We start from the raw sequence: 144,179 nt of genomic DNA, 5'->3' as shown, positions 1-144,179 counted from the left end.
AAAATGTATGAAAAGTGCATGACAATGACAAACACCTAATTCAGGGTGTTGGTTACTTCTATGCAATAATTATTAATTGCACAAAAAACCCTAAGCCTATAAAGTTTCAGAATCACTCTTTGAAATGAATGTGTCTGCCAAATAGCCATGAAAAAAAGATTACTTTCCTCATTTTTGTACTCCAAGATATTCCCTGCACACACACATACACACACACACACACACACTAATCAAAACATCCAATTTGCTTCAGATAATCAGTCTAACACTAGGATGAAGTAATTAAACTTTATACAAAATTGACATGTTAGCAAGGAAAGCTTTCCTCTAGGTAAAGATCAGAATTCCAACAAGCATTTCAAACACGGGAAAAAATTGTAGTCTCATAATTCACTTCTGTGAAACCCGAATGAGTATAGGTATTCCCAACTGAGAACTTCAGCGTAGCAATACGTAATGCAAGATACATCTAAGTTAGAGCTTACATTTTAAAAATCTATCTTATGCTTCTAAATATAATGTTTTTCAAACATAGATACCAATGCTAATATCTGCATTATATATATCAAATCTATCCCTCAAATTTGAAAAAAAAAAGACAGGAATACGAAGACTGCTAGCATTTAAAATATTTTAATGTGCTTCTTTCCAGAGTTAAATTTGTATTGCAAAAATTTTTACCTGATGTGCATGCTTGTACATCTTTCATTCCGACTGCCTGGTTCGAAACACACTCTTTCATTTCAACCTTAGGCTGAAAGGGTTTTGAGACAAAATAATTAATAAGTAATATATATTTCATATACTATGTGGTTAATAATTAAAGATAAATATAGAAAAGTTATTACCTTCAAGTGATGATATTGCTGAAGAGAATCTGGAAGGCAAAAAGGGACATATAATCAATTATATATAAATATGATAAATCTAACCATACACTCAGAGTTAGTATCAAGCTGAATCTTAGTGCTTCGCTTTAAAAATAATGAGTTTAGATTTAGGGGTGCATTTCTTTTGTCAGGACAGCAACATGACAGAAATATCCTGAAGAAAACTAAGAAGATAGGTTGAATAAAACATGCAGTTAACATTTCAAAACCAAGATTCTGATTCGAATATCTGTAACTGAGAGAAAAGTATGTACGCAACCATGTGTACATGCTGAGGAGGAGAAAAATGATCTTTAACCAGAGGAGCAAATCATGACCCTGGGCAGATAAATGTCCAAGCTGATGGTAGAATGCTATAGTGTGTCTTTAATGTGACACATCAGAATCATTTATACCATTCTACTACAAGTACCTACTATGTCCTTCAATTGGTCCCGGAATGTAGGAAGCACACAGTTGTCATGACAGTTCATTTGAATGTTTAATTCATTTCTCATCAGAGAAAGTGTTCGGATCCACACTTTCACAAGTGTGGATTGCTTTGGATCCACACTTACACAAAATAGTTCATAAAAATCTTCATTTTTTTCATACCTACTTGGGCTTACTGATAGGCCTACATTTCTTATATCCCGTAGTTTAGCCATCTTAAATTTTTTGATCCACTCATGCAAGAAGGTATATAAAACTTGTCTAAAAATAATGTATAAGAAGCTTTCAACATTGAAATATTAATAAAAAATGCATTGCTACACAATTATTAGTTACTAATGAGCTTTTATATACCAAAATGGGTGTAATATTTATGTAAAGTAATGCCTTTTGTATTTGAGGAATAAACTTTGTAATTTTTTTTGTTTCCAAACTTAGTTTGTGTTGGCATATCATGTCATCCATGATAAACTTTTACAAAACAGGCATCCTATTTAAAAAACCGGCTACCTTAAAGAAAAAGCAGCCAAAGCTCCTGCATTTAACTTTACCTCAGTTGATTAACTCATATTGAGAGGTGACAGCATGCTGGCAGTCCTCATAGCTCTCGCTTGCTCTCGGCGCCTCCTCTGCCTGGGTTCCCACTTTGGCGGCACTTGAGGGGCCCTTCGGCCCGCCGCTGCACTGTGGGAGCCCCTTTCTGGGCTGGCCAAGGCCAGAGCCGGCTCCCTCAGCTTACAGGGAGGTGTGGAGGGAGAGGCGCGAGCAGGAACCGCGGCTGCGCGCGGCGCTTGCGGGCCAGCTGGAGTTCTGGGTGGGCGTGGGCTTGGCGGGCCCGCACTCGGAGCGGCCGGCGGGCCCTACCGGTCCTGGGCAGTGAGGGGCTTAGCACCTGGGCCAGCGGCTGCGGAGGGTGTACTGGGTCCCCTAGCAGTGCCAGCCCACAGGCTCTGCGCTCCATTTCTCGCCAGGCCTTAGCTGCCTTCCCATGGGGCAGGCCTCGGGACTGCAGCCCGCCATGCCTGAGCCTTCCCCCGCCTCCGTGGGTTCCTGTGCAGCCCGAGCCTCCCAGACGAATGCCGCCCCCTGCTCCAGGGCGCCCAGTCCCATCCACCGCCCAAGGGCTGAGGAGTGCCAGCGCATGGCGCAGGACTGGCACGCAGCTCCACCTGCAGCCCCGGTGCGGTATCCACTGGTTGAAGCCAGCTGGGCTCCTGAGTCTGGTGGGGATGTGGAGAGTCTTCATGTCTAGCTCAGGGATTGTAAACACACCAATCAGCACCCTGTGTCTAGCTCAGGGTTTGTGAGTGCGCCAATCGACACTCTGTATCTAGCTGCTCTGGTGGGGCCTTGGAGAATCTTTAAGTCTAGCTCAGGGATTGTAAATACACCAGTCGGCACTCTGTATCTAGCTCAAGGTTTGTAAACACACCAATCAGCACCCTGTGTTTAGCTCAAGGTTTGTGAATATACCAACTGACACTCTGTATCTAGCTGCTCTGGTGGGGCCTTGGAGAACCTGTGTGTTGAAACTCTGCATCTTACTAATCTGATGGGGAGGTGGAGAACCTTTGTATCTAGCTCAGGGATTGTAAAAGGACCAATCAGTGCCCTGTCAAAACAGGCCACTCGGCTCTACCAATCAGCAGGGTGTGGGTGGGGCCAGATAAGAGAATAAAAGCAGGCTGCCCCAGCCAGCAGTGGCAACCTGCTCAGGTCCCTTTCCACACTGTGGAAGCTTTGTTCTTTCACTCTTTGCAATAAATCTTGCTACTGCTCCCTCTTTGGGTCCATGCTGTTTTTATGAGCTATAACACTCACCACGAAGATCTGTAGCTTCACTCCTGAAGCCAGCGAGACCACGAGCCCACCGGGAGGAACGAACAACTCCAGACGTGCTGCCTTAAGAGCTGTAACACTCACCGCGAAGGTCTGCAGTTTCACTCCTGAGCCAGCGAAACCACGAACCCACCAGAAGGAAGAAACTCCGAACACATCCGAACATCAGAAGGAACAAACTCCAGACGCGCCACCTTAAGAGCTGTAGCACTCACCGTGAGGGTCCGCAGCTTCATTCTTGAAGTCAGTGAGACCAAGAACCCACCAATTCCAGACACAATATCAACAAAACATGCATCTTTGATGTCTGATAGTTACAGAGAGAAGAAATTAGTTCCTGTGGTTTACCCCCATTCTAGCACTCCCTCCTTCCAGTAATTCCTGGAACAGCAATCACCTAATCTTCTGTTTCAGTGCCAATATACTGCAGTCACCAGAAGCGACAGCTCTCAAGTTTCCCTATTATCAACTCCAAAATTAACTAGCCAACTTCTTTCTTTCCTCCCTCCTCCTCCACTCACAATCCCTCTTCCTTTGCAAAAGTAATCTCCAGATCTGTTGTCCTGATTCTGACCCTTCTGCCTTCTTTTGATGGACTATTCCCATGACTTTTCTTCTCTTCATTTAGCAGTAGTATTTTCCAATGATGATTTCTGTTTCTTCATCTCTTTCTCCTTCCCCTCTGGCCAGAGACACGCTCAGAAATAAAAGGAAAATCATGCTTTCTCTCGATCCTGTTATGTCTTGAGTGGTGATCCAAGAGCTCTTCTTCCAGATTCCTCTAAAGGCACAGGTATACCCTTGCTAGTCAGAGTGTGGTCCTAGGACAAGAAGGGTCGGCATCACCTGAGATCTTATTAGAAATGCAGAATCACAGACTTGTGGAATCAGAATCTGCACTTTTAACAAGCTCCTCAGCTGATTTGTTAAAATTTGGGAAGCTCTGGTCTATACTGAGTGTGCTCCCACATTCGTTAACCTCAACCTGCCCTTTTGGAATCCAGCCTCAAGCTCCACCCTATCACGTCCTCCAAATCTAAGCTGCATTACAAGTCGTAAAGTTACTAATGAACTTTTTATCAGGCTATAGCTTCCTTGATCTCTCCATAACTAATCCTACCCTCTTCTTTCCAATGCTTTTCTTTTGGCCCCTAAGATACTGTCCCATGAAGTAACAAGATTTTATAGCACATTAAATTATAGACATGTAATTTATGCATGGCTGACCATACATTACATTCCTCTATCGCAGATGAAACATAGCTCTGCGTGGTCAGGTACCACCATCCTTAATGCATTCCCAAAAGTAAGGAAAATGGCAACAGTGGCAACATTTTGCTTGAATTCTCTGACAAGTTTCAGTACTGGAAGCTCACTTTATATTCTCCCCAAATAATTATCTTACTCTATCACCCATCATTGCATATATCTGCTTCTTTTTCCTTCATTTACTCCCTGTATTCTCTGCCTTTTTCACTCTTCTTCCTTCATTTACTCTTTTCTTCTTCCTTATTTTCTGACTTTCCTCAGGTCTTAGACTATCTTGAATTGGAGCTAATGATTCAGCTCCTTTAGTGGCACTCTCAATTAAATTGGTTGCTAATGCCTTACAAAATATACAACATATCACTATTTCACTTCTCTTTTTTTGACTATGCACTTAATACCTTATTTTCCTTGGCTACTAGAACATAACAGAGCTCATGTTTTTAAACATTCTGTCACATTTTTAAATAAAATACAGTTCTTACCTTCTTGTTCTTTATTGTAATTTTTCCTCTTTGACCATCAGCTCCAGTTAAGCGACTATCATATTTCTGTGGAACATTCTCAAAGGTAGTCTGTTGAAATTATAATGAATAATGAGTTTCAGTGAAAAAACAATGAATTTCTCAATATTTCCTAAACATGTTCTGAATTTCCTGATTTAAAAGCAATGAGACCTAGAAGTAAGGAAAGCATGTATTGAAAACCAAAATATTTCAACAGAGAAACTTATATATGCTCTCCAGATCAAGCAAATATTTTATCTCCATATGGCTATTGACTCTGTAAACTGAACATAGAAAGCCAAAGGAAACATAGTCACAGATACAATATTAGCTTTTGTGTATATTTCAGCAAGGAACTAACTTCAAACACCTAACTCAACTTTGCGTTCACTACCAACAATAAGAGGGCATTTAAAAAAAACACACAATTGGTATAATACTTACAACATTCATATTTAAAATATTTCTAATTACATAAATGATCTTAGTGTTAAAATAAGATACTCGGCATGATAGGTAACTTCAGGGTATGTTACGTTGAGTGTAAGCAGAACATTGTCAAAGCTGCTTTATTTAGGTAAGGAAGGGCTTGGAAAAATCAAAATATTTTTGGTAAAATTTTTACTGACAGGAAAAATAGCAAAATAGATGCCTTTTCTTTATGCCTTGTTTAAATAAAAGCAAGCAAATATTAGATATAGTATGCCATTCTTTCCCAATTAAGAAATAACTTCAAGAAAGTATAGCAAGAGTTAGTAAAAAGGGAAGGAGAAGAACATTTATTATGAAGCATCTAAACAGTCCCAGGCCCTTATTTACACGTTCTCTTTTCTACACATTCTAATAATACACATGAGGACGAGGATGTTTACCATACTTCCTGCTTTTTGGATGTTGAGAACAAAATGAAAAACAGATGTGACCCATTGTTCTCTCTGTCCAGAATATCCTCCTTCTAGACTTTCACATGGCTCGCTGCTTCTTGTCCTCTAGCTGGCAGCTTAAATGTCACACTCAGAAAGATCTTCTCTGAGAACACAGTTCTACTCCCATTCCGGCCCCCATCCTAACTACGCACTTCTTCAATGTGCCCTAACCTAACATTCTCTGTTTTCTTTATAGGAAGCATTTATAGTGACTTAGAAGTGTTTGTTCTTTACTTGATTTTCTGCTCTTACTACTCTATCATAAGCCTCATCTTGTACATTCAGTGTCTCACTGCCTAGCACACAGTCAGGAGTCAAGAACAGAAATTCCTCCAAGGTCAAAAACACTTACAATCTCATCGGAAAGGTCTCAAGTGCCAAATCACTAGATTCCCTTAGGATATTCCCAGTCATAGTCTGCTGAAACATAAACCAAAGTAGAAATCGACATGCCTGTTCTAAATTGCTATTTTTTTTCGACACTACTGCCATTTCATCGTTCAGGTTTACAAAAAGAATCTTCAATATTTACTAAATCGCTGAATCCCACCGTGATCATTTTGTCCTACACTTGTATACACACTTCACAGTTTACAAAAGGATTTCACATTTCTTCCCAAATTTTTTCATTAGACGTACTTAGGAGATAATATTTATGAGTGTCATTCTTATGATGTTAACTACAGTAAGCTACATGGAGAAGTGCAGATCTATATGGAGACTTTTGGTCATAGGATAGCCCTAAAAATACTGACTAGAATTTACAATTTTTTTGTAAGTATTTCTGTAATAAAGACTTCAATTTTCTTTCTACAAAATAAGACATTCATTCAGGTAAACATGGTCATCTACCACTATGTGAAAGCTGGAACATTATTACTACAGAGAGATAAAAGAGAAAAGAAATGTTTCATCAATATCCCACCAGGAGAAAGCATAGGAAATCAAAATTATAAAGAGTAACATACAACCTGAAAAGATATATTTAATAGAGCGTAGGTTGGGGCTAAAAGAAAGCTTAAGAAATTTTCATCTAAAATCCAAATCTGAGCTTACAGTTAGATGATATTAGAAAATATACTGTAATCTGCTTTCCTACTGATGACATATTTCTAATTTATTTCCTTCTTATTTATAACATATTTGCATAATTCATGTGAACTTATATCCTAAACATTAATTTAAGCCACATTTTGGAAATGCAATATATCTTATTATTAGATATCTTGTGCATGTTATACTACCTATAACATTCTATTATATGGAAATTTACTTGTCTGCTCATTTCTTCATGTTCAAAAATGATTAAAACGCTTCTTACATGCAAGACCTTAGGTACATTAGGATACACAAGAATATGTTTCGTAACATTCAGTAGCTCACAGTAGTGCAGGATCTTTAAAATGATTATGTAAACAATGAAATACAAAAACTTCTGAAATTTGAAACTTTAAACTATGATACAAAGATGCTCTGTGAATATTTTTTACAACTACAGGGCAAAAAGTGTTTGAAATTAAAGTCTTACCACATGGTTATTAACAGTCTCTGCTTCTGGAGCTGGTTGTTACTTGTGGAAAAACATGTATGCTCAATTAGATGAAGAGTTTTAAATATATTCTTCATAGAATGGCTTAGGAAACACACGGGAATCTCTTTGTAATACAGATTTTGAGACAGAAATTTTAAATTTCTGAATTTCCATGTTAAAAGAAAAACTAGGGGGGTGGAGCCTGTGAGTGACAAGCCACCCAGGTGCTGAGGCAAAAGACCAAGGACACGAGCTGTTCCAGTATAATAAAATATAAAACAAGAATAGTTATACCAGATATAGATCTTAGATATGATTATATATGAATATCATTAATCATTAGTTGGTAGCAATTACTCTTTATTCCAATATTATAATAATCCTTGCTCTATAATCATAACCTAGGAAAAGCCAGGCCATACAGAGATACGAGCTGAGGAGACATAGTGAGAAGTGACCAGAAGACAAGAGTGCGAGCCTTCTGTTATGCCCAGACAGGGCCACCAGAGGGCTCCTTGGTCTAGCGGTGATGCCAGCGTCTGGGAAGACGCCCGTTGCCAAGCGGACCGTGGTCTAGTGGTAGCATTAGTGTCAAGGAAAAACACCCGCTACTTAGCAGACCGGGAAAGGGAGTCTCCCTTTCCCCGGGGGAGTTTACAGAAGACTCTACTCCTCCACCTCTTGTGGAGGGCCTAACATTAGTCAGGCCCACCCACAGTTATCTGGAGGCCTAACCATCTCCCTGTGATGCTGTGCTTCAGTGGTCACACTCCTAGTCTGCCTTCATGTTCCATCTTGTACACCTGGCTCTGCCATTTAGTTAGCAGTAGCAAATTAGTGAAAGTACTAAAAGTCTCTGATAAGCAGAAATAATAATGTAAGCTGTTTCTCTCATTCTTTCTCTCTCTGCCTTGGCTGCCAGGCAGGGAAGGGCCCCCGTCCAGTGGACACATGACCCATGTGGCCTTACCTATCATTGGAGATGGCTCACATTCCTTACACTGCCCCTTTGTCTTGTATCCAATAAATATCAGTGTAGCCTGGCATTCGGGGCCACTACCGGTCTCTGCGTCTTGGTGTTAGTGGTCCCCCGGGCCCAGCTGTCTTTTCTTTTATCTCTTTGTCTTGTGTCTTTATTTCTACACTCTCTCATCTCCACACAGGGGGAGAAACCCACTGACCCTGTGGGGCTGGACCCTACAGAGCCAAGATGGCCAAATAGGAACAGCTCCAGTCTACAGCTCCCAGCATGAGTGATGCAGAAGATGGGTGATTTCTGCATTTCCAACTGAGGTACCGGGTTCATCTTACTGGGGAGTGTTGGAAAGTGGGTGCAGGACAGTGGGTGCAGTGCACCAAGTGTGAGCCAAAGCAGGGCAAGGCGTTACCTCACCCGGGAAGCACAAGAGGTCAGGGAATTCCCTTTCCTAGTCAAAGAAAGGAGTAACAGACGGCACCTGGAAAATCGTGTCACTCCCACCCTAATACTGCACTTTTCCAACGGTCTTAGCAAACAGCACACCAGGAGATTATATCCTGCACATGGCTCGGAGGGTCCTATGCCCATGGAGCCTCGCTCACTGCTAGCACAGCAGTCTGAGATCAAACTGCAAGGCAGCAGCGAGGCTGGGGGAGAGGCGCCCGCCATTGCCGAGGCTTGAGTAGGTAAACAAAGCAGCCAGGAAGCTCGAACTGGGTGGAACCCACTGCAGCTCAGGGAGGCCTGCCTGCCTGTCTGCGTCTGTAGACTCCACCTCTGGGGGCAGGGCATAGCCAAACAAAAGGCAGCAGAATCCTCTGCGGACTTAAATGTCCCTTTCTGACAGCTTTGAAGAGAGTAGTGGTTCTCCCAGCATGCAGCTGGAGATCTGAGAACGGACAGACTGCCTCCTCAAGAGGGTCCCTGACCCCCGAGTAGCCTAACTGGGAGGCACCCCCCAGTAGGGGCAGACTGACACCTCACACAGCCGGGTACTCCTCTGAGACAAAACTTCCAGAGGAATGATCAGGCAGTAACATTTGCTGCTCACCAATATCCGCTGTTCTGCAGCCTCTGCTGCTGATACTCAGGCAAACAGGGTCTGGAGTGGACCTCCAGCAAACTTCAACAGACCTGCAGCTGAGGGTCCTGACTCTTAGAAGGAAAACTAACAAACAGAAAGGACATCCACACCAAAACCCCATCTGTACGTCACCATCATCAAAGACCAAAGGTAGATAAAACCACAAAGATGAGGAAAAAACAGAGCAGAAAAACTGGAAACTCTAAAAATCAGAGTGCCTCTCCTCCTCCAAAGGAACACAGCTCCTCACCAGCAATGGAACAAAGCTGGACAGAGAATGACGTTGACGAGTTGAGAGAAGAAGGCTTCAGACGATCAAACTACTCCAAGCTAAAGGAGGAAGTTCGAATCCATGGCAAATAAGGTAAAAACCTTGAAAAAAAAATTAGACGAATGGCTAACTAGAATAACCAATGCAGAGAAGTACTTAAAGGACCTGATGGAGCTGAAAACCAAGACATGAGAACTACGTGACGAATGCACAAGCCTCAGCAGCTGATTCGATCAACTGGAAGAAAGGGTATCAGTGATGGAAGATGAAATGAATGAAATGAAGCAAGAAGAGAAGTTTAGAGAAAAAAGAATAAAAAGAAACGAACAAAGCCTCCATGAAATATGGAACTATGTGAAAAGACCAAATCTACATCTGATTGGTGTACCTGAAAGTGACGGGGAGAATGAAACCAAGTTGGAAAACACTCTGCAGGATATTATCCAGGAGAACTTCCCCAATCTTGCAAGGCAGGCCAAAATTCAAATTCAGGAAATACAGAGAACGCCACAAAGATGCTCCTCGAGAAGAGCAACTCCAAGACACATAATTGTCAGATTCAACAAAGTTGAAATGAAGGAAAAAATGTTAAGGGCAGCCAGAGAGAAAGGTCGGGTTACCCACAAAGGGAAGCCCATCAGACTAACAGTTGATCTCTAGGCAGAAACTCTACAAGCCAGAAGAGAGTGGGGGCCAATATTCAACATTCCGAAAGAAAAGAATATTCAACCCAGAATTTCATATCCAGCCAAACTAAGCTTCAGAAGTGAAGGAGAAATAAAATACTTTACAGACAAGCAAATGCTGAGAGATTTTGTCACCACCAGGCCTGCCCTAAAAGAGCTCCTGAAGGAAGCACTAAACATGGAAAGGAACAACCGGTATCAGCCACTGCAAAAACATGCCAAATTGTAAAGACCATTGAGGCTAGGAAGAAACTGCATCAACTAATGAGCAAAATAACCAGCTAACATCATAACAACAGGATCAAATTTACACATAACAATATTAACCTTTAATGTAAATGGGCTAAATGCTCCAATTAAAAGACACAGACTGGCAAATTGGATAAAGAGTCAAGACCCATCAGTGTGCTGTATTCAGGAAACCCATCTCACATGCAGAGACACACATAGGCTCAAAATAAAGGGATGGAGGAAGATCTACCAAGCAAATGGAAAACAAAAAAAGGCAGGGGTTGCCATCCTAGTCTCTGATAAAACAGACTTTAAACCAACAAAGATCCAAAGAGACAAAGAAGGCCATTACATGATGGTAAAGGGATCAATTCAACAAGAAGAGCTAACTATCCTAAATATATATGCAGCCAATACAGGAGCACCCAGATTCATAAAGCAAGTCCTTAAAGACCTACAAAGAGACTTAGATTCCCACACAATAATAATGGGAGACTTTAACACCCCACTGTCAACATTAGACAGATCAACGAGACAGAAAGTTAACAAGGATATCCAGGAATTGAACTCAGCTCTGCACCAAGCAGACCTAATAGACATCTGACATCTACAGAACTCTCCACCCCAAATCAACAGAATATACATTCTTCTCAGCACCACACTGCACTTATTCCAAAATTGACCACATAGTTGGAAGTAATGCACTCCTCAGAAATTATAACCAACTGTCTCTCAGACCACAGTGCAATCAAACTAGAACTCAGGATTAAGAAACTCACTCAAAACTGCTCAATTACGTGGAAACTGAACAAGCTGCTCCTGAATGACTACTGGGCACGTAACGAAATGAAGGCAGAGATAAAGATGTTCTTTAAAACCAACGAGAACAAAGACACAACATACCAGAATCTCTGGGACACATTCAAAGCAGTGTGTAGAGGGAAATTTATAGCACTAAATGCCCATAAGAGAAAGCAGGAAAGATCTAAAATTGACACCCTAACATCACAATTAAAAGAACTAGAGAAGCAAGAGCAAACACATTCAAAAGCTAGCAGAAGGCAAGAAATAACTAAGATCAGAGCAGAACTGAAGGAAATAGAGACACAAAAAAATCCTTCAAAAAATCAATAAATCCAGGAGCTGGTTTTTTGAAACGATCAACAAAATTGATAGACCACTAGCAAGACTAATAAGGAAGAAAAGAGAGAAGAATCAAATAGACTCAATAAAAAATGATGAAGGGGATATCACCACCAATCCCACAGAAATACAAACTACCATCAGAGAATGCTATAAACACCTCTGCTCAAACAAACTAGAAAATCTAGAAGAAATGGATAAATTCGACACATACACCCTCCCAAGGCTAAACCAGGAAGAAGTTGAATCTCTGAATAGATCAATAGCAGGCTCTGAAATTGAGGCAATAATTAATAGCTTACCAACCAAAAAAAGTCCAGGACCAGATGGATTCACAGCCGAATTCTACCAGAGGTACAAGGAGGAGCTGGTACCGTTCCTTCTGAAACTATTCCAATCAATAGAAAAAGAGGGAATCCTCCCTAACTCATTTTATGAGGCCAGCATCATCCTGATACCAAAGCCTGGCAGAGACACAACCAAAAAAGAGAATTTTAGACCAATATCCCCGATGAACATCAATGCAAAAATCCTCAGTAAAATCCTGGCAAACCGAATCCAGCAGCACATCAAAAAGCTTATCCACCATGATCAAGTGGGCTTCATCTCTGGGATGCAAGGCTGGTTCAACCTACCCAAATCAATAAACGTAATCCAGCATATAAACAGAACCAACGACAAAAACCATATGGTTATCTCAATTGATGCAGAAAAGGCCTTTGACAAAATTCAACAACATTTCATGCTAAAAACTCTCAATAAATTAGGTATTGATGGGACACATCTCAAAATAATAAGAGCTATCTATGACAAACCCACAGCCAATATCATACTGAATGGGCAAAAACTGGAAGCATTCCCTTTGAAAACTGGCACAAGACAGGGATGCCCTCTCTCACCACTCCTATTCAACATAGTGTTGGAAATTCTGGCCAGGGCAATCAGGCAGGAGAAGGAAATAAAGGGTATTCGATTAGGAAAAGAGGAAGTCAAATTGTCACTGTTTGCAGACGACATGATTGTGTATCTAGAAAACCCCATTGTCTCAGCCCAAAATCTCCTTAAGCTGATAGGCAACCTCAGCAAAGTCTCAGGATACAAAACCAGTGTGCAAAATCACAAGCATTCTTATAGACCAATAACAGACAAACAGAGAGCCAAATCATGAGTGAACTCCCATTCACAATTGCTTCAAAGAGAATAAAATACCTAGGAATCCAACTCACAAAGGAGGTGAAGGACCTCTTCAAGGAGAACTAGAAACCACTGCTCAATGAAATAAAAGAGGATACAAACAAATGGAAGAATGTTCCATGCTCATGGGTAGGAAGAATCAATATCGTGAAAATGGCCATACTGCCTAAGGTAATTTATAGATTCAATGCCATCCCCATCAAGCTACCAATGACTTTCTTCACAGAATTGGAAAAAACTACTTTAAAGTTCATATGGAACCAAAAAAGAGCCCACATTGCCAAGACAATCCTAAGCCAAAAGAACAAAGCTGGAGGCATCACACTACCTGACTTCAAACTATACTACAAGGCTGTAGTAACCAAAACAGCATGGTACTGGTACCAAAACAGAGATATAGACCAATGGAACAGAACAGAGCCCTCAGAAATAATGCCACATATCTACAACCATCTGATCTTTGACAAACCTGAGAAAAACAAGAAATGGGGAAAGGATTCCCTATTTAATAAATGGTGCTGGGAAAACTGGCTAGCCATATGTAGAAAGCTGAAACTGGATCCCTTCCTTACACCTTATACAAAAATTAATTCAAGATAGATTAAAGACTTAAATGTTAGACCTAAAACCATAAAAACCCTAGAAGAAGACCTAGGCAATACCATTCAGGACATAGGCATGGGCAAGGACTTCATGTCTAAAACACCAAAAGCAATGGCAACAAAAGACAAAATTGACAAATGGAATCTAATTAAACTAAAGAGCTTCTGCACAGCAAAAAAAAATACCATCAGAGTGAACAGGCAACCTACAGAATGGGAGAAAATTTTTGCATCTACTCATCTGACAAAGGGCTAATATCCAGAATCTACAATGAACTCAAACAAATTTACAAGAAAAAAACAACCCCATCAAAAAGTGGGCAAAGGATATGAACAGACACTTCTCAAAAGAAGACATTTATGCAGCCAAAAGACACATGAAAAAATGCTCATCATCACTGGCCATCAGAGAAAGGCACATCAAAACCACAATGAGATACCATCTCACACCAGTTAGAATGGCGATCATTAGAAAGTCAGGGAACAACAGGTGCTGGAGAGGATGTGGAGAAACAGGAACACTTTTACACTGTTGGTGGGAGTGTAAACTAGTTCAACCATTGTGGAAGTCAGTGTGGCGATTCCTTAGGGATCTAGAACTAGAAATACCATTTGACCCAGCAATCCCATTACTGAGTATATACCCAAAGGATTATAAATTATGCTGCTATAAAGACACATGCACACGTATGTTTATTGAGGCACTATTCACAATAGCAAAGACTTGGAACCAATCCAAATGTCCAACAATGATAGACTGGATTGAGAAAATGTGGCACATATACACCATGGAATACTATGCAGCCATAAAACGTGATGAGTTCATGTCCTTTGTAGGGACATGGATGAAGCTGGAAACCATCATTCTCAGCAAACTATCACAAGGACAAAAAACCAAACACCACATGTTCTCACTCATAGGTTGGAATTGAACAATGAGAACACTTGGACACAGGAAGGGGAACATCACACACTGGGGTCTGTTGTGGGGTGGGGGGAGGGGGGAGGGAGAGCATTTGGAGATATACCTAATGTTAAATGACGAGTTACTGGGTGCAGCACACCAACATGGCACATGTATACATATGTAACTCACCTGCATGTTGTGCACATGTACCCTAAAACTTAAAGTATAATTAAAAAAAAAAAAGAAAAAAACTGGAGGTGAGGTCTTCTTATGTTGCCCAGGCTGGTCTGGAACTCCTGGACTCAAGTGATCCTACTGCCTCAGCCTTCCAAGGAGCTGGGACTACAGGCATGTGCCAGCATGCCCAGCTACATTTCCACAATGTTATTGGAGTCTAATTACAGAACCAAGGACCAAAGAGAGAAAAAGTTTCCTACTAAAAACTGTGTCATCCCACAGTAAGTATCCAAGAAAGTAAAAGGAAACCATATGATATGTGCTTTACAGTTTTGGAACTGAAAGACACCGGGGACATTCTATGGTTACTATAATGAGTAATTGAACCCATTAAAAGGTATTCAGGCACAAGGATTATAAAGATCACAATAGTATGACTGAAAAGTTCCTGCGAGAATACTCACCAAATAAACCCTGACCACATTTCAAGTTTCCTCTACTGTGGGAAAGCTTTTCCACATACAGTTTTCCTGTCACTATGTATTTCCCAGTTCATGCCATTTTTCAGCCCCCAAATCCTCAAAGTATTTAGCACCCTTTCCCATTTTCCAAAGAAAAAAGTAAAGGAAATTCAAATAGTCATATTTCTATAATATGTTTTTTTTCTGACCAACTATTCCCCAAGACCGTAAAACAATTATAGGCAGACCGCTGCCACAGTTGAAGAGTAAATACTGTGCAAAACTAGATTCAGAGCAAGAAAATTTATTTCACAAAAGAGCACTTTACCTTGGTACCAGAATCAAAGAGTTCATCATCTATTGAAAGCCATGAGTCACCAGAACTCTGTTCGTCGGACAGCCTAAAGAGAAAAACATACAAGAAAAATGAGTGAGTTCACTTCTCTTAAAAAAAAATTATTTGTTTTGTGTCTGGGTATCACCCCCCACCAAAAAAAAAACAAAAACAAAAACAAAATCTGGGGAAAGGTCAGCTATCTATGCAATAGATAATATTTCTTAATATAATTAAAATCGGCCTCTTTTTCAAAAAGATTTTAGTTACCTATTTCTGCCTCCACCTTTCACAACCTATGAAATGTTCAATGAAGACTCACCCTTAGTTCCTTAACAAATAGTGACCGGCAATATATTGGCAGAGCCTGAGAATAATTTGTCTTCAGAAGTGTCTGTCCTGAAGGCTGAATTCAATATCCAATTAATGAGTGACATAACCTTTGTTACCTGAATTGGAACCAATTGATCACTTAAAACAAGGCAGAAAGAGACACTGTGTCTTCTCCATTACCTGTCTCTGGTTCAAAGGCTAATCTGTGCCACTCAAAAATGGCAGTCTTGGTTCTTCAGCATGGAAACCACTTAAGTAGGCCCTATTGCTGCCCTTTACCCTAAAACAGTGTAGGCAGTTCGCTGAAATGTCTGAAATGCTTGACAGCTCAATGTATGAAAGTTAAAGGAACAAGTGTCTATGTCATTATTGGAAATATGCTTTGCAGAAAGATTAAAACCTTAACAAAGATAAACTTCAATTATGTTCCCTGCGTAGGTCCTGCCTAGTTCAGGTCCACATCAACTAGCAAGCCCTTGAGAATCTTCACAGATGCTCTGATACCCAAGGAGAGAGACTGCTGGAAAAATAGAGTCCTGAAAGCTGTATCTCTGTTTTTCCCAATTGCTATCTCAAGATCTTCTTTCCTACGGGCTCCTACTTACAGATCCCTCTGTGACTCAATGACAGTCTCCAACATTGAAGTCTTCCATGTATAAAAGCACCCATTCCAAAAAATCGGTTCAAATGATCAAGAGTAGGAGCTATTTCCCTTCTTCCGGTAAACAAACTACGTGTAGTCTCAGTCATCTGTCCCCAGTACAGACATGTTCCCAACCACCCAAGTGAATTAGTACGACCACCTTGGAGAATAGTTTTGAAGTTCCTGAAAAGACTAAGAATAGAATTACCATATGATCTAGCAATCCCACTGCTAGGTATAAACCCCAAGGGAAGGCAATCAGTATATTGAAGAACTATGAGCATATTCATATTTATTGAAGCATTATTCCCAATAGCCAAGATTTGGGAAATAACTGTTCATCCATAGAAGAAAGGGTAAAGAAAAAGTGTTACATAGACACAATGGAGTACTATTCAGGCATAAAAAAATGAGATCTTGACATTTACAACAACATGGATGGAAATGAAGGACATTATGTTAAGTAAAATAAGCCAGCCACAGAAGAACAAAGTTTGCATGTTCTCACTCATTTGTGGAAGCTACAAATTGAAACAATTGCACTAAGGGAGATAGACAGTAGAACAATACTTAGGAGGGGCTGGGAAAGGTAGTGAGATTGGGGGAGGGTGGAAGTGGGGATGGTTAACTGGTACAAAAATATTTAGATAGGATTAATATGATTTAGCGCTGGATGGCACAACAGGGAAACTATAGTCGACAATAATTTATTGGCCGGGCGTGGTGGCTCAGGCCTGTAATCCCAGCACTTTGGGAGGCCAAGGTGGGCGGATCACGAGGTCAGGAGATAGAGACCATCCTGGCTAATAGGGTGAAACCCCGTCTCTACTAAAAAATACAAAAAATTAGCGGGGCACTGTGGCAGGCGCCTGTAGTCCCAGTTAATCGGGAGGCTGAGGCAGGAGAATGGCGTGAACCTGGGAGGCGGAGCTTGCAGTGAGCCGACATGGCGCCACTGCCCTCCAGCCTGGGCGACAGAGCGAGACTCCATCTCAAAAAAAAAAAATAAATAAAAATAAAAATAATAATAATAATTTATTGTACATGTTAAAATAGCCAAAAAGTATATTTGGAATGTTGTAACACAAAGAACAGTAACTGCTTGAGGGGACAGATATACCCATTTACCCTGATATGATAATTATGCATTGTATACCTGTATCAAAATACCTCATGTACCCATAAATATATTATGTACACTTGCTATGTACCCATAGAAATAAAAAATTGGAAGACAACCCAAAAAAGAACAGCAAAAAAAAACGGCTGAGATAATAATGACACATTTTTACCAAAAAACTATTCTTACTTGGATTTCAGAAAACTTTAGGCCAAAGAAACATCAAAATTCAAATGAATAAGCATGGCTCATTTTATTCAATATTTTGATTTATATGATATATGTAAATCAGATATTATCAATGATTAATATTAGTCTTTAAGACTGTTATAAGGGAGTGGGTTAAATTACTACTATCAGGTACTATGCTCACGGCGAGAGTGATGCGATCTGTCCTCCAAACTTCACCATCACTCAATGTTCCCATGTATGATATCTGCTTATGTGCCCTCTGTATCTCAAATAAAAGTTGAAATTAAGAAAAGAGAAACACTGTTATAAATTTTTAAAAGGATAGTTTCAAGGTTATCTTTTACAACTTTCTACCTTCAGAAATGCTTTTGTTTGAAAGGAGGGAGGAAAAGCTTCAACTTAGATTAAGTCCTAATAGTCCAATTTTAATTCTCTCAACTTGCTCAAACTGGGTAGGTAAACACAAATTTTTTAAGCTTGGAAAGGTCCTGAGAGAGAGTAGAATACATAGTGGGTATTCAGGTCACATTTGGTGAATAAATGGATTAAAAGACTACGTAAATATATTTGAGGAGTTCAATATTTTTACAGAAAACACGTAAAGATAAGTAACATTTGTGCAATAGAAATGATTTATATTTGCTATTTTTTATTTTCATAAGGACACCACTAAAATAAAATTATTAAATTATAATTGTTTGCATGTATGTAATAAATCTATCCATAATAAAAGACATGTATATGATAAAGAGTATACACAATACAATCTACCAGCACAGATTAAAAGATTCCCTCTATTTCTGAAGAGGCTAAACCTTGGCAGAAGATACCAATCCACAAAAAAAAATTAATAGAAAGCAAGAACTTATTTTTATCTGTTCAAGTTTCATATTCCTGTTCTTACCTAGGATTATTTCAGTAATAATAAACTTTCACTAAACCTGTTATACATGCTTATTGTGGATATCACAATAAGAAAAAGGAAAATAAATCACCTATAATACAAATGTCCCAAAATAACAAAATTTTATCACATTTTGTGTATACTTTCGGCTACCACAAGACCATTCTGTTTGTGTGTTTGTATAAACAAATCGATTTTTTCTCACCTCATATACCAAAGTACATCTTCCCATGTTAACATACATCCATGTCTATTGCTACATTCAGTAGTTACATATAATTTCTTCCTATGGATGCACTGAAATTTATTTATAAAATCCTTTATTTGCCCTCTCCTTAATACATTGCTATTGGAAGCAGTGCTGAGAAAAATGAATTGTATGCATCTCTAACTATTTCCTGAAAATATTTTAGTGTAATGGAATTCATGAGTAAAGAATACATACCTTTTTCAGAGTGATGTTCGCCACCAAATTGTTTATTTAAAAAGTTAACAGTAACTTAAACTTTAAGCACTGGTATAAGTACTACTGATTTTCCAGATCACTAGTAGATCTGGAAAAAGTACTTTGACCAATTTTAAATTATAGTTCCTATTTCTTTAAAAAAATTCTCTGTAAAAGGAAAATACATTTTTCATTGCAAATAATATATGTCTATATTTATGTATATAATGTGAATATTTTGCAAGTATGTTGTCTTTCGTTAATTTTTTTCTGATGTAAGGGGAGTTTTAAATTTTGTTTTCTAAATCAACCTGCAGAATGCATTCATAGGAAGGTCTTTGTCAACATAAAAATGTATCTGTATAAATAGGCATTCGTGTTTTATTCTGGCATTTTCTAATTTTGTATAAGTTTTTATGCATATTCTATCAATAACTTATTTTTGTAATGTACAAATCTAGCTAGTTTTCTCCGGTTAACAGACATTTCATTTACAAATAACTCATCTTTTCATACACATATGAAATGTCATCAGGATCAGGTTCTAAAATTTTACATATAGTTCAGTGTTTGTGCATTTTTTATTCTGTTCCACACATTTATCTGTCTTCTCATCTTTTAGCAAATGGAACTTAATATCACACTTTGATATATCAAAGGGCAAGTCTTTGCTCTTTTACAAAAATTTTCTTAATGTCATAACAGTAAAAGGTAGCATATGTAACCCAAAAATCTTAAAACCTTGATGTTTTTATTTGGTTTATCTAAAATGAAGAGTTCACATCTTGAGAAAAATGAGTCTTCCCACATGCACACATATGTATATTGCGGCACTATTCACAATAGCAAAGACTTGGAACCAACCCAAATGTCCATCAGTGATAGATTGGATTAAGAAAATGTGGCAGCATCTATACACCACATGGAATACCATGCAGCCATAAAAAAGGATGAGTTCATGTCCTTTGCAGGGACGTGGATGAAGCTGGAAACCATCATTCTCAGCAAACTATCACGAGATCAGAAAAGCAAACACCGCATGTTCTCACTCATAAGTGGGAGTTGAATAATGAGAACACATGGACACAGGGAGGGGAACATCACACACCAGGGCCTGTCGGGGGCGGTGGGGGGCTAGGGGAGGAGAAATACCTAATGTAGGTGACGGGTTGAGGGGTGCAGCAAACCACCATGGCACGTGTATAGCTATGTAACAAAACTGCACGTCCTGCACATGTAACCCAGAACTTCAGGTATAATAAAAAAAAAAAAGAAAGAAAGAAGGAAGGAAGGAAAGAAAGAAAGAAAGAAAAGAAAAGAAAGAAAGAAAGAAAGAAAGAAAGAAAAGAAAGGAAAGAAAAAGAAAGAAAGAAAAAGAAAGAAAGAAAGAAAGAAAGAAAGAAGGAAGGAAGGAAAGATTAGTCTTCCTATTCAAGAACAGGGAACCATGCTCTCACTTCAAAGGATCCTTCTGAGGTCATTCATGAAATAACTTATTACACAGGTGTAGGTGGATACAAAAGGGATATTAGATTTTTATCCAAAGAATTTTTAGCGCAGAAGTTAATATAATATAGAAATTATTTTTCTCATGATGCTTGTTTCCACAGCATATATAACATTGTTTAAAATGTGCACAGTAAAAAAAAAAAGCTAGGTATGTTTAATTTTTTTTAGTTAAAGCACTAAAACTTTCAGTAAAGTAACGGGAATTATGAGAGGATCGGACCAGTAAAGTTTTGTTTTCATCGCGCTGCTCACAATGATGACCTTGAGGTTGCCACACCGGGTGCTGCGGGCTGCAGAGGGAACAAAGCCCAGCGCCCTCGGCGACAGGGGTGAGCCGGGAGCGGGAAAGGGGGCCTCTCCCCGACCCGCCCTCCTCCCTCCCCTGCCGGGCTCCAGTTCCTATTACCTGTTCTTCTTGTCTCTGTCATCCACGCCACTCTTCGGCAGAGAAAGGATCCGCCGCATCGTCTCTCTCCGATGTCCGCCGGCAGCTCTGCGGAGCCTGTCGAGCCCCTTGTCCGGGTCGTGGCGCCTGGGCTGGGAGGAGGCGTGGTCCGCACTCTCACTCCCGGCGCCCGCGCCCACCTTCCCGGGCCAGGGCAGCCCGCCCTTTCCCCTCCTGAAGCCCGAGGTCTTCTTCACGGCTCTGTCTACCGGCTTCGGAGACCCGCTGGACTTTTCGCAGCCTCCGGAACCCTATATGAGGAAGCAAATCGCGTCCGCCACAGCCTCCAACCAGGAAGCTCCGCGACTCTCAGCCCCTCAGAAGAGAAACGGAGACGCGCCAAGCAAGGCCGTTACACGGACTGTGCACTCATCTCTGGTGTCCCTGCGCATGACACAAATTTGGCCCCGAGGGAGCTCCATGTGCCTGAGTCCCAGGAGCCCTAGATGCCAGCGACAGCTTGTCACCAGGCCTGCGACGCCAACGGGCGGGAGTCGGCGGATCTCAGGACACTGACGACGGGCCTGGGGGAAAGCGGTCCCCACACAGCCCGGGGCCAGAGGAGCGGGCTGCCAGGGTCAGACGGAGGAAGACCGCGGGAAGCAGACTGGACGTGCAGGGAAAGGTCCAGTCCCACCCGCGGGTGCAGGGAACAGCCTGTGGGGAGGGGACCCAGGGCCGCGTGGGAAGAGTCAGGGAGCTTAGGTGGACCGCCCGGCAGGAAGAGAGGGGAAGGCTGAGCAGTGAAGGGGTCCCCAAGTCAGCCAAGGCAGAGTTCCCAGGTACGAATTCAGAGCCTGACGGTACTGGGCGGGGAAGTAGCCCCCACTTTCCTGAAGCCCCTTCCTTACCTCTGCGAGCGTGAGGCTGGGGACGCCTGGGTAGGTCTGAGGGTGAGCCCTGGGTGTGGGGTAGCTCCACCCTGCAAGTGCCTAGAGGCCCCACACCTCCAGCCTCCCTCTGAATTCAGGGTTCTCTGTCCTGAGGCTGCCCAGGGGAGCCTGGCTGGGGCGAGGTGGGCTGGACATGGGCCTGGGCGAGTCTCGCCACAGAGGGGCGCCGCTGAGCAGCCAGGCCTCCCGAGGAGTGGACACTCTCCCGGGAGGCCCTGGGATCCGCCACCCACAAGCACACTTGGAGGCAGCATCTTTGCAGGACTCGCGCCGGAGCCTGGGCCCTCCAGCCAGCCCAGCGCGCCACCGCCCTTCTGTCCCCAGCTACCCACGAGAGAATCTGGGTCGCCAGGGCCTTGTCCTTCACCAAGGCAAAGCCGGCTCAGCCTCAGAGCCACAGGCGAGAGCGCCTGTCTGCATGAGTGAGCACATGAGTGTCTTTGAGTCTGTGAGTGTCACAGAGAGGAGATCAGGAGCTGCCTGCTCACAGGCACTTTGGGACCCTGAAAGAAAAGGCTGTGCCGAGAGAGTTCTTTCAGTCAGGAGGTTTGGGAATGGGGGAGAAGGGAGTGCCTGGAATCCCGACCTCAGAACTGAGCCTCCCAAGTGGGCAACGGTGGCTCCCCCACGCGCTCAAGGGCCAGGCAGGTGCATCCACCCCGCCTTGCATGGCCCAGGTGTGAGCCGGTGGGCAGAGGTGTGGCCCTGGGTCCAGCTGAGAAGGCTCCCGCATTGACTGGTTGGGGTTAGGGAGTTCTGCCTTCCTGCTTGGCCCAGTGCTGGGACGGGTAAGGGGTGGGGGTAGGGGTCCTATAGCTGGGTCCTAACCCCGCAGGCCACCCAGACCCTGCCCATGTGGGCACTCAGGGGTCAGGTGTTCTTAGAGGGAACTAAGCTGGGCAGGGTCAGCGTCCCATTCTGCAGAGGAGGAAGCTGAGGCCCACGAGGTAAACAGTGGGCTGGGAGTGGGCCTGGTAGACCCTAGTAGACCCCAACCCCAGGCCATGGAAACCACCTACAGAGGGAGCACCACAAATGCCCCTTAACGACTGGATCCCCCAGTTTTCATGCAGTGGGGTCTACACTGAACCTGGGGTCTCACTGGGGGAGAGCAGGAGGTGGCTTGAGGCTGGGCATGGGTGGCCACGGGGGTATGGACTGGCTGACCCCTGTGCATTGACCGCACTCTCCGTCCCCAAGGTGTCATAAGGACTGGACATGGGTCTATCAGGACCATCAGCATGATGTCAGCCAAGGATCTCGTGGCCTGCCTCTGCCAAGGGGGGACCAGCACCTTGTCCTGAGCACTCCCAGCCTCCCATTGCCTTCAACCTGGCTGCATTCAGCTGCCATGCCCCTACCTCCTGATGTGGCCAGCACCCTCCAGGACTTCATCTCGGTGCACCCAAAGGCCGAGGATGTTGCTGGCCAGCAGGAAATTCCTGGTGCATCCAGGAAGACTTCCAAGAGGTGGTGGAGCAGGGGGCGCCACACCCAGACAGCTGTGTGTAATTGTGCAGCTTCGGGCTGCTGCAGGTGCTGGCCGGACTGTGTTCTGGGCACACTGGACTGTGTCACTGCATGCAGGCTGTTGCCAGAGGAGGAACTGCAGGCCCCAAGGCCTATGTGCCTGGAAACCAGCGGGGGCTGCTGCAGGAGGAGGGCTGCAGGATGCTCCAGCTCAGACCCGACTCAGGGTTTTAGAGGGCACAGGGCATAAGGCTGTGGACATAGACAGCCGTACTGCGCAGGAAGAGCATAAACCAGCCAGAGGGCATGCGTGGGGGCTGCTGTTGCATTCTGGTCTCCTTTGAGGTAGGGAAGGATGTGTTTCTTTCTATTTTATGGGTGAGCAAACTGAGGCAGAGTGGTGGAGTGATTTCCCCCAGCATCCATGGCAGATTTAGCTCCAGGGCTTAGATTTTAGGATCCTCCCTCTCAAATACCATGATGTATCATGGGCTTTTTCTCCACAGAAAATTAGAAACTCAGAAATGGAAAGGAACAATGAAACTTACCCATTCTCCCACTGCTCACATTTCCTTCTGGTCTTTTTGTGTGTGCGTATAAAATATATCTCAGAAAATTGAGTTTGTGCTGTGGATGCCATTTATATCCTACCTTTTATACTCAACAGATCATGAAAATCCCTTTTGTTGCTAATTATATTTCCTGGCAGCTCCATGGCCCGTCCTGTGCACGTGCTGTTATTCCTTTGGAGAGTCCTAGATTTTTGCTCTTGGTTGTAACACATCATGAGTGACATCCTGTCTCCACGATGTTTTCTCCGTAAGATGGAGACAGATATAGAGCTCCTGGATCAGCGAGCACTGCCACCTGTAGGATCCTTGACTTTAGGAGCTGTCCCCCTAACCATCTGGTCACCTCTCATCCTCCACCCAGCCCTGATGCTCACTTTGCAAATTCTTTGCCAACCTAATGGGTGCAAATTCTTTTGCCAACCTCAGCTGTTTCGATGAGTAAGTCCTCTGAGTGCTGGAAGATGACAGGAAGGAGTTTTAGCAACGTTAAAACCACTGAGACTGGGGATGTCTTGGGGTCATCATTGATGTCAGCCCCCACCCCACCAAGCGCGCGCGCGCACACACACACACACACACACACACACACACACACACACACACACTCTTACTCTGCCTCCCAGGTGCTTAATTTGTATGGCTTTGGTTTGCTAGTGAGGAAGAAATTTCTTCTTTCTTTTATGTGATTTGAGGCCATTATATTTGTATCTGGAAATTGTCAAAATTGAGGCTCTGGCTCCTTTTCCCAGTGAGAATTCATGAGCATTCCCAACATTCCCACGTGGACACAGACACATGCCACGTGTAGCCCCTGTGTTACCTTGTTCTGCCTACAAACACACCCGTGGGCCCAGAGCCCAGCAAGGCCATATTGCTAATCCAAATTTTTGTGGAAAAGGAAACTGATGCAGGATCTGCTCAGGGTCAGCCCTGCTGCTGACCATCTATGTAACCGCAAATCTGTCATCTGTAAAATGCCTCCCCCACAGGGCGACGGAGAGATTGAGGGGAAGGTAGGGTCGATGGCTGCACACCGGGAAGTGCAGCTGTGGGTTCTGGGGATGGCATGGCGTGGGGGTCCCTCCAAAGGGACACAAGTCTCTGCAGTCCTGTGGGAAGGAAGCTACCCAGGCCAGGTGCATAGGGACAGGATTTACCTGTGGCCCAATCAGCTGGCTAGGTGAGGCAGTGTGGGGAAGGGGCCAGCCCATCCTGAGGCACTCTCCCCACAGGGAAGCCCCACGGCATGCACCAGCTGGCCACACTGCCAATGAGTTGGATGTGGAGGACGTATCGCACCTTCTGGTGGCCAACACCCTGGTGGCCACCTGTATGAGGCCCACAAGTCCCTGCTGGTAGCCCTCTCCTGAGGACTCAGGTGGCCCCGTGCTGGCCCTGCTGGCCTTGCTGCAGCTAGGGAGAGGATGCTTCTACGATGCCAACCCAGGTGGGTTGCAGAGGGCAGGTAGCAGCGGGACTCTTCTCTGAGGAGGGCACAGGCCTTCTGTGGCCCTTGCTGTCCACCCCCACAACCTGGGCTTTGGAGCAAGCAAACCTTGTTCAGCCCTAGTTCTGCCACCTGCCACAGGCCCTCACCTCTTTGACCTTCAGTCTCCTCATCTGTGTCCTGGTCTTTTAGGTTGTCATGGAAATCAGCCAGAGCAGGTACCCCAGGGCCCAGCAGGTTTCCTGCATATGGTAGGTGCTTTGTATTTGTTTTTGCTGTGGTTCCAATGATATCGGTGAAAGTTTTTGCTTGTGGGTTTTTGTCCCTGTGCCCTTCCATACTATACTGCTTTTCAGGTGAAAGAGGCTATATATATTTTACATGTTGTACATTACAAGAAAACTCAGAAGAATTCTTTTTACAAAAGGCACAATTCAATTGTATGAAAAGAGTCTAACACTCTCTCAGTAATTGTTTGAGCAAAGACATTTTGAAAAAAAGATCAACAAAGATATGTAAAATATAAGTAGCAAAAAATAAAAATTTGATGCCCTTTTAGTTTATGTAATGTTTCAACCTTCCTATTTTAAAGTCTAATATTTTGTATATGTCCAGTAGACCATGCATTAAATCTAGAATAAATGATGAAATCCTAAGCTGCATGTGTCATAGGATTGTCATCACACAGACCACATTATTTAACCTTAATCTAATTGTCACAAAAATAGCCTTCATTTGGACATAAAATCACACAGAAAAAATAAACTTGTAAAAACCGATGATGAAAGAAGACATTAAAATGAATATTCTAAAATATTTAAAGGTTATAATTGGTAAAACTATAAATTTGTGGATACAACAAATGCAGTGCATTAGTTTCCTATCAGTGCTGTAATAAAGGACCATAACCAGTGACTTAAACAACACAAATATAGTATCTTAGAGTTGTGGAGATCAGAGTTCCGAAATTGGCTTTAATAAAATAAAATCAAGGTATCTACAGAGTGGCATTCTTTGTAGATGTTCTAAAAGATCATTCTTTTCCTTGACTGCTCCAGTTTCTAGAGGCCACCTGCATTCCTTGGCTTGTGTCCTCTCCTTCATCTTCAAAGCCAGCAGTATTGCATCTTCAAATCTCTCTGAATCTCTGCTTCTGTCTTCCACTTTTAGCCCATTGTGATTACATTGCATCAATATCTATTACTATATGGACATATTTTGGATGCTGTTATTCTGCCTACCACAAGCAGTATTTAAGGAAATATTAGACTTATAAATGATATATTAGAAGGTAAGAAAGACTGTAAATTAGTGAATTGAGTTTCTAATCTGAGAAATATTAGAAAAAGTCTTCAGAATAAATCCAAACACATTAGTAGATATGAATTGCTAGTAAAAAATCATGGATAAAAAAATTGTAACAGAAATCCAGCAAACAAAGTTCAATAAAGATCAACATTTCTTTAAGTACACTAATAAAAATGGATAATCATCTGTCAAGATTTATCAGGAAAATAGACAATATTAGAAATAAAAGGATGAACATATTAAATTGCTGGAGCTTATGCCAGTAAGCAACTTTGTAACACTTTATTTGAAATTTTAAACTATCTGCATATATCCTCAAAAATACAGCTTACTAAACTTGATTAAATATTAATTATAAAATGTTAATGCTCCTGTAGCTGGTAAATAAACACAATCCATAGCATCTGCTTTGAGTATGATTGGTGAGGAGACAGCAAGGAGCAGGTGCCACAGGAAGGTGTGACTGTCCAGGTGGGTAGGTGTCCCTGAGGTGTCCCATCTGAGCTGGGTCCTGGGTGTGCAAAGTGAGCAGGGAGGAACATTCCAGACAGAAGAGGCTGAAGGTCTGGAGCAGACAGCGTGAGCGCACTGCATATTTGATGCCCTCATCTGTAGAAAAGTGAGTTCTGGGCCTGCCTGGGCATCTGGACCTCACTTCCAGTAGGAGAATCTGTGTGTGTCACTCAAGTTCTCCGAGCTCTGGTGGCTCATGGCTGCTTCCTCTTGTTTTGGGAGTGACTGCCAGGTCCAGGAGGTGCACCTCAATAAGTTCTTGGACAAACTGAGGTAGCAAATCCATGAGGAAATGTGGATTCTCTTGGAGTTCTGGAGGTCAGAATTCTGAAATTGACTTTAATAAAATAACATCAAAGTATATACAGAGTTGCATTCTTTCTAGAGGTTCTAAAATATAAGCAAAGTTTTACCTGCAAATAGTGATATAGTGAAGTTTTCCCTGGAAAAGGTCAAAGATTTTCTGAAGAACATAAAATCCAGGTAAGCTGACCAGACCCCAAAAGGCAGAAGGAGCTGGCCTGAAATTCATATCCAGGGTCACAGGCAGCCTGCTTAGGAGCCGAGGGGCCTGCCCCTCAAGCTTAAAAGGAATATTTTGTCTCTAACTTTGGAAAGTGTTATGGCTCTTTGTAGCTCTGTTCTCAGTCAACCCAGAAAATTCCAAGAAGAATTTTGGGAATTTATGGAGGAAGGTTTTAAGGCAATTTAGTTTAAAGGTCAAGAGCATGGACCTCCCCTTAAACAATTTAAATATATGTGCTTTTTTTTTTTAAAAGGCAAAGTCATCATATAGAAATGTTCCCTTTATTCCTGCAGAAATTTGGTTATGAGCACACACGCAATGCGTGCGCCACACACACACACACACACACAATCCTTTAACTTACATTTTTTGGTCCAGGGTTTTATTAACAGGGTAAAATATTACAAGGTGAAATATATACACATACACCCATATACATATATATATACACACACACATACATATATGATGTTGTTTATATACATATTGGATCATACTATGCAACTTATTCTGTAACTGCAGACATATTTCAATTTTAAATAATCATGAATAATTCATTCATATGGAGGCTTTATAATGATCTATCCCCAACTGATTACCTTTTTTTATTGGTTCCAATTTCTAAGTATTACAAACAGTTTTCTGTGAACTTTCTTGTATCTTTGGGCTTTTGTAAAACTAGTTCTATAAGAACCAATCACAGAATGGAATTTCACTACTAAATGACTGTAGTACTTAGAGTCTTAGATCAGAGGTCCCTGTTCAGAATGCTAATAAATGCTCCTTACGCCAGCTTCCTAAATTGAGTGATCAGTCCATGCAGGATAGTTTTCGAAATTAAGAAACTGTGAGTATAAAACATGTTTCTTTCCATTCTTAGGCTCAGGAGTTTATTAACAAGGTGAAACATTATAAGAAAGAATTTTGGAAGACACTATACAGTCAAATATTATAGAGTCCAGTCCCAGTTGTAATTATCATAAGAACAGAAAGTGTGCACTTGATCAGCTTCTGATAGGCATTCTGGGTCAAGGGTAGATCTGTAACTTTACACATAGACTAACGGAAGAGAATGGAGAGTCCAGAAATTAATTTAAGCATCTATGGGTAATTGACTTTTCACAGCATTGCCAGGAAAATTCAATGGAGAAAAAACACTCTTTTTAACAAATGGTGCTGGGATAATGATAGCCACATGAAAAAGAGTGAGGTGACGTTCTTACATGACAGCATATACAACAATTAACTCAAAATGAATTAAAAACCTTAACATAAACGTTAAAACTCTTAAAAGAAAACCTAGAAATAAATCTCCATGACCTTTGATTTGACAATGGAGTCCTAGATAAAGCACTGAAAGCATGAGAAACAAGAGGAAAAATACATAAATTGGACTTCATCAAAATTAAAAACTAGAATCCATAAAAGAACATTATCAAGATAGTGAAAAGACAAGTTTGTAGTTTAGATTTATTTTAATCTATTTATCTATCTATCTATCTATCTATCTATCTATCTATCTATCTATCTATCTATCATGCTTTGAATTGCTGCCCTGGCCCAGTTGTATTTGCTCTTTATTTTTCAACTTTTATTTTAGATTCAGAGGGTACATGTGCAAGTTTTTACTTGGGTAAATGGCATGATGCTAAGGTTTGTGGTATGAATACCCCCACCACCCAAATACCAACCATACTACCCAACAGTTAGAATTTCAACCCTCACCACCACCCTCCCTTTCCCCACTAGTAGCCCACAGTGTCTTTTGTTTCCATCTTTGTGACCATGAATACCTGATGTTTAGCTCCCACTTACAAGTGAGAATATGTGGTATTTGGTTTTCTGTTCCTGTGTTAATTTGCTTAGGATAATGGCCTCCAGCTGCATCCATGTTGCTGCAAAGAACATAATTTTGTTCTTTTTATGGCTGTGTAGTATTCCATGAAGTATATGTACCACATTTTCTTTATCCAATTCGCTGTTGATGGGCACGTAGGTTGATTCCATGTCATTGCTATTGTGAGTAGTATTGTGATGAACATGTGAGTGCATGTATGACTTTTTGGTAGAATAATTGGTTTTCTTTTGGATATATACTTAGTAATGGGGTTGCCAGATTGACTGGTAGTTCTCAGTTCTTTGAGAAATCTGCAAACTGATATCCACAGTAGTTGAGTAGTTAAACTAATTTACATTCCCACCAACAGCGTATAAGTGTTCCTTTTTCTCCACAACCTCACCAACATCTGTATTTTTTTACTTTTTTTGTAATAGGGATTCTGACTGGTGTGAGATTGTATCTCATTGTGCTTCTAATTTACGTTTCTCCGATGATCAGTGACGATGAGCATTTTTTCATATGTTTGTTTGCCACTTATACGTATTATTTTGAGAAGTATCTGTTCATGTATTCTGACAATTTTTGAATGGGGTTATTTGTTTTTTGCTTGTTCAGTTACTTAAGTTCTTTACAGATTCTGGATATGTGACCTTTGTTGGATGCACAGTTTGTGAATATTTTTCCCATTCTGTACATTGTCTGTTTACTCTGCTGAAAGTTTCTATTGCTATGCAGAAGCTCTTTAGTTTAATTAGGTCTACTTATCAATTTTTATTTTTATTGCAATTCCTTTTGAGGACTTAACCCTAGCTTTCCCAAGGCTGATGTCCAGAATAGTGTTTCCTAGGTTTTCTTCTAGGATTCTGTTAGTTTGAGGTCTCACATTTAAACCCTTAATTCATCTCGAGTTAATTATTATACAAATGGTAAAAGGTAGAGTCCAGTTTCTTTCTTCTGCATATGGCTAGCCAGCTATCCCAGCACCATTTATTGAATAGGATGTCCTTCCCCCATTGCTTGTTTTTGTCCACTTTGTTGAAGATTAGATGATCGAAGGTGTGGGGCTTTATTCCTGAGCTCTCTGTTCTGTTCCATTGGTCTATGTGTCTGTTTTTGTACCAGTAGCATGTTGTTTTGGTTACTGTAGCCTTACAGTATAGTTTGAAGTTGGGTAATGTGATGCCTCTAGTTTGGGTCTTTTTACTTACGTTTGTTTTGGATCTTTGGGCTCTTTTTTGGTTCCATATGAATTTTAGAAGAGTCTTTTCTAATTCTGTGAAAAATAGCATTGGTAGTTTGATAGAATAGAATTTGTAAGTTGCTTTGGCAGTATGTCCATTTTAACAATTTTAATTCTTCCAATCCATGGGCATGGAATTTTTTATTTGTTTGTCATCTATGATTTCTTTCAGCAGTGTTTTGTAGTTCTCCTTATAGAGATCTTTCACCTCCTTGGTTAGATATATTCCTAGAGATTACTTCTTTTGTGGCTATTGTAAAGGAGATTGCGTTCCTGATTGGGCTCTCAGGTCATACATTACTGATGTATAGAAATGCTACTGATTTTCATTTTTGATTTTCATTTATTTTCTATTGTGAAATTTAGTGAAGTTGTGTATCACTTCTAGAAGCCTTTTGGTGAGGTCTTTAGGGTTTTAGGTATAGAATTATATCATCAATAAAGAGAAATAGTTTGACTTCTTCTTTTTCTACTTGGATGCCTTATATTTCTTTCTCTTGCCTGATTGCCCTGGCTAGGACTTCTAGTATGACACTGAATAGGAACGGTGAGAATAGGAATCCCATTTTGTTGTAGTTCTCAAGGGGACTGCTTCCAGCTTTTGCCCATTCCATATAATGTTGGCTGTGGGTTTGTCAAAGATGGCCCGTATTATTTTGAGGTATGTTTCTTTGATGCCTACTTTGTTGAGGGTTTTTAACATGAAGGGATGTTGAATTTTATCAAAAGCTTTTTCTACATCCATTGAGATGATCCTATAGGTTTTGTTTTTAATGTTTATGTGGTAAATCGCATTTATTGATTTGCATATGTTGAAACAAACTTGATTCCAGGAATCAAACCTACATTTTTATGGTGAATTAACTTTTGGATGTGCTGCTAGGTTAAGTTCACTAGTATTAATATTTTGTTGAGAATCTTTGTGTATAAGTTCATCAGGGATATTGGCCTGTAGTTTTCTTTTTTTGTTGTGTCTTTGCTAGGTTTTGATATCAGGATGATGCTGACTTCATAGATGAGTTAAGGAGGAGTTTCTCTATTTTTTGGAATAGTATCAGTAGAATTGGTATCAGCTGTTCTTTGTACATCTGGTAGAATTCAGCTGTAAATCCATCTAATCCTGGACTTTTTTTGCTTAGTAGGTTTTTATTCCTGCTTCAATTTTGCAACTCAAGATTGGTCACTTCAGGGTTTCAGTTTCTTCCTGATTCATTCTTGGGAGGTTGTGTGTTTCCAGGAATTTATCAGTTTCCTCTAGAATTCCTAGTTTGTGTGCATAGAGGTGTTAATAATAGTCTGGAGATCTTTATATTTCTATGGAATCAGTAGTAATGTCATCTTTGTCATTTCTGATTGTGCTTCTTTTGTCTTCCCTTTTGTTACTTTGTTAATATAGCTAGCAGACTATCAATTGTGTTTGTATTTTCTGTGAACAAACTTTGGGTTTTGTTGATCTTTTGTACAAATTTTTGCATCTCAATTTCATTCAGTTGTGCTCTGATTTTATTTATTTTCTTCTACTAGCTTTGGGGTTAATTTGTTCTTGTCTATCTAGTTCCTTTGGTGCAATGTTAGACTATTAATTTGTGATTTTTTCTATCCCCTTGGTGTAGGCATTTAGCACTATAAACTTTCCTCTTAATACTGCTTTTGCTGTATCCCAGATATTTTGGCATGTTCTGTCCTGTTTTCATTAATTTGAAAGAATTTTTTATTTCTGCTGTAATTTTATTGTTTACCCAAAAGTCATTCAGGAGCAAGTTGTTTAATTTTCATATAATTGTGTGGTTTTGAGAGATATTCTTGGTGTTGAATTTATTGCCCTGTGGTCTGACAGTATAGTCTAATTTCTATTTTTTAAATTTATTAAGAGTTGCTTTATGGACAAGCATGTGGTCAATCTTATAATATGTTCTATATGCAGATGAGAATAATGTATATTTTGTGTTTGTTAGATAGAGTACTACTAACATAAAAACACACTTAAGTACATCATCCAATGACTCTATCAAGCAACTGCACAATTGAGTCTACAAAACAATGAAAGGATAAACATCCCACATATCAATATTAACCTTCAATGTAATTGGTCTAAATGCCCTACTCAAAAGGGACACAGTGGTAATTTGGATAAAACAATAAGACTATTAGGTCAAATTCGTCAAGTGTCAAGTTTAAGTCCAGAATTTCTTTGTTAGTTTTCACCACAATCATCCATTTAAAGCTGTCAGTAGGATGTTGAAGTTCCCCACTATTAGTGTGTGGCTAAGTTTTTTTGCAGGTTTAGAAGTATTTGTTTTATGGATCAGAGTACCCCAATGTTTATCTCCATGTCTTCAGAACCAATGAATGTCCCAGCATACTACAGATGCCCAATAAATGTTCAAAAAGTGAATACAAAAAGGAATGAATGTGTAAGAATGTCTTTGTATGCCCTGGAGGCTAGCTCATACAGATTTCTGCCTTTCTTCACTCTACTGTTGAGGCAGATGCCCTTCTTTTTTGTAGCGTGTGTGGCTGACCTGTTCACCCAGTGAGGTTCACCCAGTGGGGGTTACCAACATCATCAATAGCAGACCCCTTTTTTCCCTGCTCCTGGGTAGCCACTGTGAAGGAAAAGGCAGGAGCCGAACCCAGGGTAGCTGTATCCAAACCAACAGGAGGGCTGCTGGGGAGGAGCAAAAGAAAGTGAAGTCCCTCCCCATGAGGGACTGGACCTGGGTCCCAACATGCCAGGACTGTGAACAGAGCATGTTAATCCTTAAGTGGCTGTTTTTGAGCCCTTGGTGATTAATTTCCATGGAAGATTAAGATCCAACAGGGGGGAAAATGTCAATGGCTAATCTACTATGCTCCTGGGGTAACATACTTAATCTGCTTCTAATGATTACTTCCTACCTGAGCATTCTAGAAGCTAAGTGGACCTGAATCACAGAGAGCATTCCCAGTTGGGCTTATAAGTGAGGACCAAGCTGTGAGCGTGGACACAGGAGCCTCCTATTCAGCAGGCAACCGACATGCGTGAAGTCCCCAAGGCCTGAGCTTGTGCTTCTCAGAGGTTTTTCTTGGCAATAATCTGCACACTTCAGTCTGCATAACACAGAGATTCTCTAATCCATCCTTTCCAGAGCCAAAATCCCCTACACAAGTCCCCCATTGATGACCGGATTAACCTGGACATATGTAGCCATCCAATGGGTTCATTTTGCCCAGTGCCCAGGTACAGCTGATTTGTTAAGACAGGGGAATGCAATAGAGAAAGTTTAATTCATGCAGAGCTGGCTGAATGAGAGAACAGTTTTATTATTAGTCAAATTAGTCTCCCTGGAAACTCAGTGACTAGGGTTCTTAAAGGATAGTTTGGTCAGTAGGGGGCCAGGAAGAGGGAAGTGCTGATCAATTGGGTCACACATGAAGACATAGGGAGCTGAAGCTGTCCTCCTGCACTGAATGGGTTCCTGGGTGGGGGTCCCAGGACCAGTTGGTGGGTCTGGGTGAAGTCGTCAATCTTCAGGAGTGCAAAAACCTGAAAAGCTATATTAAAAGACCAGTCTTAGGTTCTACAGTAGTGATGTTATCTGCAGGAGTAATTAGAAGCTGCAAATCTTGTGATCTTTGGAATAATGGCTGGTAACTGTTTATGTCTACACCTTAGCAGAATTCAGACTTCTCTCATACTCACAACCTGACAGCCTCTCATTAGATTTACAAAGGCAGTTAATTTGGGGGAAAAGTTTAGTTTATTTAAACTATAAACTAAATGTCTCCCAAAGTTAGCTCGACACAAGCCCAGGATTGAGTAAAGGCAGTTGGAGGTTAAAGGCAACATGATAATTGGGTAGATTAAATCTCATTAACTGTCATAATTTTCTCACTGTTAAAATTTTTGCAATGGCTGTTTCACCTACTTCTCCAACTAAAAAACGTTTTGTATAAGTTCAGAAAAAAACTTTTTCAGAACCAAGTTAGTGTTTCCAGGAAAATATGCGTATATAGCCCTAAATGCTAAAAGCAAGATATGGCACACAAATAATGTATGATGTGCTGTTTTCTTTCACTGAATTCAACATGTATTAACTAAGAGAAGTTCCCAAGACACATCTCGTCAAATCTCAGAAAACACAATTCTGAGCATAGTAGGCCCACACAGAAAAAGCGATTATCTACCCTGAAAGTTAAACGCAAGCTTTGTGCCAAAAATCTATATTATGTGCTATTTTCTTTCAATAAAATAAACATGTTTTGACAATGATCACTTTTCAAACACACGTTTTCTAAAAGCTCAGGAAAAAATATTTCAAAGCCTAGTTAGCGCTTCCAGAAATATATGCATATAGCCCTAAATGCTAAAAGCAAGACATGGCACGCAAATAATATACGATGTGCTGTTTATTTCACTGAATTCAACATACATTAACTAAGGTCAGTTTTCAGGGACACATCTTGACAAATCTCAAGAAACACAATTCTGAGCAAAGTAGGACCACACAGAAAATGGGAATATCTAGCCCTAAAATGTAAATGCAAGCTTCGTGCCAAAAATTTAGACAATGTGCTGTTTTATTTCACTGAATTCAACATGTTTTGACATTGACCACTTTTCAAAAACACGTTTGTACAAGATCAGAAAGAAACATCTTGGAGCCCAGTTAGCGCTTCCAGGAAAATAGGCATATACAGCCCTAAATGCTGAAAGTAAGACATGGCACAAAAGCAATGTATGATCTGCTGTTGTTTTTTCACTGAATTCATCATGTATTAACTAATAGCAGTTTTCAAAGACACATCTTTTCAAAACTCCAAAAACACAATTCAGAGCATAATACCCTCACACAAAAAATGCGAGTATCTAGCTCTAAAATGTAAATGCAAGCTGTGTTCCAAAAACCTAGATTATTTGCTGTTCTCTTTCATTAAATTCAACATGTGTTGATGTTGATCACTTTTCAAAAACCCATTCATACAAGGTCAGAACAAAGCATTTCAGAGCCCAGTTAGCATCTCCAGGAAGATACGCATATACAGCGCTAAATGCTAAAAGCAAGATAGCAACAGAAATAATGTATGATGTGCAGTTTTCTTTTACCGAACTCAACGTGTATTAACTAGGAGCAGTTTTTAAAGACATATCTTGTCAAATCTCGTAAAACACAATTTTGAACTTAGTAGGCCCACAGAAAAAATGCGAATATCTAGCTCTAAAAGGTAAACACAAGCTTTGTTCCAAAAACCTAGATGATGTGCTGTTTTTGTTCATTTAATTTGACATGTTTTGACATTGATCACTTTTCAAAAACACACTTTGTACAAGCTCAGAAAAAAATATTTCTGTGCCCAGTTAGTGCTTTCTGGAAGACAGGCATAAAAGTCCTAAATGCTAAAAGAAAGATATGGCACACAAATAATGTATGATGTGCTGGTTTCTTTCACTGAATTCAACACGTATTAACTAAGAACAGTTTCCAAAGACACATATTGTCAAATCTCAGAAAACAATTCTGAGCGCAGTAGGCTTACACAGAAAATGTGAATATCTAGCTGTCAAAGATAAACATAAGCTTAGTGCCATAAAGCTATGTGCTGTTTTCTTTAACTGAATTCAACATGTTTTGATATTGATCACTTTTTAAACACATATTTTGTACAACCTCAGAAAATAACATTTTGAAGCCTAATTAGCACATCCAGTAAGAAATGCATATACATCTCTAAATGCTAAGAACAAAATATGACATACAAATAATGCATGATATGCTGTTTCCTTTCACTGAATTCAACATGTATTAACTAACAGCAGTTTTTAACGACACATCTTGTCAAATTTCAGAAAACATAATTCTGAGCATAGTAAGCCCACAGAGAAAATGTGAATATCTAGCCCTAAATGGTAAATGCTAGCTTTGTGTCAATAACCTAGATGATGTGCTGTTTTCTGTAACTGAATTCAACATGTTTTGACATTGATCACTTTTGAAAAACACGTTTTGTACAAACTCAGAAAATAATTCTTCAAAGCCAAGTTAGTGCATCCAGGAAGATATGCATATACGGCCCTAAATGCTAAAAGCAAGATATGGCATACAAATTATGTATCATGTACTGTTTTCATTCACTAAATTCAACATGTATTAACTAAGACCAGGTTTCAGAGACATATCTTGTCAAATCTTGGAAAACACAATTCTTAGCAAAGTAGACTTCCACAGAAAATGCAAGTATCTACCCTGACAGTTAAACACAAGGTTTGTCCCCAAAACCTAGATGATGTGCTGTTTTCTTTCACTGAAGGAAACATGTTTTGATATTGATCACTTTTCAGAAACACATTTTGCACAAGGTCAGAGAAAAACATTGTGTAGGCCAGTTAGTGCTTTTTGGAAGGTATGCATATACAACCCTAATTGCTAGAAGCAATATATGGCACACAAATAATATATGATGTGCTGTTTTCTTTCATTGAATTCAACATGTATTAACAAAGAGCAGTTTTCCAAGACACATCTAGTCAAATCTCAGATGACACAATTCTAAACATAGTAGGACATCACAAAAAATACAAATATTTAACCCTAAATTCTAAAAGCAGGCTATGTTTTAAAAACCTAGATGATTTGTCATTTTTTTTCCAGTCAATTCTACCTGATTTGATGTAGAGCAGTTTTCAAAGACACATCTTGTCAAATTTAAAAAAAAAATATTCAGCCAGGCACAGTGGCTCACTCCTATAATCCCAGCACTTTGGGAGGCCGAGGTGGGCAGATCATGAGGTCAGGAGATCAAGACCATCCTGGCTAACATGGTGAAACCCCATCTCTATGAAAAAATACAAAAAATTAGCCAGGCATGGTGGTGGGCACCTGTAGTCTCAGCTACTTGGGAGGCTGAAGGAGGAGAATGACATGAACCTGGGAGGCAGAGCTTACAGTGAGCCAAGATCACACCACTGCACCCCAGCCTGGGTGACAAAGTGAGACTCAATCTCAAAAAAATTTTATATATATATATATATATTCTGAGCATAGTGGGCCCTCACAGAAAATGCAAATATCAGACCTAAAACCTAATAACAAGGTTTCTGCAAAAATATTTTATGATGGGCCATATTCTTTGACTAAATTAACCATTTTTTTTACTTAGAACAGTTTTCAAACACAAGTTTTGTTGATGCTCAGAAGACACATTTTGAGAACAGCAGAGAATGATAGAAGCATATGAATATCCAGCCCTAAAAGGTATAACAAGGTTTGTGCCAAAAATTTTTATGATATGCTATTTTCGTTCACTGAATTAAACACATTGCAACTTAGAACAGTTATCAAACCCACGTTTTCTAGAAGATAAAAAAACAAGTATGAGCCCAGTGAGCTCTTATAGAAAGATACAAATATTCAGCCCAAGCTTTGTGACAAAATTGTCTATAATAAGCAGATTTCTTTCACTGAATTCAAGATGTTCTGACATTGATCACTTTTAAATACACGTTTATTACTAGCTAAGAAAAAATTTATTCCAAAGCCCATTTAGCATTTTCAGGAGGATATGTATATGCAGCCCTAAATGCTGGCAGCAAGATATGGCACACAAATAACGTTTGATGTGCTGTTTTCTTTCACTTATATTAACATGTATAAGAGCAGTTTTCAAAGACACATCATGTCAAATCTTAGGAAACACAATTCTGAGCATAGTAAAGCTATACAGAACATGTGAGTAGCCCTAAGAAGTAAATGCAAGATTTGTGCCAAAAACCTAGATAATGGGCTGTTCTCTTTCACTGAATTCAACGTGTTTTGACACTGATCACTTTCAAAAACACATTCTGTACAAGCTCAGAAAGAAAACATTTTGGAGCCAAGTTATTGATTCCAGGAAAATATGCATATGCAGCCCTAAATGCTAAAAGCAAGATAGGGCACACAAATAATGAATGATGTGCTGTTTTCTTTCACTGAATTCAAGTATTAAGTAGGAGCAGTTTTCAAAGACACATCTTGTCAAATCTCAGAAAACATAATTCTGAGCATAGTAGGCCCACAAAGAAAATGCGAATATCTAGTCCTAAAAGGTAAATGCAAGCTTTGTGCCAAAGACCTAGATAATGTGCTATTTTCTTTCTCTGAATTCAACATGTTTTGATTAAGAGCAGTTTTCAAAGACATATCTTTTCAAATATCAGACAACAGAATTCTGAGCATACTAGGTTCTCACAGACAATTAGAATATCCAGCCCTAAAAGCCAATAGCAAACTTCTGCCTAAATTAATTATGTTGTGCTGTTTTCTTTCACTAAATTAAATAAATTCTTATTTGGAACAGGTGTCAAACCTACGTTATATGGAAGCTAAAAAACACACACTTTAGCCCATGTAGCCCTTATAGAAAGAAATGAATAACCAGCTCTAGTATTAAAAAAAAGCAAGCTTTGTGCCAAAATATTACATGATATGCAGGGTTTTTTTCTGAATTCCACGTTTTGCTTTTGAACATTTTTATAAACTATGTTTTGTACAAGCTCAGAGCAAACATTTCTGAGCCAAGTTAGCCTTTAAGGGCAGGTAGACATAACCAGCTCTGAATGCTAAAAGATGTGGCACACATATACGGTATAATGTGCTGCTTTCTTTCACTGAATTCAACAGGCTTTTATTTGGAGAGCTTTCAAAAACGTGTTTTTTCCAAGCTCAGAAGAAACATTTCTGAGCCCAGTTAGTTTTTTTATGCAGTTATGCAAATCCAGCCCTAAATGCTAAAAGCAAGATATGGCACACAAATACTGTATGATGTACTATCTTTTTTGATGAATTCAACATGCTTTGACATTGGTCACTTTTCCAATTGTGCTGAATCTCTGACTACACAGTTCTGCACATACTAGGCCCTCAAAGAAAATGCGAATATCCAGCTGTAAAAGCTAAAAGAAAATTTGTGTCAGAATATTTACGATGGGCTGTATTCTTTGACAAAAAGATAATATGTTTACACTTAATACAGTTTTCTTTTTCTTTTTCTTTCTTTCTTTTTTTTTTGAGAGAGAGAGTCTCGCTCTATCCCCCAGGCTGGAGTGCAGTGGCACGATCTTGGCTCACTGCAAGCTCCGACTCTTGGGTTCACACCGTTCTCCTGCCTCAGCCTCCCGAGTAGCTGGGACTACAGGCGCCCGCCAACACGCCCGGCTATTTTTTTGTATTTTTAGTACAGACGGGGTTTCACCGTGTTAGCCAGGATGGTCTCGATCTCCTGACCTCGTGATCCACCCGTCTGGGCCTCCCAAAGTGCTGGGATTACAGGCGTGAGACACCACACCCGGCAGTTAATACAGGTTTCAAACGTAAGTTTTGTTAACACACAGAATAGAAATTTGCGAACCCAGTGGACACTAATAAAAGAATATAAATATGCACACGTAAAAGCTGAGAACAGGTTTTGTGCCAAAAATCCTTATGATGTGTTGTTTTGTTTCACTGAATTAAACACATTCTTTCTTAAAATAGTTAGTAAAACCACGTTTTTAGACCTAAGAAGAGACACGCTTGAACCCATTCAACTTTCAGATAAAAATGTGAATATTCAGACATAGTAAATATAAGAAAGATTTGTGCCAAAATCATCTAAGATATGGAGTTGTCTTTCACTGTCTTTTTGAGACAGAGTCTTGCTCTGTCGCCCAGGCTGGAGTGCAGTGGTGCAATCTCCGCTCACTGTAGCTGGGACTACAGGCGCCCGCCACCATGCCCAGCTAATTTTTTGTATTTTTAGTAGAGACGGGGTTTCACCGTGTTAGCTAGGATGGTCTCAATCTCCTGGCCTCGTGATCCACCTGCCTCGGCCTCCCAAAGTGCTGGGGTTACAGGGGTGAGCCACCGCGCCCAGCCAGCACATCATCAAGTTTTTTGGCGCAAAGGTTGCTTTTAGCTATTAGGGCTGGGTATTCATATTCTGCTATGAGTGCCCACTGGGTTCATAAATGTCTGTTCTGAAGGCCTACAAAACCTGTGTTTGAAAGTGATTCCATGTGAAAACATGATGAATTTCCTCAAAGAAAACAGCCCATCCTAATGAATTTAGGCAAAATCTTGCTTTTAACTTTTAGGACTGGATATTCACATTTTCTGTGAGGGTCCATTGTACTCAGCATTGTGTTGACTGAGATTCGACAAGACAAGTCTTTGAAAACTGCTCTACATCAAAACAGGTTGAATTCAGTGAAAGAAAACAGCACATCATAAAGGATTTTTGGCACAAAGCTTGCTTTTAGCTTTAGGGCTGGATATCTGTATTTTCCTGAGTGCCCACTGGGCTCAGATATGTCTTTTCTGAGCTTCTACATAATGTGTATTTGAAAACTGTTCCAGGTAAAAACATGCTGAATTCAGTGAAAAACAAAAACAAACCCAAATCATCATCAAGTTCTTTGGAAAAAATCTTGTTTTCCATTTTTAAGGCCGAATCTTCTTATCTTCATAAGGGATCTCACTGGGCTCAAGAGTGTCATTTTTTAGTTTCTATGAAACAAGTGTTTGAAAACATTTCTAATTAAAAATGTGTGGAATTCTATTAGAGAAAACAGCACATCATAAAGTATTTTAGCCCAAAATTTGCTTTTAGCAGTTGGGATTGGAAATTCATATCTTCCTATGAAGGCCTACAGGGCTCAGAAACGTTTGATCTGAGTTTGTACAAAACAAATTTTAAAAAACTGTTCTCAGGCAAAACATGTTGAATTCAGTGAAACAAAACAGCACATTATATAGTTGTTGTTGTTGTTGTTGTTTTTTCTTTGGCACACAAAGCTTGCTTTCAGTTTTTAGACCTGGATATATCACATCTAGGAAGACATGCATATACAACCCTAAATGCTAAAAGCAAGATATAGCACACAAATAATATTTGATATGCTGTCTTTCTTACACCAAATTCAACATATATTAACTAAGGGCTGTTTTCAAGGGCACATATTGTCAAATATTTTTTAAAACACAATTTTTAGCACAAAAGGCCCTCAGAAAAAATGAGAATTTCTATCCCTGAAAGGTAAATGCAAGCTTTTTGCCAAAAACCAAAATGTTGTGTTGTTTTCTTTCACTGAATGTATCATGTTTTGACATTGATCGCTTTCCAAAACTTGTTTGTACAAACTCAAAAAATAACATTTTGAAGCCCAAGTAGTGCTTCTAGAAAGATATGCATATATAGCCCTAAATGTTAAAAGCAATACATGGCGAACAAATATTGTATGATGTGCTGTTTTCTTTCACTAAATTTAACATGTATTAACTAAGAACAGTATTCAAAGACACATCTTGTGAGATCTCAGAAAACACAATTTTTAACTTAGGTGGCACAAACAGAAAATGCAAACATCTAGCCCAGAAAGGTGGACGCAAGCTTTGTGCCAAAAACCTAGATGATGTGCTGTTTTTCTCACTTAATTTAATATGTTTCGACATTAATCACTTTTCAAAAACTCGTTTTGTACAGGCTCAGAAAATAAAGTTTGGAAGCCAAGTTAGTGCTTCCAGAAAGATATGCATATACAGCCATAAATGCTAAAAGCAAGATATGGCACACAAATAATGTATGATGTGCTGTTTTGCTTCACTAATTCAACATGTATTAACTAAAAGCACTTTTCAAAGACACATCTTGTAAAATCTCAAAAAACACAATTCTGTGCATAGTAAACCCAAAAGGAGAATGCAAATATCTAGCCCTGAAAGTGATCACTAATTTGTGCCAAAAACCTAGATGATGTGCTGTTTTGTTTCACTGAATTCAATGTTTATTAAGTGAGAGCAGTTTTCAGAAACACATGTTTTCAAGTCAGAAAACAATTCTGAGCACAGTAGTCTTACACAAAAAATGTGAATATCTAGCCGTCAGAGGTAAACACAAGCTTTCTGCCAAAAACCTATATATTATGTGCTGTTTTTTTCACGGAGTTCCACATGTCTTGACATTGAACACTTTTTAAACACACGTTTTCTACAAGCTCCAAAAGCAACATTTCCAAGCACAGTTAGCACTTCCGGGAATGTATGCATACACAGTCCTAAATGCTAACAGCAAGATATGGCACACAAAATATATATGATCTGCTATTTTGTTCACTGAATTCAACATGTATTAACTAAGAACATTTTTCAAAGATCATCTTGTCAAATCTCAGAAAACCTAATTCTGAGCATAGTAGGCCCACATAGAAAATGCGAATATCTAGCTCTAAAAGGTAAACACCAGCTTTGTGCCATAAACCTAAATGATGTGCTGCTTTCTGTCAATAAATTTAAGATGTTTTTACATGATCACTTTTCAAAAACACATTTTGTACAAGCTCAAATACCATTTCAGAGCCCAGTTAGCGCTTCCAGGAAGATATGCATGTACAGCTACAAATGCTAAAAGCAAGACATGGCACCCAAAATATAAGTTATGTGCAGTTTTCTTTTGCTGAATTCAACATGTGTTAACTGAGAGCAGTTTTCAAAAACACATCTCAGAAAACACAATTATCAAAAACACATCTAGAAAACAGAGCTCAGAAAACACAACCTCAAGCTTAGTAGGCCAACAAAGAAAATGCAAATATCTAATCATAAAGGGTAAGCACAAGCGGTGTGCCAAAAACCTAGATGATGTTCTGGTTTCCTTCACTTAATTCTACATGGTATAGCAGTTCTCAAAGACGCAGCTTGTCAAATCTCAGAAAAAACAATTCTGAGCATAGTAGGCCCTAAAAGGTAAATGCAAGCTATGTACCAAAAACCTACCTGATGTGCTGTTTTTTTCTCCAAATTCAACATGTTTTGACATTGATTCATTTTTAAAAACACGTTTGTACACACTCAGAAAAAAACTATTAAAAGCCTAGTTAGAACTTTCAGGAAGATATGAAAATACAGTCCTAAATGCTAAAAGCAAGATATGGCACACAAATAATGTCTAATACACTGTTTTTTTTTTCACTAAATTCAACGTGTATTAACTAATAGCAGTTTTCAAATACACAACTTGTCAAATCTCAAACAACACAATTCTGAGCATAGTAGGCCCACACAGAAAATGCAAATGTCTAGCTCTGAAAAGTAAATGAAAGCTGTGTGCCAAAAATCTAGATGATGTGCTGCTTTCTTTCACTGGACAGAACATGTTTAGATATTGATCCTTTTTTTAAACAATGTTTCAGACAACTTTAAAAAAAGCATTTTTGAGCCCACTTTGTACTTTCAGGAAGATATGCATATACATCCCTAAATGCTAAAAGCAAGATATAGCACACGAATAATATATGTGCTGTTTTCTTTCACTGAATTTAGTATGTATTAACTAAGAGCAGTTTAAAAAAACACGTCCTGTCAAATATCAAAAAACTCAGTTTTGAGCATATTAGGCCCACACAGAAAATGCAAATACCTTGCCCTAAAAAGTAAATGCTAGCTTTTTGCTAAAAAATTAGATGACGTGCTATTTTCTGTAACTGAACTCGTTCCATATGCTTCAAAGAAAATGCTAAACTGACACAGCTATAGATCAAACACTTGATGCGCCACTTCCTTTCGACCCCCATGTCCTCACCGCCTGCTTCTTTGTTTGATCACCAATAAATAGTGTGGGCTCTCAGAGCTCGGGGCCTTCACAACCTCCATACTCGTGTCAGCCCCCTGGACCCACTTTATGCATCTTTATCTTGTCTTATTCATTTGACTCCGCCGGACTTCGTAGCCCCCACAGTCTGGGATTGGGCCTGATCACCCCAACAAATAATGAGTTGATGGGCGCAGCAAACAAACATGGCACGTGTATACCTATGTATCAAAGCTGCACGTTGTGCACATGTACCCTAGAACTTAAAGTGTAATAGAAAAGTAAGAAAAAAGAAAATGTGCCTTTAAAAAGTGACCAACGTAGAAACATGTTGAGTTCAGTTACAGAAAATAGCATGATAAAACGTGTTTTTGAAAAGTGATCAATGACAAATTATGGCTGGGTGCAGTAGCTCAGATCTGTAATCCCAGCACTTTGGGAGGCCAAGGTGGCAGATCACTTGAGGCCAGGAGTTCGAGACCAGCCTGGCCAACATGATAAAACCCCATCTCTACTAAAAATACAAAAAATTATCTGGGCATAATGGCGCACACCTGTAATCCCAGCTACCTGGGAGGCTGAGACACAAGAAATCACCTGAACCCTGGAGGCAGAGGTTGCAGTGATCTGAAATCATGCGTCTACACTCCAGGCTGGGCCAAAGAGCAAAACTCTGTCTCCAAAAAAAAAAAAAAAAAAAAACAAAGCCACAGGGGACAAACACACACACACACACACACACACACACACACAGAGCATGAGAGCGAGAGCTGGCAGGGCAGCACATGCCTATAGTCCAGCTACTTGGGAGGCTGAGAGGGGAGGACTGCTTATGCCCAGGAGTTTGAGTCCAGCCTGAGCAACACAGCAAGACTCCATCTCTGAAAAAAGAATTTTAAACAAAAAACATAGAAAGGCCTTCTCTTATCTTAGAACAACTTAGTAACACTGTGAGTTAAGTACAGAAGAGAGGAACACAATTAACTCACTTGTAAGATGGTTATGGTTTTCTTCTTTTGAATCCTTTTTTTCCACAGGTGCTTCTTGATACCGTGCAACAGAAAATAAATTAGGAGAAGCAATTGTTGAAGTTAAGACAAAATCTCCATGGGCAGTTCTACAGAAGTTGCTTTGCTTATGGGATAAAATGTAGGAAGTGTATGTTTCTTCCTGAGTTAGGTCCAGGTAGACGTATGATAGGAAGCAGTGTGTGGCTCTCTATCCAGTGGTGGCATTTCCTGGAGATCTGTGCTTCTGGCTCTGATCATCAGGCAGTAAACTCAAACCTTGCAATTAAGAAAAGCAACAAAGCTGATGACTTCCTTCAACATTTTCTCTTTTATCCCCAGTAGTGACTCCACCCCACAAAGGCTTCTCCACAGTGACAAAAGTATTTTTTCCCTTTATTAGGAAGTGATGTTTAACAAAATCATGAAATATTTATTTATTTCTTTATTTATTCATTTATTTATCTTTTTGAGACAGAGTCTTGCTGTCGCCGAGGCTGGAGTGCAGTGGTGCAATCTCAGCTCACTGCAACCTCCACCTCTCGGGTTCAAGCTATTCTCATGCCTCAGCCTCCTGAGTAGCTGGGATTAAAGGCATGCACCACCATGCCCGGGTAATTTTTTGTATTTTTAGTAGAGATGCAGTTTCACCATGTTGCCCAGGGTGGTCTCGAACTCCTGAGCCCAGGCAATCTGCCCGCCTCGGCCTCCCGAAGTGTTAGGATTATAGGCATGAGCCACCATGCCCGGCCAAAATCATGAAATTTTTTAAATTCCAAAGTGACCTTCACATAGATTTAAGTAACAGTATATTTAGATGCTGCTTCTGTGCAGACAGTGTGGGCACAGCAGAACTGCAGCTGCCTAACTCCTATTCCACGTGTGAGAACATATAGGAGTCAACTCTGCAGCCCTGCAATCAGCACATTAGACCTGGAGCACCCACACAGACAGTGATGCGAGTGATCTGAGCTGTTCCCTAGTTATCAAAACTCGCCCTTTAGATTATCCTTAAAATTTTGGTATCATTGGTTGATGGAATACAGGCTGACTTTTCCTTCTGGCATGATCTCAGCTCACTGCAACCACCACCTCCCCAGTTCAAGTGATTCTCCTGCCTCAGCCACCTGAGTAGCTGGGACTACAGATGTGCGCCACCATGCCCAGCTAATTTTTGTATTTTTAGTAGAGATGGGGTTTTACCATGTTGGCTAGGCTGGTGTCAAACTCCTGACCTCCAGTGATCCACCACCTCAGCCTCCCAAAGTGCTGGGATTACAAGCATGAGCCACCACACCCGGCCAAGAGTTCACAACTTTTCATTGTTGGTCTGATGGTAGCAAGTGTCCACTCTATCCAGAGAGGACATGTCAGGTGCAGTGGCTCACACCTGTAATCCCAGCACTTTGAAACACTGAAGTGGATCATTCGCGCCCAGAAGTTTGAATGTTAGCCAGGCACGGTGGCATGCACCTGTAGCCCTAGCTACTTGGGAGGCTGAGGCAGGAGGATCACTTGAGCCCAGGAATTTAAGGTTATGATCACACCACTAGACTGCAGCCTGGGCGACAGAGTGAAACCCCCAACTCTTAAAAAGAAAAAAGAGAGAACATAAGTGCTAGCCTGGCCAAGGGATGATCCCCAAGCCCATGTCTTCCAGGCCAGAAAGGGGAATTCTAACAGGTTGGGAAGATGCACTGAGAGATGCATGTGTCTGGCCTCTAGGCAAACCCAAGAAAACCCACATCCTGCTTCACCTGCAGGAAGAGTGAAGGAGTTCTTCACCAAGGCCTGAAACCTCAGATTTCCAGAATTACTTCAGTAAAGAAGTTTCTAACAACAACCTTGGGTGCTGAGAGACATTTTTTAAATCTTGGCAGTTTGATATAGGTAAATCTATTGCTGGTGCATTGGACTTACAACAAAACATCCTGGAAACCTAATGAGTCTATACAGCAAAGGGATTATCACATCCACTACATTCTAGAATGCCTGACCGGTGATGAATGATGTTGAATAGATAGTAAAGGATTTCTAGCTTGAATCTTTGTTGTAATAAGAGCAGAACAATACCATAATAGTTGTCACACCTGTATTTTTGCTTTCTTCAAAAATAGCAATAATTATATAGTAGTTGGATGGTTCTTCAAGCATTCTATAGGTTTTTATTACACATTTTTTTAGATGGGATGACTCTATCACCCAGGCTGGAGGGCAGTGGCACAATTATAACTCACTGTAGCCTCAACCTCCAGGTCTCAAGTGTTCCTCCTGCCTCAGCCTCCTAGGTAGCTGAGATGACAGGCACATGCCACCATACCTGGCTAATTTTTGTATTTTTTGTAGAGATGGGTTTTCACCATGTTGCCCAGACTGGCCTTGAACTCCTTGGCTCAAGCAATCCACCTGCCTCAGCCTCCCAAAGTGCTAGGATTACAGGCATGAGTCACTGTGCCTGGCCTATCATTTCTTGGAGGAGAGTTTTGACAGATATAGAATTCATGGTTGCCGGTTTGTTTGTTTTCTTTCAGCACTTTATATCATCCCACTGCCTTCTGGCTCCCATGGTAATAGATTGGCTGTTAATCTTATGCAAGTTCCTTTGTATGTAGTGATCATTTCTGTCTAGCTGCTTTTAAGCTTCTGTCTTTGGCTTTCAACAGTTTGATTATTAATATAACTCTATTGTGGACTTTTTGAGTTTATCATACTTGAAGTTCATGGAGCTTCTCTGAAGTGTTACATTATGTATTTTAACAAATTGGGGACTTTGGAGCCACTGTTTCTTCAGATACTCTTCCTGCCACCTTCACCCTCATCTTTCTTTCTGGGACCCCCGTTATGCATATGCTGATACACTTGATGGTGTCCACAAATCTTTTGGACTTTGATCTTCATTCTTCTACTTTCTGCTCCTCAGACTTAATAATTTCAATAGTTTTATCTTCGAGTTTGCTCATTCCTTCTCTTACCTGCTCAAATCTACTCTGGAGCATCACTTGTGAATTTTTCACTTAAGTTATTGTATTTTTTTCTTTTTCTTTTCTTCTTTTTTTTTTTGAGACAAGATATTGCTCTGTCACCCAGGCTGGAGTGCAGGAGTGTGATCTTAGCTCACTGCAGCCATGAACTCCTTGGCTCAAGTGATCCTCCTGCCTTAGCCTCCTGAGTAGCTAGGGCCACCAGCATGCACCACCATGTCCGGTTAATTTTGTAATTTTTTTGTAGAGAGGGGATCTCCCTATGTTGCCAAAGGCAAACTCTTGGCCTCAAGCGATCCTCCCGCCTTGGCCTCCCAAGACACTAGGATTACAGGCATGAACCACCATGCCTGGTCCTATTGTACTTTTTAACTACACAATTTCTTTTTGGTTCTTTTCAGTTCCAAAATTTGTTTGGTTCCTTTTATAATTTCTATCTCTTTATTAATATTCCTTATTTGTTTTTTAAATAATTTCAACTTTTATTTTAGATTCAGAGGGTACATGTGCAGGTTTGTTACCTACATATAATTCGTGGTGCTGAGGTTTGGGGTATGATTGAGCCCCTCACCCAGGTACTGAGCATAGTACGCAATAATTTTTCAACCCTTGCCCCTCCCCCTCCCTCCCTGTCTAGTAGTCCCCAGTGTCTATTGTTGCCATCTTTATATCCATGAGTACCCAGTGTTTAGCTCCCACTTACAAATTAGAACATGTGGTATTTGGTTTTCTGTTCCTTCATTAATTCACTTAGGACAATGGCCTCCAGTTGCATTCGCGTTGCTGTGAAGGACATGATTCCATTCATTCTTTTTATGGCTTCGTAGTATTCCATGGTGCAAATGTACCACATTTTCTTTATCCAGTCCATTGTCGATGAGCACCTAAGTTCATTCCATGTCTTTCCTATTGTGAAGCGTGCTGTGACGAACATACTAGTGCATGTGTCTTTTTGGTAGAATGAGTTCTCTTGTTTTGAATGTGTACCCAGTAATGGGATAGCTGGGTTGAATAGCAGTTCTGTTTTCAGCACTTTGAGAGCTTCAAACTGTTTCCCACAGTGGTTCAACTAATTTACATTCCCACTGACAGTGTATAAGCATTTCCTTTTCAATAAAGCCTTGCCAGCATCTGTTGTTCCTTGACTTTTTAATAATAACCATTCTGACCGGTGTAAGATGGTATCTCATTGCAGTTTTAATTTGCACTTTTCTGATAATTAGTTATGCTGGGCTTTTTTTCATGCTTGTTGACCATTTGCACATCTTCTATTGCATATTCTCTATTTATTGAGACTTTGTTCTCCTGGTTGTTTCTTTCAGTTATTTTTCTATGTTTCCTTTCACTTTTTGTCCATGTTTAAGGCAGTTTATTTGAAGTATTTGTCTAATAATTCCTATGTCTGTGCTTCCTCAGCTCAGGGACAATTTCTGTTCATTTCTTTTTTCCTTCGAATTGGCCATTTTTTCGCCTTTTTTTTTTGCATGCCTCATAATTTTTTGTTGAAGATTGGACATTTTGAGCATTACGATGTGGTAACTCTAGGAATCAGTCTCTCTCCTCCCCCAGAATCTCTTGTTGTTTCTTAGACAACCCTATAGAGTAGGTTGTAATGATGAAACTTGGTAAATTTCCTTGTCCCCAGCCCCCTTGGTAATAAATTGTGGAGTCAGGATTCAACCCCATACCCTTTCCACTGTATTCTCTACTCTATCCTTTCTATTCTCATTTTATTCAGTATCCTAAAAATTTGAATCTTCCCCATTGCTTTATTCCCATTTCAGTGAATCTCAGATCTGTATCTCCAGCCCCCTGCCTCTCTTGAATGGCAGATAAATATATTTCCAACTAGTTACAAACACTGTCACGAATTTCAAACGCAGGAAGGCTTAAAGTAAATTTATTATCTCACTCTCCTGTTTCCACGAACTTTCCCGAAATTTTCTTCTTTCCCGGCCTTGTGAATCCCTTCCATTTCTCAGTTAAAGGACAGCACCATCCACCCACCTCTCTCAAAGCCGAGCTTTGTATTAATCCTCATTGACCAAATCCCTCCTGAAATATGAAACTGAAAGCCCTGAACCCTCCGGCTGATCTTGGAAGAGAAACCCCGCCAGAGGCCGGGGACCGCTCCCCACCTGGCGGACCCGATTCCGGGCGCGTTCCGGCTATCGTCCGTGCTTGGGACGCTGCGCCCGCCTGGTGCGGGGCGGGGTTCCGGCGCAGTGGCGCCCGCCCAGCCCCGGGGGCAGGGAGAGCTTAGATTACGGAAGTACCGCGAGCGAGGAGCGCGGAATCGGGGAGCGTCCGGAGCTAGCTGGATCCTCTAGGCAGGTGCGTGGGCGCTGCGGGGTGGGGGGCTGCCAAAGGTCCCTGTAGTCCTAGCCAGGAAGTGGCCCGCGTACTACTTTTCTGCCAGTGGCTGCACCCTTGCCCTGCGCGGCGTTGGCGCTGTGGGCCTGACGGCACTGCTAGGCTCGGGAGTGGACTAGCTAGTGCAGCCAGCGCCCTCGGGGAGGGATATTGCGGTCGTTCCGCTCTGCCCCGCGGCGCAGCCCTGGTGACGAGAAACCGGGTGCGGTGGGGGGCGCCCACCGGAGCCGACAGTCACACCAAGTCTCCGCACCCCGTGCGGTGCGGTTCGCAGTAGAATGCGTTGTTTCTTGTTTCCAGTATGCCAAACGGCCTTCTTTCCTAAAGTTAGGTTTCGAATTGTGCAAAAAGTAAGGTGGTTTGGTGAGTAATCAGGAAGTACTATCTGACCTCGTGAGTCATTGGGAACACCGTGATAGAAACAATGTGTTTGTTGAGGTCCGAAGTTGAAAACCTCTAACTCAGTTAAGTAATTCCTGCTAGGAGGGCCGAATGGTTCACCCAGGGATCGAGTTGGTAGATCACAGGTTCTAGAAAACTAAGGCGCTGCTAAATATTCAAGCCCAAGCACTTTCAATTCTGGACTGCTGAATGACAACAATTATATGACAATATCCAAGCATAGTGCTATGATAAAGGGGAAGTTCGCTCTGAGATGTGCGTGTCATTACATCTGACTTTTATCATTTATTAAGTAAACATTAGGTCTTGTTTGTGTGCGTAGAGCTACTGTATATCATGTAGGAGTGAAATAAAAGTAGTACCTTTGTTGTTTAAGGGTTTAATAAACCCATTAGGGAGGTGCATTACTGATGCCATTTGAGTCCAAAATGCAAATAGTGTCAGAAGGCTTTTCTGTAATCCTGGGCTTTAATGGATACGTGAGAGTTTTTAGTAAGCAAGCTTTTATTGAATGCCCACTGTATATCAAAAGTGATCTTAGCATGTGGTGACTCACACACTTCGGAAGGCGGAGGCTGTAGAATCAAGACTGCCCAGAAAGGGACTCCTCAGGGTTTTCCGAGAGGAGGAAAAGCCAGTGGTAAAGACGAAGACCTGTGAAGCAGGAAGCCACTTGATTCCACCTACACCAATGGTTTATGGAGCAGCCAAGAGTTTGTGAGGAGGCGCGCTGAGGGTTTCTTAGGAATCGGGGCTGTTCCCTGCTGTCTTTGGGTGGAAGACACTCTGTGAATGTTATTTGGGGAAGAAGCCGGGAAGGGGGACAGGCTGGAGTGACTGTGCAGATTTGCCTTAGAGAATAACCAGCCCCTAGCCCAGTGTCCGCCACATCTCATATGTACGTAATCAGCGCTGATGAAAACATGAACTAACTCTGTGTTTAGAGAACACTTTGAAACAAGGAAGAACCGGTGGCGCATGTCGGTTAGGCGCTGTTAACCCAGAAGAGGGCTGGCATTTTACGGAGACTAGAGATGAATCTGTGGAAAGAGAGAAGTCAAGACCTGACTTGAGATTTCACGAAACCCAAAGTGCGCCTTTCCATACCTCCCACGCAGCCGCAGGTGCTAAGAACAGACCGCAGATTTATGTTTAAAATGTTTTTACTCTGGGCCGGGCGTGGCAGCTCACACCTGTAACCCCAGCACTCTGGGAGGCTGAGGCAGGAGGATCGCTTGAGCCCAGGAGTTTGTGACCAGCCTTGGCAACATAGTAATACCCTGTCTCTACCAAAATTAGCTGGGCATGGTGGTGCAGGCCTGTGGTCCCAGCTACTAAGGAGGCCGGGGTGAAAGGATTGCTGGGAGGGAGGTCGAGGTTGCAGTGAGCTGTGATAGTGACCACACCACTGCACTCCAGCTTGGGAGACAGAGCCAGACCCTGTCTCAAATAAAATAAAATGTTTATACTTTGATTTCACAACTATGTGTATGTACTTAATGCCACTGAACTGTACACTTAAAATGGTTAAGATGGTAAATTTTATCTTCTGCATATTTTACCACAATTTTTAAAAGGCTAAAAAATGTTTATACTCCTTGATTCAGTAATTCCATTTCTGGCCATCAACTCTAGGGAAACTATGACAGAGATGTGGCAAAAAAATATATGTACAAGCATTTTAATTAAAGTGTATTTCTAATAGTGAACACTTTTAAGTAACCAAATATCTGATGACTTGGGGAAGGATGAAATAAACGCAAAGCTTATGTAACCACTAAAAACACCTTCAAAGAATATTTAGTGACATGGGGAGGATATCACTAAAAGCTAAATAAGCTGTGAAAGTGAAAGTCCTATTTAAAAAGTAAAGAGCAACTGGCTATAACATTAAATATAGAATATTAATAATTTAGAAAATACAATGATACAAGAAAGAATAATACCAAAAAAATTAAAATATCAACAGTGGGGGCTAGGTGTGGTGGCTCATGCCTGTAATCCTAGCACTTTGGGAGGCAGAGGTGGGCAGATCACTTGAGCTCAGGAATTCGAGACCAGCCTGGCCAACATGGTGAAACCCCGTCTCTACTAAAAATACAAAAATTAGCTGGGCGTGGTGGTGCGTGCCTGTAGTCCCAGCTACTTGGAGGCTGAGGCACGAGAATTACTTGAACCTGGGAGGCAGAAGGTTGCAGTGAGCTGAGATCGTGCCACTGCACTCCAGCCTGGGTGACAGAGCGAGACTGGCTCAAAAAACAAACAAATAAAAATCAACAGTGGGGTTATTTCTGGATGGAGGGATCAGGTGCTTTTTTAAAAATAACTTTATTGACCCATAATATGTATGTAACTATTATGTATCCAAAAATTACTATTTAAAAATGTATTGGGGTACAATTTACATACATTAAATTCATTCATTTTAATTGTACAATTTAATAATTTTTCTCTTTTTTTTTTTTTGAGATAGGGTCTCTTGTCACCCAGGCTGGAGTGCAGTGGCATGATCACAGCTCACTGCAGCCTTGACCTCCCAGGCTCAAGTGATCCTCCCACCTAAGTCTCCTGAGTAGCTGGGACCATAGGCATGTACCACCTTGCCCAGCTAAGTTTTGTATTTTTTGTAGAGATAAAGTTTCGCCATGTTGGCCAGGCTGCTCTCAAACTCCTGGGCTCAAGCGATTTGCTCCACTTGGTCTCCCAAAGTGCTAGGGTTACAGGCATGAGCCACATTGCCTGGCCCAATTCAATAATTTTTAATAATTTACCAAGTTGTGCACCATCACTGCAGTCTAGTTTTGAGCATTTCCATCATTTTAGGTGCTTTTTATTTTTTCTTCTTAGTGATTAACTTTTAACACAAAAAAATTGTTCAGACTTTGATTCAGTAATTCTAGTTGAGTATTATTTTCTAAGATGATTGTTGGAGATGGAAACAAGGATTTGCACATAAGGATGTTCATCATAGCTTTTTATGATACCAAAAATCAGAAATGATTTAATTTTCCAACAATAATTCATTTATGGTCCATATCTGATAGTCTCTATTAAAAATGTTTTCCAATAATATTTAATGACAAAATGCTAAAGATGCTGACTGATAACAGCGGGATAGGTAGTGTGATTTCAATTTTGATAAAAAATACAGTCTGTGGCTGGGCGCGGTGACTCATGCCTGTAATCCCAGCACTTAGGGAGGCCAAGGTGTGCAGATCACTTAAGGTTGGGAGTTCGAGACCAGCCTGGCCAACATGGTGAAACCCCGTCTCTACTAAAAATACAAAAAATAGCCAGGCATGGTGGCAGGCACCTATAATCCCAGCTACTCGGGAGGCTGATGCAGGAGAATCGTTTGAACCCGGGAGGCGGAGGGTGCCGTGAGCCGAGGTCTCACCACTGCACTTCCGCCTAAGTGACAAAAGCGAGACTCTCTCAAAAAACGAAGTGTTATAATAGACCTAGAAAAAAGCCCAGAAGAAAAATGCAAAACAAGATGCTAACATAGCCCTAGGTTTTGAGGTTTTTTTGTTCTTTTTTTTTCTGTTATACAATTCTGTATTTTTCAAATTTTCAACAGTGACCATGAGTCACTTTTCCAGGAAACACGTTTTAAACAGGTCAGAGGATTTAACACATCCAGGACCCATCTGAAGGTGGACTTGAGCAGCCACTCCATGTCAGCCAACCTTGGTCGGCATAAGTGGGGGTGCAATTATCACATAGAGGCTGTCCTGTAAATTATTAAAGAGTCATTAAAGGCTTTTAGTGTTTTTTTGTGTGTTGTTTTTAATTGTCAGAGATTACGACTAGCATAGATTAACCTAAATAGTGTGGTGTAATCTCTGTTATGGTACCCCTCATTTCATCCCTCCTGTCTATGCACAGATGCTAATTGAATGTGAGAGGCAGTCAACAAATGAAACTTTTACATGCTAATGTTATGGAAAGGCAGAATTACATCAAGAGACTTCAGTTTAACCGGACCTCAAAAGAAAGATTAAAAAATATGAATCCCTAAAACTTAAAGTATAATAAAAAAAATATGAATCCCTAATGTGTTCATTCATTGTGTCCTGGATGGGGGATACAGCATGGGGTGAGGAAGGGCTGGGGGTCCCAGAGATAAGAACTATAATATATAACAGCATGTGTCAAGACTTGGAGGACCACGCTGTGGGTTTCTTCCTCCTTTAGAAAAAGCCAGTGTGGCCAGGAGGGAATGAGATAGCTGTTGGCCTTGAACCATGATAAGCAATTTGTATTTTATTTGAAATGTAATTTAAAAACAACAAATTTCCTGAAGCTGCAGTGTGGAGAAGAGATTGAACACAGGCGCAACAGGAGTGGGAGCCAGTCAGGATGCGAGGGCATGGGCCAGGGTGGCAGCAGGAGGGACAAGTTCTATACATTGGGGCTATATATTGGGGGCTGTGATGGAAGAGATACAGCTGGCAGAAGGAGATGGGGGTGCAGGGAGTCAAGAATAGCACCCAGTGGTTGTCTCCAGCCAAGGGGGAGAGGGAGGCCTAGGCTGGGGACGTCGCACCTCTGTGGTGCCAAGGAGACCCAGAGGTGAGGTGTCAGGGAGGCAGTGGCATTGTGTCCTCAATTGAGAGCCCAGGGAATGGGTACCACCATCCAACACACACAGGGCAAAGGTACTGAAAGGGGACAGCGTGCCGGCAGCCCTTGCAGCCCTCGCTGGCTCTCGGCGCCCACTCTGGCTGCGCTTGAGGAGCCCTTCAGCCCACCGCTGCACTGTGGGAGCCCCTTTCTGAGCTGGCGAGGCCGGAGCCGGCTCCTTCAGCTTGCAGGCGCAGGACGGAACCGGGGCTGTGCGTGCCGCTTGCGGGCCAGCGCAAGTTCCGGTTGGGCGTGGGTTGGGCGGTCCCTGCACTCTGAGCAGCCCGCTGGCCCTGCCGGCCCCGGACAGTGAGGGGCTTAGCGCCCGGGCCAGCAGCAGCGGAGGGTGTGCCGGGTACCCCAGCAGTGCCGGCCCACCAGCGCTGTGCTAGATTTCTCGCGGAGCCTTAGCTGCCTCCCCGTGGGGCAGGACTGGGGACCTGCAGCCCGCCATGTCTGAGCTCTCCCGCCACAGTTGGCTCCTGCGCAGCACGAGCGTCCCCCAGGAGCGCGGCCAGCGCCCGGTCCCATCGACCACCCAAGGGCTGAGGAGTGCGGGTGCAAGGCACGGGACTGGCAGGCAGCTCCACCTGTGGCCCTGGCATGGGATCCACTGGGTGAAGCCAGCTGGGCTCCTGAGTCTAGTGGGGACTTGGAGAACTTTATGTCTAGCTAAGGGATTGTCAATACACCAATCAGCACTGTGTCTAGCTCAAGGTTTGTAAACACACCAATCAACACCCTGTGTCTAGCTCAAGGTTTGTAAATGCACCAATCAGTGCTCTGTGTCCAGCTAATCTAGTGGGGACCTGGAGAACTGGTGTCTAGCTCAGGGATTGTAAACACCAATCAGCACCCTGTCAAAGCAGTCCAATCAGCGTTCTGTAAAATGAACCAATCAGCAGGATGTGGGTGGGGCCACATAAGGGAATAAAAGCAGGCTGCCCCAGCTAGCAGTGGAAACCTGTTCGGGTCCTCTTCCACGCTGTGAAAGCTTTGTTTTTCACTCCTTGCAGTAAATTTTGTTACTGCTCATTGTTTGGATCCGCACTGCCTTTAAATCGCGGAGGTCTGCAGTTTCACTCCTGAAGCCAGCGACACCAGGAACCCACCAGTAGGAGTAAACAACTCCGGACAAACTCTGGATGCGCCGCCTTGAAGTACTGTAACGCTCACTGCGAGGGTCTGCGGCTTCATTCTTGGTGTCAGTGAGACCAAGGAAGGAACAAACTCCGGACGCGCCGACTTTAAGAACTGTAGCACTCACCACGAGGGTCCAGGCGGCTTCGTTTTTGAAGTCAGTGAGACCAAGAACCCACAAATTCCAGACACAGCACTGGGTAGGGCGGGGCCTCTGGCCTGTAGGAGTGGGAGGTAAAAGGGCAGGCAGAGTAAAGGAGAAACGGCGGAGCCCAATCGCGGTGCAGGGCGGTGGGCTTTCAGCAACTCAGCTTAGTCCCAAGACACGTGGGCCGCGGCAGAGAACCTGACCTGCCTGCCCAAACTAACAGGACCCGGAACCGCGATCCTCAAACTAATACAGGACTTGGGAACTGCTGTCGCCAAATGGCAGCTTACTTTGGGGGGAGCCTGTTAGACGTGACAAATACCAGTCTGGGCAACATAGCGAAACCCTGTCTTTACTAAAAATGAAAAAAATTAGCCTGGCATGGTGGCGCAGGCCTGTAATCCCAGCTACTCGGGAGGCTGAGGCAGGAGAATTGCTTGAACCCAGCGTTAGCACAAACTGCAACATTTTGTAAGCTGCCCGCTATTTTGCAGACTTTGGGCAAAGTGAAACATTTCTGGGGGGTTTAGGTGGTGAGAAACATCCTTCCTAACCACCTGACCGCAAGGCCAACAGAGGCTTATCTGAAGAAACTTCCCTCTCATGGTCTTCTTGGGCAAACGTCCAAGGAACACCATGATGACATCCACCTGAATAAGGGCCAGAACCCTTATTCGGGGTTACAAATCAATACAAATCATGGGAACATCTTATCGATATCTTGCAGGGCAACAAGCCATACTGCCCAGACCCCTCCCGCCCATACCTATAAGTACCCTTAGCCTGTAAGACTTAGCAGTGGGCTGTGGCATTAGGCTGGTCTCCTACTTCTGTAGGTTTTGTGCTGCACATAAAGCCGCATTTGCTGTCAAGCTCGCGCTCTCTGTAGCTCTGTCTCCTCTCTCTTTCTCCTCTGTGTGTGTATGTGTCTGTGTGTGTGTGTCTTTCTTTAACCCTCACCTTCCCTTCCCGGAAGGCAGAGATTGCAGTGGGCAGAGATTACAGTGAGCTGAGATCTGCTACTGCACTCCAGCCTGGGCGACAGAGTGAGACTCTGACTCAAAAAAAAAAAAAAAAAAAGTGGGGGTGTGCCAGGTGCGGTGGCTCATGCCTGTAATCCCACAATTTTGGGAGGCCAAGGTGGGGAGATCACTTGAGGTCAGGAGTTCAAGATCAGCCTGGCCAACATGGTAGAACCCCCGACTCTACTAAAAATACAAAAGTTAGCCAGGTGTCATGGTGGGCCCCTGTAATCTCAGCTACTTGGGAGACCGAGGCAGGAGAATCAATTGAATCCAGGAGGTGGAGGTTGCAGTAAGCCAAAATTGCACTAGTGCACTCCAGCGTGGGTGACAGAGCAAGATTGTCTCAAAAAAAAAAATTTTACAAAATGGAAATTAAACACAATTTTTCACCATGTATTAATTTATTGTTAAATACACATTTCGATGCAAAATTGAGAATGCGTTGTACAGTAAATTAATTAAATTAACCCAGGCTGGGTGTGGTGGCTCACACCTGTAATCACAGCACTTTGGGAGACTGGGTTTGAGCCCAGCCTGGTCAACATGGTGAAACCTTGTCTCTACTAAAAATATAAAAATTAGCCACGTGTGGTGGTGCGCGCATGTAGTCCCAGCTACTTGGGAGGCTGAGGCAGGGGAATCGCTTGAACCAGGGAGGCGGAGGTTGCAGTGAGCTGAGATCGCACCACTGCACTCCAGCTTGGGTGACAGAGTGAGATTCCGTCTCCAAAAAAAAAAAAAAAAAAAAAAAAAACCTAAATGCAGAATATATATGTGTATACACACACATACATATTCCATTTAAACATAGTTGTATATTTTTATTATCAGTTGTTCAGTTTTTCCCCAGAATGGCCTAATAGAAGTCCACATAAAGAGTCTTTTTGAATGCATAGAATTATATATTAAAGAAAACCATGGTTTCACTATCAAATAATGTTAATTTCTAATTTAGAAATAAATGGTTCCATGTTCTGGAGTCACACACTTGATCTGTAACTTAAATCTGTCATGTTTTTATTAAGATGTATATTATGAGCCTGTACAAAGGGATTTTTGGTGTTGTAGTATCAACCATAAAAGCTAGAAACGATTCTTAAACCAACACACATATTGCAAGCTAGGATATTATTCAATTTTTGCAATGTTCTGTTGATAACATGATTACAATATCTTTCTTAAGATAATGCCCAATTTTCCCACAGTTTGCTTGTATAATAATTCTAAATTCACTGTCATATTGACTTAAGAGAGGGTCCTTAAATACTTTGTTTCCTACAGGATGATGATGGGAATCTTTGCAAATTGTATCTTCTGTTTGAAAGTGAAGTACTTACCTCAGCAGCAGAAGAAAAAGCTACAAACTGACATTAAGGAAAATGGCGGAAAGTTTTCCTTTTCGTTAAATCCTCAGGTATTTCCAAGTGTCATAAACTACAGTGTGATAAAATATCGCGCATTCAGGGAACAGGGTCATGGTTAGAAGAGGAAGCAGAGATTAGCAGCAGGAGAGAGTGAGTGAGCTACTCGAAGTTCATCAGGAGAGACTGACATGGCCCATTGGGAGGCTGGGCTCCTAGAGGCAGAGGTGGCCCAGCCCTGTCCCCTCCCTGTTCCCTGAACTGCAGGACAATCCTACATGTCCTGTGAAGCAGGATATTACTAGAGCACAGCCAAATATGAAAATAGAATTTCAGACCAGCCATATCTATTCTTGAAGGAGAAAAGTCATAGTGCACAGGATTTGCAAAAAGCGCACTGTCGTCACTCACCAGTATGTCAACGCTGGGGTGATATACTGGTAAGCCAGGTTCCTGGGTGCAGAAAGAAATACATGCAGTGCAGACTCATCTTCGCAGTGTAGCTTGTGCTGTTTGTTTTGTTCATTTAAAGGCTGCAGGAATTTACCTTCTGCCTCTTGAACTTGTAAGCCTGGCAGTTCAGAATAATAGGATTTTACAGCTGGATGAAATCTTAGAAATAATTCAGTTTAACCTCCTCTTTTTTAAACCACCTCACTGTAAGAAGTAAAAATAGAAATCCAAAGGCTCTAGGTGCCAGACTGGCCTGCCCCTGTCCTCTGCTGTTCCCTCTGTTGACGAATTGATGAGCTGACTCAGCCTGCCCCTCCCTGGACCTCAGCCCTGGGGCTTGGCCATTGTGAGCCTCATCTGTTCTGTGAAGCGTGTTCAACTCCAGCTGAATACCAGAAATGCAATGTCCCTGTTTACTTCCAATTCAGGTAGAATTGTATATACTTCCCTTATACGGCTTCCCACACTGAGCTGTCTCACCATCTCTGGACAGATGAGTAATTCGTGCCTGCTCTCCCTTCTCAGTTTGTCTTCTGTGTGAACTGCCAACATGGTCTCTCCTGTTTAGAAAGTCACATACTGTGAGTGCAACTTTGTGGAAGTCAATGTACATAAACATGTGAAATGTGCATCCCAGCTACTGTAGATAATGAGGCAGCTGTATATGTAATGATGAGGAACAATCACCAAGATAATTTCAGTGGAAAAGCCAGCACGGAAGAGGCTGAGGAGCACGCTGCCATGTGTCTACGCATAGTGTAGCTCTAGCAGGATTCGCGAGGAGCAAGTGACAGCAGGTGCCTCTGCAGAGAGGAACTGGGGACAACAGTGGAGATGAAGTTAACACGTCATCATTATTTTATTTTTTAGATATTCTACAATGTGAATTTACTATTTATTAAAAAATAAATAAAATTATAAGCGGGCATGTTGGCTCATGCCTGTAAACCCAGCTGAGATGGGAGAATCACTTGAGGCTGAGAGTTCAAGACCAGCCTGGTCAGCATAGCAAGACCCTATCTCTACAAAAAAACAAGATTTTCTAAAATTACAAATCAAAATAAATAATGAATAACCTTTGAACCTCCCTTTCCACTACTAAGAAAATAATTGAACAAGTGCACAAGGATGTGTACATGAGGATAGTCATCACAGCATTGTTTACAATAATGAAAATTTAGAAATAACCTCTAGGGTTAATCAATTATGGTGCATTCATATCCATATTCTTTAAAAATAGTTGATTTTTAAGATGTTTATGTAACTAGAAACTGTGATATTTATAGAGATTTTTAGAAATTTGAGAAAGATTATCACAAACTACCTAATACTTTTTAAGGGTGAAAATTACAGATACAAATAACTTATTTAAATGTTGTTTTCCCTGATGCATAATGGATTGACTCTTTTTTTCCTTAGTGCACACATATAATCTTAGATAATGCTGATGTTCTGAGTCAGTACCAACTCAATTCTATCCAAAAGAACCACGTTCATATTGCAAACCCAGATTTTATATGGAAATCTATCAGAGAAAAGAGACTCTTGGATGTAAAGAATTATGATCCTTATAAGCCCCTGGACATCACACCACCTCCTGATCAGAAGGCGAGCAGTCCTGGTAGGTATTTCATAGCAAGCATTTAATGTATCATAGGTGCCATAGTACACACTTGGGTTTGTCAAAGATACCATAGACAGAGAATTGTCCAGAAATACTAAAAAAAAAATTAGACTTCTTACTACCTCAGAAAATCGACAGAAAAATAACAAAGGACAAAAGACTACTTTAGCAATAGAAACAGATTTCTTGATATCTAGCCTAGTAGGGTCAGATTCAAAATGGCCACAAAACACTGATCATCTCAGAAAACCTGATTGTGCTTTTAACTAGGGGGAGGAGAAAGCCTTTGTGTTAAACAGTGATTACTACAACCTAATGACTGGAAATTTGATGACCAGCATTTTGCTGAAGAAATTCTTTCCAAACAAAAGATTGTCTCCCCAAAAGAAACATATTTTCTTTATAAGCCAAGATTTTATTTTGGAAACAGGCCAAGAAGAAAGCCTTTGGACATGAAAAATGCACTCTTCCTGAGTCATATCAAAAATCACACAGTTCTGATAAATATTAACTCACAGTAAGCACGTGGTATGTGTTAGATACCGTAATGACTTGGCAGGGTGGAGCCTCCTTAGACAATAGTCCAGAAATGCTGCTGCAGTCCCAGCACATGTCCCAGCAAATGATAGTTACAACAGAAGTAGACAAAATAGTAGACTCATTTCACATTGAAAATATACTGTATGACAGCCAGCATAATTTATTCAGATTCCAAATTACTACAAATACACTGATGATCCTTGGAATCTTGACAGTATAATTAAAACTGGAAAGAAGTCCTCACATTGAGTTATTCCTATATATCACAATGCTCTAGATAGTGTTACTGTTTCTCTGTACAGAAAGTATGAAGCAAAAGCTCATGCAGAGCCCTTGACTTTCCCTCCTCTAAGCTAGAACATCTCCAGCTCCTTCGCTCGTGATATGCCGACTCTCAGGAACTCATTCTGATCCTGTGCATTTTGTACTCTTCAAGAAGAAAGTGCCAGTTGAAAATTGTATGGCTATCAATGAGTTTCAAATAATAACATGAGAATTCTCCTGATATGCCTATTAAAATAGAATTAGAGTATGTTCCCCCTATCTTATAAGGTTATACCTTCCTCTTATACCTTCCTCTTTTCCCACTGGGTTTTCCTTTGATCACCAAAATTATAACTAATTTAAGGATATATTTATGAATCTTAACAATTCCAGCACTTAGGTTAACTAATTATAATAAGTCTTTGGGCAGTAAACAAGTGTGCTGTTTGCTTTTAATTCTAGAAGTGAAAACAGAAGGTCTATGCCCGGACAGTGCCACAGAGGAGGAAGACACTGTGGAACTCACTGAGTAATTTACTTCTTTCTGATTCCTGGGACTCTACAGAGTTTGTAAAATCGTGTGTAAACCTGAAGCACAGTATTAAAATTCTATTTGTAGACTTTTTCTTATTTTAATTTATTTTGCGTATCTAACTCAAGTGATTTTTTATTTGAGTCTTTTTCTTCAACTAGTATAGTGATCATTATTTTAAATTCTCAGTATTAAATGAGACTGGGTGCAATTATTAAATTGATTTTTAAAAAGAAAACCAGTGGGTTTTTTTTAATTCTTTAAAAAAAAAAACGCCTATTTTCATCCTATTACTTTCCTGAGCAGCCTTTAGAGTAAAGACAGTTTGTTACTTTTGCCTGATATTTTCAAAAATGGAAATAACAACAGCCTTCCTCAAATGGAGTATGGGAGTCTAAAGTTCTGTAGGGCTTCTTAAAGCATACCCAAAACATCAGGTTCATTAGGCATCACATTCAATCTTGTTGTATTGGTTAATAATAGTGTTTAAAGAGAAGAAAATCCAAAATGAAAAGTACAGATTATGAGAAGTCTGACTCCTTTATTTTAGAGAGGAATGGACTGTGGTCTGGAGAGGAGTGACATAGCTTCTAAGAGTCAGATCCAAAGCAAACACAAGTAGCCCATCCCCAGAGTGTGCGGCCCACTTCTTTCTGCCTCGGCCTCTGCCGCGTGGAGACCATCTTCCAGTGCAGACGCTACAGTGCTGGGTATCTGAGCTGGAGATTATGCAGAGGAGGCATCCAGCTCATTTCAAATGATCTTTTAACAATTTCTGGAAGAGCTAAGGAGGCCTTAGGGACTTACCATGTGGACTTACCATGTATTTTGTAAGGAATCTATCATGTATTTTGTAAAGATGTACAAGAAAAAATTTATGAAATTCTGTTTAGCCTAAAATCCATTTAATGTTAAAATTTTAATTATACACTACAAATTTCAGGTTTGGTATGCAGAATGTTGAAATTCCTCATCTTCCTCAAGATTTTGAAGTTGCAAAATATAACACCTTGGAGAAAGTAAGAATCTGATTTCTAGTTAGCAAAAAGAAAAACTGTTTGAATGTCTTCTGGGTGTTTTTCCTATTCGGTCATTTTCTCATTGTTTTGAAAAATTATGCATATCCTGAATATCATATAGTCCTTAAAATATGAGTTAATTTTATTTATATATTTATTTTTGTGGAGACAGAGTCTATTTTGCTGGTCTCGAACTCCTGGGCTCAAGCCATCCTCCCTCCTTAGCCTCCCAAAGTGCTAGGATTACAAGCATGAGCCACTGCACCCAGACCTGATTTTTAAGTCAAGAAAATGTTTATGTTTAGAATTTAAAGTTTAAATTTTTAGTGTTTATATTATAAAAGTAATGCATGCTCATAGCAAAAATTTTAAACAGTACAAAATATCAATATGGCATTAAACATAAAAGTGCTCTTCCCTGTTACTAACAGTTTCTTGTATTTGGAAAAGGAAGGTTTGACACTAAGTATTTACACTATGTTGCATTTCCGTTCCTTTTGCATTAGAAAGAAAAACAAAATCCTTTTTTTTTCCCCCACAAATGAAAATCAACACTAGTGTCTGGTGTGGCATCACTTGCCTATAGTCCCAGCTACTTAGGGGGCTAAGGCAGGTGGATCTCTCGAGCCCAGGAGTTTGAGGCCACCCTGGGCAATGTGGCAAGACCTGTCTCTAAAATATATATATAGATATAAATCGACACTAGCCTTCAAAGTGATGTTCCATTTGTATTTTGAGATATGTTAATAAAATGTAACTTGAAAATAACATTTCCCTTTTTGATAAGGAAAACATGAAAAGTGGTATGGTATAAACATACAGATGTATTTATGGGATGGTAAAAATACAGGAGGGAAACATACCAAAATATTAATAGTGATCGTATTGCTCTCAGGATTTTAGGAGATTTTAATTTTCTTCTTGATACTTTTCTATATTTTCTAAATTATATCTCTAAATGAACATATTTTATAATTATAATCAACATTTTCAAATGGCACATGTAGTTTGATGTTTCCCGAGTGCAGCTTCTGAAAGCACATCCTGTTTTCCAGGTGGGAATGGAGGGAGGCCAGGAAGCTGTGGTGGTGGAGCTTCAGTGTTCGCGGGACTCCAGGGACTGTCCTTTCCTGATATCCTCACACTTCCTCCTGGATGATGGCATGGAGGTAATGCTGTTTATATTGATTCCTATGTGTTTACTGACCTCTGTTCATAACTCGTTTCAATGAATCAGCCGACCTCCCAACCTTTTTCTTCTTACCTGTTGTCTTAGCTCAGGCTGCTATTAATAAATGCAACAGGCTAGGGAGCTTAAACAACAGACATTTATTTCTCACAATGCAAAAAGCTGGAAGTCCAAGGTCAAAGTACAGCAGGGTTGATTTCTCCTGAAGTGAGGCCTCTCTCTTTGGCTTACAGACAACTGCCTTCTTGCTGTGTCCTCACATGGTCTTCCACCTGTGGGCATCTGTGTCCTCATCTCTACACATGAGGATAGCAGTCATATTGGATCAGGGCCCACCCTTATGATCTCAATTAATTAATCAATTACCTCTTGAAAGGCTCTGTCTCCAAACACAATCCCGTTGTTGAGGTCCTGGGAGTTAGGACTTCAGCATATGCATTTTGTAGGGGTACAGTTCAGCCATAACACCTGGTAAATAATTTTGCAAAGGGGAAATGTGTTCTCTTTTGGAGTGTGGGAGGTGAGGACCTCACCCCCTGAGTAGATCAGCACAGGGTCCCGCTAGAAGGGAATGTTTACTGGGTGCAGGGTGTATAGCATTTCTGCCCTTGTTCCACATCACTTTTGGGATATTTTCCTAATATTTACACCTCTGAAAGCATTCCACTGATATACTTCATTAAGCACCTGCTGTGTACCAAGCAATCGACTAGGGCTGACACTCAAAGATAAAAATAGCTTCACACCCTGGCGTCAGAGATCACTGTCTAGAAAGAAATAACACTCATCATTACAATCCACTGTGACATTTCCAATCCTGAATATATATATATGGGGTATTGAGGGCTCAAGGTCACAGAGCGCTGGGAACAACAAAGGAGGCTTTGCAGAGGCCATACCTTTGCCCTAGGTCAGTATCAGGTCAAGAGCACAGTTCCAATCTAAAACAATCATGAAACAAAAATAAATTTAGAATTAATGCCTGAAGTTCAAATAAAATGCTGCAACACCCACCAGGATGCCTTCTCAAGTAGACATTCAGAGTTACAGATCTATCTTTTTTTTCCTTCTTTTTCCCCGAGACAGAGTCTCACTCTGTTGCCCATGCTGGAGTGCAGTGATGCGATCTCGGCTCACTGCAACCTCTGCCTCCCAGGTTCAAGCGATTCTTGTGCCTCAGCCTCCTGAGTAGCTGGGATTACAGGCATGCGCCGCCACGCCTGGCTAATTTTTGTATTTTTAGTAGAGACGGGGTTTCACCATGTTGGCCAGGCTGGTCTCGAACTCCTGACCTCATGATCTGCTTGCCTTGGCCTCCCAAAGTGCTGGGATTACAGGCATGAGCCACTGCGTCCTGCCTACAGCTCTATCTTGGGCCAGGAAACAGTCACTTCTCCGTGAGAGTGGCCCTCACAGAGGCCCACACAGGCTCCAGGAGCTTTTCCCTTTGTTCCCACTCTGAGTGTCAGCTCAGGTACAAGAGAAAGAGACTCACGTCAGGTGGATGTGAGATCCACTTGGCTTGGAAGTCCTACCCCACAAGAGCCCATAGCTCTTGTAGCATTGTCTCGGGTTCCAGATGCCCTCAAGGGACATACCCAATTATATGAGTCACTGCTCTCTGACAAGCCCAAAGCTTGGGTTTCCCACCATTGAGCCCCCAGTCTCAATGCAATTTATCAATGAGAGGCCACAATTACATAAGCAATTTTGCCTACTATTACAGCTGACATGCCATCTTTATCAGATTTCCATGGGAAAAGAGCTAGAAAGCGAATCCATGGTCGAATATGTCCAAGAAGGAGAAGGGGTTTTGTTACCCTTGTACCCTGAAATGCATACTGGATTTTGTGGAGGATATAGTTGTTTGGGTAAGAAGTAAGTAAAAACGAAGGTGAAAAACATGATAGAATGTGTCGTTGTTTTCTTCATTGAGAAAGAAAACCATAGCATCGTTTAGGCCAGGACATCCCTCAGGGTGCCTTCCTCCCTTAGCAAGCCCAAGTCTGTGTATAGCACCCCCTGGGTGAGCCTGGTTTGCTGAACAGAGAAGCCTGTCCACCTTGATAGCAGTGAGCCTTAGTCCACCGTTCTGCTGAAGAGGATTTTCCAGCCTGCCCTTCTGCTTAATAAAACCATTTTGATGGGAATCTTCCAAAATTATGTTAAACTCTACTGTCTTAAATGGAGTGACTTCAACAGGCACTCCTATTTTCCAAGTTTCAGAGGCATCCTGCGGCCCCCCTATCTGGGAGGGCGGCTTATGGGTATCCTGAGTAGTGTGGCTTCCCAGGGGTCCACACCCGCAAGCCAGGGGCTCAACCAACACCTACAAGGACACCAGGGCTTTGAGCTGGGGCAGGTTCTTCCAGATTTTCCTGGGGTTAATGTTAGGATCACTGCCTACTACAGGGGCAGGAGTTGCCCAGAAGAGCAGAAAGTGCCACCTCCACAGGCAGTTTGGGATGAGGGAGGAGCTGGAGCCTTTAACACGTGCATGACCTAATAACTTTCCTGCCTGTCTACTGGCTGTGATTTCATTTTCGCTGTGTGCCCGTCTCTAACAGTTCTTCCTTTCTGAAGTATTTTTCTTTTCTTCCCCTTCCCCTCCAGATTTTTTTTTTCTCATTTCCAAAAAGCTGGAAAACCAGATTTACAAGCTAATTAGACTGGTTTGTAAGGAGTCTGTAGACTTGGAAGGAAGCTTTGAGTAACTCTCCAGTGAAACAAATGATCTTTTCTGTCTGCTGTGCATTCTCAAGCTTTTTCCCCTCTACCTCCAGGTTTTAGGCTATTAAGAGTTTAAAATTTTGGTAATTCTAGCCAGGCATGGTGGCTTACGCCTGTAATCCTAGCCCTTTGGGAGGCCGAGGTGGGTGGATTTCTTGAGGTCAAGAGTTATTCAAGCCAACATGGTTGAAACCCCATCTCTACCAAAAAAATACAAAAAAAATTAGCCAGGTGTGGTGGCGCATGCATGTGGTCCCAGCTACTCAGGTGGCTGAGGCAGAAGAATTGCTTGAACCCAGGAGGTGGAGGTTGCAGTGAGTTGAGATTGTGCTACTGCACTCCAGTCTGGGCGACAGAGCAAGACCCTGTCTCAAAAAAAAAAAAAAAAAAAAAAAAGAAAAGAAAAAATTTAAAATTTAAGTAATTCTTTGAAAAAAACTAATTTCTAAGCTTCTTCATGTCAAGGACCTAATGCTTTATTTATGTTCAATAAAGCTAGATATGTAAATAATGACTGTACTTTTGCTATACACCATAATTCACAGACTAGAAGACAGTTTGCTATAAAGAAAACCTCTGAAGATGCAAGTGAATACTATGAAAATTACATTGAAGAACTGAAGAAACAAGGATTTCTACTAAGAGAACATTTCACACCTGAAGCAACCCAATTAGCATCTGAACAATTGCAAGCAGTGAGATTGATTTATAATTTTTTTGTTGTTGATTGAATATTTTTAATAGAAATGTTTTCTCTATTACAAATAAAAGACTGGGCCAGGCTTGGTGGCTCATGCCTGTATCCCAGCAGTTTGGGAGGCCAAGGCAGGAGGATCACTTGAGGCCAGGAGTTCAAGACCAGCCTTGGCAACATAGAGAGACCCATTTCTACATAAACTGAAAAACATTAGCCAGTAATGGTGGTGTACCTGTAGTCTTAGCTACTCATGAGGCTGAGGCAGGAGGACCACTTGAATCCAGCAGTTCGAGGTTACAGTGAGCTATGATCATGCCACTGCACCCCAACCTGGGCAATACAGCAAGACCCTGTCTCAAGTAAATAAATAAATGTCAGGAGGGAAGAGGAGGAGTTCAGAAAAGGAAATCTGAACTCATAGAAAGGCATGGAAGTTGAGTGGGGAATGTGTTTTAGAACAAGCCAGGAGATGTATTGCTTATTTCAGCAGCAGACCCTCCTAGCTTTTAGGAGATCTCTTTACAACCTAGGCCATGAGTCAAGGGTCCTTAATCCTGACTTCGTGTGTTGACTACTACTGACAGGCCTAGAGCTTACAGGGTGAAAGAAAAAAATAGAACAGGAAGAAAAGGGGGTAGGAGGGAATCAGAGAAGAGAGAATGGAGGAAGACAGAGGGAGGATCCAGTAGAGAAAGGATTTAGTTACCTGGCTGGGGATGACTCTCCTGGGCTCTAATCAATTATTTCTCCTCACACCTCTGTTCGTTGGCCCATGTAAGTTTTACACAAACTCACACATGATGACTTTTTGGTGGCATTTCTATTTTGTTGTTGTAGTTGCTTTTGGAGGAAGTCATGAATTCAAGCACTCTGAGCCAAGAGGTGAGCGATTTAGTAGAGATGATTTGGGCAGAGGCCCTGGGCCACCTGGAACACATGCTTCTCAAGCCAGTGAACAGGATTAGCCTCAACGATGTAAGTTGGTGTGTCGCTGAAACAGAATGTGAAAAATCTGCCTCCTGGTTGATTGGCTTCAGCAATAACACATGTGTTTGCATGCTGGCCTGACTGCTCTGGAATTCATTCCTAAATGTTCTTTCCTTGTACCCTGAAGAAAGAGACCACTAACAGCACTAAGGAGAAAAGCTTCTGAGAAAACTAGACATCCCTGTCTGTAAAATGTCAGCCTCAAGAGCTGATCGAAGGCAGGCTTCTGGTGCTGGCCAATTAGGAGGCCTGCTCCTCTGTGCCAAGAGGCTTGCAGGAAGCTGGAGGGTTATGGGTGGTCTTGGTCCCCAGTCAGATGCCCTAACCGCAGTCCATTTCCTAGTGACTCCACAGTCTCGCGCCTTCTGTCTTAGGAAAGGCAGGCATGCCTCCAGACCACCAGAAAATGTTCTTCCCTTCTTGATTAAGCATAATTGCAATGAAAAGAGCAGACAAAAGAAGATACCCCAATGGTACAACTTGTGCAACTGCATTGTTGTATTGAAATAATATGGTCAGTTTTCCTCTGTGGAATTAAACTAATTTATCTCAAGGAGAAAATGGCTAACTGGGATAAAGCCCATGAAGTACTTGTGTAATTAGAAACACATTCAGGAGGTTTTTATCCCTGGTCTGATTCTGACAGCTTTCTAAATTTCTCATGTGAAAAGCAAGTCTATCACAGTTGCATTAGTGTTTATCTCTCTGTGTATATGTATGTAGATGTGTCCACATATGTATAGAAATATAAGACTCTGGTTCTTTCTTCTAGTAAAACTGAGCCTAGTTTTGCAACAATCCTCATGGCATCTTTGCCACAACTGAGATACGTCTCCAATAAAGATCAGCATTTGCTTTGTGATGGCTCTCCAGTAGAAAATGGATAGTCTTGACATGTCTAACAATTATTTATATAGTTTTGTGCATGCTCCTTAATTTCTGTATTGAGATTTCATTGTAATAAGCATATATGATCTGTTGAAAGGTGAGCAAGGCAGAGGGGATTCTCCTTCTAGTAAAGGCAGCACTGAAAAATGGAGAAACAGCAGAGCAATTGCAAAAGATGATGACAGAGTTTTACAGACTGATACCTCACAAAGGCACAATGCCCGAAGAAGTGAACCTGGGACTATTGGCTAAGAAAGCAGACCTCTGCCAGGTAAACCTCTGAAATATAGAATTCTATTTATTATAAAATATGTTGAGGGTGGGGGTCTTTAGAAATCTGATGAATGAGGTAACACTGAATCATGAAATTGTCTCCAGAGTTGTACTAGAAAATAAATTGTTGAACCATTTTAGAAAGCCCTGGATCCTTATGAAAGTTAAACCATATTTTCAAATGTGAATATGTTGGCACAGTGACATAAGTGCAGAAATAGGTTTAAAATTGCTATCTTGTAAAATAACTTTTCAGACTCTGGAATGAGTTCGGATCCTCTGCAGGAGAAAGGGGAAACTGCAACTGACTTAAACGATAAGGACATTTACGTTCTCAGACAATAAGAAGTCCAGCTGTGGGCTGCCTGCTGGCCCAGGTCACCCTGAGACTCAGTGTGTCAGTGTTATCAGGGTCCCAGCCTCCTTCCGTCCCTCTGTACTTCCTGTAGAGTGACGGCTCTGCTCTTAGCCTGGCTTCCTCGTGATCTGCAGATGGCTGCAGTAGTTCATGGCATCCCATCTGTAATAGTTCTTTTTGTGTCACATAGAGGAAGCCCCTGGCAGACTCATATTTCTCTGGTCAGAATGAAGTCATGTGCACAATCTCAAACCAGTCACTGGTGAGGAGATTGGAGCCACTGTGGCTGCTCAGAAATGGGCCATCTCCTCTGAGCTGCCAGGAGAGAAGCAGGCTTAGTGAGTAGAGGAAGGCAGCCACAGCAGCCAACCCTGCCTTAGACTAGGCTGAAGTCACTCTCTTGGTCCGTGTTCCCTCATCTGTGCATGCAGGGATTTGGCCAAGATCAGAGATTCGTGTCCTAGACTTCAGAGGAGTTTATAGATGTGAAATTTTGCATGTTTGGGAAATAATCGCTTTCAACAGATTCCCAGAGGAATCAGTAATCCAAAATAAGGAAAGAACTGGTCAATGAGAAAATATAAGACCCTTCCAAATTTAAAATTCTATGATTTACCTAACATCAAACATAAAGAGTCTGTCAGTCGGGTGTGGTGGCTCACGCCTGTAAGCCCAGCACTTTGGGAGGCCAAGGCAGATGGATCACCAGTCAGGAGTTCGAGACCAGCCTGGCCAACATGGTGAAACCCCATCTCTATTAAAAATACAAAAAATTAGCTGGGCATGGTGGCATGCACCTGTAATCCCAGTTACTCAGGAGGCTGAGGCAGGAGAATCGCGTGAACCCAGGAGGCAGAGATTGCAGTGAGTCAAGATCACGCTACTGCACTCCAGCCTGGTCAACAAGAGCAAAACTCCATCTAAAAAAAAAAAAAATGTCAATCATTAGTGTTGCTAAGAGGGAACGTATAGTGCCCATTCAAATACAATTCTGGAGGCTAAGGTAGGAGGATCTCTTGAACTCAGGAGGTTGAGGCTGCAATGAGCTATGGTCATGCCACTACACTCCAGCGTGGGTGAGAGCAAGACCCATTTCAAAAATAAATAAAGTAAAACAAGCTTTGGGGGAAAATGGACTTTTCCTATCTTTTTGAGAAAGTGTTAATGTGATATAAATATTAATTTTGATATGTGGTGATTCTGACATCTGTGTATTATTTCCACCTACAGCTAATAAGAGACATGGTTAATGTCTGTGAAACTAATTTGGCCAAACCCAACCCACCATCCCTGGCCAAATACCGAGCTTTGAGATGCAAAATTGAGCATGTTGAACAGAATACTGAAGAATTTCTCAGGGTTAGAAAAGAGGTTTTGCAGAATCATCACAGGTAAGCATAAAGGAAATATCTCAGGATCTGTTATAATATAATGCTCTTTGAGACTCCGTTAAAGAGCTAATTACAGTAATTACCTAGATAATCTTCAGCAACAAGCCACAGTAGCGGTGGTGTGATGACAAATTACTTTCTTCTCTGTTCATAACGGTGCCTGGGGCAGTATTCTGTGCTTGAAAACACCCTCTATATTCCACTCCGATTTCAAGGTTACCTAATCTTGTTGAGGGTTAAATTTAAAAATTTTAAAACGTGTTTGAGTTTGTATTTTGTAGGTTATTACAGAGAAAAAGCCACTTAAACTGATTTAAATGTGCAGGAATATGGGTATGGCGTCTCTAACGTGGCCTCTCTGTAGCATGAAAAACTGCCCCTGAAAACCTGGAAAACACGTTCCTAAATACCAGTTACTCTTGGGCCCTCATTCACTGTGCATACCCAGGGTCCTGCGCTGAGGGGCATTCTCCAGTAACAACAAACATGATGGACCACCTGCTCAGATGAGCCCTTGCTGGGTGTCAGCACCCCTGAGGGTCACCGTGGCTGAGTCTGTGCCCAGCTTCTCAGTTTGGAAACCCCATTGCATGCTTGTTCTCGAGCATGGGACTGACTCTTTTGACCTGGTGGTTCATTCCATTGCAGCAGTTCCTCTTCATCAGCTTGGCACAGCCCTTAGAACAAATGGTGGTGAGTTGTAGCCGCACATACCAGCTTATGAGAGCCAGTTGTCAACATTTAAGAGATTTGGTGAGCTGGTTGTTAAACCATGGGTAGCTTGAAATTGGACACGGGGAGGATTTGCGCCATGGAAATCAGCAAATGCTGCAAATCAGGGCTGTGCGGGGGCGTTGCTGCTGTTGTTTAGAGAGCTGGTTTTCCAGAGCCCCACTAAAACCACACCCAGCCACTCTTACCTTATGGCCTGACTCAGACCCATCTAAAATTATGTTCTGCTTTCCTTGATCATTCTCAAAATCCATTCCCAAAACCACTTCACATCTACTAAGATGGCTATGATTTCTTTTGTTTTTTTATTTTATTTTTTATTTTTTTGAGACGGAGTCTCGCTCTGTCACCCAGGCTGGAGTGCAGTGACGTGATCTCGGCTCACTGCAAGCTCCGCCTCCCGGGTTCACGCCATTCTCCTGCCTCAGCCTCCCCCGCAGCTGGGACTATAGACGCACGCCACCACGCCTGGCTAATTTTTGTATTTTTAGTAGAGACGGGGTTTCACTGCTTTAGCCAGGATGGTCTTGATCTCCTGACCTTGTGATCTGCCAGCCTCGGCCTCCCAAAGTGCTGGGATTACAGGCATGAGCCACCACGCCCAGCCATATGATTTCTTTTTAATGGAAAATTATAAGTGTTGGTGAGGATATAGAGAGACTGAAAGCGTCACACATTGCCGATGGGAGGGAAAAATGATGCAGCCTCCGTTAGATGATTCCTCAACAAATTAAACTTGATTACGATAAGACCCAGCAATTCCACTCCTAATTCTATACTCAAAGGACTTGAAAGCAAGTACTCAAATAGGCACTTGTACATGAATATTCATAGCAACACTATTCACAACAGCCAAAAGGTGGTTAAATAACCCAAATGTTCATCAACAGGGAAGTGGATAAACAAAATGTGATAAATATATGTAATAGAATATTATTCGGCCATGAAAAAGTAATGAAGCACTGACACATACTACAAATGGGTGAACCTCAAAAATATTATGCTGAGTGAAAGAAGCCACATATTGTATGATTCTGTTTATATGAAATATCTAGAATAGATAAATCCACGGAGACAGCAAATTGTGTGGTGCCATTAGAGGGAGGGTTGGGGACTGACAGCCAAAAGGTATGGGGTTTTCTTTTGGGCAAATAAAAATTTTGGAACTAGAGGTGGTGATTACATGACATTTTGAATGTTCTGTACTAAATACTACCAAATTGTACACTTAATGGTTAATTTCATCTTTTTGGAATTTCACTTTAATTTTTAAAAAGTCCGGGCCGGGCATGGTGGCTCATGCCTGTAATTCCAGCACTTTGGGAGGCCGAGGTGGGCAGATCACTTGAGGTCAGGAGTTTGAGACCAGCCTGGGCAACATGGTGAAACCCTGTCTCGACTAAAAATACAAAAATTAGGCGGGCATGGTGGCACACGTTTGTGGTCCCAGTTACTCCAGGGGCTGAGGCACAAAAATCGCTTGAACCTGGGAGGTGGAGGTTGCAGTGAGCCAGGATTGCACCACTGCACTCCAGCCTGGGAGACAGAACAGGACTCTGTCTCAACATTCATTCCCACAGGCCTTCTCCAGATTTTGTTTTTATATGTAATCAAATTCTTTTGGTTTGACTTTTGACCCTCCCCTAGGTGTCCGCTGAGATCTGTACTAAGTAAGAGTCCAGTGACATGGAAGGTAGAATCGGGAGGGCAATAAGCTTTCTCCAGGAAGACAGGAAGAGCCACGTCAAGCCCCAGGAGTGGCAGCTACAGTTCAGCCCTCCAGGGCTACCTGAGCAAGCCCTTGGAGAGCCACCCCACCCCCTAAGTACAAAAGCAGTCACACAACTAAAGTGGGCTTCTTCCTAGGGAAAGATCCTGCTGCTGTGAAAAGTTAGATTTTCTTCATTTCATTTCACTAATCATGATTTCTTTATATTACTTTTTTCTAGTTATAAAACTCGTGTTCTTTGCTAAAAGTTTAGAAAATATCTAAAAATATGAAGAAAATTAAAAATCACTCAAAATATCACCACCCAGAGACAACCCAGATATAATATAACCACTGTTGACATTTGGGTATAGAACATAATCCAGCCTGAATCACCCCGATGCTGTTCACCCCGGGGGTGTGCTGGTAAGCCAGCTCTGTGAAGGAAAAGTCCTGGTCTGGAATATTTGCTGAGTTCTGGGGAGCAGATACTCCCACCATAGCTAATGTCAAGGTACTGACCTGAGGCCACTGGACATGGGGTTGGGAAGATGTGCCCTTCCTCCCACCACAGCTGCCCTCAGCCATACCCCGTCTCCCCTAACAACTGCCCCATCTTAGCTACCCACTCAGAGCCAGTGTGGGGTCTCTCCGTCCCTCATCCCCACATAACCATGTTCTCTCTGTCAATTCTGCCTTCAAAGTGTCCTTCATCTGTTGGCTACTTCCATTCACTCTGCCGCCATCTTTAATCCGATCATGTTATCCCATCTACAAAGTCCTTCCAGATGTTTTTCTCCACTCCTGCCCCATCCAACCCATCACAACCAGTGAAGTCTTAAAATACACATTTTATGGTGCCACATTCCAATAAATGTCACCTCCCAAGAGAGTACTTTCTTGACAACCCTCTCTCCAAACCTGCTTGGTTTCCTAAACAGCACTTAAAAATAAGGTATTTGATAACTTTTTTTTTTTTTTTTGACGGAGTCTTGCTCTGTCGCCAGGCTGGAGCGCAATGGCATGATCTTGGCTCACTGCAACCTCTGCCTCCCGGCGTCAAGCGATTCTCCTGCCTCAGCCTCCCGAGTAGCTGGGACTACAGGTGTGCACCACCATGCCCTGCTAATTTTTGTATTTTTAGTAGGGACGAGGTTTCACCATGTTGGCTAGGATGGTCTTGATCTCCTGACCTCATGATCCGCCCACCACAGCCTCCCAAAGTGCTGGGGTTACAGGGGTGAGCCACCATGCCCGGCCGATAACTTTCTTTTCTTTGAGACAGAGTCTCGTTCTGTCGCCCAGGCTGGAGTGCAGTGGCGCGATCTCGGCTCATTGCAACCTCTACACCACCCCCCCGCCCCGGGTTCAAGTGATTCTCCTGCCTCAGCCTCCTGAGTAGCTGAGACTACAGGTGTGCACCACCATGCCCTGCTAATTTTTGTATTTTTAGTAGAGATGGGGTTTCACCATGTTGCCCAGTCTGGTCTCAAACTTCTGGGCTCCAGTGATCTAACCGCCTTGGCCTCCCAAAGTGCTGGGATTACAGGCCTGAGCCACTGCGCCCAGCCAGAAGTTGCATTCTTTTTTATTGTTGTTGAAAGACATGGTCTTACTCTGTTGCCCAGAGCAAGAATTATATATTCCATATACTATTGTTTATTTGACAAAATTGGGATAATACTATGTATAAAGTTTTGTAATCTACTTTTAAATTTTATATTTTACTGTATACTTTACTACATATCCTTATTTTTGTTAAATAATATGGCTATTTTAATACCTACATAATACTTCCAAGATATGCTGTGCTGTGACTCATTGAATCAGTTTCCTGATAATGGACATTTGGACTCTTTTTGGATTTCTTCTGCTATAATGACTTTTTGTTTTGTTTCCCATTATGTAATCTAAAGGCTTTTCTTCTAATTCTTACAGTAAGAGCCCAGTGGATGTCTTGCAGATATTTAGAGTTGGCAGAGTGAATGAAACCACAGAGTTTTTGAGTAAACTTGGTAATGTGAGGCCCTTGTTGCATGGTTCTCCTGTACGAAACATCGTGGGAATCTTGTGTCGGTAAGAGTAGCCATCTTTATTTTTCAAAAATTTCAGGCTCACAAATGTGAAGTGTTTTACTTCTTTTTTTCCTACTTTTTTCTATATTACGTGAGTCTTTTCAGTTAAAATCAGCTAGCTTACTGCATTCTGGAGAAAATTACACACTTTATAATTAAGTGTGTAATTTAAATTACATATTTATGGCCAGGCATGGTGGGTCACACCTGTAATCCTAGCACTTTGGGAGGCTGAGGCAGAAGGATCACTTGAGGCCAGGGGTTCAAGACCAGCCTGGAAAACCTAGCAAGACCTCATCTCTATTTTGAAAAATTATGTATTTATTATTTTTAAAGTGTAGTATATAGGTATGAATTGCTTCTTGAAGACTGTATCGTATGAAGAAAAGTGATTCTATATTCATGAGTCTTCCATGTGTATCTAATCTAGGGATAGCCCAATATTTAAAGAGAAGAGTCCAGAAATTAGAGTGTGCACCAGACAACATGAGTTGTTTATTTGAAACATAACTCTAAGATTCTGTTTGCTTTGAATTACTACTTAATATTAGGGCTGAAACTGAAGTCACAGGAGCAGGAGAAAATATTGTTAAATGTAGATCCACTAATTACTCAGAAGAAACTTAAAAAGAAACATACAAGATCCACCTGGGGAAAAGAAAGAAAAAACAAAAAAACCATTAAACTGCTACTGAGGGACCCAAAAGACAACTTGCATGAATCAGAAGGATGCCAGTTTTTCTTGGATTAGTCTATAGATTTAGTGCAATCATGATAAAATTACCAATAAGATTTTTTTAAAGAAGTGAAAAGCTGATTCTACAACATATTTTTTTTTATGTTTTGAAATTACCAGAATAATTCTGGAAAAGAAGCATAATGAGGGTGACATTAATATTAAACACAAATGAACTCAAAAACACAGAAGATTTAGGATATGATACAAGTAGATCTTATCTCTGTGGAAGAAAGACAAGTTCTTCAATACTATTTATAGAGATAAATGGGTAACCACAAGGAAAAAATATAAAGTTGGACCTTTACCTCATTTCTCATACTTTAACTCCAGACAGAGCAAATATTTAAATATTTAAAATCAAACCATAAAAGTATACTAAATGAAAAATGGGAGAATCTTCTTAAAATAATCTTTAAGTAGGGATGAACTTTCTAAGTAGGACCAAAACCCAAAAGCTATTTTACAAAATTCATTCAATCTCCTAATGTGAAATTCAAACAATAGATGTTTATATAATAAAAGGCAGAAATTTCCCTTGTGTTTCCAAAAACAACCATGGCTTCACCCTGATTGCAGAGTTCTCTGAATGCCCAGAAGTTCAGTAGGAACCTGCCAAAATTCTGAGCGAGGGAGAGATGCAGTCAGTGTTGGGCTTACACCTTATCCTGCCCTTCTCTTTTCAGAGGGTTGCTTTTACCCAAAGTAGTGGAAGATCGTGGTGTGCAAAGAACAGACGTCGGAAACCTTGGAAGTGGGATTTATTTCAGTGATTCGCTCAGGTATGTTCAATCCTTAATCACAGAATCGTTACTGAATACTTGCTGTGTGTTTTCTTCTGTCTTTCCTTGGTGAGGGAGTTTCTCAACCAAAACACAGATTTATCTATTATATATGACCTCAATGTGGCTGGAATACTATTTCATCTTCAGCATCCTTGATAATGTTTAAATCTGCCCTTATGCCAGACGTGGTGGCTCGTGCCTGTACTCCCAGCTCTTTGGGAGGCCAGGGTGGGAGGATCACTTGAGCCCAGGAGTTTAAGACCAGCCTATGCAACATAGCAAGACCCTATCTCTACAAAAAAATTTAAAAATTAGCCGTGCATGGTGGCGCTAATAGAACCTATAGTTCTAGCTACTGGGGAGGCTGAGGCAGGAGGATCACTTGAGTCCAGGAATTCAAGGCTGGAGTGAGCTATGATTATGTCACTGCAGTCCAGCGTGGGCAACACAGTGAGAAGAACCCCATGTACATCATCTGCCAACCTCATAATTGGTATTGTGACATCATTTAATGCAAGGAAACAGACTCAGGGAGGTCAGGGAACTTGCCTAAGGTTGCAGAGCTAATTAAAGGATGGAGACTGAGTTCAGGCCCAGGACAAAGGATAATGATCCAAGATATTTAAAGAGTTCCTACAAATCAATAAGGAAAAGATAAACAACCCTATAAGCAGATGTGCAAAAGACTTAAATAGAAACCTAATAGCAAAGAAAACGAGCTGGGGCCAGGCGCAGTAGCTCATGCCTGTAATCCCAGCACTTTGGGAGGCCAAGGCAGGTAGATTACTTGAGGCCAGGAGTTCGAGACCAGCCTGGCCAATGTGGCGAAACCCCATCTCTAATAAAAATACAAAAATTAGCTGGGCGTGGTGGTGTGCACCTGTAGTCCCAGCTACTCAAGAGGGTGAGGCAGGAGACTGGCTTGAACCTAGGAGGCAGAGATTGCAGTGAGCTGAGATGGTGCCACTGCACTCCAGCCTGGGTGACAAGAGCAAGATTCTGTCTCAAAAAATGAGCTGAGTGCAGTGGCACACACCTGTAGTCCCAGCTACTTAGGAGTTTGAGGCAGAAAGATTGCTTGAGTCCAGGAGGTTGAGATTAGCCTAGGCAACACAACAAGACCCCATCTCTAAAAAAAACTTTTTAAAATTAGCCAGGCATTGTGTCACACACCTGTAATCAAAGCTACTCAGGAGGCTGAGGCAGGAGGATTGCTTGAGCCCAGCAGTCCAAGGCCACAGTGAGGTATGACTGAACCACTACATCCAGCTTGGGAGACAAAGCGAGACCCAATCTCTTAAAAAAAAAAGAAAAGAAGAACAAAAGAGCACTGTATTAACAGAACACTGGAAATCATGCAGATGTCCATCGACAGTGGAATGGATCCGTACATTTTGGTGGAGTCCTACATGAAGTCCTATCCTTCAGTTTAAACAAGTGGACTGTGGCTACACATGTCAAATGGATGAGCCTTAGGACCTTAGTGGATGAAAAGTTATTAGATGATTCCTTATACAGGCATACCTTGGAGATATTGAGGGTTTGGTTCCACACTACTGCAATATAGCAAATACTGCAATAAAGTGAGTCACACACATTTTTGGTTTCCCAATGAGTATAAGAGGTTTACACTCTAGTCTATTAAAGTGTGCAATAGCATTGTGTTTAAAAAAAAAACAATGTACATAACCTTAATTTTAACTTACTTTATTACTAAAAATCCTAACGATCATCTAAGCCTTCAGTGAGCCATTGTCTTTTTGCCGGTGGAAGGTCTCGTGTCAATGTCTATGGCTGCTGACTGATTAGGGTGGTGGTTGCTGAAAGCTGAGGTGGCTGTGGCAATTTCTTAAAATAAGACAACAATGAAGTTTGCCTCAGCAATTGACTCTTCCTTTCATGAAAGATTTATCTGTAGTATGAGATGCTATTTGATAGCATTTACCTACAGTAGAACTTCCTTGAAAATTGGAGTCAGTTATCTCAAACACTGCTGCTGCTTTGTCCACTAAGTTTATGTGATATTCAGAATCCTTTGTTGTCAGTTAAGCAGTGTTCACAACATCTTCACCAGGAATGGATTCCATCTCAAGAAACCACTTTCTTCACTCATAAGAAGCAACGCCTCATTCTTTCAAGTTTGATCATGAGATTGCAGCAATTCATTCCCATCTTCAGGCTCCAATTCTAATTCTAGTTCTCCTGCTGCTTCTGCCACATCTACAGTGACTTTCTTCACTGAAGTTTGAACCCCTCAAAGTCACCCAAGATAGTTAGAGTAAACTTCTTCCAAACCCCTGTTAATACTGATACGCTGACCTCCTCCCATAATTCATCAAATGCTCTTAAGGGCAAGGAGAATAGCAAATCCTTTCCAGAAGGTTTTCAATTTACTTCGTCAAGATCCATCAGAGGAATCACTGTCTATGGCAGCTATAGCCTTACAAAATGTATTTTTTTCTTTTTAGAGTTGGGGTCTTGCTCCATTATTGCTCAGGTGAGAGTACAGTAAGATGCAACCATAGCCATAGCTCCCTGGAACCTCAAACTGCTGAACTCAAGTGATCATCCCACCTCAGACTCCTGGGATTACAGGCATACCTGGCCAAAATGTATTTCTTTCTTTCTTTTTTGAGATGGGGTTTGCTCTTGTTGCCCAGGCTGGAGTGCAATGGTGTGATCTTGGCTCACTGCAACCTCCGCCTCCTGGGTTCAAGCGATTCTTCTGTCTCAGCCTCCTGAGTAGCTGGGATTAGAGGTACATGCCACCATGCCTGGCTAATTTTTCTATTTTTAGTAGAGATGGGGTTTCATCATATTGGGCAGGCTGGTCTCGAACTCCTGACCTCAGGTGATCTGCCTGCCTTGGCCTCCCAAAGTGCTGGGATTATAGGCGTGAGCCACCACGCCCAGCCCAAAATGTATTTCTTAAATAATAAGACTTGAAAGCTGAAATTACTCCTTGATCCATGGCTGCAGAATGTAAGTTGTGTTAGCAGGCATGAAAACAACAAATTCCTTGTACCTCTCCATCAGAGCTCCTGGATGGCTAGGCACTTTGCCAGTGAGCAGTCATATTTTGAAAAGAACCTTTTTTGTTGAGCAGTAGATCTATACCTTGGGCTTAAAATTCAGTAAACCATTCTGTAAACAGATGTGCTGTCATCCAGGTTTTGTCGTTCCATTTGTAGAGCACAGAAAGAGTAGATTTAGCACAATTCTTAAGGGCCCTAGGATTTTTGGAATGGTAAGTGAGCACTGGCTTCAGCTTATAGTCACCAGCTGCATTAGCCCCTGACAAGAGTCAGCCTGTCATCTGAAGCTTTGAAGCCAGCCATTGACTCCTCTCCAGCTGTGGAAGTCCTAGATGGCATTTTCTTCCAATAGAAGGCTGTTTTGTCTACATGGAAAATCTGTTGTGTAGTGAAGCCACCTGCATCAATGATCTTGGCTAGATCTTCTGGAGAACTTGCTGCAGCTTCTACATCAGCACTGGCTGGTTCATCTTCCATTGTTATGTTATAGAGATGGCTTCTTTCCTTAAACCTCAGCCAACCTCTGCTAGCTTCAGGCCTTCTTTCTGCAGTTTCCTCACCTCTCTGAGCCTTCATAGAATTGAACAGAGTTGGGGCCTTGCTCTGGATTAGGCTTTGGCTTAAGAGAATGCTGTGGCTGGTTTGATCTTCTATCCAGACCATTAACATTTTCTTCATATCAGCAATAAGGCTGTTTTGCTTTGTTATCATTCCTATGTTCACTGGAGCAGCACTTTTAATTTCCTTCAAAAATTGTTTATTTACATTCACCACTTGGGTAACTGCCACAAAAGGCCTAGCTTTCAGCCTGTCTTGGTTTTCAACATGCCTTCCTCACCAAGCCTAATCATTTCTAGCTTTTAATTTAAAGTGAAAGATGTACAACCCTTTCTTTCACTTGAACACTTAGAGGCCACTGTAGGGTTATTATTAATTGGCCTAATTTCAATATTATTGTATCTCAGGGAATAGGGAGGCCAGAGAAGAAGGAGAGAGATGAGGGAACCACTGGTCAGTGGAGCAGTCAGAACACACAAAACATTTACCAAGCTCACCACCTTGTATGGGCACAGTTTGTTGCAGCCCAAAACAATTGCAATAGTAATGCATCCAGAATTGGTGGGTTCTTGGTCTCACTGACTTAAAAAATGAAGCCGCAGACCCTCGCGGTGAGTGTTACAGTTCCTAAAGGCGGCGTGTCCAGAGTTTGTTCCTTCTGATGTTCAGATGTGTTTGGAGTTTCTTCCTTCTGGTGGGTTCGTGGTCTCGCTGGCTCAGGAGTGAAGCTGCAGACCTTCGCAGTGAGTGTTACAGCTCTTAAGGCGGCGCATCTGGAGTTGTTCGTTCCTCCCGGTGGGCTCGTGGTCTCGCGGGCTTCAGGAGTGAAGCTGCAGATCTTTGTGGTGAGTGTTACAGCTCATAAAGGCAGTGTGGACCCAAAGAGTGAGCAGTAGCAAGATTTATTGCAAAGAGCGAAAGAAGAAAGCTTCCGCAGTGCGCAAGGGGACCAGAGCGGGTTGCCACTGCTGGCTGGGGCAGCCTGCTTTTATTCTCTTATCTGGCACCACCCACATCCTGCTGATTGGTAGAGCGGAGTGGTCTGTTTTGACAGGGCGCTGATTGGTGCGTTTACAATCCCTGAGCTAGACACAAAGGTTCTCCACCTCCCCACCAGGTTAGCTAGACACAGAGTGTCCACACAAAGGTTCTCCAAGGCCCCACCAGAGTAGCTAGATACAGAGTGTCGATTGGTGCACTCACAAACCCTGAGCTAGACACAGGGTGCTGATTGGTGTGTTTACAATCCCTGAGCTAGACATAAAGGTTCTCCACGTCCCCACCAGACTCAGGAGCCCAGCTGGCTTCACCCAGTGGATCCCGCACCGGGGCTGCAGGTGGACTGCCTGCTAGTCTTGCGCCGTGTGCCTGCACTCCTCAGCCCTTGGGTGGTCGATGGGACTGGGCGCCGTGGAGCAGGGAGCGGTGCTTATCGGGAGGCTCTGGCCACACAGGAGCCCACGGACGGGGTGGGAGGCTCAGGCATGGCGGGCTGCAGGTCCTGAGCCCCACCCCGCAGGAAGGCAGCTAAGCACAGGAGAGAAATTGAGTGCAGCGCTGGTGGGCTGGCACTGCTGGGGGACCCAGTACACCCTCCGCAGCCGCTGGCCCGGGTGCTAAGCCCCTCATTGCCTGGGGCCGGCAGGGCTGGCCGGCTGCTCCGAGTGCAGGGCCCACCAAGCCCACACCCACCTGGAACTCCAGCTAGCCTGCAAGTTCCCGCTTGCCCGGGTTCCCGCTTGCGCCTCTCCCTCCACACCTCCCTGCAAGCTGAGGGAGCCGGCTCCGGCCTTGGCCAGCCCAGAAAGGGGCTCCCACAGTGCAGCGGTGGGCTGAAGGGCTCCTCAAGTGCCGCCAAAGTGGGAGCCCAGGCAGAGGAGGCGCCGAGAGCGAGCGAGGGCTGTGAGGACTGCCAGCACGCTGTCACCTCTCAGTAACATCACAGATCATTGATCACACATCGCCATCACAGCTGTAATAAAAATGGAAAAGTTTGAAACATTGTGAGAATTACCAAAATGAGACACAGAGACACAAAGGAAGCACATGCTGTTAAAAAAAAATGGCACCAGTAGACCTGGACCTGCTCAACACGGAGTTGCCGCAAACCTTCAATTTGTTAAAAAAAAAAAAAAAAAAAAAGTATCTCTACAGTGCACTAAAATGACGTATGCCTGTATGTGCAAGGCTCAAAAACAAGCAAAAGTATACATTACATTGTTGAGGGACATATATCTGTGCATTAATACTATGAAAGAAAATAGGCCAAGCATAGTGGCTCAAGCCAGTAATTCTAACCCTTTGGGAGGCCAAGGTGGAAGAATTGCTTGAGGCCAAGAGTTCAAGACCAGTCTGGGCAACATAGTGAGACCCCATAGCTACAAAATGTTTTTAAAAATTAGCCAGGCGCAGTGGTGCACACCTGTAGTCCAAGCCTCAGGAGACTGAGGTGGGAGGATTGCTTGAGGCCAGGAGGTTGAGGCTGCGGAGAGCTATGATTGCACCACTGCACTCCAGCTTGGATGAAAGAGTGCAAGACCCTGTCTCAAAAAAAAAAAAAAAAAAAAAACCACAAAAGAGAAAACTTATAAAAAAGGGGACACAGTAAAACCTCTCCCAACCTACCCAGGGTCCCCTCTGTGGCTCCTTGTGGAATAAATTCCACATGGGAAAAAAAGAGAAAATAATACACACAAAAATCAAGACAGTGATCAAATTACCTCTGGGTGGGAAAGAAGGTGAGCTGTGGGGCAGTATAGAAGTTTTAGGGATGTTCTAGTTCTTAAGCTAAGTGGTAGCTATGTGGATATTTATCTTCTTATTCTTTAAATATGTATATCATAAATGTTTTTTCCTATGCACACTGTATCAAAGTAAAAATTTTTAGATGTGAATTGAGCCAAATAGCAATGGATTAAGAAGTAAATGAGCCAGAAGAGACGGTCACTGGCCCCCTTTGCCAGAACGTGGTGAGATAGGAAGGAATAGAGAGAGCTCCAGGGAGAAGTCCAGAGTGGGGTTTAATGAGAAGGAAGAAAGCATGCTTGTAAGTTGCAGGAGAAGAGCGCTCCAAAGGGGAGAGGGTTTTAGAAGGAATGGGGGAACTGATTTTTTTTTTCCAGTAGGTGAAACAAAGAAGGGTCGTCTGGCCATACTTCGTCATTTTGAACTTAATCTTTAAAAAATAGAGATGCGTCTCCAAAATGTTGTGTCCAAAGGTGTGTCCTAGTCTGTGTTCCTAATAGCAAGAGTTGCCTCATTAAAGCTGCTGATTCCCAAAGAAAGATAAAACTACATTTCTCATTTGGATATAATTTGAAATGTTTGTTTTTCCTTTCAGGAGGCTTTGTGAGAGCTTGTCTTTCCCTTTGACCAGTTCTTACTCACTTGGTACCCACGGTTCTTATTCCTTTCCGAGCTTTAATGCAGAGAATTAAATCTACTTTTTCCTAATTAATAAGGTGGTGATTTTTCCTTCTCTTTACCACCCTGGTATTTATGATAGTAAAATGTGTATATTTTAGTAGCTAACAAAGATTTAGGAGAACAGTAGAATTCATTTCTCTCTGGAAACAAAGTGCTTTGAGCACTGCCTAGCACAACATAAGGGCAATATACATATTTGTCACATAGAAATGCGAAATAGGCCAGGCATGGTTGCTCGTGCCTGTAATCCCAGCACTTTGGGAGGCTGAGGAGGGAGGATCACTTGAGCCCAGGAGTTCGAGACCAGCCTGGGAAACATAGTGAGACCCCATCTTTGCAGAAAATTTTAAAAGTTAGCTAGGTGTGGTGCACATCTATAGTCCCAGCTACTCAGGAGGCTGAGGCAGGAGGATCAGTTGAGCCCAGAAGCTGGAGACTGCAATAAGCTATGATCATGCCACTGCACTCTAGCCTGAGTAACAGAGCAAAATTCTGTCTAAAAAAAAAGAAGAAATATTAAATAAATAAGTGCATAATAAAGTTCTAAATTGAGTCTTCGGAGATATTTCAATAATAGGAAAATTTAGAACAGTTTACCAGAAAAGTCTTTTCAATAGTATGTTATTGACAAGTCACTCTAAGCTATAAATATGTGTTTATTTCCTTTTGCATGTAGTACAAGTATCAAGTACTCACACCCGGGAGAGACAGATGGCACCAGACTCCTGCTCATTTGTGACGTAGCCCTCGGAAAGTGTATGGACTTACACGAGAAGGACTTTTCCTTAACTGAAGCACCACCAGGCTATGACAGTGTGCATGGAGTTTCACAAACAGCCTCTGTCACCACAGACTTTGAGGTATTTTTATTTCAAGGAACAAGCAAAGAGGGTCTTGAATGCTCAAAGAAAGGCCTTAGTTTTTTGCTCCTATTTTCATTAAATATGCTTAAGTTTAAATAATTGTTATATATTTACTGCATGAATTCAACATTTTCTAAATTAGCAAACATGCTTTTATGAAAACATCTGCCAATACGGGTTTTTTGTTGCTACTGTTGTTAATCACCTACTGATTTCTGTTTGCTCTAGGATGATGAATTTGTTGTCTATAAAACCAATCAGGTTAAAATGAAATATATTATTAAATTTTCCATGCCTGGAGATCAGATAAAGGACTTTCATCCTAGTGATCATACTGAATTAGAGGAATACAGACCTGAGTTTTCAAATTTTTCAAAGGTTGAAGGTAGGACAATTTTCTTGAATGCTGTTTTATGTTATTATATTTATAGACCTCAAATGTTATATTTTCAATGGAATGTATATTTGCATTTGTTATATCTATGACCTCATCCATAAGTATTTCATTTCCTTTCAATCTCAGAATTGTTTCCCACAAATTTCTCTCAGTGTTAACATCAGTCAAACCCCTCTGCCTAGTATCGAAATAAAGCACTTAATTTTAAAATATATATATTTCTTTTTTTTTTTGAGACAGGGTCTCACTCTGTCCCCCAGGCTGGAGTACAGTGTGTGATCAAAGTGCACTGCAGCCTCAAACTCCTGGGTTCAAATGATCCTCCTGACTCAGCCTCCTGAGTAGCTAGGACTACCATCTGTGACTTTTTTTTTTAGAGACAAGTTCTCACTATGTTGCCTAGGCTGGCCTGAAATTCCTGGCATTAAGCGATCCTCCTGCCTTGGTATCCCAAAATGCTGGGATTACAGATATGAGCCACCATGGCCAGCCTCATTTCCTTTTTTATCTTGCATACATAACAACTAGGATGACTGAGAAATTCCATGTGACTTCATTAACACACTGAAGTTGAGCTTATTCCCTTCAGGAATAGCCAAGGCTAAAACCTGTGGAACCTTGCTAAGATGTCATGGTGCAGAAAGTGTAATGGGGTAGGGAGAACAGACAGCAGAGCCGCTGTAGAGTCAGGAGGCCCAGGGTTTGAGTGTCGCCCTGCCACCTTGCAGTCTTGAAACTGCATGACCTTTTGTGCTCCACCTTCTCTCCGATGGGAATGAGAGCAGTACCCGCATGACAGAATTGCTGTAAGGGCTGAAGGGGAAATTGAAGGCACTGAGTAAATTGTCACGTGTGGTGCGTGTGTTAGCTGTAGTAGTGCGAGCATACAAGAGGATATTCACTTCTCAGAGTATCATGAGGCCAAACAATTACAGTATTAATTAGTAGGACTGTAAGAACACATTAACATTTTTGACCGTGCTCAAATTATTTTTTTGTCAGAAACGCATGAGTTCATGTGTGTTCAGAGGTGACTCCTCAATTTTTTCTCTGGGAGTCATTAAGTGAAATATCTGGCAAGACAATATGTATTTGTATTTCCTAATGTTATCCGTATGTTTGTACCGCTTAGAATAGGATGTGTACATTTTTCAATATGCTGCCATAGGAGTTGATTCAGTCTTCCTTGGATTCTATGTTGTTTTATGCCATCCCAAAATGCTTGTGTGGCACCATAAATAATAGTGACCGAGCCCTTCCACACTACAAGCCAGGGAATGCAGACACCTGGATTCAGGCTTCAGCCACACTTGAGACAGTCTGAAGACCTCTGTGTATTTGTATGTTTAAATGTATGTCAAGTAATGCTGTGTTTCAAGAGGACACCCCACAGTCTGTACATTAAAAAGTCAGAAGAGCACATGCCTGTAGTCCCAGCTGCTCGAGAGGCTGAGGCAGGAGGATTACTTGAGCACAGGAGTTCAAAACCAGCCTGGGCAACATAGTGAGACTCCCATCTCTACCAAAGAAAAAAAAAAAGAAAAGAAGAAAAAAAAATTTAAGCTGAAGGGTCTTAAAAAAAAAAAAAAAAAGGCAGGCCAGGCATGGTGGCTCACACCCATAGTCCCAGCACTTTGGGAGGTCAAAGCAGGTAGAACCCTTGAGTCCAGGAGTTCGAGACCAGCCTGCACAACATGGATAAACCTCATCTTTACAAAAAATACCAAAAAATTAGCTGGACATGGTGGTGCATGCCTATAGTCCCAGCTACTCGGGAGGCTGAGACGGGAGGATCACCTGAGCCAGAGAGGAAGAGTCTACTGTGAGCAGAGATTGTGCCACTGCACTCCCACTTGGGCGACAGAGTGACACACTGTCTCAAAAAAAAAAGGAAAAGGCAGAAGGCACCTCCCATTTTTCTCATGTGGGTTCACTTGCTTTTCAGAATTGGCTATTGAAAATCATAAAATGCTGTTTGTCCATTTTCCCTACAATAAAATGCATGAAGGCATGGAGAAGGAATAAAGATCAAGATAACAGAAATAGACAGGGATGGTTTTGAAAGCTAATGGTAACATTTTTAACATTTAGATTACCAGTTACCAGATGCCAGAACTTCCAGCAGCACCAAGGCCGGCCTCCAGGATGCCTCTGGGAACTTGGTTCCTCTGGAGGATGTCCACATCAAGGGGAGAATCATAGACACTGTAGCCCAGGTATGTTGTCTGTGGCTTTACTATACTTAAACTACATGGATGCAAACCATACATGAGAATTTGATTGCAGTTGCATTAACTGAAGGGAATAGATACATTTCTAAAATCCATTTATTCGAGAGAGATTCACTGAGCACTCCATGCCAGGGACTAGCTAGGCTCTGGGCATCCAGCAGTGCACAACACAAAAGCTCTGCCCTTGTGGAGCACGCACTGTGTGGGGGAATAGGCAATAAACATGATGAAAGAGTGAAACACATAACATGTTAGATGGTGACAGGTGCTAAAGAGAAAAATGAAAGCAGGAGGGGATAGGAGCTGTGAAAGACAGGGGCTTTGAACCTGTAAACAGAATGGCCACAGAGGCCTCCCTGAGACGGTGACATCTGCATACAGACCTGAAGGAAGTGGGGGCTAAACTGTGTGGACATCGGGGGAGGCTTATTCCAGGCAGTGGGAACATCACATGCCAAGGCTCAGAGGTAGAAAGGAGGCTGATCTAGCCCAGGCGCACCAAGGAGATGCACTGTGGCTGCAGTGGGGTCGAAAAGGGAGAGTGCATGGGGACTGAGTCAGAGAGGTGAGGGGCTCTCGCTTCAGCACACAGGTCTTGCTGTCCTTGACTCTGAGTGAAATGGAAGCTTCTAGATGTTTGGCAGAGGAATGACCTGAACAGACCTGTTTTAACCAGCTCACTCTGGCCACCATATTGGGAACAGTAGGAAGAGGCCCAGTGGGAGAAATGTTAGGTCAAGTTCCCTGGAAAGCAGACTCTGGATGGAATTTGTTTTCAAGAAGCCTGTGGGACTGTGCCTGCGGGAGCTGCACCTGTGAGGGAGTGAGGGAGGCAGGACGTGGCGGAGGAGACAACAGAGTCCTCAGATGATCTTGGGGGAAGCTCTGGGCCAGAGTGGTCCTTGAGAGAAGGTCTGAATCAAGGCAAGGGGGCTGGGCTTTGTAGCCCCACTAGGGCTAGTCCTGGGATGTGGGCTGCTCCGGGGAGGGGTCAGAACCTTGGCTAAGGCAGTTTGTCTTTGGCTGAGGACACTTCCCGGGGAGGCGCCCCACAGGTGACACTCCTAGCAGTCTCAGTCCTGAAGGGGACACAGCGGGCCCAACGTCACATCACATAGAGGAGACGATTGACAGAATTCAGTTAAGGGACCTGGTGATGTGGAGGAGAATGTTTGCAATGGGGGTGTAGGAAGTGATGGAGTCTGCCAAGGCCTGAGGGCAGAGCCAATCAGATTTGCTGATGGGGACGGGACACGAGAGAAAGACAGTGGCCCTGGATGACAGTGGGATGTTTGCCCTGAATAACTAGAAGGATCATGTTTGTATTTACTAGAATGGGCAAAGTCACAGGAGGGCAGATTGGGGGGCATCAGGAGTTTATATTTGGCCAAGTAGGTCTTGTGACTACATAGGACCAGGGAGGAGACCCAAGCTGGACTTATAAGTGGGGAGTCAGCAGCATTCACATAGTGTTTTAAGTCATGAGCCCAGATTAAACACCCAGAGAATCAGTAGAGCACAGAGGCCAACATGGAGATGTAGGGGAGGAGGCTGAGTCAGCCACGGAGACCAGGAGGGAGTGGCTGTGGAGACACACGAGGACAGCTGAACAGGGAGGGGAGGAAAGGCTGCTGGTGGGTCTCATGAAAAGCAACCCAGCCCTGACCAGGATTTAGCAATGAGATTGTTGGTGACCTTTGCCTTTTGATGGTGTGGTGGGGGTGAAAGGCTGATCAGAGTGAGTTCAAGAGGGAATGGGAGGAAGAACTGGGAGACAGAGGAGAGAAGATGAGACAGCAGCTGAAGAGAAGTGGGGTTGAGTATTTTCTTTCTCCTTTTAAGACACAAGAAACAACAGCGTATGTGGGAGTCAGCGCAGGAGGGAAACCTGGCGACCTGGGAGAAGGGAATTGCTGGAGCTACTTCCTTCTCTACACCTTTCTCTATGTTTTATTGCATAAATAGGAAACATTGTTGAAAAGATTTTCCTGGTAAACCGTTCTGAATTTTACGTTTATTGAAATATCTCCAAAGACTCAATTTAGAACTTTATTATGCCCTTATTTATTTAACATTTCTTTGTAACAAACATGTATATTGCCCTTATGTTGTGCCAGGCAGTGCTCAAAGCACTTTCTTCCCAGAGAGAGATGAATTCTGCTGTTCTCCCAAATCTTTGTTAGCTACTAAAATATACACATTTTGCTATCATAAATACCAGGGTGGTGGCCGGGTGCGGTGGTTCATGCCTGTAATCCCAGGACGTTGGGAGGGAGGCCGAGGCAGGAGGATTGCTTCAGCTCAGGAGTTCCAGACCAGCCTGGGGAACATGGAGAAACCCCATCTCTACAAAAATTAGCTGAGCACAGTGGTGTACACCTGTAGTCCCATCTACTTGGGAGGTTGAGATGGGAGGATATCTTGCCATTACTAGAATGGGCAAAGTCACAGGAGGGCAAGTTGGAGGAGGCAGAGGTTGCGATGAGCCAAGATTGCACCACTGCACTCCAACCTGGGTGATAGAGCAAGACCCTGTCTCAAAACAAAAACAAAAACAAAAAAACCCGCGATGTTGAAAGAGAAGGAACAAACCCCACCTTATTAAATTATCTGCAGTGAAGCTCAGAAAGAGCATGAAATACCAAGTGAGTAAGAACTGGTCAAAGCGAAAGACAAGCATCGAAGGTGGGTTATCTAATGCGGGTGCTGGGGCCACAGCCAGGAGCTCGCAGCAGGTTCATCATCCACAGTCACAGGATGGAAGGCAGCGTTTCAGGGGTGCCAGGTGGCCAGATGCAGTGGTAGAGCTTGGAAAGTTTTTGGTTTTCTAAAATTGAATTGGTTTGCTAAGATTTGGCCTCATGATCAGCTTCTGACTCTGAAGATTGCGTTGAACAACCATAAAGGCCTTTTAGGAGATTAAGAACGTTCAAGTACAGTGCCATGATGTTCTGATCCCTGTAGAGCGAAATTAGCTCCATTTCAGTGATCACCTTAATCCGGGGAGACGGGGTGTTGGGTGAGAAGAGCAGTTTGGATATAGCTGACCTCCACCCCTGGGCCCACTCTGACCCATACACACATCCTCAAGGCAGCTCAGAGCAACATAATAGACTTGGAAAAGACCCAGCTGTGGGCTCATGGGACATGTTCCATTTCCACCAATCCCTTTGGCACCACTTAGGATCTGTAAACATAATGGTTACCATTTTTTAAGAGTCAGGCCCTCAGCCGAGTTTTCCACATGCAGTACTTAATTCTCTCAGACTCCATGAGCCAAGTGCTATAATTATGCCCATTGTTTGGATGAGGAAGCTGAGGCCCAGAGACAAACAATATGATAAAGCCCAAATTTGAACTCAGATCATTCTGATTCCAGCGTCCAGATTCTTAACCAGTACACCATAGTGCAGCATGGTAGATCATACAAAGCAAAGGATCCGGAGTTTGTAAGGCTTAGCTTTGAATTCTTGTTTATTCTTTCTAGTGCTGTGAGTTTGGGAAAGTTACTTAACTCTTTTGCCTCGTTTTCCTCATGTGTAAAATGGAAATAATAATATCTGCCCATCAGTGTAGTGGCTATTCAATCTAATAAATATAAAGGACTTAGGGCATTGTTTTTGTGTGCAAAACAAATTATGACGAGGTTACAGGGAGAGGTGTGTGTCCTCCATGCCTTACTTGGGATTAGATGACTTGTACCATTTGAAATTTCAAACCCGAAGAGGCCTGTTCCCTGGGGAAGTTTGCCCCAAAATAACTTTCGATTTAGCAGTGAATTTCTCACTCATTTTATGATGAAACAGCCAGACTGTAGATTTAGCTTGAGTATCCAAGCAGAGGCTGGGGTGTAGATTCTTATATGTGCATGGCTCATACATTTTGACCCTTCTTGGAATAAATTGATGATGTTAAGCTTAGTTACATCATGGTTTTATCTAATGGAAGAAAATTAAGATGTCAAAATTTGTTACATTATATTAGTTTCTGTTCTAAGGCCTGGTAAAAATACTTTTATTATCGTTATCTAAAATTATTGACCTTTGTGAGTGCCCAGCCACACAGTGTGATATGCAAAGACAGAGCAGCTGCCACAGGCCTGATGTCTGGGGACTCCTGCGCAAAGGCGGGCCTGCTAACTAGAACAGGCAGGAAGGCTACTGAGTCAGAAGAAACATTAATCTACACCAAGTACAATTAGATAGTGATCCTGATCATCAAACTCAGGGCAAGCATACATGCCTTTGAGGGTTTCGTAAAACTGAGGAAATCCAAGAGAGGATGAGAAGGAGTTCCATGCACAGTCAAGGGGACAGTGTCTGACGTCCTCCCAGTCAGTGCTAGGTGGGCCCCAGTCCTGGTGCCTCCTCACCAGGCACACTCTAAGCATTCATTGCAGGCAGCATAGCCCAGATCGCTGAGAAACTCCAGGACGCACATTTGCCTCCTCTTGGGTGGCTGGCCGGACTGGGATTCCAGGAATCCTACCCACTGGCCAGCAAGGTGTTCATTTGCAGGATGGCAAGAGATTCTGTCTCCAGGACGGTGCTGACCTGCTGATTTGGGGAGACTCAAATTGCTCATATTAACAAAGACTCCTTGAAAAATTTTGCCTGGCACCCTACATACCCTAGGGGCAGCCAAGCTTGCAGCAAATCCAGGTGTGGACAATGTTTTCAAATAAGTTAGATTTTTTTTTTTAATTTTTCATTTTGGTGTCTTCCCTGGATTATTGATTACAGATCATTAAATATTTTTGCCTTATTATTGTCACATGTTTAAAATCTTACTGTTTATTGTATGTCTGAGGAGTTTTTTCTTAATTTTCAAATATTTAAAGCCTCCCGCCTTTTCCTGAGTGAGGGAGTGATGAAAACAGTCTGTTGGAAAGATTAATTAGATAATAGAGACAAAAGAGAGTAGTGGAGAAGACTTGATTCTGGAAGAACCAACGCACACAGAGATGAGGAGCTAGATGAGGGCTGTGTAGAGACGGGGAAAGCCACAGAGAGGTCCCCAGGAGGAAATGCCAAGTCCTGAGAGCTGATAGGATAGAAGGACTATTCTGGAATCGTTTCCAGCCAACATGGCATGAAGGAGGCATCAAAGCCCACAAAACAAAAGGGGCGATTTTCCAGCTGTCTTAACAAGAGCTATGTTGCGTCTGCTAAGTCAGTGTTGGTAAGACTTCAGGTGGCTTCTATTCCAGTCAGACATGAATGAACCACCTAACCGTGGGACTGGTGCATTTTATCACATGACATGGGCTCTCCATTGCAGAAGTGAAGCCAGGGTTGGGAATTTGAGGGACGTGATACAAATTCAAGGAAATTCAAATAAATATGCAAAATCATTTTCGTTCGTCCTTGTTCCTGCAAATGTAGTCCATGTGGTCTCATCAATTGTATGGATTTTTTTTCTTCTTCAGGTCATTGTTTTTCAGACATACACAAATAAAAGTCACGTGCCCATTGAGGCAAAATATATCTTTCCTTTGGATGACAAGGCCGCTGTGTGTGGCTTCGAAGCCTTCATCAATGGGAAGCACATAGTTGGAGAGGTAAGGCAAGAAGATGCATCATCGTGCCCGCTCTCGGCTTTCAAAGTCAGCTTCCATTTCCCAGAACCTTTGTTTTTGGAGTCCCCATGGCTGCAAGGTTGAGTAGCAGCCTTATCATAAAATGAGAATATTCTTTGAAGAATCAGTTCTTGCGCAGTGAGCCTCCCTCAAGCATCCCTCCATGATGAAGGGTTTCTACCCCCATCTGTCCAGTCTTCATCTTCAGTGTCTTGCACATTCTTTGCCTTGGTGCCATAAGAGTGATTTCAGTATGAAAAGTTTAAGAGGGCCAGGTGCAGTGGCTCATGCCTGTAATCCCAGCACTTCGGGAGGCTGAGGCAGGTGGATCACTTGAGGTCAGGGGTTCGAGCTGAAATGAAAGCTATTGTAACTTTCTAAAAAAAAAAGAAAAGAAACAACAGTTGATTAATTCTTTGTTTATTGTAAGGATTAGTTCACAGTTACAATTAGAAACTACAATTTCCCAAATTTAAAGTAATTATTATTGTTTTGTTCCACATAAACTCCCAACCAGAAAAATTTTTTTCACTATTGATTCTGAAATATTTTGATCCCAACTGAAAGAGACTTCTCTTTAGTTGGCCTTTTCTGGTTCAAGTTCTTATCAGATAAGTATATTTCGATGATCACTTTATTTAAGTTTCCATTCATCTTAGACTCAGTTTTTAGTTTTTGCCTGGGTTTTAGTAAACATTGATGTTGTTTTCTTCATTAAAGCCTGAAGTCACTCTTCATGTAAGGAATGATTTAAAACTCATCTTTTCCAGATTAAAGAGAAGGAAGAAGCCCAGCAAGAGTACCGAGAAGCCGTGACCCAGGGCCATGGCGCTTACCTGATGAGTCAGGATGCTCCGGTATGGCTTGGTGTGCATGCCGCATGCATACAGGAGAGGGAAAGAGAGTTAGAACAAGATATGAAATACGAATTTCATGCTAGAGGCTAAGATAATTTGCACTGTTGTAGGCCCCAGAGTTCCACTTGCTCTAAGTAAGGGGAAGCCACGCCAGTCAGACCCATTTGACTTAACAAAGGAGGAAACAGTGTCAGTAGTTCCAGACAAACAAGAAGAGCTAGGCCTGTCATTGGGAACTGAGTTTCCCAGAAGGAATGACAGACAAAAAGATAACATTTGCGGTATATAACTTTCATCTTCTGATAAGAGTGTGATATACTGGCTGGGCGCAATGGCTTATGCCTGTAATCCCAGCACTTTGGGAGGCTGAGGTGGGCAGATCACCTGAGGTCAGGAATTTGAGACCAGCCTGGCCAACATGGTGAAACCCCCTCTTACTAAAAGTACAAAAATTAGCTGGGCATGGTGGCAGGTACCTGTTATCCCAGCTACTGGAGAGGCTGCAGCAGGAGAATCGCTTGAACCTGGGGCGCAGAGGTTGCAGTGAGCCAAAATTGTGCCATTGCACTCCAGCCTGGGCAACAAGAGCGAAACTCCATCTCAAAAAAAAAAAAAAAAAGGAGTGTGATATATTTACAATTTTCCTGAAGTAAGCTCACCTAGCAGATGGTCCAATCATAAAGCAGGGAGGCATTTCTGCCGGGTCCTCCTTGGGCCAGCTCCTGTGCTTTTAGGTGGTTAGCTTTAGCAGGGACGTGACGTGGACAGCGTGGAAGAGGGAATAGCTGGCAGGTCCACTAGACTACTTTCCTTAAATACCAGGTGTTTTCACGAGGCCTCTGGCAGGTGCTAGGTTGTGTGTAGTCAGCGTCTAACTCTAGTGCAGGTATTTTAGTTATTTTTGCAGATGGGGCCATATGTTTGAGTATCGCCTCTGAGGGTGACACATGGCCATGGTGTTTTGAAAATTTAATGTTTGCTGGGGCTAGGGGCACATTCAAGATTAATATAGATCAAAGGGGTAAATTATTGCTCTTGACATCTAAGATATCCACCTGCAGGATGGGAATAAGTAATGAAGAGGTGATTATTGAACAGTTAAGAATGCTGGCTCTATGTATGGCCAAACTGTATGTATAGAAGCCTGGGGTTCATTTGAGAGGCTGCCACTTAATATTATCAGGTTATCCTCCTACGTGTGTTGGTAAATGTTTCCTCCTTAATACCTACATATTTCCCTAGGAATATGGTCCACAAGAAAACAGCCTTCACAAAAGGTATTACCTATGGGTAAAGTCTGATCAGAACTATTGCTAACCCAAGCCTTCAGGTCTCCCAGAATGTATTGACATCTTGTGACTATAATGTTCTCATATCATAATACATGGTATTCATGCGTTGTTATATAAATACCATATATACCAGGTGCAGTGGCTCATACCTGTAATCCCAGCACTTTTGGAGGCCAAGGCGGGAGGATCACTTGAGCCCAGGAGTTCGAGGCTGCAGTGAGCTCTGATAATACCACTACACACCAACCTGGGCAACAGAGCAAGATTCTGTCTCTAAACAAACAAACAAGTCTTAGCTTAGGAATCCCTCCATCTAAGCTTTTCCTGCCTTCCCCCGGAAAGACCCATGGCTTCATTTTCCCATGGCAACCTGGACATATTTGTCTTATAACTCTTAATATACTGTTTGTAAAGATAGAGGTCTAGCTCGTAATCCCCAATATTTAAGTGTGGAAGTAACAGAAAAGGATAGTTAGTGGTACAATAAAGAGAAAATTGTGGTGCCGAAACCAAGGATGAAGACAGTGCCCAGCCTAGGACGACTTATGTCCTCCTCATTGCCAGATTAAATGGCAGTGTTTCCTAGACTTCAATTTATGTGACCATTTGATGGTTTTCTCCTTTTCAAAACATCTAGACTGACTGACTTGTCACTATAACCCTATACTACTTAGATAGCATACTGTTGAATTTTGCTGCTTTATCCAATCTGGGAGTTTCTGCACTTTGTATTGTTTAGGTCATTTTTATTTAATACAGTTACTGATCTGGTCAGATTTATATCTACCATCTTGCTAGTTGTTTTCTATTTGTACCATTTGTTCTTTGTTCCTTTCCCTCGCTTTTCCTGCTTTCTCTTGTATTGTTTTTTAAATGATTCCATTGTATCTCCATTATTGGCTTATTAATTTTATCTTTTTTTTTTTTTTTTTTTTTTGAGACAGAGTCTCACTGTTGCCCAGGCTGGAGTGCAGTGGCGTGATTTTGGCTCACTGCAATCTCTGCCTCCCAGTTTGAGCGATTCTCCTGCCCCAGCCTCCCAAGTAGCTGGGACTAAAGGCACATACCACCACACCCAGCTAATTTTTGTATTTTTAGTAGAGATGGGGTTTCACCATGTTGGCCAGGCTGGTCTCAAACCGCTAACCTCAAGTGATTCTCCTGCCTCTGCCTCCCAAAGTGCTGAGATTACAGACGTGAGCCACTGCGCCCAGCCAGTTCTCTCTCTCTTAAAAAGTTTTGATTGTTGGCCAGGTGTGGTAGCTCATGCCTGTAATCCTAACACTTTGGGAGGCTGAGATAGATGGATCACCTGAGCCCAGGAGTTCAAGACCCCTTGGGCAACATGGTGAAACCCCAGATCTACAAAAAATACAAAAATTAGCTGGGTGTGGTGATGCATGCCTGTAGTCCCAGCTACTTGAGGGGCTGAGGTGGGAGGATCACTTGAGCCCGAGAGGTGGAGGCTGCAATGAGCCATAATGGCGCCACTGCACAGCCTGGGCAACAAAGCGAGACCCTGTCTCAAAAAATAAAAAAATTAAGTTTTGATTGTTGCTCTAAAGCCACATGTTAAATATGTGTTAAATATGATAGCCACTAATTACATGTGTATATTTACATTTAAATATAAAATAAAATGTTTTATGTGGCCAGTGGCTATCTTATTACTTAGTGCATATGTAGAGCATTTTTATCATCATAGAAAGTTACATTGGTCAGCACTGCTTTAGGGTTTACTACTATATACATCTGTAACTTACCACATACAGCGTACAATATTATACTACTTCATATGTAAGAACCTTACAAGCAGAATACATTACATTACAACCAGTAAACGTTCGTTTCTTTTTTTCCCATATCCTTTGTGATATTGTTGTCATGTGTTTTATTTCTTCATATATTATAAATTCTACAATGTGTTGTTATATGTTCAACTATCTTTTTTTTTAAAGTTCTGGGATACATGTGCGAGACATGCAGGTTTGTTACCTAGGCAAATGTGTGCCATGGTGGTTTGCTGCACCTATCAACCCATCACCCAGATATTAAGCCCCACATGCATTAGCTATTTATCCTGATGCTCTCCCTCTCCCTGCCTCTGCTACAGGCCCCAGTGTATGTTGTTTCCCTCCCTGTGTCCATGTGTTCTCATTGTTCAGCTCCCACGTGTAAGTAAGAACATCCTGTGTTTAGTTTTCTGTTCCTGTGTTAGTTTGTGAGGATAATGGCTTCCAGCTTCATTCATGTCCCTGCAAAGGACATGGTCTCATTCCTTTTTATGGCTGCATGGTATTCCATGGTACATATGTACCACATTTTCTTTATCCAGTCTATCATTGATGGGCATTTGGATTGATTCCATGTCTTTGCTATTGTGAGTAGTGCTGCAACGAACATACACATGCATGTATCTTTATAATGGAATGATTTATATTCCTTTGGGTATATACCCAGTAATGGGATTGGTGGGTCAAATGGTATTTCTGGTTCTAGGTCTTTGAGGAAGACCCACACTGTCTTCCACAATGGTTGAACTAATTTACATTCCCACCAACAGAGTAAAAGCATTCCTATTTCTCCACAGCCTTGCCAGAATCTGTTGTTTCTTGATTTTTTAACCATCGCCATTCTGACTGGCATGAGATGGTGTCTCATCGTGGTTTTGATTTGCATTTCTCTAAGGATCGGTGATGTTTAGCTTTTTCTCATATTTTTTTGCCACATAAATGTCTTCTTTTGAGAAGTGTCTGTTCATGTCCTTTGCCCACTTTTTAATGGTTTTTTTTTCCTTGTAAATTTGTTTAAGTTCCTTGTAGATTCTGGATATTAGACCTTCATCAGATGGATAGATTGCAAAAATTTTCTCTCATTCTCTAGGTTGTCTGGTCGCTCTGCTGATAGTTTCTTTTGCTGTGCAGAAGCTCTTTAGTTTAACTAGATCCCATTTGTCAATTTTTGCTTTTGCTGTAATTTTTGATGTTTTCCTCATAAAATCTTTGACCATGCCTATGTCCTGAATGGTATTGCCTAGATTTTATTCTAGAGTTTTTATAGTTTTTGGTTTTATATTTAAGTCTTTAGTCCATATCGAGTTATTTTTTGTGTAAGTTTAAGGAAGGGGTCCAGTTTTAATTTTCTGCATATGGCTAGCCAGTTTTCCCAGCACCATTCATTAAATAGGGAATCTTTTCCCCATTGCTTGTTTTTGTCAGGTTTGTTGAAGATCAGACAGTTGTAGATGTGTGGTGTTACTTCTGAGATCTCTATTCTGTTCCATTGGTCTATGTGTCTATTTTTGTACCAGTACCATGCTGTTTTGATTACTGTAGCCTTGTAGTATAGTGTGAAGTCTGGTAGTGTGATGCCTCCAGCTTTGTTCTTTTTGCTTAGGATTGTCTTGGCTATACAGGCTCTTTTTTGGTTCCATATGAATTTTAACCTAGTTTTTTCTAATTCTGTGAAGAATGTCAATGGTAGTTTAATAGGAGTAGCATTGAAGCTATACATTACTTTGGGCAGTATGGGCATTTTCACGATATTGATTCTTCCTATCCATGAGCATGGAATGTTTTTCCATTTGTTCCTGTCCTCTCTGATTTCCTTGAGCAGTGGTTTATAGTTCTCCTTGAAGAGGTCCTTCACTTCCCTTGTTAGCTGTATTCCTATCTATTTTATTCTCTTTGTAGCAATTGTGAATGGGAGTTCATTCATGATTTGGCTCTCTGCTTGTCTGTTGTTGGTGTATAGGAATGCTTGTGACTTTTGCACATTTATTTTGTATCCTGAGATTTTGCTGAAGTTGCTTATCAGCTTAAGAGGCTTTTGGGCTGAGACGATGGGGTTTTCTAGATATAGGATCTTGTCATCTGCAAACAGAGGTAGTTTGACTTCCTCTCTTCCTATTCAAATAACCTTTATTTCTTTATCTTGACTGAGTGCCCTGGCCAGAACTTCCAATACTATATTGAATAGGAGTGGTGAGAGAGGGCATCCTTGTCTTGTGCTGGTTTTCAAGGGGAATGCTTCCAGCTTTTGCCCGTTCAGTATGATATTGGATGTGGGTTTGTCATTAATGGCTCTTATTATTTTGAAGTATGTTCCATCAATAACTAGTTTACTGAGAGTTTTTAACATAAAGTGATGTTGAATTGTATTAAAGGCCTTTTCTGTGTCTATTGAGATAATCATGTGGCTTTTGTCTTTAGTTCTGTTTATGTGATGATCAACTATATTTTAAAGCAATTAAAAATAAGGGGAAATGTCTCTACATTTATTCACATTTTTACCATTTCTGGTGCTCTTCATTTCTTTCTATAGATACAAAGAAATCTTCCTTCTGCTTGAAGAGTTTTCTTTATTTTCTTTTTCTAGCACAAGTGTGCTAGCAAGGAGCGCATTCCTCTTTTATCTAACAAAGTCTTTCACCTTCATTTTGGAAAGATATTTTTTGCTGAGTGTGGGATTCTAGGTGACAGTTTATTTGTTTTCCTTTCAGCATTTTAAATATGTTAACTTCATTGTCTTCTGGCTTATATGGTTTCTGAGCAGAAGTCAGCTCTAATTCTTGTGTTGTTCATCTATATGTGAAGGTGTCTTTTTTGTCAAGCTATCTTCAAGATTCTCTTTATCTTTGGTTTTCAGTGGTTTGACTATGATGTGTTTATGTTATTTTTTAAATTTATTGCTTATTTTGCTTGGAGTTCTCTGAGTTTGGATTGTCTCACATTCATTTTGGGACAGTCTTGACCTTTATCTATTGAAATATTTCTTCTCCCTCATTCTCTCTCTTTCTCCTTCTGAGACTTCAATACATATACATTAGACCGTATTTGATATTGCACCACAGCTTTTGGAGCTCTATGTTTTCACTTTCATTTCTTGTTGCATTTTATTTTGGATAATTTCTATTGACCTAGCTTCAAGTTCATTCATTCTTTTCTCAGCTATTGTCAGTCAGCTGATAGGCTTGTCAAATTCTTCAACTTTGATAATGTGTTTGTTTCTAGCATTTTTGACACTTAAAATATAATTCAGTCTCTCTAATGAAAGGTTCCATCTATTCATATGTATTCCTCACCTTTTCTGTATGTCTTTTCATATATTAATCATAGTCCTGTCTGTTGCAGTGTCATGGTCATCTCTGAATCTGCCTGTTAATTGCTTTATCTTGACATTGGGTCATTTTTTCCTTGCTTTTTAAAAATGTGTATATTTTGGAATTTGTGATTGAATGTTGGACATTGTGTGTAAAAGAAGAAGAGAGACTGAAATAAATGACATTTATGCCCAGAAGTGGCAACTCCTGTTCTTTCAGGTTAGTGTAGGGGTTGAAGAGTTGAGTTTGAGTTCTGCTCTTGTTATCATTACTCTCTGTTGTTATTATTACTCTCAGTCTCAAATTCCTCCAGTGGTGGACTGCCACTACCTGTGCCTCTTGGGTTCTGGATCCGGAACAATTCTCACTGAGGTTCATTCTCTGCCCCCAGCTTTCAGCAGACTCTGCACACTGTCCGACAGAGGTGATTACAGCAACTCTTCCCCTCCCGCGGTGCTAGGCTGCTGTTGCTTGATGTGCTGTACCAGGCTCCTGGTGGGGCAGGGGCATTCTTCTGGTTCAGCCTCAGTCTTAGGCAGGGCCTGCAGTCCTGGACCTTAGGATGGGAACTAATTAGCACTTCTGTTCATTGTCCTATCTTAGTGGCAGCCAAATTCTGCCTTGTGTCTGTTAAGAGTTGTTTGGGAGATGGTTTCCTGCCTTTCCTCCAGTTGTAGCAACCCCTGCTTTGTACTAGTGCAGGATCCTGGGCCTAGGAGGGTGTCATCCCCTGCCCCATGGGGAGGTGGCTGTTTCTCTCTAAAGCAGTGGAGCTTTACCTGGGCACAGGGCTAGAAAGGAAGGCTTCTGATCCCTGGTTTACTTCTGCCCCTTCCCCGCAGCTCTGGAAGTGAGAGTTTGCTGCCCTTCCCCCAGCAGCTGGAGGCTTTTGCTTCATGTGGGGAAAGGATCCAGGGAAGTGGCCCCAGCACCTCCCACACACCTGCTCCACTGAGAGGTGCTCCCCTTGGTCTCCTGCCTTGCTCAGCCTTTCCAGTGGGCCCAGTGGAAGGCTGTGGGGATATGGGGAAATGCCTGCGAGAGAATGCAAACTCCCCTTGGGTCAGGAGCTCCCAATTATTCTAAACCAGTAAGCTTACCCACTCTCAGCCGGGAGGAGTTCACACAGATCCTGTGTCCCATCTGTCCCCTCTTTGGAATTCAGTTCGCTTGGTTGATGAGTTCAAAACAAGTTATGATTTTGTAGATTGCCTGGTGTGTTATAACAGAAGTGACATTTTCTGCATCCACCTATATCCTACCCAGAAACAGAACTGCAATCCCACTCTATTAAGTGGCAGTCTCTCAAATGAACCCCAGGTGTTTATACATACATTTCTTTTAAGGGCTAGCACTATTAAGTATTTAATAATTATCTCTTTGTTGTCTGTTTCCATCCTGTAAATGGATGTCTTTGATGTCAAAAGTAATAATTTAACCTTTAAGCCTAAATTAATCATAATCTAAATATACAAAATTTTCATGATAGGGTGGTCAACTAGAATGGTGAACATAGTTGGGGATGTTGAGAGGATCTCTGCGTAGTTACCAGAAAAAAATGTATGTAGCCTCTTTTTTCTGCCCTAGCTAGTCATGGGGTTGCCACCTTATATAGCTATTATCAACATCCCTTTAAAAGAAAGCTAAAGACTTTTTAGTAAAAAAATAACATGATAGGCTGGGTGTGGTATCTCACACCTGTAATCCCAGCACTTTGGGAGCAGAAGGTGGAAGGGTCACTTGAGGCCTGGAGTTTGAGACCAGCCTGGGCAACCCCATCTGTACAAAAATATTTAAAAATCAGCCAGGCATGGTGGTGCGTGCCTGTAGTCCCATCTACTTAAGAGGATGGCTTAGACCTGGGGTTTCAAGGCTACATTAAGCTGTGACTGCATCACTGCCCTCCAGCCTGGATGACGGAGCAAGATCCTATCTCTAAATAAGGAATAAATAAAAATAAAAATAACATGAGAAATTACCATAGGGTAAAATAATTAAGCAAGGGCCAAGCTTAGAAAAAACTGCCCTGGTTCTACAGCTGCTGGCAAAAGTGGTGTTGGGTGCCATGGAGGTCAGGGAGGGTCTTCAAGAAAGGGCTTTGTGGAGGCCATCTGTGCAGCAGAGCCCACCCATGCAGCAGAGCCCACCCGTGCAGCAGAGCCCACTTGTGCAGAGAGCTCACACATGAGAGCCCCCTGGGGCAGAGTCCATGAGTGCCTCTTCCCAGTTCTGCTGCCAAGGGGGCCCCTCTCCATCTGCCTGCCACGGACATCACCCTGTTCCCACCGCTGGTGAATGGCTCCAGGATTCTCCCTTAGCCCCACCAATGTGTCTCTTAGGTTTTATTACTGTTTTCTGAGGAAAAATTTGGCAGGTTGTCATTCAAGTTGCTTAAGAAGTACGTGGAGTTAGCTGGCATATAATGGGTATGCTTTCAAGTTGGAAGCTAAGTCATATGTTTCTGTTTCAGGACGTTTTTACTGTAAGTGTTGGAAACTTACCCCCTAAGGCTAAGGTTCTTATAAAAATTACCTACATCACAGAACTCAGCATCCTGGGCACTGTTGGTGTCTTTTTCATGCCCGCCACCGTAGCACCCTGGCAACAGGACAAGGCTTTGAATGAAAACCTTCAGGTTTGTACGCATAAGATTTGAAGAAGCATTTTGGCAGCAGTGGAGGGGGAGTGGTGGAGGGCTGTGGAGGAATTTATACCTGGGGAGAAAAACATGTAAAATAATCTTTTAGGCATAAAGTTAATTTTACTGACATGTGTTTAGATACATTATGTGTATAAAATGAAAAGAATAAAAGTTACAGATATGATCAATAAGCATATTTTTATTCTGCTTAATCACTCAAAAAATGTTATATCTGTAGTGCATGTTCATCATGAAGAACTAGATAAGCATAGAGAATACAAATATGCCAAAATAAGAAAATTAAAACCATCCTTTATCCCATTGCCCTGAGTTAATGGTTAATACTTTGGTATATCCCTCCAAACTTCCTACTTTGTATGTACAGCACATGTATAAAATGTATGTGTGTGTGTGTGTGTGTGTATACACAGACATACGTAGAGTTTAAAATCTCTGTCAAAATGGTGAGTTGTATTTTAGAGGTTCCTGTCATTCCGTGAGCAAACTTTTTGTGTTTCACTGCTTGAAAGTGAAACCAGCTGTCTTGCTGACAGTTGTGGCCTTGCCAAGATTACATTCAGTTTAGTCTCATTGTGAAACTTAATATATGCTTAGTTATACAAATGTATTTTTCTTTTAACAGGATACAGTAGAGAAGATTTGTATAAAAGAAATAGGAACAAAGCAAAGGTTAGTACCTAAAATATAAAACCTGTCAATTCAATGGACATTGGTTTTCTGGTTTAAATTTCCATTTAGAATTGTTTGAAATAATTTCAGATAGAAATTTAAGATCATAGACTAAGACAACTTTCTCTTCATTTTTGCTAGCTTTTCTTTGACTATGTCTATTGAGATGCCGTACATGATTGAATTCATTTTCAGTGATACACATGAACTGAAACAAAAGGTTAGTGCATTTTTGATTTCTTAAGAACTGTTATTTTAACACTACTTTTATCTTATCAAAGCAATGTATGCATGTGGTTGAAAAGTGAAATAATGCTGACAAAACTTCTAACAAGAAGCACTACTCCTGCCCCTGATCCTCCCCAGTCCAGTTTCCAGAGACAGTGAATCATTTGGACTATTTGAGCTGTTTCTTTGATTTTGCCTCCAATTTTTAAATATTAATTTTTAATGCTTTTTCTTGATTTCGCCTGTTTCAGAAATTATCTTTTGACTTCCTGTTTTGGAAGTTGGACGTGTAGCTCTTGCCCCCTCCACCCACCTAACTGGCTACTTTTCCTCTCCCCTTCATTCCAAAAGACCTGTTTCACAATAGTCAGTGATTATCATGTAAATGATGTTTACCACTGAGCCAAGAAATGTATAATATTATGATGAGTTTTTTTTGTTTGTTTTATTTTATTTTTTGAGACAGGGTCTTGCTCTGTCACCCAGACTAGAGTACAGTGGTGCAGTCATGGCTCACTTCATCCTTGACCTCCTTGGATCAAACAATCCTCCTGCTTCAGGCTCCTGAGTAGCTAGGGCTACAGGCCTGTGCCAGCACACCTGGCTAATTAAAAAAAAAAAAACTTGGCTGAGTGCGGTGGCTCATGCCTGTAATCCCAGCACTTTGGGAGGCCGAGGTGGGTGGATCACGAGGTCAGGAGATCGAGACCATCCTGGCTAACATGGTGAAACCTCGTCTCCACTAAAAATACAAAAAATTAGCCGGGTGTGGTGGTGGGCACCTGTGGTCCCAGCTACTCGGGAGGCTGAGGCATGAGAATGGCATGAACCCAGGAGGCGGAGCTTGCAGTGAGCTGAGATTGCGCCACTGCACTGCAGCCTGGGCGTCAGAGCGAGACTCCGTCTCAAAAAAAAAAAAAAAAAAATTGTAGGGACAGGGTCTCACCATGTTGCCTGGGCTTTTCTCAAACTCCTGGGTTCAAGGGATCCTTTTTGCTCTGGCTTCCCAAAGTGCTAGAATGACAGGTGTGAGCTACCACACCCAGCCTATTTTCCTTTTTAGAATTCTGCAGGAACTTCAGACCTTCTCTTTATCTCTGGTATTCTGAAATTTCGTAACAGTATGATTTTCATTCATTGTATGTAACTGGTGGTCTTTAGTTCTGAGAAATTTTATTGTATTAAAAAAAATTTCCTCTCTTGTACCTTTCTGCAGTGCCTTTCTTTTTTTCTTTTTTCTTTTTTTTGGTTTTTTTTTTTTTTTTGAGACAGAGTCTTACTCTGTTTCCCAGGTTGGAGTGCAGTGGTGGGATCATGGCCCACTGCAAACTCCACCTCCTGGGTTCAAACGATTCTCATGCCTCAGCCTCCTGAGTAGCTGGAACTACAGGTGCCTGCCACCACGCCCAGCTAAATTTTCTATTTTTAGTAGAGACGGGGTTTCCCACGTTGGCCAGGCTGGTCTCGAACTCCTGACCTCAGGTGATCTGCCTGCCTTGGCCTCCCAAAGTGTTGGGATTACAGGCGTGAGCCACTACATAGTGGTGGAGGAGTCCTCAGTAGCAACAAGAGAGTGCCAGGCCCGTTGCATGGACACTTTTCACACCCCTGCTTGTATCTCATCTGCCAACATATCATTGGCCACAGCAAGTCCTTTGGCCAATTCCAGTTTCAAGGGTGGAAATATAGTTGCTGCCTCCAGGCAGGAGGAACTTCAAAAGTCACATTGCAAAGGGGCATACAGACAGGAGTGGAGAGACTTTGTGGTCATGTGACACTCTAGCACATGCCTTTGCCTTTGTTGTTGTAAAGCTTATTTACATTTTCAACAGCTTTTTTATATTCATGAAAATATAATATACAAATAAGTTATAATCCTAAGATTTCTGTTGAATTTTCTATTTTAGTCTTCTCGGTTTTAATTATCTGATGTGCCGTCTGCTATACCCAGATAAGTCTAACTGAATGGGTAGATCTATAATCTTTGGATCCAGGGTTTGAGACTGTCTCACACTTACTTGACTGTGTGAATCAACCTTAGGATTGCAGAAGGGTGACTAATATGCTCATGGTCTTCTAAAACCTACATTTTGTTATTTTGGTTTTTTTATTTTGTTTTGTTTTGTTTTTGTTTTGAGACAGAGTTTCCCTGTTGTTACCCAGGCTGGAGTGCAGTGGCGCGATCTTGGCTCACTGCAACCTTTACCTCCTGGGTTCAAGCGATTCTCCTGCCTCAGCCTCCTGACTAGCTGGGAGTACAGTTGCCCACCATTACGCCCAGCTAATTTTTTGTATTTTTAGTAGAGACAGGGTTTCACCATGTTGGCCAGGCTGGCCTCAAACTCCACCCACCTCGGCATCTCAAAGTGCTGAGATTACAGGTGTGAGCCACTGCACCCGGCCTACATTTCATTATTTTGGAATTTACCACTACTTTGTTGATTCTTAATAGAGTTATGTAAGCTATGCAAGGGTTTGCTCCATGACAGGTAAGTGCAGACTGCTAATATGGTGTTACTCCATTACTCACCTTGTTGTCGCGGTGTTTGTTTTGCAGCGCACAGACTGCAAAGCTGTCATTAGCACCATGGAAGGCAGCTCCTTAGACAGCAGTGGATTTTCTCTCCACATCGGTTTGTCTGCTGCCTATCTCCCAAGAATGTGGGTTGAAAAACATCCAGAAAAAGAAAGCGAGGTATACTCCTTTTTACTTAGACATAGGAGACGCTGTTGAAAAAATGTTTCAGAATAAGCTGGTTAAACGTGCAAATTATTGATTGTCCTGAAAAACTAGCATTACAAAATGAACTCTCACATCTCAAGATTCTGCAACTAAAAATATTTATGATATCAAGCATGCCAAACTTCTGACGTTTCATCCAAAACCCTTATGTGGATGATTTGCCTGTACAAATTGGCATTTTTACCTTAAGCTCCACCAAAAGAACATGTGCCATCAGACATTACATTGGGTATTCTCTATACTTGTTATACTTTTAAAATACTGATACTGGAAAAACAAATAAGCAGTTATTTGTGGTTGGTAATAAGATCATTTTGTGTGGCTGTGACAAAGAGTCTCTTCTTAAGTTAAAATAAAAATAGAAACTTAGGCTGGGTGTGATGGCTCACACCTGTAATCCCAGCACTTTGAGAGGCCAAGGCAGGTGGATTGCTTGAGCTCAGGAGTTTGAAACCAGCCTGGGAAACATAGTGAGACCTCGTCTCTGTAAAAAATTAAGAAAAAAAATTAGCCAGGTGTGGTCATACACACCTGTGGTTTCAGCTTCTCAGGAGGCTAAGACAGGGCGATCACTTGAGTCCAGGAGGTTGAGGTTGAACTGAGCTGTGATCGTGCCGCTGCATACCAGCCTGGACAACAGAGGGAGACCCTGTCTCAAAAAAAAAAAAAAAAAAAAAAGAAAAGGAAACTTACATGATAGTAGTTAAATATTGGTTAATTAATAGAACAAAAGGTATGTGTGTGTATTTTAGTAATCACAATGGCATGTATATTCCTCTTAGAATAGTGTGTGTGATATATATATATATATATTTGTTCTATAATGTTGATGCTATATGATTTTTCAGATACTAATTCTTGACCTCTCAGAAGTTTATGTCAGAAGTTGGAAACTCCCAGTTCTAACATTCTACTTTTGACTGGAACTCCTAGTAGGCTATCTTGTTGTTAATTACATCTTATTCTTTCTGTTTTTATAGCATTAGTTTACCTCACTAGAAAGTTTTGGAGTTTTCTAAGTAGACCTTTTCCAGTTGAAGTGACAAGAATCTCCAGTCCAGCACCTTCTTTCTCCTTTCAGGCTTGCATGCTTGTCTTTCAACCTGATCTCGATGTCGACCTCCCTGACCTAGCCAATGAGAGCGAAGTGATTATTTGTCTTGACTGCTCCAGTTCCATGGAGGGTGTGACATTCTTGCAAGCCAAGCAAATTGCCTTGCATGCGCTGTCCTTGGTGGGTGAGAAGCAGAAAGTAAATATTATCCAGTTCGGCACAGGTGAGTGCGCTTTGGCCCTGGTCCTGCGTGTGCTTCCCCTACATGTGAATCACAGTCTGTAGAGTTGACAACTGTGGGTACCCGACCCCGCCTGTGTGGTGAGGGGCAGCCTAGTATGAAATTGAAGAACAAGAGCTCTGGAGCTGGACCCCCTAGGTCCCGATTCCAGCTGTACCACTCACAGGTTCTGTGTGTCACCTTGGGCGCACTACTTGAACTTCTGGTGCCTCCGTTTCCTCATCTGCGATCTGAGGATAATTGTCCCTAACTCACAGTGTTGCTGTGAGGAGGATTGAGCTAATGTATGTAAAGGATTTTTAAACTGTGCCTGTTCACAGTGAGTGAGATATAAATGCTACTGTTATCATTAGCAGCTGAACCAAATGCAAAACCCTTGGTCTGTTGAGTAGGAGGTCCCAAGTCTAAGGACAAAACATTTGCCCTCAGCACAGTCATAGAAAATCTATAAGGAATGGTCTCAGGAAGTATCCAGCCAGCACTGCTAGAAGGGAGGTAGTACCACCCTCCAGGTGGGGCCTAGGGACGTCTCAGCCACCAGAAGGCAGCACCTCAGGGATGAGAGGTGCGTAGAGTAGAGTGAGGGGACAGTCTTATCCTATTGATTCTCATCCTCTGTGCCATCCAGCAGAAGGCCCAGCCCCTTTTCCCCAGAGGTACAGTCTGCTGTTGCTGGGACAGAGGTCGAATAAGCATGGGGAGTGCAAAGGGCATGAGCAGAGACTGGCCTTCCGGAGGCCAAGCTGCTCAGGCCATTGCAATGCCCTGCACGTTTGCACAAGTGATCTGCATGTGCACATGGAATTTGACTCAACATTTTGCATAGTAAAGCACCACGGTTTGAATGCTCTATGATGTATCATTTAGAAAAATAGTGCGGTGAATTTTTTTTTTTTTTTTTTGAGACAGAGTCTCGCTTTGTTGCCCAGGCTGGAGTGCGGTTGTGCGATCTCAGCTCACTGCAACCTCTGCCTCCCGGCCTTAGCCTCCCCAGTGGCTGAGATTACAGTGCCCACCACCACACCCAGCTAATTTTTGTATTTTTAGCAGAGACAGGGTTTCACCCTGTTGACCAGAGCTGGTCTTGAACTCCTGACCTCAGGTGATACACCCACCTCGGCCTCCCAAAGTGCTGGGATTACAGGCATGAGCCACCGTGCTTGGACTGTGGTCAATCTTTTGTATGTTAAAATTATCAAACAGTTTTCTAAAAAGAAAGGTACACACATAAATATATAACATCCTTTACAACAGCCGTGATGGTATGAAGTAACGTTATTGTTTGTTAGTGCTCAAGCAAGTGAACGTGTGGAAGCAGCACCTCATGCTGATCTTATTACACAGGTTACAAGGAGCTATTTTCGTATCCTAAGCATATCACAAGCAATACCGCGGCAGCAGAGTTCATCATGGTGAGTGCAAGAGGCTTCCTGTATCTCTTGGGTCTTTTCCTACCATGCTTTAAGGGGACCTCCAGGGCTTAGGCCCCTCAAGCCACCATCAGAGCACCCCTACTCCTGTGGTTTTTGTATATTGGTGGGCTCTTTATTTCATTAATTAAAATGATAATGAACTCATTAAGGAAAAATTGGAAATTAAAAAGAATAGAAAGAAAAAAAATCACCCATGTCCCAACACCCTAATGCAACTAGCATTAACAGCTTTGAGAAGTTTTCTTCTGTCCTTTGTTTTTTTTCTCTTAAAATGCAGCCAGCTTTATCTAAAGGGGTTGAGGTTTAAAAAAAAAAAAAGAAAGAAAGAAAGAAAAAAGAAATGCTGGGTGTGGTGTCTCACACCTGTAATCTCAGCACTTTGGGAGGCCAGGGCGGGTGGATCACCTGAGGTCAGGAATTCGAAACCAACCTGGCCAACATGGTGAAACCCCATCTCTACTTAAAATACAAAAAATTAGCCAGGCGTAGTGACGGACACCTGTAATCCCAGCCACTCGGAAGGCTGAGGCAGGAGAATCACTTGAACCCAGGAGGTAGAAGTTGCAGTGAGCCGAGATTGTGCCACTGCACTCCAGCCTGGGCAATGGAGCGAGACTCCATCTCAAATAAAAAAGAAAGAAATAAAATAAAATAATAATAAAATTGAGCAAGCTGAGACTGACCAGCTGCCTCAGCCAGGCTGGCAAATCCAGGGCTGATTGGATGGGACATTTCTTCCTGTAGATGTCGTAGTCCTCTGGAAACTGTAAAAAATCAAATAAGCGTGAGGTGATAATGTTATAGTTACTGTGTGACATGAAATAAACTAAAAGGACATAAGTTTAGTTGTTTCACAAATGTATAATTAGGGAAAGAAAATATTTTCGGTGTCACCATATCCCTACACTGTCCTTAGATGTGTCAATGATGACAGCAAATGGTGACTGCATCCAACAAGGAGAACATAATCTTTCACTTCATTTCCTCCAGTCTGCCACACCTACCATGGGGAACACAGACTTCTGGAAAACACTCCGATATCTTAGCTTATTGTACCCTGCTCGAGGGTCACGGAACATCCTCCTGGTGTCTGATGGGCACCTCCAGGATGAGAGCCTGACATTACAGCTCGTGAAGAGGAGCCGCCCCCACACCAGGTTATTCGCCTGCGGTATTGGGTGAGTCTCAGAGAGCTGGTCACATAGTCCAGACCCACGGGGTTGTTGCCCTGCAGGGGACTTTGGCAAGCTTGGAAGTTGACACTAGAATACAGAAGCCTTATAGCATAGAGGGATGGGGCTCCGGGCTCCCAGCCAGACTGCCTGAGTCTCAGAACCTGGGTTGGCCACTCATTAGCTTAGCCGTGACCTTGAGCAAGTTCCTTAACCTCTCATCTGTAAAACCAAGGTGATAATGAAAATACCTACGTCCTAGGATTGCTGAGGAATAAATGAGCTCATACGTAGAAAGCACTCAGAACAGAACTGAACCAAAAGCACCAAATCAGTTAGATGTTATTATTTAGCATAAGAATCCAAATCTCCGCTTGTCCCGAAGGGCCTGGGTAAACCTCCTCACTGGCTGTGCTGGACTCGTGCTGGGGGCATGTGACCTCCAGGCAGACCCCACCAGGCTGCTTTGCTCCTTCGCATCTCTTTTCTGGCCATTATGAGCACTTGCATTTTCAAACCCTGTGGTGTGCATAGAAGCTTTCCATGGGAGGCTAACACCCCTACATTGTTGGAATTGACCCTTCCCCATTAAAAGTTAGTTCTTTTGGATGGCACTAAGGTATGTGGTGTATGTGTAAGGAAAACATCGAACAGAGGGGGCCACTTGGTGTCTGCATAGGACTTGCCCATCCTGCCTGCCTCTGTGGCCCCTGGACTCCTACCTGTGTCCACCACCTCAGCAAGTGGTCACCAGCTGTCTCTATTCTGAGGCAGTGCATGGAGCAGATCCTCAGCTTCTTCATGGGGCAGAATGGGGGCCTCTTTGCTGTCCTTGCCCCTGAGGCTTGACCTGGACTCGCCCTGAGCTCCAGGAGCCAGCACCCCCAATGCCCCTCTGTGGCCCTGATGCCCCTCCATGGCCCCCAGTGCCCCTCTGTGGCCTCTGACACCCCTAGCTGCTATACTCAAGCCAGCTCTGCCTGCCTTGAGGGCTTTCTTCTCTTTGTCCTCCACAGTCACAGCTCCTGGCACTGTTCTCTGTAATCTAAGGCCTAGCCCAGCATCACAGGCCAATGAAGAAATATATACAGCCTGAGCAGCTCCACCAGGAGTTGTTCCTGATGGGACTTCACCTGCTGAGCTCACAGCTGCACTCAGGGCAGCCTGTGCACCATCTCCTGGTCTCAGCAGCCCCTCCCTGCCCCCTGCTCCCAGGTCAGGGCTCAGACACCACAGGGCAGAGGTACTGGCACCTATTCATGCCTTCCTCAGTGAGGGCCTATTCTGGGACGAACATCGGGCCCCCACTCTGGGGCTGGGAGATGGGATTCTCCCATGTGCCAGGGAGGAAATCAAGGGAGTGTGATGAGGTCAGGCTCAGAGGCTCACTCCTGTGGTCCCAGCACTTTGGGAGGCCAAAGCAGGAGGATCGCTTCAGCCCAGGAGGTCAAGGCTGTAGTGAGCCATGGTCAGGCAGTTGCACTCCAGCTTGAGTGACTGAGCAAGATCCCATCTTTAAAAATAAAAAAAAAAATTGAAAAATGTAAGGCATGTGACGGGGAGTCTGGGTGTGCAGTGGGGGAGCCTGCTCCAAGAGGAGACTGTGCCAGTTAGCACCGCCCATGCCTGGAGGGGCTGGGATCCATTCTGCTTTTCTGTCGAGTTTTTGGGATCTTTCTAAGTGTTTCTCCCTCATCTTCCAAGCATGTGTTTGCAATTACAAACTCTAGTAAAGTGAGCTTCCCAGGGGTAGAGACCATCAGGCCTCCTCCTTGGCGTGAGTCCTGGTCCTCTGAGAGCCGCCCTGAAGGAGCACAGGAAGACTCCAGCCTGCCTCGCTAACAGACAGAAGCTGTAACTACCAATAACCCATGTTAGGGATCTTCTAGTCAATGTTATGATCATCACCAATTAATATGGAGGGTAAAGACAAATCCATCTTTATCCATAGGTTGAAAAACATCTTGGAAATTATTTTCATAAGCTCTTTTTCTGAAAAATAATTGATGTTTTCTTTAATATTTCAGGAGGAATTCCTCTAAGCAAGGAGTTCTTGATAGTTGTAGAATTATTGTAGAGAGAAAAGTAATAGGGCACTTGTCATTTAAATGTCAGAGATGCTCTTTGCTAGAGTGAGAGTTGCTTCTTTGTGCCTTTTGCTATGTTGATGTGTATCAGATTTCAAGAGATAGACTTTATTCACTCTTTGCCAGCTCTAGGCCTTTGGGATCAGATTCAGGTAATATTGTTATTTATGGAAATTAAGTTGATATCTTTGTCAGCATTCTGATACCTTATAGGGTTGTTTTTAGAGTCATCTACTCCCTCCCTCAGTGAATTGAAAGTCAAGAATTTCAGCTTTTTTCTGTTTGAAGGATAAGTCAGTCCTCTGATAGATGGGAGCTTAAATTAGCCAAACTTTCAGATGTTTCCTTCTATTATCACTTTCTCTGTTTAACCTCAGCGACACACGAGTACATTCTTCCCCACGTCATGTCTCTCCTATTGAGTTGTGAGCTTTCTCAACACTGTTAACATGTACTTCAAAAATATTTCTAATGTCTTCAAAATTAAAACATGTGAAATGTGATCAGTTCTACAGCAAATCGTCACATCTTAAGGATTTTGTCCCAGTGTGGTGCCGGAGTATTTGAATATTTTAATGCAAAATCCAAGCATAATTGGAGAAAACAGGTATGTTTTTTAAACATCTGGTTTTATATTTACGTTTGGAAATCTCTTATTCTTCCGAGACTAAGAAATAGGAATATCTGTGTTTCCTTGAATGAGAGGGGAGCCGTAAAGAGGCAAGCGCTGCCGCAGGTGTGAGCCCTGCCTCAGGACTGCACCAGTGGGAACACAGGTGTTCTTCATCAGGTCATTCTCCCAGCTTATGGTTTGATTTCTGCCTTAAAAATCATGGACTGATTTTTTTAAAGTGAATTATTAAATATGTTTTGCTGAAATTGTTTCCTTATTATGATAAAATTTAGCATTTTAATTTTTTTTTTTTTTTTTTTTTTGAGACAGAGTCTTGCTCTGTCGCCCAGGCTGGAGTGCAGTGGCGCCATCTCGGCTCACTGCAAGCTCTGCCTCCCGGGTTCACGCCATTCTTCTGCCTCAGCCTCCCAACTAGCTGGGATTACAGGCGCCAGCCACCACGCCTGGCTAATTGTTTGTATTTTTAGTAGAGATGGGGTTTCACTGTGTTAGCCAGGATGGTCTTGATCTCCTGACCTCATGATCTGCCCACCTTGGCCTCCCAAAGTGCTGGGATTACAGGCGTGAGCCACCGCGCCCGGCCATTTTAACCATTTTTAGGTGTACAATTTAGTGGTATTAGCTACATTCACAATGCTGTGCAACCATCACCATCTTCAAACTGTTTCATCAGCCCAAACAGAAACTACGCACTCATTAAGCAGTAACTCCACATTCCCTCCTACACCCAGCACCTGCTAACCATGACTCTACTTTCTGTCTTTATGACTTTGCCTTTTCTGAGTATCTCATATAAGTGGAGTCATAGGACATTGTCCCTTTATGTCTGGCTTATTTCACTTAGCATGATGTTTTTAACGTCCATCTATGTTGAAGCATGTGTCAGAATTTTCCTTCTTTTTAAAGCTGAATAATATTCCATTGCATGGATGGACCACGTTTTGCTTATCCATTCATCTATCGGTGGACACTTGGGTTGTTTCTGTCCTTTGGCTATTGTGAATAATGCTGCTATGAGCATTGGTATACAAGCGTCTGTTTGAGTCTGCTTTCAATTCTGGATATATGTGCAGCGTGGGATTGCTGGATCATATGCTCATTTTATGTTTAGTTTTTTTGGGAATTGCCATGCTGTCTTCCATAGCAGCTGCATCATTTTACATTCCCACCACCAGTGCACCAGGATTCCAGTTTTTCCACATCCTCACCAACACTCATCATTCTTTTTTTTTTTCCTTATTGATTGAAATCAATCAGCTTTTCTTTGGTTTGTTTTGGTTTTTGAGACACGGTGTTGCTCGGTCATCTAGGCTGGAGTGCAGTGGTGCAATCATAGCTCACCACAGCCTCAACTTTCTGAGCCCAAGCAATCCTCCCACCTCAGCCTCCAGAGTAGCTGGGACTACAGGCGTATGCCACCACTTTTTTTCTTATTGTTTTTTGTTTGTTTGGTTGGTTTTTGTTTGTCGTTGGTGTTTTTTGAGACAGGGTATCACTTTTTCACCCAGGCTGGAATTCAGTGGTGCAAGCTTGGCTCACTGCAGCCCTGACATCCTGGTCTCAAGCCATCTTCCTCCCTCATCCCCCAAGTAGGTGGGACAACAGGCCCACACCACCACACCCGGCTAATTTTTTGTAGAGACAGTGTTTCGCCATGGGCCCAGGCTGGTCTCGAATCCCAAGCTCAAGCAATCTGCCTGCCTTGGCCTCCCAAAGTGCTGGGATTACAGGCATGAGCCACTCTGCCCAGCCACCACTTGTTTTTTAATAACAGCCATTCCACTGGGTGTGAAATGGGATCTCGCTGTGGTTCTGATTTGCACTTCCCTAATGACTAATGACATCAAGCATCTTTGCATGCACTTGCTGGCTTTTGTGTATCTTCTTTGGAGAAATATCTATTCAAGTACTGGAATCTACTCATACCAAGGCTGCATATTAGTAATTAGCTAAAGGCATAATTTCAGGATGCTTTGTAAATGTAAAGGATATGATCATGCTATTATTTAAAATTCTAGCTGGGCGTGGTGGCTCATGCCTATAACCCCAGCACTTTGGGAGGCTGAGGCAGATGGCTCACCTGAGGTCAGGAGTTCGAGACCAGCCTGGGCAACATGGTGAAACCCCATCTCTACTAAAAATACAAAAATTAGCTGGGTGTGGTGGTGTACGCCTGTAGTCCCAGCTACGTGGGAGGCTGAAGCAGGAAAATCACTTGAACCTGGGAGGGGGAGGTTGCATTGAGCCAAGATTGTGCCACTGCACTCCCGCCTGGGCGACAGAGCAAAACTCCATCTCAAAATAAAATAAATAAATAAAATTCTGTTTAAACTATTTTCGGGAAAGTACCCTGTAGCAGGAAGGAGAGAAAATACCGAAGAGTTATAAAATTCCCAAAGAATAGAATGTATACTTTATTTTAAATGTGAAGTAACTATTTTCTGGATGGAGCATTGAAAGAGAAATAATTCCTCTTTTATAAATAGATAGAAGACCAAATGACCAGGCTGTGTTCTCCGAGTTGCCACTCTGTCTCCGTCAAATGGCAGCAACTCAATCCAGATGCGCCCGAGGCCCTGCAGGCCCCAGCCCAGGTGCCGTCCTTGTTTCGCAATGATCGACTCCTTGTCTATGGATTCATTCCTCACTGCACACAGGTAAGAAGACGCAGAGTTTGTTATTCTATGGGAAGACCAATATATTTTGCTAATTTTTTTTCTGTCTTCTTCCCTCCCCTTCTCACCAGCAGATTTTCTTCTTCTGGGAACACAGCTGGTGGTTAGCCAGGGCTTTGGGGAGGCTTCTAGTTTTTATTGAAAGGGGAGAGGAAATCACCAAAAGAATTTCTGTTAAACCAAGACACTGCAGAGTGGAAAGGCTAATGAGGAATTTATTTTTTTTCCCATTTCAGGCAACTCTGTGTGCACTAATTCAAGAGAAAGAATTTTGTACAATGGTGTCGACTACTGAGCTTCAGAAGACAACTGGAACTGTAAGATTCAAAACCTAAACTATCAACCCATTGTTTGAAAGTTATGATTTTGTATTTCCATATATAATGCTCTATGTCAAGCTTGTCCAACCCACAGCCCAGGGCAGCTTTGAATGCGGCCCAACACAAATTCGTAAACTTTCTTAAAACATCATGAAATTTTTTTGCAAGTTTTTGTTTTCAGCTCATCAGCTATCGTTAGTGTTAGTGTATTTTATGTGTCACACAAGACAGTTCTTCCTCTTCCACTGTGGCCCAGGGAAGCCAAAAGATTGGTACCCCTGCTGTCTGTACTTTGTTGTTTTCCTGTGTTGAAATTTCATTACACAATATGGAGATGGACTATATGTACAAATGAGTATACTTTCCTTCAGTTTCTAACGCAGCACTTCTTCATCCGGGGTAGTTTGGTCTAGGTGTGTCTATATGGGCATCAGTGGGTGGCAATAACCACAATTAAGTATGGCATTTATGCATGGAAATTTTGCTACAGAGGTTCTCAAAGGTGTTTATGACTCAGTAAAGGTACATGCCACTGGCCTACTGATGCTATTTAGAAATACTAGTTATAATAATACTGGACTAAGAGTAGATCATATCGTATATTGAGGATGTGGGTTTATTTCCTTTTTTGATTAAAAGCAAATGAATTATGAAAGAAAAAATTCCTGTTTCCCAAATACACCATTTCTGGTTTCCAGATATGTGTTTTTCCCAACCAGTTCTCTGACACCAGTTGCATGTCCTACAATTTAATTCAATTCTGACACTAGCCGCCTGGGGTTGGCACAGACCTCACAGAGTTGAGGGCTCAGTCCCACAAGACTGGTTCCAACTCCAGACACCGGTAGCAAGTAGCAGGTCCCCAGGTTACCCATACTTCTGGTCAGCTCTAAGTCAGTGTTCCCACAACCCTTTCTCACAGAAATTTCTCAAATTTCTTACAGTAATTTGCTGTAACAGCTCACAGAACTCAGGAAAAGTTTACCTTAGTATTACTGATTTATTGCAAAGAATATTATAAAGGATACGAATGAACAGCCAGATGAAGAGGTATATAGGGTAAGGCCCAGAATAGTCCCAAGCACAGGAGCTTCTGTCTAACATACAGTTGGGGTGCACCATCCTCCTGGCACATGAGTGCTGACCCAGAAGCTCCCTGAACCCCTTTAGGTGGGGTTTTTAATGCAGGCTTCATTACAAAGGCCTGGTTGATTAAATCATTGGCCATTGGTGATTAACTCTCCCCTCTCTGGAGGTTGGGGAGTGGGGTGGAAGTTCCAGCCTTCTAATCATATGGTTGGTTCCCCAGCAACCAGCCCTCATTCTAGGGACTTTCTAAAAGTCACCTCATTAACATAAACTCAGGTGTGGTTGAAGCATCCTGTTAGGAATAACAAATACATACATTTCTTATGTCTGTAGGGAAGTTCAGATTTTCCCTCTGAAGTTTCCATGTTTGGTCTATCAAATAATCCAACGATAGATTAACAGGGGAAAAGACATGCAGATGTCGTTACGTGGGCAGGAGCCACATGAGACTCAAAGAAGGGCCAGATGAGTGAAGTTTCATACCGTACAGAGGCGGGTAGGATTGTGGGGCTCCTGGGGGAGGTGGGGACAGGTTGTGGGAGGGTGAGGGGAGGAAACACGTGGTGAGCAAAGGCTTTCTTGTGATGCAGATGAAGTCTGGCAGGCAGCAGCCCTGAGAGAATAGAGGCACCTCTGGTAACAGTTTCTCTATCATCCCTTTAAAGTATCAGACTTTAGCCTCCTCTTCCTGGGAGTTCATCTTTCCTAAATCTGGATAAGGCAGATAAGGGGGTCTCAGAGAAAGCCTGTTTGCATCTGCTGTTTCCTTCACTGACATAGGATTCCTCTGCAGATGCAAATATTCCCTGCAAAAGGATTGCTTTTCAGAGCTACTCCTGTGTCTGCTGTCCCTCTGAATAGCATCTCAAAATATGCCAAAGAAGTCTCTTTTGGGGTGGCCTATTTTAGCTTTTTGCATATCACAATATCACAAATTATTACCAAGAAGTTTGTAATATTTGCACTGGTACTGAATCCACTGTAGTTTAGCCTTGAAAGTTCCTAGCCTGTATATGCTATTTATGTAGTTTTTTTATTCAAAGGAGTATCAGTATAACCAGATAAATCATTTCCCAGACATTGCTGGGTTTTTTTCTCAAAAGTGTACAGCTTACTTTTCAGCACTAAATCGGTATAATTGACTTGCTAGTTGCCAGTGACTTATGTATAGAACTTAAGCTCAATATTGCTTTAAAAATTAGATCTTTTTGGGTACTGATAAGGGAGAATAAATTAAAAGTGTATTTTTAAAAATTAGATCTAAGGGGGAAAGAAGGTAAAATAATTTTACCTGGGAAGAGGTCGTTTTCCATAAAGTCACAGCAAGTTGTACTTCCTCTGTGAGAAGCAGCCTTATCAATGACAAAATTACAAGAGTTGGAATGAAGGAGAGTTCCATCTCTCAGTTGTTGGAGAGGAAGCACCTGGTGGTGTACATTGTGCAGTCCTCACCCTTCAGAGTGCAGACCATGTTCACGGACGGGCATCCCAGGGCCAAGGTGGCTCTTCCTATGGTAGAAAAGAAGTTTTCAATTTTTTAAATAAAATGAATTGGCAAAATGGCCTTTTATAGAAAAAGCAAAACTCTAGGGACAGAAAGCAAATGAGGAGCTGCCAGGGCTTGAGGAAGCGACACGGGCACACAGGAACTTTTCAGGGAAAAGAGAATGTTCTGTGTCTTCACTTCAACAGTGGTCACACAACTGTGTACATCCCTTAAGACTCATCAAACTGTGTATTTAAGAGGAGTGCATTTTACTGTATGCAGATTATACCTCCATTTTTAAAATGATGTTCTTTGCAAGTCTTGTATTAGAAGCCATGTGAATATTTTTTTTCCTTTGCTGCTTAAACACAGATGATCCACAAGCTGGCAGCCCGAGCTCTAATCAGAGATTATGAAGATGGCATTCTTCACGAAAATGAAACCAGTCATGAGGTTTGTTCTTTTCATTGTAAAAAGATCAGACATTCTTCTTGAGCATTCTTACATTGATTTTAATCTGTGGAAATGGAAAGTGAGGTCAGCTGCGTGGAGAAGGAGACTGTGGTGTCAGGGCATTCATCACTGTATCTGTGACACTGTGCCTGGGATGTGGGGTGTGTGGTAAATGTTTGTTGAATGAATTAACAAAAGAGTGGATGTCAGTGGTTTCCAGAAAATTCTGTAATGTTTTACTTATCAGGAGAAGCCCGAGGAGGGCTCAGAGAACACTCGCTGAGTGCCTGTAGTGGACGTCACCTCAGATCTCTCGTGTGGTAGCGTTAGTATTCCCATCTTACTGATGAGAGGCCTGAGAGCGAAATGCTGAGTGACCTGCCAAAGCCCACCTGACTCCCCCCATGCTGTGCAGACCAGGGCCTCAGCAGAGGGGCCCCTCAGCCAGGCCACCGGGACTGCCCAGCTGTTCTCTGAGGGATGAGATCTTCAACAAGGCTGCGAGCGTTAGTCCTCAATGCCATCCCCACAAGAAGGTGACAGCAGGCCCTGGAGACCCCCACAGACAGTTCTAGTGACAGATGGTCACCTGGTGGTCTCCCTATTCTCCTCAGATGCCGCTGGGTTGGCAGCCTCTGTGTGCTGTTTTGTTTAAGGCCCTTTTATCCTGAACAAGTCATTCCATCTTTCCAATTCCTCAGCTTTAAATTGGGAGCCACAGACTGTGAAAGAATGAGAAAGCCCACTGCCCGGGAGAGCTCTCTGTGAACTAGAGGGAGCTGAATAATGAAGAGCGACATTTTCTATGACTAAGTCAGTTCATCTCATTTTAAAGGGAATATTGAGCCACCGATTTAGATGGGACCTGCAATTCAATATTTAGTCTGAAATACGAATCTTAAAATGATTTACTGACATAGCTAAATAGAAATAAAACAGGACATGATTTATGTTTTATTCTATCCTAGATGAAAAAACAAACCTTGAAATCTCTGATTATTAAACTCAGTAAAGAAAACTCTCTCATAACACAATTTACAAGCTTTGTGGCAGTTGAGAAAAGGGTATGTATTATTGGTAATTCGAGGTTAAATTATTTTATTTATATTTCCACGTTAAGAAAGTCACCCTTGTTTTGATGGTTAATGACGACATCCACGCCCTGGGCCTGTGAAGTGTGGGTTGCAGACAGGCCAGCAGGCCCGACGAGTCCCAGCCTCCCATTCATGGGGGGCTTCGGCGTTGGGACTTAGGGTGATCTTTCTAAATGAGTTGAGTATGTTATCATTTTTAATGTTATTAATAATTGGCTAATGTGTATTTTTCGGTTATGCTATAATTTTGTTACAGTTTTGGCATTTATTGTCTTTTATTAATCCAAGACCCTCAAAAAATAGAAAAGGCCTGGGTTCCCTGAGAGCCCCTTCCCCCTTCATAAGTTTAAGGGGAAAATTCACGTAACATGCCCAGCACAGTGGCCAGCACGTGCCAGTGCTCCGTAAAGAGAAAAGCCACTCCACCTCCTCACTTTCCCTCACGCTTGTGGCCCACGGCACAAGCTCCAGTCCCACACACCAGCGTATCCCAAACCAACACCCCATAGGCTTTAGAATGTGTAATCATCATTTAATTGGATAACGTCTGTTTGATTTAATCTATTTGTGATTCAATATAGGATGAGAATGAGTCGCCTTTCCCTGATATTCCAAAAGTTTCTGAACTTATTGCCAAAGAAGATGTAGACTTCCTGCCCTACATGAGCTGGCAGGGGGAGCCCCAAGGAGCCGTCAGGAACCAGGTAAATGCTGATTACCAAATAAGTTGATATTGAGCTTTCGTTTTTTCATGAAGATGAAGGGAACACTTTGCTAAAATAGCTCCCTTCTTACCTGTACATGAAGAAGTTGTATCCCTGATGATGGAAAATATTCATGCATTTATAAAATGTTGAATTACATCATGTTGCATTACAGAGACTTCACAATGTATGAATGGAGCTGTATAGTACAAAAAGAACACCTCTGGCTGTGCTTCTATCATGGGCAAATAGATTGTCATCCAGGAAGCTAAAGTCATTTAGGTAGTATAATAGGTTTGTCATGAAATTATCAATAGAAGTGCTATCTAATAATCTAAATTTACCACCAATATTTCTTAAATTTTATAGTGCTTTATACCGTGGCCCTTATAACCAGAAACATAATAGAAATGGAAAAATGTGGCTTAAATAAAAATTGGAAGAAAAATTCAAAAACAAAGGAACAACACAGTGCTGACAACCCTCTTAGGTCTCTAGGTTAAAAAACTAAAATTTCCAGAATTTAAAAATTTAAAATCTGATCCGGCACCATGGTTCACGCCTGTAATCCCAGCACTTTGGGAAGCTGAGGTGGGAAAAATCACTTCAGCCAGGAGTTTGAGACCAGCCTGGGCAACAAAGCGAGACCTCATCTCTACAAAAGGTCTTTTAGGGCGGGCACAGTGGCTCATACTTGTAATTCCAGCACTATGGGAGGCTGAGGCAGCAGACGGCTTGAGCCCACAAGTTCAAGACCAGCCTGGGCAACATGGTGAAACCCTGTCGCTACAAAAAAATACAAAAATTAGCTGGGCGTGGTGGTGCTTGCCTGTAGTCCCAGCTACTCAAGAGGCTGTGGCAGGAGGATGCTTGCATCCAGGAAGCAGAGGTTGCAGTGAGCCAAAATGGCACCCCTACACTCCAGCCTGAATGACAGAGTGAGGATTTGATCATAAATAAGAAAATAATATACGAAAGATGTGCAACCTTGTTGCTAAAAGAAGTTAAAATGTAAACTGCCATGAGATTCCTTTTTATTTTTTAACTCTGTCAGGTTGGCAAAGATCACAAAAGGTAGATGATTGAAAGTCAGTAAACACAGTGGTTAAGATCACAGGTGCTGTGGCCGAATGCTCAGGTCTGAACCCCAGCCCGCGCTTCACTCTCTGGGACTTGACCTTCCCAGTGCCCCAGTCCTAATGCCCTAGTGGGGAGAGCAGTAAAATCCACCTCAGGTGGTTGTGAAGAGTTCTAAGACCATTCCAACACGTCTAGCTCCTGGATATTTGATAAATATTAGCTGTAGTTATTAATTCTCAAAGGTGTCTGAAACGGGCACTGTTGCCCAAACAGATGGGGCAGAAAGCTGAAAAGTGGCCTTGGGTTTGGAGGGATACTTGATTTCTTTTTCTTTTTTTTTTTAATTTTAATTTTTTTTTTTTTTTTTTGAGATAGAGTCTCGCTCTGTCGCCCAGGGTTGAGTTCAGTGGCATGATCTCAATTCACTGCAACCTCTACCTCCTGGGTTCAAGCAATTCTCGTGCCTCAGTCTCCTGAGTTGCTGAGATTACAGGTACGCGCCACCACACTCAGCTAATTTTTGTATTTTTAGTAGAGATGGGGTTTCACCATGTTGGCCAGGCTAGTCTCGAACTCCTGATTCACCCGCCTCGGCCTCCCAAAGTGCTGGGATTTCAGGCATGGGCCATTGTCCCCAGCCTTGCTTTCTTACAGTGCACCCTTTTGTATATTTTGAATTTTGAACCATGGGCATGGATTGCCCATGAAAGAAAAATAATACTTTAAGCAAACACAAAGAGTTTGGGGAGTCAGGAGTAGTAGGAGGTGCATTCAGCCAGGCTCAGGTGGCCCCGTAGGCTCACCCACAGGCAGGGCAGATGTTGGCAACATCGTGGGCTCCCACGCTGGTCCGGACTTCCAGGTCAGCCAGAGAATGGGACTCAGGGCTGCTTGAAGGAAAGCAAGGGGCTAAGCTGAGGGGCTGTGACCTGTGGCCTCTCTCTGACTGCACAGGGGCCCTTGGAGTGCGTTGTTTTGGGGAAAAAAAAAATTCTCATGTACAATTAAGAATCAACTGTTTGTCCTTGAGACTTACTGTTAAAATGGGTCCTGGAAAATATATACTTATCTTATATGTGCTTCAAAAGGGCACACCCAGAAGCAGCTCTGAAAATGGAGATGGTCATGGTTGCACAACAGTGTGAATGTACCTCATGCCACTAAACTCTAAAAATGACTAACATAGCAAACGTTGTTATATACATTTTTCCCACAATAAAAATTAAATTAACAAAAATAAGAGATACACCCCTACACTCTGCTACATACGTAAGTGTTTTGTTCACAGAAAAGGTCTGGAGGGATATATGCCATAGATCAGATAAGACATTTTGTATGGCTTTTATTTTCTTCTTTGTGTCTGTCTACTTGTGTCTACTTGTATTTTCTAATTTTCTCATAGTGCACATGTGTTGTTTTTAGATTTTTTTTTTTTTTTTGAGACAGGGTCTTACTCTGTTGCCCAGGCTGGAGTGCAGTGGCACCATCATAGTTCACCGCAGCCTCAACCTCCTGGGCTCTAGAGATGCTCCTACCTCAGACTCCCAGGTAGCTGGGATTACAGGAGTGAGCCACCATGCCTGGCCTGTTTATAGAAATTTTTGAAGTTATTTTCAAAATTGGTTCTAAATTAATTTAGGTTTTAATACAGTGTGATGATAAATTATTTCATACTAAATTTGCAAATACGTTGGATCTTAATCCTTCCAGATCCAAACATATCAGATGAAAAATATTATCCATTAGCTTGATGACTTGAAAGTTTATGTTAGCTGCAATAAGTTGTTTGAACGGACCATGTAATTTAGCAAAAATGTCAAGCCTCTGTTACTCTTCCTCGATATCTGTTTTACCAAAATGTGGCACCTGCCGCTTTCTACACGGAGTCATTCCACTGAATTCAGTAACACGCCAGCCGCAATAGAGCCCGGACATCCAGGTCTGTTTGGTCCTTCCCGACTCGCTGAAGCTTGGGGCATTTCCTTATTTGATACATCTTCATTGTGAAATGAGACCCTCCAGGGAGCGCAACACCTTTTCTGCTGGGACGCACTCAGGAAGGACAGCGCGCAGTGCTGGGTGCTCTTGTCCTCCGGCAGCCACGCCTGGGCTTAGGCACAGTGTCTTCTGCACCAACCCCAAATCCACTTCGTTCCCTCCCGCTCATGAAAGCACATTGAGAACAAGCGAGAGGCAGAGATTTTTAAAACATACCTCCTAATCCAAGTTTTTAAAGTAAATCATTTGTAAAATTCAGTACTATAACTCTTAGCGAGAAATTGAGGGCACTGAAGCTGAGGGTCCAGAGCCCACGCTGTTCCTTAAATCAGGGGTCCCCAACCCCCAGTCCCTGGCCTGTTAGGAACCAGGCTGCACAGCAGGAGGTGAGGGGCAGTGAGCGAGCATTACCGCCTGAGCTCGCCTCCTGTCACATCAGCAGCGGCAGTAGATTCTCATGGGAGCCCCGAACCTGTTGTGAACTGTGCATATGGAACATGTGGAATACTTTCATCCCAAAACCATCTGCCCCACCTCTGTCCATGGAAAAATTGCCTTCCATGAAACCAGTCCCCGCTGCCATAAAGGTTGGGGACCACACTTTAGGTGATCAAGATGTGGGTATGTGGTTAAGCAAAATAAGCAATTGTGAACTTGAAGGGAAAGAGGAAGCAAGTGAGTGATTTTGGCAAATAGAAGAATCATAATGAGGCCAGGCACAGTGGCTCATACCTGTAATCCCCACACTTTGGGAGGCCAAGGTGGGTGGATCACCCGAGATCAGGAGTTCAAGACCAGCCTGGCCAACATGGTGAAACCCTGTCTCTGCTAAAAAATACAAAAATACTATTCGAGAAGGAGTTTTATAAAATAAACAAAAATAACACATATTTCTCAGTATGATTCTTTTTTTTTTTTTTTTTTTTTTTTTTTTTTGAGATGGAGTCTCACTCTGTCACCCAGGCTGGGGTGCAGTGACTATTCACAGGCTCTATCACAGAGCACTACAGCTTTGAACTCCTGGCCTCCAGCGATCCTCTCACCTCAGCCTCCTGAGTAGCTGGGATGCTCCACAATACCTGACTTAATCAATTTTTTGATCTTTGCAAATCTTACAGGTGAAAAATGTATTGGTGACATTTAAGTTTTTGTTTCTTTATGAATGAAGAGGAGCATGTTTTATATTCTTACAGCCCTATGTATCACTTCCTGGGTGTTATCTGTTCACATCTTTTATTTTTTTTATTGAGATTTTAGTCATTTTTTTATTTATCTTAGGTAAACTTTTTATGTTAGGGAAATTAGCCCTTTGTGATATGAGTTGTGAAAATTTGTTTCCCGGTATTCCACGTGTTATTTTGATGTTGCTTATTATCTTTTGGTCATGCAGATTTTTTAATGCAGTCAAATTTTTAATCTTTGTGTTTCTTCTTTTTGTTTAGTGTTGTTTTGCTTAGAAATACCTTTCCTAGTCAGAGATTATACTTTTAAAATTTTTCCCTTTATTTTTTAAATAGTTTTATGTTTTCATGTTTACATTCAATTTTTCATCTGATTGAAATTTATCCTAGCATAGGATAAGAGATATGGAACCAACTTTACTCTTTTCCAGATGGCTCCTCCTTTTCCTCTTATTGACTTGAAATGCCACCTTCATAATCTAGTAATTCTCAGATTTAGGAGCTATTGCTGGACTTACCTACTCTGTTCCATTGATTCGTCTACTATAATTATTGTAATTTTATAAGAGACTTTAATATCTGATAGTTCTAGTCCATCACTATTGATTGGTTTTTTCCAGTTTGCTTCTCTAATTTTTAAAAATTTAACCTCTGGTTAGCATTATTTTAAAATATGTCTTTTCATATGTTCTATAATATTAATTATTCAGGTATAAACTTGAAATTTGAGTTGGGAAAGGACTACTCCTTTTTTAAATCATTCATATTCACAGGTAAAATTACAGGCTAATTATTTCAAAAATATCAAGGACTTGACATGCATATAAAACTGGATTTTATACATGCAACTTTTTAAGGAACACTCTTTACATTTAGATTGAAACAATAATAGTAATATAGCATCCCTCAAAATTTGTTTTACATACATATTGTTCATGTTCTAGTATAATTATATGTTCATTTAATTACTTGAAAGCTTTTGGCTGGACACAGTGTCTCACACCTGTAATCCTAGCACTTTGAGGGGCCAAGCTGAGAGGATCACTTGAGCCCAGGAGTTCAAAACCAGTCTGGTCAACATAATGAGACCACATCTCTACAAAAGAATAATTTAAAAATTAGCTGGGTATGGTGTCACATGCTCATAGTCCCAGCTACTGGGGAGTCTGAGGCGAGAGGATCGCTTGAGCCCAGGAGTTCGAGGCTATAGTGAGTTGTGATTGTGCCATTGCACTCCAGCCCCAGGCAACAGAGCAAGACCCTGTCTCAAAAAATGAATAAGTAAAAATAAATAAAGCTTTTGAGACTGTTTTTCCATTTTGATCTCATTTTCTTAATATTGCTGTAAAGCAGTATAAAAACTGCAATAATTTACTTCAAATGACTGTCTTATTTTAGGCCTAAGTACACACTGTGATACTGCTCATTGTAAAATCTTGGGCAAGTCACTTCTGTGCTCCTCAGTTCCCTCATGTGTAAAATGAGGGGTGTTTAAAATTCCGCAGTTCTAAGAACTAAGAACTAAGAGAGAAGGTCTTTCAATATATTGATTGCTGATATTCTCTCCAGGTCTCAGCTTCCATGTCTAGAAATAGACAGCCTTGTACTGAAATGATCTTGAATGTCTCTGGTGGCATTATTTTCTTTCTTTTTTTTTTTTTTTTTTTTGAGACAGAATATTGCCCTCTCACGCAGGCTGGAGAGCAGTAGTGCAAATCTGTTCTCACAGCTGCCTCAGCCTCTGAGGCTCAAGCACTCCTCCTGCCTCAGCCTCCCAGGTGGCTAGGACTACAGTCATGAGCCACTACACCTGTCTAATTTTTTATTTTTTGTAAAGATGGAGCCTCGCTGTGTCACCTAAGCTGTTCTCAAACTCCTAGCCTTGAGCGATCCTTCCTCCTCGGCCTCCCAAAGTGCTGAGATGACAGGCTTGAGCCGCTGCACACAGCACTGGTGTTATTTTCAACATCCCAGCTCACATTGATGATCCTGATTCTGGATGAGCAACTGCCTGATGGGTGGGAAGTCAAGTGCTAGGAAGAATGTTTGCTTGATTGTTCTTTTTATTCTGTGTTTTTCCCTTACGTTAATAATTCTGTCTTCTGGGCAGTCTCTTTTAGCATCCTCTGAGTGGCCAGAATTACGTTTATCCAAACGAAAACGTAGGAAAATTCCATTTTCCAAAAGAAAAATGGAATTATCTCAGCCAGAAGTTTCTGAAGATTTTGAAGAGGATGCCTTAGGTGTACTACCAGCTTTCACATCAAATTTGGAACGTGAAGGTGTGGAAAAGCTATTGGATTTAAGTTGGACAGAGTCATGTAAACCAACAGCAACTGAACCACTATTTAAGAAAGTCAGTCCATGGGAAACATCTACTTCTAGCTTTTTTCCTATTTTGGCTCCGGCCGTTGGTTCCTATCTTCCCCCGACTGCCCGCGCTCACAGTCCTGCTTCCTTGTCTTTTGCCTCATATCGTCAGGTAGCTAGTTTCGGTTCAGCTGCTCCTCCCAGACAGTTTGATGCATCTCAATTCAGCCAAGGCCCTGCGCCTGGCACTTGTGCTGACTGGATCCCACAGTCGGCGTCTTGTCCCACAGGACCTCCCCAGAACCCACCTTCTGCACCCTATTGTGGCATTGTTTTTTCGGGGAGCTCATTAAGCTCTGCACAGTCTGCTCCACTGCAACATCCTGGAGGCTTTACTACCAGGCCTTCTGCTGGCACCTTCCCTGAGCTGGATTCTCCCCAGCTTCATTTCTCTCTTCCTACAGACCCTGATCCCATCAGAGGTTTTGGGTCTTATCAATCCTCTGCTTCCTCTCCTTTTCATTTTCAACCTTCCGCAGCCTCTTTGACTGCCCAGCTTAGGCTGCCAATGGCCTCTGCCTTACCTGAGGCTCTTTGCAGTCAGTCCCGGACTACCCCAGTAGATCTCTGTCTTCTAGAAGAATCAGTAGGCAGTCTCGAAGGAAGTCGACGTCCTGTCTTTGCTTTTCAAAGTTCTGACACAGAAAGTGATGAGCTATCAGAAGTACTTCAAGACAGCTGCTTTTTACAAATAAAATGTGATAGAAAAGATGACAGTATCCCGTGCTTTCTGGAGGTAATAGAAGAGGATGAAATACTGTGCACACAACACTGGCAGGATGCTGTGCCTTGGACAGAACTCCTCAGTCTACAGACAGAGGTATGTGTCTTATTTCTCCTTAAATCTGTGGTTGGCTGGCTTCATAGTTTAGAACGGGGCTCCTCAAAGCAGCTGGTCAAGGAACCGTCTATCATCAGTCTGTAGTGAAGGAAGGGGTTGTACACTGGGGTATAAATCATACTGCTTCCTTCATTGAGGAACTCTTGCTACAAAACAAAACAGACAGCTGAACAAAACAGTGTGCTTGATGCTGGCTGGTGTTTCTCTACAAACATTAGACCAGAACCTCATGCTGGTGAATGTTACTATTCCTCACATGAAAATGAACATCTCTGAACAGATGATGGGGTGAGATCTTAATTTCCTAGATTCTAGAACTAATGGATTGTAATCCACATAAATTTCCCACTGTGAAGTAGAGCACAAGCACTTGTACCTGTACTCTAAATATTTTCACATAGGTCATGGGAATACAGATATTATTCAACATGTATATTGTGTTAGAGCTTATCACTCCATTTGTTAAGCTGATAAACACCCTGTAGATTTGGCCCCATCGCTGGTACTAAGACCCAGTCCTGCATCTGTGATTACTTGTTTTGTTGTAAAGTAGTTTAGTGAAACGGAAAGGGCTTGATGTAGCATAAAAGTAAGTGTGAGTTGCAGCCCACTTTGTGATTTGGGGCAAGTCAGGTAACCTGTCTGAGCCTCAGTTTCCTCATCCATATAGTGGAGATAATGATAGTGTCTACTTCACAGAGTGGGTTTGAGGTTTAAACAGGATAATCACAGCTGCCCAGTTTCCCTACTTGAGACAGTGCACCCAAAAGCCTGCCAGGAGCATACTGCAGATGGTCAAGAGTGTGGATCCCATGGCCACTCCTGGCTCTGCTGCTTGTTAGCTGTGAGACTTTAGACAAATTGCTTTACCTTTCTGTGCCTCCATGTTCTCATCTCCAGTGTGGGTGTGATAATAGTTGTTGGGGTGATCAGACCCAACACCAGGTCATGGGGGTGACAAAGTCCAGTGGAGTCAAAGGATTGAGAAAAAGACAGTTTGAGAGAGAAAGGTGGGACACCAGTGTGCCATCACTATGGTGGAGGCTGCGAAGGCCCCGAGCTCTGGGAGCCCACGGTATTTATTGGCAATCCAACAAAGAAACAGATGGTGAGAATGTGGAGGTCAAAAGGACACGTTGCATTAAGTACATGATTTACAGCTGTGATGGTTTAGCATTTATATGGAACACATTCTGCTACTTGAGATAATGGGAACAAGAGCCTAGGAAGAGTAGAAGCAAGGAGCCAGCAAGTCTAGACACATTCCAGAGGACGTTACGCAAGCCCTGCCTCAGTTTCCCTCCCAACACTCAGCTTTTTCCCAACAATAGTACTCCACAGGAAGTGGCTAAACATATCAAAGAACAGCACCTGGTACCAGTTCTCTATGGGTTGGTACATATTATCACTGCGGTAATTTTTCAAGGTATTGCCATAGATTCTTCAACCTGTGCACCTGCCTAGGGCCACACCCTGCTTTCTGCTCCCTGTGTTGGTTTCCCTAGGGTCTTGATTCTGTCTCCGTTGAGGTTAATATCCCCAAGCTCAGGCTTAGCACATTCTCCTGTGCATGTGATGGGGCAGGCAGATGATGGGGGGTGCAGGGAAGGTAGTTTTAAAGTGCATGTTTAATATAACAATTTTATGCTTAGAAAAAACTGTCATTTTCATGTTTCAGACTACATCAGGGTACATTTTTATGTTAAACCAAAGGAATCATGCTGGAGATCTACTGTACAATACAGGGCCTATGATTGACAATCCGATGTGGTATACTGAAGCATTTGCTAAGAGGTCTATCTTATGTTAAGTACTCTTTCCACAAAAGGGAACAAAACAAAACAAAAGGGGTGGAAGGAAAGTTCTGGGAGTGGTGGCTAAGTTCATGGCATTGATAAGTGATGGTTTGATGGTTTCACAGGTGTATATTTAACTCCAAACACATCAAGTTGTATACGTTAAATATTGGTGACTTTTTGTATGTCAATCATATTTCAATAAAGTGGGGTTTTTTTAAAGAGGGAATCATGCATGACATATACTTTAAAAGCTTGAGAAATACCGGTTCAATGCTCATTGCTAGTTGACAACCCAGTAGGGTGACTATCGTTAACAATACATTGTATATGTCAAAATAGCTAGAAGAAAATATTTGAAATGTTGCCGACACAAAGACATGATAAATGTTCAAGCTGATGGAGATCCTAAACACCCTGACCTGATTATTTACATTCTATGCATGTATCAAAATATCATGCGTATGTCAAAATACATACAAGTATTATGTATCAATAAAAAATGAAATAAAGCATTGCTAGAAGGAAAAAAGTACCATTTAAATAAGTCTCGGCCGGGTATGGTGGCTCATGCCTGTAATCCCAGCACTTTGGGAGGCCGAGGCGGGTGGATCATAAGATCAGGAGATTGAGACCTTTCTGGCTGACACAGTGAAACCCCGTCTCTACTAAAATAAAAATTAAAAAATCTCTACCCATGAGCCTCTTTCCACACTTTTTATAAGTGCCACCAGATATGTAGTGTTCATAGCATTTATGAGGTTCCAAACAATACTATGTCACTAGTGTGTGAAGAAATTTATTTTACAGTAATAAAAATGTTAGAAATGCCTTAATTAACTGAAATAAATGGAAACATTTATCACATAACTTCTTTTTTCATTTAATTTGTTAAAATTTTATTTTAGATGCAGAGGTACATGTACAGGTTTATTACATGGGCATACTGTGTGGTGCTGAGGTTTGGGCTTCTAATTATCTTGTTGCCCAAGTAGTGAACATACATTTTTCAACCCTTGCCCCACTCCTTCCCCCACTACGTAACTTCTTACGTGATAAAATATGAATAACATAACTTATATTTGTTTCCTTAATTTTGTAGGATGGCTTCTGGAAACTTACACCAGAACTGGGACTTATATTAAATCTTAATACAAATGGTTTGCACAGCTTTCTTAAACAAAAAGGCATTCAATCTCTAGGTAAGGCACTATGTTTCCATTTATTAAGTCATTATTTTCATTCATTAATAAGCATGCTCCTAATTGTTATAAACTGTTTTGTAAGCTAGTGTATTAATGTAATAATTATGAAAGTTACATTCGAATGGAATTATATTTAACCATTAAAGGAAATGGGAGATGGGTTTCTAGTCATATTTTTACCACTAATTAGGGTATTATCTGAGCAAATTTATTAGCATAAATAGCACCAAGTGCTGTAAAAAAAATCTCAGAAGCTTAACATGGTAATCAAAGATTACTTTTTTGTCCATATCACAGTCAAGTATTGGTCAGGAAGAAAGTTCCACTTATGTGGTCATTTAGAGACCTTGACTCCTTCCATACTGTGGCTCCACCATCTTCAATATATGTCTTTAAAATTATCCTGGTAAGAGAGAAGAACAAAGATTACCCTGGCATCATCCCCCTGCTAGACAAGAGGAAGAATACTAGTCACATAGCCCCATCCATGTATGAAGGCCTGAGAAATGTACTGTTAAGCTGCGTGTCCAGGAGGAGAAAAGAGCTCTGATGAGCCCCTAGCCAGCCTCTGCCAGAGGCAGTTGTTCAACCTCTGGACCTGTTTCCTGTCATGACAACAAGGGGATAGGTGAGGAAGTCCTGAGCATCGTTGACCCAGCAAGTGGTTTGAAGGTCAAATGCTAGCCCTAGGACAGGAGCTGTTGTTTGTTTGTTTGTTTTGAGACAAGGTCTGGCTCCCTTGCCCAGGCTGGAGTGCAGTGGTGCTATCTCGGCTGACTGCAACTTCTACCTCCCAGGCTCAAGGGATCCTCCCACCTAAGCCTCCTGAGTAGCTGGGACTACAGGCATCTGCCACCATGCCTGACTAATTTTTGTATTTTTGGGTAGAGATGGGGTTTTGCCATGTTATCCAGTGTGGTCTCGAACTTGTGAGCTCACGCAATCTGCCCACCTTGGCCTCCCAAAGTGTTGGGATTACAGGCATGAGCCACCGTGCTCAGCCTGGAGATTTTTTTTTTTTAAATAAAATACACATTATTAAACAACTAGCCAATATTCATGGATAGATAGAGCAGCAGCGTCTCACTGCCCCACCATCACCTCTAAAATGCCAGAGTTTTCATATTCCAGACTGGGTGGGTGGGCAAATGCATAGCCTGTTTGACCTGCACTAGGCCGAAAAGGGGTGATGACAATTTACGTGAGGAGTGAGTGCTTATTCCTGGAATAATAGATGAGCCTCTATCTGACTAACTCTCCTGCCAATAACAGTTATTAACTTTGAATAAAATATTTAAAACCATTCTTTGAAGGCCAGGAGAATAATCAAAAACAGGCAGAAACTAGAGTGAACATAATCTTTGAAAGAAAGAAAGCCAACTAGGTGGGCTCCACACGTATCCAGCTAAAGGCATTTCTCAGCTCATGAGACACAGTGGGAGGTTTGAACTAGAACAGAAAGTCTTAACGGGATGAGGACACGGGGTTGGAGTTCAAGGTTGCCAAAGTGGCGGGAAGTTAAGGATTAAAATCCTATAAAGGAGGGAACCACAGAGCAGGGAACTCTGAAATCTGCATCCAAATACTCCTCAGATCCTTGGCTGTCTCCTAACCTCTACATATACAGGTGCAACCTCAAGGAATCCAGAAAAAAGCAACAGCTGGGAAGCTACAGAGCTAAGCAGAGATTTCAGCTGCTGCCTAGTACTGGCCAGAGTTTAGAGTTCAAGTGGCACCAAATTAGAGAGACTTTATGAATATCTTTCCATTGAAACCATAAAAGGGTCATAAGGATCATATCTCATGATCAAGGACTATACCCCAGGACATAGGGATAAGCCAAAATAGACCCATCCTAATAAAGCCTAAAACAAAGCCTACACAGGACCCACCAGAACAAAACTGAACACTCTTTAGAGTAAGATAGCATAGCTGAGAGTCTCTACAAGGTGTCATTTTTAATGTTCAGTATGGAATGAAAATTTAATAACATACGAAGAAGCAGGACAATATGATCGTGATCAAGGGGAAAATGGGCTATAAATGCTGACCCACAGATGACCCAGATGTTAGAATTAGCAGACACAGACTTTAAAACTGCTATTAAAAATATAGTGAAGGATTGACTTACCAGAAAAGGATGGAATGGGTGAATAAATGGCAGAATCTCAGCAAATAGATGGAAACTATAAAGAAAAACCAAATTAAAATCCTAGAACTGGAAAATATAGTATCTGCAATGAAAAGGTCATTGAATGAGCTTAACAACAGAATGGACAGAACAGGAAAAAAATCATTTAATTCGATTGACAATGCACTCAATAAACTTACCTAAACTGAAATATAGAAAGAAAAAAATAGAATGAAAAAAGAACAGAGGAGCCAAGACTGTGGAATGATATCAAAAGGTTTAACATTTGTGTAAGTAGGGTTTCAGAAGGTGAAAGGGTAGACAGAAAAATATTTGAACATTTTTGTAAAATTGATCAAAGACAGCACCTTCCAGATCCAACAAACTCAGCAGAACTCCAAGCACTATAAATACAAAAATGACCACATTTAGATAGGCCAGAGTCAAACTGTTGAAAACCAAAGATAAGCCAGGCATGGTGGCTCACACCAGTAATGCCTGCACTTTGGGAGGCCAAAGGGGGCAGATCATTTGAGCTCAGGATTTCGAGACCAGCCTGGCCAACATGGTGAAACCCCATCTTTACAAAAATTAGCCAGGCATGGTGGCGTGTACCTGTGGTCCCAGCTACTTAGGAGGCTGAGGTGGGAGGATCACCTGAGCCCTGGGATGTTGAGGCTGCAGTGAGCAGTGATTGTGCCACTGCACTCCAGCCCAGGTGACAAAGTGAGATAAAAATTCAAGATAAATATATTGTCATGTGAGGCTGGAGCTCATGGAAGAGGTCAGAATTGGAAAAGACTGGGAAAATTCTCAACGTTAGTAGTATTTAAAGCCTGGCTCTGGATGAGATCACCCAAAGAAAGAAGGTGGACTGAGCAGAGCAGGTGCTAGGACCAGCCTGCCGCACAGCAGGGTTTAGTGTTCAGACTGGACAAGAAACAGCAAAGACGCTGAGAAGGAGCGGCCTGAGAAACAAGAGGAAAACTGGAGAAAATTGAGTCACAGATGCAAGGGGATGGAATTTCACGGATGTGCCTTATCCATGGGCTTTTCCTGTGTTTCACTGTATTGCTCCCTATTATCTGTGTTATTTTTCTGTAAGCGTGTGCTTTTCTGCCTTTCTTCGTCTACGTAGAGTCTCAAGCTGTCTTTTTTCTCTGACTTGTTTTTATATCTCTGTACCCAACTTTGTCTTTTATCCTCTTCTTCGTTTCTCTTTTATCATCCCCTCTCCTTCTGAATTTGTTTTTTAAATGACGCTGATACATATTGGGCATTTCATCAGTTTATTATTTATTATATTATTCTTGGAGTTGTATGTTGCTTATTATTAATATTGCTTAAAAATTAGTCTAACATTTTGTAAATAATACTCAAAAAATAAGCCACAAAAGAATCCAGCAAATTAAACTGCTTTTGTCTCCATTGGTTTTCTTTTGTGGGACAATGGATTGGTTTTGTTATTTTGTTTTTAAAAATGTATTCAATTCCTTTTTCCTCTATTAAGAACATTATATTATTTAATAAAAGCCCACTTACAAGCAGTTTTGGCTACCTCAACGTTGTAAAATTAATGGTGTATATGCAGATATGTGCATACTATGCCAAGTCCTTTTGTCTTTACTCAAAAAAAGTAATTGTATATTCTTAATTATAAGACAAAGATTTGGGTTTTTCTTTTCTTCCCTAAAACCATTTTTTGGCTATGTGTCGTGGCTCTTGCCTATAATCTCAACACTTTGGGAAGCCAAAGTAGGAGGATCACTTGAGTCCAGGAGTTGGGGGCTACAGTGAGCTCTTATCACACCCACTGCACTCCAGCATGACAGAGTGAGCCTCTGTCTTCTCCAAAAAAAAAAAAAAAAAAAAGAAGCTTGGATTTTTAAAATGAAAATGGATTGTTAATTGAGTTCAACACATGTAAACATTCATTTTTCAATTTTGATATTTCATAATATAGTAAAATATCTTGGATACCTATAGGTAATAACCACTAGAAATAATTTGATACACCAGTGTATTTAGTCATATCTGTTGTTTATCTGTTGAATATTTAGGTTTACTCTTCTAAGCTATTTGTAACAGGAGCCTAAAAACTGGATTTCTTTTAGTGAACTTCATGGCTCTTTCGTTATTGAAGATGGCAAGTGAGGGGCACTCTGGATACAGTTCAGTTTCCTGGCAATGATCAGGATAATATCATAGGCACACGGGTCTAACTGTCCTCATTTTTTATTTAAACAGCAAGCCATTTAAGGACCTTGAAGAGTATTAGAGTTTCACGATCTGCTCATGTACTGTGATTTAACCATATTATAATTCTTTTTTTTTTTTTTTTTTTTTTTGAGACAGAATCTCACTCTGTCACCCAGGCTGGAGTGCAATGGAGTGATCTCGGCTCACTGCAAGCTCCGCCTCCCGGGTTCATGCCATTCTCCTGCCTCAGCCTCCCGAGTAGCTGGGACTGCAGGTGCCCGCCACCACGCCCGGCTAATTTTTTGTATTTTTTTTTTTTTTTAGCAGAGACGGAGTTTCATCGTGTTAGCCAGGATGGCGTATTGTAATTCTTTAATGAGAATTTTATAAACAGGCACAGTTTGAGATGCAGAGTTTCCAACAGACTTAACGGAGTTTTTTTCCTTTTAGGTGTAAAAGGAAGAGAATGTCTCCTGGACCTAATTGCCACAATGCTGGTACTACAGTTTATTCGCACCAGGTTGGAAAAAGAGGGAATAGTGTTCAAATCACTGATGAAAATGGATGACCCTTCTATTTCCAGGTGGCTTTAACTATAGTATTATGCAACTTATTTATATTTTCAACTATTTATTTAATAAACCTTAGAAACAGCTATAGGGAATTATCTTACATGTGTACGCTACTTTATAAGTATGTAGCAAGAGAATTTGTTTGCAGGCGACAGCTTGCCCACAGTCTCCTGTGGCGGGCAGGGCTGATGTATTTGTGCCTTGGGCTGCACAGGAAATGGGCTCAAAGAGTTTCAGTGCAGCTCCTGCTGGAGCCCGGCGCTTCTGGCTCTGGATGTGGTACTCTTCGCAGCAGTCTGCTGATCCTGGGTGCCTCCAGAAGACCCACAGTGTGACTGTTGGGCCCAGCCGTGTTCCCAACAATGGCAGGGCCTGGGACAAGAATACAATACAAGTATTTAAAGTTTATAACTTTATAGTTTATAACAAGTGTTTAAAAGTTATAAATCAAACTAGCAAACTATTAGATTAAATGTGTTCTAATCTCCTCCCTTGGCAAATACAACTTCATAACCACCTGGAAGGCCAGGTTCAAATTCAGCCCTTGACTGACCCCTAGCACCCTAAGAGGGTTTGCCTGCACACGTGAATACCCCACCCCACCCATCAAAATGCCATCCAGACCCCATGCCAGTGCCCCCTCACACCAGCCACCTTGTAGCACCAGTGAGATGGCAACACTGTTCAAACTCAGGATGACAGACCAGGGAAGACCCTGGAAGTGGACTCAGGGCCATGTGGTCAGGGACGCTGGAGTTGCAGGGTCTAAAAAGGAGGATATGGGCTCTGGGGTGGGCACATTCTCTTGTCCCTACAGACCCCCCACCCCATGGCAAGAGGGGCATGACCAGAGTAGGATCCCTCTGAGATATATATATACACACACACACACACACACACACACACACACACACACACACGCACACATGCATACACATATACATACACATGTAATTGGCTTATGTTCTTTTAAAGGCAAGATAAGGGGGAAACTAATCAAACTAATAATATTATTGCTACAGGGGTTTGATAGAGGGGACAAAGATAGAAGCTAGGTTTCTCCTAGTGTGCTTTGTTTTGCAGTTTTGACTTTGGAACTGTGTAAATGTTTTACATAATAATGCATAAGATTGATATTTATTTATTTATTTATTGAGACAAGGTCTGGCTCTATCGCCCAGGCTGGAGTGCAGTGGTGCAATCTCAGCTCACTGCAACCTCCGCCTCCTGGGCTCAAGCCATCCTCCCACCTCAGCCTCCTGAGTAACTGGGACTACAGGTGTGCACCACCACGCCCTGCTAATTTTTGTATTTTTGTAAAGAAGGGGCTTTGCCATGTTAGCCAGGCTGGTCTGGAACTCCTGACCTCAAGCAATCCTCCCGCCTCAGCCTCCTGAAGTGCTGGGATTTCAGACATGAACCACTGTGCCCATCCTGGGAATTAATTTAAGGTGAATTTAAAACATAGTACTGGCCGGGTGCAGTGGCTCACGTCTGTAATCCCAGCACTTTGGGAGGCCGAGGCGGGCAGATCACAAGGTTGGGAGATCGAGACCATCTTGGCTAACATGGTGAAACCCTGTCTCTACTAAAAAAAAAAAAAAAAAAAAAAAAAATTAGCCGGGTGTGATGGCGGGCGCCTGTAGTCCCAGCTACTGGGGAGGCTGAGACAGGAGAATGGCGTGAACCTGGGAGGCGGAGCTTGCAGTGAGTCGAGATCGTGCCACTGCACTCCAGCCTGGGTGACAGAGTGAGACTCTGTCTCAAAAAAAAAAAAAAAAAAAAGTACATAATTTGACTATATCTCTCTAGTGGGATAGTACCTAAGGATTAAAAAATATTACAAAGAAATCTCACTGGGAGTAGTCATGGTGTTAATAATACTTTTGATTTGTTATTTTGGAAGGTAGATATTAATATTGTTAGAAACTAATGTGTATAAAATCAAAGAAGTTAAACAAAACCCCTTGATTTCTAAACTTGAATTAGATCAGAGAATAGAGGAACATGTTACTTGACACCATGGAAATGCAGTCAGCAAAGTCTGGAATGTGGGGAAATAAATGGCAAGAGAAAAAAAAGGTTGAGGAGCAGAACCTGTAAATAAACCTTTAGAGACATATCAACCAAAAGCAAGGGTAGACCTTGTTTAGGTCCTGATACAAACAAAACCCACTGCATTTAAAAAAATGAGACAGGAAAAATTAAACACTACCTGGATATTTTATGATATTAAAGAAATATTGATAACTATTTTTTAAGTGTCATGATTAAGAAAAAGTTCTCAAACACAAAACAGGTGTTCAGGAAGTTCTGGGCTAGGCAAATTGGCTCATGCCTATAATCCAAGCACTTTAGGAGGCTGAGATGGGAGGATCACTTGAGCCCACCGAGATCAAGCCCAGAAGTTTAAGACCAGCCTAGGTGACCAATGAGACTGCCATCTCTACAAAAAACTTTTTGTAATTACCCAGGCATTGCTGGGCACGGTGGCTCACACCTGTAATCCCAGCACTTTGGGAGGCCAAGGCAGGAGGATTGCATCCAGGAGTTCAAGACCAGCCTTGACCACATAGCAAGACCCTGTCTCCACAAAAAAATTTAAAATTACCCGAGTGTGGTAGTGTGTGACTACTCAGGAAGCTGAGATTGGGGGGATTGCTTGAGCCCAGGAGGTTGAGGCTGCAGTGAGTTGTGATCGTGCCACTGCACTCCAGCCTGGGCAACAAAGCGAGACCCTGTCTGAAAAAAAAGGAAAATCATAATTTACTATATGTAATTTATACTTCCATTTTTTAGAAAGCAATACCTTCTCATTAGTTTGCCAAGAAAGATGAGAATTTATTTTGTTTTTCTATTTTGGGAGTTTTCTTTTTTTGTTGTTTTTGTTTTTATTTATTTATTTATTTATTTATTTATTTATTTTTTGAGGCCAGATCTCGTTCTGTCACCCAGGCTGGCGTGCAGTGGCACGATCTCGGCTCACTGCAACCTCCACCTCCCAGGTTCAAGCAATTCTCGTGCCTCAGCCTCCTGAGTAGCTGGAATTAGAGGTGTGCACCACCATGCCCAGCTAATTTTTATATTTGTGGTAGAGATGAGGTTTCGCCATGTTGGCCAGGCTGGTCTCGAACTCTGGCCTCAAGTGATCTGCCTGCATTGGCCTCTCAAAGTTCTGGGATTACAGGAGTGAGCCACTGCACTAGCCTATTTTTTGTATTTTATTTTAAAATAAACCAGTGCCACTTGCCAAGAGGATTAATTAAATAAATATCAAAGAAAAAACACTGAACAGCTAGGAGGTGGGACTAAAAAATTAGTATTTGACTTAATAGGCACATCCAAAGAAGCATTTATTCTATTTAGATCATTGCCAATTATTAATATTATAGCTGTTAAAACAAGTATAAACTTTGAACCTGCTTTTGAACTGTAATATCACAAAGTAAAGATTTTCAAAATTGATCAAGTATATTCCAGCATATTGCTCTTACTCCATTACTGCTACTGTGCTAGCAAAATGGTTTGTTGGCACTTGAGTACATAAGACAAACAATTTTAGGCCAGACACGGTGACTCACAGCTGTAATCCCAGCACTTTGGGAGGTTGAGGCGGACAGATCACGAGGTTAAGAGATTGAGACCATCCTGGCCAATATGGTGAAACCCCGTCTCTACTAAAAATACAAAAACTAGCTGGGTGTGGTGGCACGTGTCTGTAATCCCAGCTACACAGGAGGCTGAGGCAGGAGAATCGCTTGAACCAAGGAGTCAGAGGTTGCAGTGAACCGAGATCGTGCCCCTGCACTCCAGCCTGGCGACACAGTGAGACTCCATCTAAAAAAAAAAAATTAAATATTTTTTATTTCCTGTTTATTGCATATTTGAAACTTTGTTCTATATTTTCTATTTCAGGATGTACATAACATTGATGCAAGAGCACATGATATGGGGGTGTAGGCACAAGATTTTCTTGCTAGCGGAATGTGAACCAAAAAGTGTAGAGGCCAATCAGTAAAAATATTCAAAGCCAGTTTTGTTGTTTTCAGCAGTTAGTAACTATCAGTAGATGAATATTTACTAGGAAACATTGGTCTTTTAACCACTTTGGGCATGCTTCTTATTTAGTATGTTCATCATGATTTAGTATCATGACGTTCAGCGAACATTTATTGAGTGCCTACTGTGCACTAGGGACTAGTAAGCATGTTAAATGTGTAAGCTTTGTTAATTTCCACCACAAACCCATAGGACCTCATGTTATTCTCATAATTGAGGAAACTGAGATTCCCAGTGTTGAATGAAAGCCACACAGTATCACATGGCCAATATCATGTGATTGCAGAGTCAGGACTCAAACCCAGCTCTTAACCACCATGCTATACTGACGGCCCTTTCCCAGTTCACAGGGAAAAATCAAGAACAGGGAGAGAATTTTCAAAATATTAAGTTTTCCCACGGAATTTTCTGAAGAACTTTGGTGTATGTTGCTACTTGTTCACTAACAAGTTCTAGCAGATGACAGAACAAATGAGGAAGTAGCTAATTAATATTAATGAACAACCTCAGAATTTTTCTGAGTATTGAATAGACTTGAATATTCAACAGTCTCAAATATTTGACACCAATTTAGTGGACACAGACTTGACTCGATATGCTTATTCTACCAAGTTGTTCCTTGTTTACATGACACAACTGAATGTATGCCAGTTTCATGGGGGACTCTCAGATATTCTGAAGGTACCTAATCAAGTCAGTACAGTGGGAAGGAGAGAGAAACAGAAGCCTCATTTGTGAAATAGTACTTGAGTTTGTGCGTGAAGAATGGATAGGATTTAGACTGAGAAGCGCGGAAAGGGGACAACCATAAACAACTTTAGAGAGGCTGGAACCTGAGCTGTGCTGTAGGCAGCAGGGATGCCTGGAGGCACGTGGAAACCAGGAAGTGGTGAGCACAGGACACTTGACAATGCAGTGCATAAGCTCAAGGTCAGAAGGGTAGAAGAACTTCCGTAAGATGTCAAGGAAAACTGCTTTTATTAAATATCTTAATTTTTGGCAGAATCATTTTGTCTGATATAATGTGATGGGTTTAGTACCACATTACATTTCACATGTTATATTCTGAAATCTGAAACTTTTTTTTTTTAATCTAGGAATATTCCCTGGGCTTTTGAGGCAATAAAGCAAGCAAGTGAATGGGTAAGAAGAACTGAAGGACAGTACCCATCTATCTGCCCACGGCTTGAACTGGGGAAAGACTGGGACTCTGCCACCAAGCAGTTACTGGGACTCCAGCCTGTAAACACTGTGTCCCCTCTTCATAGAGTCCTCCATTACAGTCAAGGCTAAGTCAAATGAAACTGAATTTTAAACTTTTTGCATGTTTCTATGTAGAAAATAATAAAATGATAATAGATACTTATAATGAAACTTCATTAAGGTTTCATTCAGTGTAGCAATTACTGTCTTTAAAAATTAAGTGGAAGAAGAATTACTTTAATCAACTAACAAGCAATAATAAAATGAAACTTAAAATATTTCAGTTTTCTGTGTCTCATTTTTTTTTGTTGTTGATTTTTTTATGTATTTTTTTTAAATTTTTTGAGACAAAGTTTTGCTCTTGTTGCCCAGACTGGAGTGCAATGACGTGATCTCAGCTCACTGCAACCTCTGCCTCCTTGGTGCAAGCAATTCTCCTGCCTCAGCCTCCCGAGTAGCTAGGATTATAGGCACCTGCCACCATGCCCTGCTAATTTTTTATATTTTTAGTAGAGATGGGATTTCACCAGGTTGCCCACGCTGGTCTCGAACTCCTGACCTCAGGTGTGAGCCACTGTGCCCGGCCTGTAGTTGTTGTTTTAGAGATGGTCTCAATCTGTCTCCCAGGCTGGAGTGTGGTGGTGCGATCATACCACCTGGGCTCAAGGGATAGTCCTGCCTCAGCCTCCCAATTAATTGGACTACAGGCATGTGCCACCACACCCAGCTAATTTTGGGGTGTATTTTTTGTAGAGATGGGGTCTTGCTGTGCTGCCTAGGCTGGTCTTGAATTTTTGACCTCAAGCGATCCTCCCACCTCAGCCTCTGAATGTGTTAGGATTACGGGTGTGAGCCTCTGCACCCAGCCAGTGTTTCAGAGCTTTATGGTGATGAGAGATGCTTCTGGATAGTCCTGGGAGCCTGTGTCCTTCTCACATTCAGGAGTCCAGTGGAAAGCTGGCTCAGCTGGACTGAGCA

The 144,179-nt window shown here is 42.0% G+C and overlaps 1 protein-coding gene across 5 annotated transcripts; it reads left to right on the top strand.

Moving 5' to 3' along the window:
• Positions 1–50,490: 50,490 nt before the first annotated feature.
• PARP4 (poly(ADP-ribose) polymerase family member 4) lies at positions 50,491–143,479 on the top strand. 5 transcript variants are annotated; one of them, XM_063697197.1, is made up of 35 exons: positions 50,672–50,762; positions 56,846–57,126; positions 59,424–59,556; positions 61,376–61,577; positions 62,847–62,913; positions 63,860–63,935; positions 64,991–65,104; positions 68,400–68,549; positions 69,389–69,526; positions 70,524–70,697; positions 72,288–72,448; positions 76,827–76,964; positions 78,386–78,481; positions 86,180–86,363; positions 86,595–86,751; positions 88,855–88,979; positions 94,423–94,554; positions 95,343–95,429; positions 104,293–104,457; positions 105,107–105,153; positions 105,295–105,373; positions 107,939–108,076; positions 109,206–109,401; positions 110,764–110,831; positions 111,843–112,030; positions 114,619–114,718; positions 117,232–117,402; positions 117,657–117,737; positions 120,688–120,768; positions 121,737–121,832; positions 122,444–122,566; positions 128,936–130,015; positions 132,935–133,034; positions 137,818–137,950; positions 143,096–143,479. In XM_063697197.1, the coding sequence occupies exons 3-35, from the start codon at positions 59,425–59,427 to the stop codon at positions 143,289–143,291; spliced, it is 5,175 nt and encodes a 1,724-aa protein (XP_063553267.1). In that variant the 5' UTR covers positions 50,672–50,762; positions 56,846–57,126; position 59,424; the 3' UTR covers positions 143,292–143,479. The 5 variants fall into 5 exon arrangements, with proteins under 5 accessions (XP_030857180.3, XP_063553269.1, XP_063553267.1 ...); XM_063697198.1 differs by having other exon boundaries at positions 56,846–57,169; XM_031001320.3 differs by lacking the exon at positions 56,846–57,126 and having other exon boundaries at positions 50,491–50,762.
• The last annotated feature ends 700 nt before the right edge of the window (positions 143,480–144,179 follow it).

Source organism: Gorilla gorilla, chromosome 14, assembly GCF_029281585.2.
Source record: "Gorilla gorilla gorilla isolate KB3781 chromosome 14, NHGRI_mGorGor1-v2.1_pri, whole genome shotgun sequence".
Taxonomy (NCBI): Eukaryota; Metazoa; Chordata; class Mammalia; order Primates; family Hominidae; genus Gorilla; species Gorilla gorilla.
The sequence above is the reverse complement of the archived record's forward strand: the minus strand, read 5'-3'. Positions and strand labels throughout refer to the sequence as shown.

Coding starts and splice junctions, on each gene's coding strand:
- PARP4 (XM_031001320.3), top strand. CDS start 59,425: ATGATGATGGGAATCTTTGCAAATTGTATCTTCTGTTTGAAAGTGAAG. Junction 68,550..69,388: donor CATCTGAACAATTGCAAGCA/GTGAGATTGATT, acceptor TTGTTGTTGTAG/TTGCTTTTGGAGGAAGTCAT. Junction 122,567..128,935: donor AAGGAGCCGTCAGGAACCAG/GTAAATGCTGAT, acceptor TCTTCTGGGCAG/TCTCTTTTAGCATCCTCTGA.